Source organism: Molossus molossus, unplaced genomic scaffold, assembly GCF_014108415.1.
Source record: "Molossus molossus isolate mMolMol1 unplaced genomic scaffold, mMolMol1.p scaffold_m16_p_13, whole genome shotgun sequence".
Taxonomy (NCBI): Eukaryota; Metazoa; Chordata; class Mammalia; order Chiroptera; family Molossidae; genus Molossus; species Molossus molossus.
The window spans coordinates 30855281-30999459 of NW_023425348.1; the positions used below are offsets into that span (position 1 = coordinate 30855281).

The 144179-nt window shown below is 37.8% G+C and overlaps 2 protein-coding genes and 1 pseudogene across 3 annotated transcripts; 2 read left to right on the top strand and 1 right to left on the bottom strand.

The window, feature by feature from the left end:
* The first annotated feature begins 6386 nt into the window (after positions 1 to 6386).
* LOC118627860 lies at positions 6387 to 8900 on the top strand (annotated as a pseudogene).
* A 29994-nt stretch (positions 8901 to 38894) lies between these two features.
* On the top strand, positions 38895 to 61993 carry CHORDC1 (cysteine and histidine rich domain containing 1). The gene is made up of 11 exons (XM_036259503.1): positions 38895 to 39043; positions 43019 to 43068; positions 45745 to 45801; positions 47266 to 47423; positions 49535 to 49635; positions 50297 to 50355; positions 53976 to 54046; positions 55594 to 55699; positions 58190 to 58309; positions 61161 to 61223; positions 61478 to 61993. The coding sequence occupies exons 1-11, from the start codon at positions 38980 to 38982 to the stop codon at positions 61622 to 61624; spliced, it is 996 nt and encodes a 331-aa protein (XP_036115396.1). The 5' UTR covers positions 38895 to 38979; the 3' UTR covers positions 61625 to 61993.
* Positions 61994 to 70653: 8660 nt separating this feature from the next.
* On the bottom strand, positions 70654 to 111790 carry NAALAD2 (N-acetylated alpha-linked acidic dipeptidase 2). Of its 2 annotated transcripts, XM_036258511.1 has the most exons (19): positions 111637 to 111790; positions 110856 to 110967; positions 103268 to 103454; positions 100893 to 100994; positions 100072 to 100197; positions 98088 to 98274; positions 95072 to 95165; positions 93776 to 93874; positions 89825 to 89910; positions 89432 to 89551; positions 89248 to 89330; positions 87117 to 87180; positions 85957 to 86024; positions 84711 to 84802; positions 83291 to 83381; positions 81356 to 81620; positions 79168 to 79249; positions 78899 to 78991; positions 70654 to 70913 (listed from the first exon to the last, which is right to left on the bottom strand). In XM_036258511.1, exons 1-19 carry the CDS (start codon positions 111716 to 111718, stop codon positions 70724 to 70726), a joined length of 2223 nt encoding a protein of 740 aa, XP_036114404.1. In that variant the 5' UTR covers positions 111719 to 111790; the 3' UTR covers positions 70654 to 70723. The 2 variants fall into 2 exon arrangements, with proteins under 2 accessions (XP_036114404.1, XP_036114405.1); XM_036258512.1 differs by lacking the exon at positions 93776 to 93874 and having other exon boundaries at positions 111637 to 111789.
* Positions 111791 to 144179: the final 32389 nt, after the last annotated feature.

Below are 144179 nucleotides of genomic sequence, written 5' to 3' on the forward strand. Positions count from 1 at the left end.
TTTGACCTTCCATTTTGAATGATAGCCTTGCTGGGTAGAGTAGTCTTGGATTCAGATTCTTTTTTTTTTTTTTATGACCGTGATTACCTTATGCCATTCCCTTCTGGCCTGTAGTGTTTCTTGTGAGAAGTCAGCTGAGAGCCTTATGGGGTTTCCTTTGTAGGTAACCTGTTGCTTATCTCTTGCTGCTTTTGGGATTCTCTCTTTGTCTTTAATTTTTGACTTTTTAATTACCATGTGTCTTGGTGTGGCCCTCTTCCTTGGGGCTCTCTGTGCTTCTTGAACTTGAATGCCTTCTTCCTTCACCAAATTAGGGAAGTTTTCTGTCACTATTTCTTCAAATATATTCTCTAACCCTTGCTCATTTTCTTCTTCTGCGGGGACTCCTATGATGCGAATATTATTATGTTTTCAGTTGTCCCACAGTTCTCTTAAGCTGTCTTCCTGTTTTTGGTTGTTTTTTTTCCTTTGGTTTTCTGATTGGTTGATTTTTTTTCTACCCTGTCCTCTACTCTGCTGTTTAGACCTTTCAATGTGTGCTTTATTTCTGATATGTCATTCTTGATTTTTTTCTTGGTGGTTTTTAATTTCCAGTTGGTCCATTTTCAACATTTCTATGTCTTTACTCATGGTGTTGATGTCCTTACTTATGCTGTTGAGCTTCCTCAAGATCATGGCTCTGAATTCTAGCTCTGTTAATTTGCTTAACTGCTCCACATTTATCTCATCTTAGGTAGAGATCTCTTGTTCTTTTATTTGTTTTTTGTTTCTGTGTTTTACCATTTTGGCTATCACAGAAGGCTTTGGAGCCTGCCAAACTTTCCCTGTCTGTGTTGGTGTTCTGCTGTTTGTCGTTACCTCTCCTGGGTTTGGATGAGCAAGGGAGTTCCCATGTTAAACACCACTGTCAAGTCTTACTTTCCTGGTGAGAGTTGCTAGCTAAGAAATGGTTCAGTTATCCTCTAGCTTTTTGCCTGGAGCCTATCAGTAGCAGTTATTTGAAGAGCTTTGTGTTCTCAGTTGAATGAAATACCCATCAGGTGCCCAGCGTAAGGGGATTTCCTGAGGTGGGGCAGATGCTGGTTGTTAATGAGCCTCAATTTGCATTTTAATTGCCCACCTGGGTGGGGTTGAATCTTCGGGGCGGGGCCGCCGCCTTTCCCCTGAACCCTGGGAAGGAGCAAGATGGCCACTGTCCTGCATGGCTGCAAATCTGCAAAAGCTCTGAGTGCCCTCCATCTTGAGTGTTCCCACACAGTTCCAGTCCAGTCTGCCCTCCCTCTGTTGGAGCCCAAGGTGAGTGCCTGTGGCTATTTTAGCATCAGTCCTGGCTCTGGGCTGTGGAGCAGCTTGAGAGTTTAACCCGAGGGTGCTGTTCACAGCTAAGGCCACTGCTGTCTGTGGGCTCCCAGCCCTGCTCTCATGCCTCTGCAGTCCTACCAGGATCGAGTCAGTGTCCCTGGGTATATGATCCTTGCAAGCTGCTTTTTTGTTGCTTTTTGTCAATGATTTGTCTTTATTTTAGTTGTAATTCCACTTTGTTCCTGGGAGATGGTCTGTGTAGCTTCCATTCACTCCACTGCCATTTTGGAATCTCTATTCTCAAGGTTTACACAACAATATATGTCATTTAATGCTGAAAAAACACACCAAGAATCAGAAATGGGTACTTGCCCCTCAAGCCTGTTAGATGTGAAAAAAAATTGCAATACAAAGAAAAAAAATAAGGATAAAACAAAGTACATAAATAAAATATCATAGTGATTCAGAAATAAAGAGTTCACTTAAAGCTTGGAATGGAAATTGTTGTTTACCTACTCAGAACATATTCTTTTTATCTTCATTTTTAAATAGCCATGAAATTGATGACCTGCTAGTTCCAGGGGTTGATCCTGTCTAGTTTAACTCAGAAGTAGGCCCTGGATGACCTAATCTCATCAGCATTTGTGTGGCCACTAGTGGGTACACAACCTGAGCTAAAAAAAACAAGGAGTTTTATTGAATTGTAGCAGGGATCAGGGTGGCACAGAAGTTTTCTAGGGTTTTGCTCTACATGATGTAGAACACAAACGTAAGGCTTATATGTGTTGTAACGTTTTGTACCCATGAAAGAAACCAGCCTGAGGACAGAGATTACAGTTAGCAGTGGAAAGCAAAGAGTCACAGAAAAACGGCTTTGTAGCCTGGTGAAACTACACATGAAGTTTTCCTTAATTTTTCAATGGCATGAACCTTTATTTTATTTATTAATTATACTAATTTGAGTAGTTCTCTATTATTTATAACAAAGGCTGCTTTAAATGCTAACAGAGCAATTAGTATATGAGCTATAATTTCAAAACTGATTAAGATTGGAGCCAAAAGGGACGAAGGAAACATTTCAGGCAGAAGAAATAAACACTTTTATATTTATTGATTTATAAAATGTATACTTTTCATTTTGTAATAATACAAAGGCATTTTAATATTATTTTCAAATCCTAGTGAATCAACTTGTATTTTCACTTAAATATGATCACTTCTCCTTGAAATCTGTAAGACAATGAGCCACTGCAAATTTTTAAACAAGATCATAATATGATAATAACTGTAACTTAGAAAGGTTATTTAAGAGCAATATCTAAAATAAATTTAAATAGATATACTGGAAACATAGCAATTTGTTAGGATTGTTTGTTTGTTTGTTTTGCAATTAGCCAGTAATCCAAGTAAGTCCAGGTGCAGACCCTTTAAGAGGAGCTGCCTGGGGCTCCAGCTGCCTCAGCCTCAGTTCCTGCTGGTTTTTCCAGCCAGAAGTTATGGGGACTTCTCTTCCTGGCACCGGAACCCTGAGCTGGGTGCCTGGTGTGGGACGAGGACCCCTCAATCCTCAGGGAGGACCTTCCCAGCCGAGGTGTCCTCCTGATTTTTATCCGCCACATGTCGGTGTGGGACCAGCCCATCTGCCTTTGCCCCTCCTACCAATCTCGATGTGGCTTCTTCTTTAATTTTGTAGTTGTAGGACTTCCATTCAGCTTGATTTCAGGCAGTTTTGAATGATGATTGTTTTGTAGTTTAGTTGTAACTTTGATGTGGTTTTTGGAAGACACAATACCGTGTTTACCTACGCCGCCGTCTTGACTGGAAGTCCCTGTTGGGAGTTCTATATTCAGCAATTTTGTTGCAACAACTTCTCAAAAACTGTTGAATATTAATAAAAAAGACCCCAAATAGCCACACCAATCTTGAAAAAGAAGAACAAAGTTGGAGGGATCACATTACCAGGTTTCAGATTATGCTACAAAGCTACTGTAATCAAAACAGCCTGGTACTGGCACAAGAACAGGCAGATAGATCAATGGAACAGAATAGAGAATCCAGAAATGGACCCAAGGCAATATGCTCAATTAATATTTGACAAAGGTGGCAAGAGCATACAGTGGAGTAAAGACAGCTTTTTAAATAAATGGTGTTGAAAAAATTGGACAGCTACATGCAAAAAAATGAAACTAGACCATCAACTTACACCATACACAAGAATAAACTCAAAATGGATAGAAGACTTAAATGTGACTCATGAATCCATAAAAATCCTAGAAGAAACTGTAAGCAACAAAATTTCAGACATCATATGCGGCAGAATTTTCATTGATACATCACCTAAGGCAACAGAAACAAAGGAGAAAATGAACACATGGGACTACATCAAACTCAAAAGCTTCTGCACAGCAAAAGAAACAACCACCAAAATTAAAAGGCTACCCACTGCATGGGAAAGCATAAATGCCAATGATACATCAGATAAAGGGTTAATTTCCAATATATATAAAGTGCTCATACAACTCCACAAAAGGAAGACAAAGAACCCAATTAAAAAATGGGCAGAGGACCTAAATAGACACCTCTCCGAACTGGACATACAAATGCTAAGAAACATATGAGGCAATGCTCCACATCACTAATCATCAGAGAGATGCAAATTAAAACAACAATGAGGTATCACCTCACACCTGTCAGAATGGCTACCATCAAACAAATCATCAAACAGCAAGTGTTGGCGAGGGTGTAGAGAAAAGGGGACTCTAGTACACTGCTGGTGGGAATGCAGACTGGTGCAGCCACTATGGACAACAATATGGTGTTACCTCAAAAAATTAAATATTGAACTCCCATTTGACCTCACTGCCAGTGATCCCACTTCTAGGAATATACCCTAAGAAGCCTGAAACACAAATCAGAAAGAATATATGTACCCTCATGTTCATAGCAGCAATATTTACAATAGCTAAGATCTGGAAACAGCCCAAACGTCCATCAGTAGACAAATGGATAAAAAAGCAGTGGTACATATACACAATGGAGTACTATGCAGCTGTAAGAAAGAAAAATCTCTTATCCTTTGAGATGACATAGAGGGACCTGGAGAGTATTATGCTAAGTGAAATAAGCCAAGCAAAGAAAGACAAATATCACATGATCTCACTTATTTGTGGAATGTAATGAACATATCAGTCTGAGAAATGAGGTAGTCCCAGAGACGTGGAAGTGAGGTACAGACTGACAATCCCCAAAAGAGGGGTTGGGGGGAGAGATAAACCACAGAACTTATATGCATGTATGCATGAACAATGGACATGTACAACAAAGCTGGGGACAGGGCAGAGAGGGTGGATGAGGGGGTATCAGTGGGGGAAAAAGGAGAAACATCTGTAACAAAAATAAATTATTTTATTAAATAAAAAAACTGTTGAATATTCAAATAAATTACATCAAATAGCTCACACTTACCATAGTTACGTTTTATCATCTCACACAATCAGATAAGTTTACTTATGCATGTTTCTTAAAGAAGTACAATCGTTTTCTTTTACTGTTCTTAGATTTTAAAACAAGTTACACATTTATAAGCTAAACCACCTAATATCAAATGATTATGTAGGTATAATAGAAAAGAAATAGCATATAATAATGTACAACTGTATCTTTTTTTTCTAAATTTTAATATTTCAAAATATTTTTTTAATAATTTTCCCAAACATTCATTAGCATTCTAATTATTACCAACATTAAAGCTTTTAATAAGGGTCTACTCCAAGTCAACAATAACCTAATAAATAAGGATGTAAATGGTCAGAAATATTCACTGGTGTATGTTCATGTATTATACGTACACACATATATGTATATCAAGCTGACTTTTCAATTACATGTTTAGTTCTTCCTTACAACTTAAGAAAGGATACAGGAAACTCTGGAAGTCATAAAGAACAAAACAAAGTTTTCTCTTCTTGTCAAAATGTGTATATAACTGCAGTAGATTTGTTAAATATACATATATGTCTCTTATTCTATACAAAATCTCAGGAAATATTTTTCCAAGGACATGGAGAAAATGTGTTCTCTCAAAGTGAAACTGTATGCCTCCCCCAAAGATTTAAATAGACCTAGTTATAGAAATATGTTCTTAAAATTACAGTTGTGCCCTGGCTGGTTTGGTTCAGCGGTTAGAGCGTCGGCCTGCGGTCCTGAGAGACCTGGGTTCGGTTCCTGCTAGGGGCGCGTACCTCGGTTGCAGTTTGTCCCCGGCCCTGATCAGTTGTGCGGGTGGCAGTCACTCGATGTGTTCCTTTCACATCGATGTTTCTCTCTCTCTCTGTTCCTCTCTCTCCCTCCCACTCTACCTGAACAAAAAATGGAAAAATGTCCTCGGGTGAGGATTAAATAAATAAATAAATAAATAAATAAATAAATAAATAAATAAAATTACAGTTGTGTTATACTCCACTTCAGTTGTTTCTATATGAAAATGTCAATAAAACTAGTTAAGAAAAAAGGAGTACAATCATATATTTTGGCCAATTACATTACATACATTTTGGGAGATTCTTTAGATATAATACCTCATCTATTAACATTTCCATTTTTAAAATAGTAGGTCAGGTAATTTAAACTACTTGTCTCAACTCACACAGTTTCATACAGAGATACTGGGATTCAAATCATTTTACTCCAAAGTATATTTTGTACTATATTACTTTACCTTTCTATCATAAATTATGTTGTCTTAAATATTGCTCAAATTTCATACCATGACATTTAACAAATGATGGCATTTATTCAATTGTAATAATAATATCTACTCTGTATTGAGATATATATTATATCAGTGCTTTCATTATGTAATCTAATTCAATCCCCACATCAACCATGTAAGGTAGATATTGTTATTCTTATGTTACAGACAATAGAATTGAGGCTAAAAGACTTAATAAATGTGTTCAAGATCCCATTGTTACCACAATTCTGTTACCACATCAAGCAACAGAACAAGGATTTAATCACAAATGCAACTGTTGATACTCAAGACCATATTTTTAACCATTACACTAAAATTTATAGATACAGAGATGCTTAGAATAAGTTTTAATTGTGGAGGTCATATTGGAATTCTGCCAGTTAAGGAGGCATTAAAGGCAATGAAAGATATTAAAGAGGTAACGGTGTGCAGGAGGAGAGGAGGTATATGAGAGCTCTGTGGGTTTTCTGCTCAGCTTTTCTTTAGATCTAAAACTGCACTTAAAAAAATAACATCTGTTAATTAAAAGTTAAGACTATATAATTTGATCTTGAAGATTCCCTAATATCATCAGATGGCATTATTGATAAGATCTGAAACATCCTAAGCACAGTTCTGTGAACTAAGGTCCAGGTATAATGACTACAATTAGGTGATTTAGCACCAACAAATATACAACTGTTTTTGAAAGGAGTGGAAAGGTGCTTTAAAAAAGTGCCGGTCGAAATCTGCCATAGAAAACCATTTTCAATATCAATGAACCTGAACATTTGTTTTTCACAACACCAATCTGTTCCCTTCATTCCTCTGCCTGATTTCATCCCGGTAACTGTTCTCGGTGCCTTGCTGAGAATACTGAGTATCGATCCTTCCCCAGGATGAGGCCACTGGATTTGTTTCCACATGTCTGTTGCATAGCCCCTGACAACAATTTAATTCCCAACTGAAGAATATAGATTGTACAAAGGTTAAGAATGTTAAATTTTACATTCTAATAATAGGTTTCACATTAAATTTTAAGTCAAAAAACAACATAATGCACTTCTAAAACGTAATTTATACTGCGGTTTGTCATTAAAAGTTTTAATGCCAGGTAACTTACTTAAAATCCTCATTCAAAACATTTCTTTTTAAATCTTTATTAATAATTATATTACCACATAATAAAATTATATTCTCTATAAGTATGTGATAAAGTCTTATGCTTCATGAAGGAAATGGTCACAGTCTTATATGACTATAATCTTGCTATTTGATCCAATAAAAATATCACTAGCCTCTTCTTCCTGACATTTTTATGGGTAAATATTTGTGCATGGAATACTGCAAATTTATGTGCTTCTTAGTTGATTTTATTTCAAAGTACAAGTGGAAACATATGTATTCTGTTCCTTCTAAATTTGTTATTTTAAAAGATATCTGTTACTTTATCTTACACTTACTGAGTTATAGTCTTAGACTCTAAACACAACCTATTCAGACCTTCAGGGTATTGGAAATATAAGGAGAAGTGCTACATCACCAGGCCCTGATGGTCCCCCAGACCCCTATCAGGGGCCGACTCTGCACTACTTCACCTGGGACAAGGTGGCCAACACTCCAGGTGTGGCAAGGGACCGTGGCTGATAATTGAACAGAAGATGCACAACGTCAGCAAGATGACCAGCCAGAACCTTGGAGTCTCTCAGGTCATCAGCCATTTGGAGGGTAGATGCTACCGAACCCTTTGTGACATTCCACATCAACAAGGGCCTTGTGAGGAAGTACATGAACTCTTTCCTAACTGGAGAACTGTCTCTGGAGCAGCCCAGCTTTGAGCCCACGAATAAAGAGCTGACAGATGCGTTCCAGGAATTCCGGCCACACTGGAACAGATGGGGCTGATGAAGGCTAACCCCGTCTTCTTCCTGATGTACCTGCCAGACATCCTGCTGCTGCACGTTGCTGCCCAGCTCACTCTGGGTCTCCGGGACCTCCTTCGCGCTCTTCCTCCTTTGTGCAGGGCTGCTCAGCGCAGTTCAGGTCCAGGCTGGCTGTCTGCAGCATGACTTTGGGCACCTGCCTTTAGCACCTGTACCTCAAACCACCTGCTACATCATTTTGTGATTGGCCACATGACTGGGACCCCTGCCAGTTAGTGGAAACACATGCACTTCCAGCAGGACCATGCCAAGCCCCACTGCTTCCACAAAGACCCAAACATCAGCATGCACCCCTTCTTCTTTGCCTTGGGGAAGATCCTCTCTGTGGAGCTTGGGAAACAGAAGAAAAAGTACCTGCCATACAACCACCAGCACAAATACTTCTTCGTGATTGGGCCCCAGCCTTGCTGCCTCTCTAATTCCAGTAGTATATTTTTTATTTTGTTATCCATTGGGAGAAGTGGGTGGACTTGACCTGGATGACCACCTTCTATGTCCACATCTTCCTCACCTATGTGCCCTTGTTGGAAGTGAAGGCCTCATGGCCCTTTTCTTTATGGTCAGGTTCCTGGAAAGCAACGAGTTTGTGTGGATGACACAGATAAACCATTTCCCATGTACACTGATCACAACCAGAAGAGGGACTGGGTCTCTACCCAGCTCCAGGCAACATGCAACATCCACAAGTCCGCCTTTAATGACTGGTTCAGAGGACATCTCAACTTCTAAATTGTGCACCATCTTTCCCCATGATGCCTCGACACAATGACCATGAAGTGGCTCCTTGGTGCAGTCCCTGTGTGCAATGCATGGCATAAAGTACCAATCCAAGCCCCTACTCTCAGCCTTCTCTGACATTGTTCACTCACTGAAGGAGTAAGGAGTATGGGCAACTCTGGCTAGATGCCTATTTTCACCACTGAAACAGCCCCCTACCTGGAAGAGGAGCCTCTGGAGTCAAAGCAGAGAGGAGATGGAGGGACACTGCCATTACAATTCTAATATTCAGAGAAGGTTGGTTTGAGGAGATAAAGGCGCTGGCTCAAACCTCTCTCCTTTATTTTCCACGCAGATCTATAACCCAAGCCCCCTAGAAGAAGGGATGGAGCTGTTGGGGCAGGGATCTGAGTTTTGTTTCTTTATTCTAGTGTGTCAGATGCAGATGGTTGGTGAGCAAAGAGGGAGTCAGGAAGCCCAGAAATCAGGAGGAGATTTAGCAGTAAAATTCCACCCAAAAAAAGGGTGACCTCAGAGGTTTGCAGGCTGGAGGGAGATAGAGCAACTGAACCTTTTGAGCAAGATTTAGAAAGGACGTATTTGTGCTTAGAATTCTGAGGCCTGGCATAACGCAGTGCTTGGGTGCTCAGCTCACTTTAGGGCTGTGACCTCTGTTTGCCTCAGACTCCTGGAGAAGCAATTTTTCCACTTTCAGAAGCAGACAGGACAAAGGCCAGGACTGTGGTGTTGAAGACATCTGGCCCTGCAGGTTCCTGCTACTACTGATTTTGGTCCCGTGTTCCATCCAGAGTACCAAGGGAACATTAGGTCCTAGGCCTTGCCAAAATGGCTAGCAGAGAGTTACTGGTCATTAAAACTCCCTTCAGCTCTTGATTCACCTCTTCTAACCAGCACCCAAGGAACGAAACACTCCTGGGACAGGGAGTCCACTGCTTGCTCCAGAAACAAGTGAGCAGATGGGGCAACTTAATTTTCTGCTCCTTAGAGACAAACGGGGCTCCTAATGGTTTCTCTCCACTTCCCTACGTATAATTCCGAGTGTAATACAGTAGTAGTCAGGGAGCACAAGTGACCATGCTGGGAGATCCTGAAGTACCAGTCATTAGGAAAACACAAGTTCAATCATAAACAATATACGGGCTATAAGAAATTTTCTTAACATAAACTATTCACAGCGTTACTTTTGAGCAGGAGCATGAAGTTAAATGTAATCGCTGCATAGGTCAAGCCCAGAACTTGGAAGGTAAAAACGCAGAAGTTTGTGATCACCTGTTGCTGTCCTCAGGCATCTTACTCTGTCAATTCTGTTCAAGCATCTTTCTCTGCTGCAGAGCAGGTAGGAATTTAGTATGATCTCTTATTAGTCTAATACTAAAATGCATTTTTTTTTATCTCCTGGTTTTTAAAGGGTAAACAACAACAAAAAGTTTAACCCATCTCTAGAGAGTAAACATCTAAGTATACCCCAGCAGTCTCAACTTAATTCTAGGGCTTATCATCAGCATTCACACCCTCTTCTCTCCCCACCCCGTGGCAATTCAGTCCAGGTGAGAGGATTATTCATTTGCTCAACAGCATCTACTGTAAACATATTGGGTATCTGAGTCACTGAGAGGAGGGAACCTCAAACTGGAAGGACAAAGCAGAGTCTTGGGAGAGTTTGCATTTAGTTTTGGGGGAGAAAGACAATCAAGGAGATGAAGGTGCTAAGGCATGTTAGGATGGGACTAGAGGCACCACTGTTGAAAAGGGTATCATGATTGCTTAGAGGTTTGTCAAAACAAAACATTTTAAAACAGGTAGATGGGGGTTGCAGGAGAGTTCAGAACTGTTTCCTTTGGGCAGAACCTGGTTTAAATTAGAAGCAGAATTGAAGAGTTGCATTGCCGTTGGCTACGTACCTCACTGCAGAAAAGGTGTTGATTCTTCCCCATCCCTCTGTTCCCTGCTACCTAAGGTTTGGGTGTGGTGCCACCAGCCTGTCAAGCTATCTGGCTTTAGGCCCACCTGAACAAACCCAGTGCAGCTTATTGAGCCAAGTCCAGATCCTCAAAGCACCTCAGACATGTGGTGTTCTCACCTTAGCCTAGACCAATGTGGTCTCACAAGGCCAAAAGGTACATACCAGTGAAAAAGGGCTCGGACTGTTACAGTGGTAACATGCATGATCGCAAATCCAGTGACAGATGAGAAAACAGGTTTAGATAGGACAGTCACCTCCAGTCACAGATTGTGACAAAACTAACATTGAACTCACTTTTGAAAAACTCCAACTCTGTGTTTGTCTTTGTTACTTGTCTTCCCACCACTTCACCAGAGGCATTTTCTTTCACTAAGCCCAGCATCAGTGTCCTTTTAATACACACCAATTTTATTACCACATCCTGACGAAATAAAGCTGAGAAATAAAGTTCATTTTGACAAAAAAAAAAAAAAAAATTTAAGGAAACCAGAAAAATAAAGTTTACATGACACAGTAACTGGAGTATATATTGATTTTAAAATGGATAAAAATGTATCTATGTTGTTGCAAGGAGGGAATGTAATGTAATATTGCAGGGAGGGAGAGATAAGAGTAATATGCATTTTAAGGACATGCATTTTTTACAGTGAACAAATCAGGAATGTTATTAGCTCCTGGAGCCAGAATGTCGGCAACAGGTCTTTTTTTTTTTTTGGCCAGGGATAAGGTTCCCTTCCCCCTCCAAGCTTCAGAGTTTCATTCTGGAAGAAAATAGGACAGTCTTTTTGCAGAAGTAAGTACCATACATCAGGAGATTTTTGTAAAAGACTTTGAAATGAACAAAAAGAATTACTGACGTGTCTTTTCAATGGAATGCTAGGTGTTATCTAACAGATATTTCTGTGATTATCTGCTTCTGTAGAAGGGTCTATGTCCTTCATGGTCTGTGTGCTACTTTATAATTCGACAATTTATTTAAAATGTATTATGCAAAAAAGACATGTATTTTATAGATTTTTTTTTTTTTTTAGAGAGAGGAAGGGAGAAAGAGAAACATCTATGTGAGAGAAACATTGATCAGCTGCCTCCTGCACACCCCCTACAGGGGATTGAGCCCAAAACTCAGGCATGTGCCATGACAGGGAATCAAACTGGGACCTCTTAGTCCACGGGGCAATGCTCAATCCACTGAGCCACACTAGCTGGGAAAGGCATGTATTTTTTAAAGGCAGAAAAAGAATGATTGTATTTAAGACTAGCCCTGGCCACTTTGGCTCAGTGGTGAGAGCATTGGCCTGCAGACCAAAGAGTCACGGGTTCAATTCTGGTTAAGGTCATGTATCTCAATTGTGGTTTCGTTCCCAGCCCTGGTCAGGGTCATACAGCAGGCAACCAATTGATGCCTCTCTCTGTGTCTCTTTCTCTCTCCCCCTCTCGCCCTCTCTCCCTCCTACTGTATCTGAAGATAAATGAGAAAAAATATCCTCATGTGAAGATTTGAAAAAAAAAAAGGAAACAGACTAAAGAACTTTGTTAATGCTGATATAGAACAAGCATTATAAGTCATTAAAATCAAAAGCCATTAGATGTTACAATAGCTGACACAGCATTGCAGATATCCAGTGATATGTAAGAAAATATCAAAAATGAATCATGGCAGAAATAGCCCTTAAGGATTCAGTGATTCAGATTATATTGACCCAAAAAAATTGTAGTAAGTTCTGTGATGAAAAAAATAATAATATATCCCTGCTCCTCACAGAGTTTATATTCAATTGGGGAAGATAAGCAACAAAAACTAATGTTTAGAGCTTGTGAGAAGCATAAGCAACAAAGAAATAGATGCTATAACAGAAAAGTAAGAATGCAGGGGTGAGTAGGCAGAGAAGGCCTCTCTGAGGAAGTAGCATTTGAACTGAGACATGAAGGATACGAAGTAACAAGATAGCAAGAATAGGCTGAAGATATCTCTGGGCAGAGAGTACAGCGAGTACAAATGCCCTAAGGTGGGAAAAGATTTTGCTATAAAAAGAACTTCCATCTAAGAGTGTAGTGGGTGAGGGAGAAAATGGCATGAGCTAGAACCGAAGAGTGACCTGGTTTCACACACTGCATGTCCTCGTAGCCATTTAAAGGTGTTGTAAATGTATACTCATTGCAATAAGAATGATGAACAGAGTTTTAAAAGGTAGTGAAATTATACAATTTGAGTTTTTTAATAAGCACACTATGTGATGTGTGGAATACGTATTGCAGGGGCAACAGTGCAAGTGGCCGCGTCATTGTGTTTGTCTCCAACATCCGGTTCCCCGTCCTTGGAAATGGCGCCTTGATGTTGCTTTAGGGAATGATCTTTTCCTTCTTTCTGTTTCCGTGGTTTGGATGGGATAACTACCCTGACAAAGAGAGCAGTGTTGTCCTTGGGTCCCATACTTGGTTCTGGGCAAGCTCATGTGACTCAGGCCAGGCTCATGAGAGTCCTACCTTACATTTTTATCAGAGTAAATAGTTAGAAAAGAGGAATGCTCTTTCTCTGGGAGGGAGAGCTTAACTAAGACTGAAATCAATGCAATTAAGAGACACTTGAAGTAGTCTATAAAGGCTGAGATAGTGGTGTAATTCTGATAGGTGAAAGGAGATAGAGAGCAGTGGGTATGTTGTAAACATAACTTTAAAATAGATTGGACTGGCCTTCCTAATGGAATAGATGCAAATAATGAAGGAAAAAATGGCAACTTCTGTTTTATGAGACAGGGTGAATGGATGGTGGTGTCAAATACTGGGAGGAAAAGACAAAGAAACGTGTTACATTTGAGACAACTTTGGCCCTTTTGGATATATGAATCTGAATGTCAGGAGAGAGGTATGAAACAATGTGCGTGTGTGTGTGTGTGTGTGTGTGTGTGTGTGTGTGCAGGTAAGGAGTGAGTACAGAGAACTTCACAGAACCCAGATCAAGTCTTAAGGACCTCCCAACAAAGCAGGCTGAAAAGGAGCAGAGTATAAGACAAAGGATAGGAATTGTCAATATTCATTATAGTCCTCTTACAAACTGCGAATCATAGAAAAGAATCTTAGCAGAGGCCTCATATAAAAATGCTAAATATGATCTTTGCTATCAAAAATCAGCCGCAATCCCTAGGACTGTCACAGAAAGCATGTATAGGAAGGTACAACTTTATTATTTTCAGAAAATTGTGCTCTCTGAGATGTCTGTTCACTTGCAGAGGGGAAAGGATTCCAGTGGACCATTTGCTCCCAGAAAAAATAAATTCAATAGATTCTAAATTCTTCATGAAGCTACTGATCTTTCCAATTCTGAAACTAATTTCAATTCATGTTGAGGGGGCCATTACAGAGCAGAGGCCGATGTAGGGAGTTGAGCATCAGTAAGCCTTCATGCTTCCTTTGCCTCTTTTCAAGTGCAGCACTTTGGATGAACCAAACGTTCTGCCTCACTGAGAACTTAATTTAAAAAATGTGTGAAGTTTCACAGAAATAGTTCTAAGTTTAGACAGAACATAATTATTTTTACTATTGCACAACAAAGCCACTGGTGCTTAGTGACTCATCATAACTCCACTTTTTTTGTATGACAACAAAGACAAATTCAAAATGGTAAATTAAATCAAGTTGTGGGCACTTGGCTGCAATATGATATTTTTATAAGGGAAAGTAACTCCACATATTAATCTGAGGTGTATCATGCTCAAAATTATGTAAGACCCCTGGATTGAAAGGAACAAAAGATTTTCTCTAATAAATAAAGGTGACTGTCTAGGCTCTGTAAATGCTAAGGTAAACAAGAGAGATAGATTCGCTGCTCTTATTGACCTCAAATTCAAGTAAACAAAAATTAAACAAATATGACAATGACCTTGATGAAATAGAAAAACAATACTGATTGGAGTGATGGGTAACTATGTCAACTGGGTACATATGGGAATTATGTCAAATGTGCATCCTCTCTTAGTTCCATGTGAAACAGTCTGGCTTGTGTTCATTGACTCATAGTTGACAGTTACAGTTGCTCTCATTGTAGCTGTTGACACCAGAAAAAACAAATATCTTACCCACCCCACACCTAAGGACCTCCCTTCTAGGTCACATATGTGTGAATTCTCTAAGTCCAAGACAGCCTTCCTCTCTCAAAGGCTGCTGGTACTAAGTTCACTCTATGCCTCTTATCCCTTTTCTCTACCCCAAATTCTGTGTGGTCTTGGTAATCCGTGTGCCAGTGGCCATGGCACTGTGAAGATATAAGCTCTTTAGGCCATCCCTAGCTCTCATTTTATCTCTGTCATTCTCAGTATGTCTGTTCCCTGACCTGCCATCCCGCTCACACTTCCTTTCTCTCCAAAAGCCATTCTGGAACTCTCCCTACAAAACCAGCAAATCCCTACAACCCTATCAGCTCACTCAAACATTTTTTTTAACTGATAATGGATGACAACTAAAACACATTCTATAGCTCTCTCAAGTAGAAGTTGTTTAACATTCTAGAAAATAATAGCCAATCATAATAGTAAACATTTATTGTACAATTCCTATATATAAGCACCATGCCTATACATGAATTTATTTTATTTAATTATCACAGCAATCCTATGAAGTAGATCTTTTTATCCATATTTTATAGATGTGAAACTGAGGCATAGAGAGATTAAGTAACTGTCTCAGGATCACAGAAACGTAGAAAGATGAAGCCAGCAATGGTATCTAGGCAGCCTGATTCTAGAGCTGATGCTCTTAGGCAGTATCTTCTTCTTTGGTTGCTCATAGGTTAGAAGTGGGACTTGAATTCTTATGGTTGCCTTGATCCCCAAAAGCTCTTCCAGCCACTTTAAAAAACACCTTTTCCTTGTTGTTGTCATCTGCTGGGGTCCTGGCTAATTCATCTCATTCATTAAAAATTTTGATACCTATATCAGGGTATTCATTTCCTCCTTGGTTCCTGCCATCATCTCAGAAAATTCAATGTCTATATGGACAATCTATCCTATATCATATAATGGCTTCCTGACCTTCTTATCACTAATGATATATTTTACATCATCTCCACCAATTTTTATAACTTATCACCAAAAATATCTCAACTTTCAAATCACAAACATTTTACTCTTATGAAAATTCTCCATTTGCCTGCTTAGGAAACCCAACTCCCACTGTTTTTTGAGCCTTCAGCTCCATTGACCTCTCACTCTCTTATAAATACGTTAAATTTCTTATACTTTTGATAAATTCTAAAATATTTTATTTCAATCATTTTGATACCAATATACTAACTTCCCCTGTCCGTTTGTTCTCTCAAAGCCTCTAACTAAAAAAGAAAAATCCTCTACATATAATGAGTCCCAGTCCCTCCCACATTCTTCAGGATGTATATAGTACATAATACTTTAGCTTTAAGAGTATTCTTTTTATTAGTATGACCCACAACAAGAAATATATATTATCTTGCAACCTGATATGTACATATTATACATATGTACTATGTGTAAATAGCATATGTAATATATACTATATATAAGTATCATGTATAAATATACCAAGTTAATCTCTTACTATGAATTACAGTAGACAATTCATACAAATAACCTAAACAAAATTTCATAAGATATTACTTTAATCATGCATGATGCACTGATATTTTTTCTTCTTTTCTTTTTTTTAATGCTGATCACCACTCACTAAATTAATGTTACTATATACTAATAAATCATAACTTGTCATTTGAACCACGGTGAATTACTCTATTCTGCTATAACTTTACCTTTAAATTATTTCCTCTAATTTTTCAAAAAAGCTTTCAGCCCCAAGTGTTCATATCCTCCACACATTTAGACTTACCAGAAAAGTTGTTTCATTTCAGTCTCCACATTTGTGTCCCATTAACTTCTCAAACCATTTTACTCTGTCTTCTGCCTCACTACTGCATGAAGAGCACTTTCCTTAAATTTCACTTAGCTCTTGTAACTAAATTCAGCTTTAATCCTACTCAGTATCTCAATAGCATTTAACAGTTGATTTCCCCCTCCCTTTTTTTTAGTTTCTATTCTTTTTATCTTTGTTAAGAGTTTTTAAGTTGTCCCTTCTTTTTTCCCCCCATTGACACCCTCTTCCAGGTTCTCCCCCACCCCACCCCAGGCCTTCACCATCCTATTGTCTATGTCCCAGGCAATGCATATATGCATATAAATTCTTCAATTAATCTCTTCCCACCCACCCCACCCCCACTCTTTTTCCCTCTGAGATTTGTCAGTCTGTTCCTTGTTTCCATGCCTCTGGTTCCATTTTATTAATCAGTTTATTTTGTTCATTAGATTCCACACATAAGTGAGATCATGTGATATTTGTCTTTCTCTGACTGGCTTATTTCCACAGCATAATCATCTCCAGGTCACTCCATGCTGTCTCAAAGTGTAAGAGATTCTTCTTTTTTACAACTGCCTAGTATTACATTGTGTAAATATACCACAGCTTTTTTATCCATTTATCTACTGGTGGGCACTTGGGCTGTTTCCAGATCTTATCTATAAAGTACTCATAAAACTCAACAAAAGGAAGACAATCAGTCCAATTAAAAAATGGGCAGGGGACCTGAATAGACACTTCTCCAAAGAGAATATACAGATGGCCAAAAGACATATGAAAAAATGCTCAAAGTCACTAATCATCAGAGATGTGCAAATTAAAATGACAATGAGGTACCACCTCATACCTGCCAGAATGGCTGCCATCAAGAAATCAACAAATAAGTACAGGTGAGGATGCAGAGAGAAAGGAACCCCAGTACACTGCTGGTGGGAATGTAGACTGGTGCAGCCGCTATGGAAAACAGTGTGGAGATTCCTCAAAAAATTAAAAATGGAACTGCCATTTGACCCAGTGATCCCACTTCTAGGAATATATCTGAAGAAACCCGAAACACCAACCAGAAAGAATATATGCACCCCTATGTTCATAGCAGCATTATTTACAATAGCAAAGCTCTCCTTCCTTCTTGAAACACTACTTTTGCTTTGTTCTGTGATGCAATATGCCATCAATTTTCCTCCCTTCTCTCTTCCTACCTTCTTGCAATCTCTTTCCACTGGCTCCATTAGGCTCTCAAGTATTGGAGGCTACCTATTCATTTCACCTTCACTTTCATCATCTTCTTACTGTTCAGCTCTTGTTTTCATTCTTACTACCTTTGTTGGAATTATCATCTGGATTTAGAGATGAATTAGACATCCTATTTATAGACTAAAAGACTTTGGGTTTTAGCTATGTATAAGGCTTCCTTCCCCTGGAGAAAATAGGAATGTTCTTAATGATTCAGAATCCAGAGCTTCTCCTGAATCACTTCCAGGTACATGCAGTTACATAACAGAGAAATACTGCTATTTGCATTCTATGCTCATGATCCTTACTGCTGTAGCACATTTAGGGTTGACTGCATACTTTTTGGCATATCAAAGAATATCGAGATTTCATCTGCATTTCCTATTTAGTTAAATTCTAGGTTTCCCTTTCTCCCTACAGGATTTATGTATGTATCCCTGAACATTAACAGCTTCTCTTGGAAGCCTTTGAAATTTACATGTTTAGTATCTGATGGATAGATTTTCATCAATCATGACACCAACATTTCCTAGCTTTGTAAATTCTATGATCTGTCCAGGAGATTTGGAAATTTATCCCATCTTTAATTGCATTGCCTGGAGTGTGACCAGAAATTCTTTTCAAATGTCTCAATGACAAAATTAAACTCAGCTTTACCTTCTTGTGTATTTTTTCTTTTATTAGGTAAATCACTTGGTTGATGCTTTAAAATCTGCAGATAATGCTCTAGCAAAAAATATGTGCTCAATTTTTAATAAATTTGTATCTTGCAGATCTGTGATGCTCTTCTTAACCTAGTAGTTTTCATTTCAATGTTGCAACTCAATGTAATAATTTATTATGAATTTTGGGCCGCAATTATGGTTTCAAATTAAATTAAAGTGTAATCTTCTGGTTACCAATTTGCAAATAACCTAGATAAATTGCAAGTAGATAAATATGCACTTACACATAGTTTATTTCACAGGCAGAGGAGGACCACATGGTAAATTAATGCTTTATCAAAGTTTTGACATTGAGACTGCAAATTTAACATGGATTAACACCATATACCTCAGTTTAAAATGTTACAATGTGAATACAGTACATCTCTGAATCAGATAAAAATGACTGTCACTAAAATTTGCTAAATTTATTAAATTAATAACATTACAGAGAATCAGTAAACATTTTGAACAATTGCTTGCTTAAGCTATGTAACTTAAAATAATTTTATTTTGTATTTCTACTTATTATCCATATGTATAATTAAAATTTTGATATATAGCTTAAGGTGGCAAGCATATATACATAATATATCATATATAGCATAATAAATGTTCTCATTTTATTGAAACTCATTCTAGTTCTCCTCTAATTTTATTACTCTGATTATTCCTACTGACCCCAGAATGCCTCTATTTTGGGTTTTAAAATGATTAAAATAAGGCATGTTTCTAAAGGATTAAATCTCTGCTATTTCCTTCCTGAGAATCACAACCAAGAAAATCATTTGTATACCTTCATGGTTACATTAACAATTAAAGAGACACAAAAAACAATAATGCTATGAAACTTTTATTAGAGCACTTAAGATACTACTCTATTAACATTTGGTTTCTATGGTTCAGTTAATATAGGGACAAGCAATTACAAAATTATAGTGATGTGCTGTTAATTAAATGACAGACTTAGAGGAAGAAAAGGTACAAATTAGCAAGCTATCACTAAAAGGGGTCAGCTAAATTACATATTTAGAATTTTTTGCTTAATAGTAATAATGCACTTATTGAAAAATGTTTATATCAAATTAAAATCCTTTTAATATTATTATTGAAATATTTTTTAAAATACTACTTTTATCCCTGATTGGACTAATTCATGAAGGTTAAAAGTGTCAGCAATCACCCGGCTGGTGTGGCTCAGTGGTTGAGCATTGACGCATGCACCAAGAGGTCGCTGGTTTGATTCCCAGTCAGGGTACATGCTCAAGTTGTGGGCCTGGTCCTCAGTGGGGGGGCATACAGGAGGCTACCAACCAGTGTTCTCTCTCACTGATGTTTCTATCTTTCTCTTCCTCTCCCTTTCTCTCTCTCTCTCTCTCTCTCTCTCTCTCAAAAATCAATAAAGAAAAAAATATTTTTTTTAAAAAGTGTCAGCAATCATGCCTGGCTGGTGTGGCTTAGTGAGCATTGTCCCATGGACTGAGAGGTCCTGGTTCAATTCCTGGTCAGGGCACATGCCAGGGTTGCAGGCTCGATCCCCAGTAGGGGGGCCTATAGGAAGCAGCCAATTGATATATCTCTGTCGCATCAATGTTTCTATCTCTTTTTTAAAGTGTCAGCAATCAATCCCTGGCCAGTGTGGTTCAGTTGAGTGAGCATTGTCCCATGCACCAAAAAGTTGTTGGTTCAATTCCTGATCAGGGCACATGCCTAGGGAGACAGCTAATCAGTGTTTCTCTTTCTCTCTCGCTCTCCCTTTCTCTCTCTATAAAAAATCAATAAAAATACATTTTTTAAGTGTCAGCAATCAAAAAACTTGAATACAGAAATACCCTTTAAAATATATCAATATAAACCAAATGATTTCCAACTATAGTAGGCTTATTTGATCATAATACATCATTCTCCTGAGTCTTTTTATGTTTCAACATGGCCAGTCAGGAAATAAAATCTTCACATTAAATGCAATGTCTTAACCATTCCAACTCAGAGGAGTGAAAAACAGGGATAGTCATTCTGAAGGAGCCTCCCAAAATAAAGTTGAAGGTATATAGGTGGTAGAGTCTTTTCCTAAATATATTTTTTTAATTTGGCCATTATAAATGACCAAATAATTTCCCCAATTATATAATTTCCAAAATGATTGTGCTAATCTACTGATTGGACTAGTATGGGATATAAGATGGTAAAATACCACCTGCAGAATCAGTTTACCCAGAGCTTGCCCCTCATCAACCAATTTGATGGTATTACTTCTCTTCCAGAAAAAACAATATTGAATGAGGATTAAAGGCACAGGCTATTGAGTCAAATCGCCTAATTTGAATGGTAATTTTGCCACTTAATAGCTGTGGCAATTTGGGCAAGTTAGTTCAACTTTCTGTCATTTAGTTACTTCTATAAAAGATGGAAAATAATAGTACCTACCTTATAAGGTTATTTGTATGAACAAATGGTTTAATACATGTAAAGATCCCTATACAGAACTTGGAAAATAGTAAGCTTTTGATAAATGTTAGCTACAGATACTATAAATTTAATGTTAATGGCTTGTTTCTTAAACTGGTTAAAAACTGCTCAAGGGCAGGAGCCAAACATTAATTTTATTTTTACTTCCAATACTAGCAAGCAGTAGGTACTCAGGGAATAACTGTTAATAACAATACAAAAATGCCTTATGCTACATTTCAGAAGAACATTATAATACTAACTAGAATTCAGATTCTGGTGACAATGATTCCATGTGAGTCCTTCATAATAAATTAATATACAGAAGCAAATACCTGTAGGTAAATTACATAATCACATTTTGTTCAGAAGTCTATAGATATGTTTAGGCAGATATTAGTTTCACAAAAGACTGTGCTGCCAGCTTTCAAAAGAGAACAATTAAAGATCAGCATTTCCTAAATGATGTTTTATGATTTAAATTATATTATGTTTAATATAAGTATGTTCTGGATCATCTGAAGACCGTCTTAAACCTGAGAACTGCTTCATAAACTACACAGTTTGTAACAAGGAAGTGCTTTTAATTGTCAAAGTCTAATGAGAAAAATAACCATATGTATAGCTGATGAGTTTTGCCAAGTGATAGCCAAATATCTTATCAGTGAATTGAGTAAACAAGGTATTAAATATAATTTAATAGCCCTGGCCAGTTTGGTTCAGCAGTTGGAGCGTCGGCCTGAGGTTCAGAGAGACCCGGGTTCAGTTCCCACTGAGGGCATGTACCTCAATTGCAGTTTGTCCCCGGCCCTGGTTGGTCATGCGGGTGGCGGCCACTCGATGTGTCCCTTTCGCAGCGATGTTTCTCTCCCTCTCTCTTCCTCTTTCTCCCTTTCACTCTATCTGAACAAAAAGTGGAAAAAAATGTCCCCGGGTGAGGATTAAAAAAAAAAAGTAATTTATTAGAAAAAGAAAAAGTTATGAAGAATTGTGTCGTCACATAGTCATTTCAACTAAGTTGTCTTTGCTTCCTGAGAGTCATTTCTGTGTTCAACCTGAGGAAAGTTATATTGAACAAGACATTCATTCATTACATAGAATTAATTTTGCTAAGGTTAAATTTTCCTGTTGCAAGTTTTGCTTCTATGAATACATTAAAAGCTATAAACAAAAGAAAGTTATATTTATTTATATGTTTTTACATATTTAATACCATAGTAAAAGGTAATTTAATAATCTAACAATGTACAAGAGTACTTTCCTTTTAAAATGCTTTCATACATTACTCAAGTGAGACATATTGATTAGGATGAAAACAAGGCCATTAGCATGTTAAACAGTGCAGTATAGGGAGGAATTTAGCAATATTTTATAAATATCTAATACTATCTGGACAATTAGATTTCACCTCAATTATTACTCTCTTCTCCAGAAGAGGAATCGGCAGACCATAGCCTATGGGTCAAATCCAATCTACTGTGTACTTTTGCAAATAATTTAAATATAACCACACCCATTTATTTATGTATTGTTTATGGCTTCTTTTACCCGACAACAGAGTTGAGTAGTTACAACACAGACCACAAAGCCAAAAATATGTATTATCTGAACCTTTAAAGAAAATACTTGCTGACCTCTGCTGTAGAATTTTCTTTCTTTTTCTTGGTAATAAATATACCTTAAAATATCTTTACATCAATGGACTAAAATGAAGAATAAATACATATACCTATATGAGTTAGCCCAACAGATTTTCACAAATATAAAGCTGGAAAAAAAAATGATTCAATGGAAGATAGCCTTTCCATAAAAGAATCTCAACCTAGACCTAATATGTTATATAAATTTTTTAAATTAATTCAAAATGAAATAAACTTAAATATAAAACTATAAAATTTTAGGAAAAATGTAGAAAAAATCTTCAGGATCAAAGGCTAGAGGATGAATTGTTATATTTAATGTCAAACACACAATCTATAACAAGAAAAAAAATTGATAAATTAGACCTCATCAAACTTAAAACTTTTCTACAAAAGACTCTGTTAAGAGATTTTAAAAATGAACTATATCTGGGATAAAATATTTGCAAACCACACAAAGGACTAGTATCTAGAATATACAAAGGACCAAGAATAAGTGTCTGGATTATACAAAGAACTCTCAAAACTCAATAGTAAAGAAAAATGCAATTAGAAAATAGGCAAAAGATGAACAGACATTTCATCAAAGAGGGTATATAAATGGAAAATAAAATTTGCTATCTAAATACCACCAAAGAGAATAAATTGATAGCACATGAAGAGATGTTCAATGTGATTTGCCATTAGAGCAATGGAAATTAAAAGCACAATGAGATATTGCTGCATAACTATCAGAAGGGCTAAAATTAAAAATAGTAACAATGCCAAATGCAGGCAAGCACACATAGAAATGGGGTCACTCATACATTGATGGTAGGGATGTAAAATGTTCCACTGTGGAACATTTTGGAAGTTTCTCATAAAACTAAACACGCAACTATCATATGACTCAGCAATGACACTTGTAGACATTTATCCCAGAGAAACTAATACTGTGTTCATGAAGAAATCTGTAACAAATGTTTACAAAAGCTTTATTTGTAATGGCTAAACACTGGGAACAACCCAGATGCCCTTCAGTGGGTGAAAGGGTAAAGAAACTGTGGCACAGATACACCATGGAATATAATTCAGTAATGAAAAAGAATAAAGTAGTAATATATGCAATAACTTTGATAAGTCTTCAGGGAATTATGCTGAGTAAAAAAAAATTTCAAAGGCTTTAAACTATAAAATTCCACTCATAATATTCTAGAAATGACAAAAGTATAGAGATGGAAACCAAATTAGTGGCCATTAAGGATTAAGGAACAGGGGGACCTGGAGGGCTTGGTTTTAAAGGGTGCAATAGGTAACTTTATAGTGATGGAAGTTATATGCAGCAGTGATACATGTGACAAAATTGCATACAACCAGATAGACACACAAATGAGTACATGTGAAAGTCGGGAAATTTGAATAAGATAAATGTATTGTACCAATGTCAGTTTCCTCATCATAACATTTGTATTATAGCTTTACAAGATGTCACCATGAGGAGAAACCAGGTAAAGGGTACATGGGATCTCTCAGTATTATATTTTTAGAGCTGCGTGTGACTCTTCAATAAATCCCAAATAAAACTTTTAATTACATTTTTAAAAACTTCTCCTTAGAATAAAAGTGGCTTTCAAATATTGCTCCCATCCCCCTTTTTTTTGAGCAACTTTCTCTGTGAAATTTTAATGTATAACATATTTTTAAAATATGCATTAGGTAACCACAGAATTATATACTGTAATAAGCATTGTACTAAGCACTTAGGAATAAAAGTAAAACTTAACTTTGGCTACAATCTTAGAACACTTCCTAAGAAGATAATAATAGCCAATTTCTGCCTGAAAGTGTCTTCAAGTTATTTATACAAGTACTACAAAATATATTACAATTCTGTTGTATAAATTTGGTGACTTACAAATACTATAGAATACGCTTGTTTTAAAAGGCTTTGGACTATGCTCCAGATATGAGTTCTGGATTCAGAATGCCTGGCTTTGAATTTTTTTTTTTTTTTTTACCTATCAGCTGTGATCATTTAGGCAGTTAATTAACTCCTCTATGCCTTGTTATCCTAGTCTGAAAAACTGGGATAATAGAGTGAATACCCACTTCAGGTTCTGTGAAGACTATTTAATGTAAAGAGCTTAGAACAGAGTAAGCACTGAATTGTTTTCTTGTCATATGTAATAATGAATATAAAAGAACAGAATGATTCCATGTGCTCAGCTATTAATAAAAATTAAGAAATCATATTTACATAGCTCAACTGAAGCATAACCATACACATATGTAGACATTATCTAGTTGACTTTTGCTGTTATCAAAGAGCCCTGGATTTTTATATTTTTAAATAAATATGTAATACCATAAATATTATGAATCTAGAGTTGTAGTTTATATCATCTTTCAACATATTTACTTACTTTCAATGATAAAAAATGAACTGAAATATTGTGAAAAAAATATTCAGAAGCTTAACCAATGAAATATTCTTTACATGATATATTAAAAATGATAATACTATCAGTAAAAGATGTGTACACCCACACACACAAAACGAACAAAACAATAGAGAGCAATTATTTACTTTTTAACACATTCAAAACAGAAACATTGGATTTCTTTTTCATATTAGTATGAATACTCCTTGAATTGGTCCCATTAAAGCCCGATGCCCCTTGAGTGCTTAGCATACGTTTTCTCTTTTCCTTCCTATGTATTTTTTATTTTCATTAGATTAGCCCTCTTTGTTTTTCACTTTTCAGCCTACAGAATTATTTTTCCAGAGAAATAATATGTGTGAATAAAAATATGTAATAAAGCCTGACAACACTTCATAACATTTTTTTATTTTCAAAATTATTTGAAAGTCTTATTATTTGATAGGTTAGTAAAATGTGACTTATTTTATTGAAAGAATCATGTTACCAGAACTGGTCACACGATTTTTTAATTTCTACTTTCCAATTGCAAGTATTATGTGAAAGTTGCTATTTTGTTTAAGTCATACCAAGTAGATATGGTAAAGGCCTATTAGGCTCCTAATCGACTCAACCACTGTATAAAATTACTTTAATGTTGTTTCCAGGCTGGTTTTGAATAACTGAAGTGTTCACACTTCCCATGGGAGGATATTTTATAACATGATTTTAGTATTAGAACATTTTCCCTGAAACTATACTTATTTAAAATTTCTGTTATTATATTATAATATTATCTTATTTCTCTTTTGTCCTCTTGACACATTCTGCTTTGATTTTTATGAAATCCTCATTAAATTATTTCATGACCAACTAATGAGTATTTTATTATATTTCCCATAAAATAACTTCTATTCACTTATTCAAAGAAATGGAGAGAAGCCTCAGCACATATTGTTCAGAACCACAAATAATTAACCAAATGTGAGTTTTCAGTGTCTATTTAAATTATGTATACTAGGCTGACTCATTTTATACACTTTAAGGAAATAAAGGTACATTATGAATATAGTAAAAAAAATTAATTAGAAACATTGCTAGGATACAGAATGATTTATCCATATATTTGATAAAAAGTCACATGTTATATAAATAATTTAACACAATTTTAGAATTACCTTTGGGAAACTTAAACAGAAACAAAAATAATTAAACATTTCTTATTGACAAATCAAATCTAATATACATTTTACATTGACTAGTAACAGTACAACTTGTGTGTTCTAAAAGCAGGGGATTTAATTAAATTTTAGGAGAATGTAATATAGTTTCTAAAACTACTGAAGACAGTGTAAAACAAAGAAACCCCTCCACTATCCCTAAGATTTTCTGAGGTTGTCAGACCATGAAAAGTTCTCCTCTAAACCACCATCTCACTTACACTCATGTTATTTCCCTCCAGTGTTCTACACTGGTTCTGATTTTGGAGATAACATTCACTGATTAACCTGTAAATTTTAAGTAATGAGAAACAGCACTGGAACTGGATTATGTGGTGAGGAGAGCTACAGGTAGGAGGTATAACTCGTTCTGGTCCTAAAAGAATGTATAAGCTTTAAACAAGAAGAGATTGGAGCCCTGGCCAGTTTTGCTCAGCGGTTAGAGCTTCGGCCTGCGGTCCTGAGAGACCCAGGTTCGGTTCCCGCTAAGGGCGCGTACCTCGGTTGCAGTTTGTCCCCGGCCCTGGTCCTTTGTGCGGGTGGCAGCCACTCGATGTGTCCCTTTCACATCGATGTTTCTCTCTCTCTCTGTTCCTCCCTCTCCCTCCCACTCTACCTGAACAAAAAATGGAAAAATGTCCTCGGGTGAGGATAAAAAAAAAAAGAGATTGGAGGAGAATACATTAAACAAAGCATATTGAAATCATGGTACATATTGGTGCAAGAAGAAGCAATTCAATTTGACTCATGTATAAGACACATGAAGTAAATTAAGGGAGGACTGAGACAATCTTGTGAAGATCCCTGAATATGAACTCTCCATCCCTATACCTAAACACAACTATACTTACACTCATTCTCACATTTCCTCCAGACTCAGGAGGAAGAACATTCTTCCCAATGTATAAACAAATGCTTCACCTAGGTTTTGAGCACATCGGACCTTTTAGATCTCTTTGTCTACCAGGCTCTTTTTCACAAATTATATTAATGCTTTAATCTCTTCCATTTTAAATCAATCAATAAACACTATTCCTCTATTCAGACTCTCTATGGAGCTACCATCCAGTCTTTTTTATTTTTTTAAATATGTTTTTATTGATTTCTTTTTTCCCAGAGAGAGAAGAAAGGGAGAGATAAATGGAAACATTGATGTGAGAAACATAGATCAGCTGCCTCCTGCACGCCCCCTACTGGGAATCAAGCCCACAACCTGCAAATGTGCCCTGACTGGGAATTGAACCCAGACCTCTCAGTCCATGAGACAATGCTCAGTCCACTGAGTCACACCGGCCAGGCTACCATATCATCTTTTCAAAGGAATCGTCTCACAGGAAAAGTTCATGGTTACTGTCACTGCTCCTTTGCGTCTCATCCCTTTGTCCCACACCTGTCCAAAGCCATATGGGCAGAGGTCACCATCCAGAACGCTAATTGCCAAGTCCAGTCAATTGTTCTTAGTTCTCACCTCATTTAATCACGCTGCAGAATGTGACACTAAATCATTCCACTCCTAAAAGTCATTCAGTTATTGTCATACCTGGCTATCCTCCTGATTCTTGGCTTCCTGGCTTTTCTTTTTCAGTCATCTGCTGTCCTTTCCAGCTCTCCCTTCGTGACTATCTGTTAAGTGAATTGCAGTTACAAATACAAGATATGTATGATGACCCCACTTATGATCTATTACATGTATATGGATCAATATGCAGAGTATGCACATATAAAGTTGTGTTTATGTGTGAGGTAAGTCTGAAAATATGTATACCAAAATGTTCGCAGATAATGACAATAGTCTGAGTGAATTTCGCATTAATCATTTCTATAGTTTTGAAATCTTTTTTCAACTATCGTGTAAATTTTAAAGTTGAGTCAATAATAAATTCACAAATTATATTTATATGCTCTTTAAATTTACTTTTATGTTGACAGTTTCCAAACAGCTCTCTCAAGCCCATATTTTTTTCCTAAATTCTAGACCCGGAAGCCCAGACTTGAACGCACCTCTCATCCCCCTTCTTCTTTTGCTCCTCAGAAGTCCTCAAATCAGACTTTTTATGGGTAAGTGCTTTGCCGCAGCTATATCTATACATGTTTGTAATTCCCAAAGTGGAAAACTTCATGTATTTGTTTCTATTCCTAGTACCTATCATAGTGCCTTGTAAATTGAATATAGTTACTGAGTTGGTTGAGCAAATAATTTTTTAAAATTCTGTATGGTCTAGAAAATTATTGAAGTTTTTTTAGTGAAGGGGTGACATATTCAGATTTGTAATGTAAGATTATTCTGGAAGTGTAAAAAATCCAATGGAAGTGGGGAGTTTGAAAGACAGAAAGCAAGTAAGGAGTCATAGGAACTCTAGGCACCAATGATAGACTCTTTCTGATGAATTGGTCCTTCAGAATATTCCCAACATTACTTATACATATAGTTTTTAAAGATGTACTACACCCATTTGGTATAATGACTGAGGGTGTCTAGTGATTCAAAAGTAAGTCTTTCCTGCCATCTTGTGGTATAAAAACAATATTTATATTGTAAAACAATGTTTAAGCTTTACAAGACTGAGTCCATAATTATTTATAGTTAAGTATTTTGTTTTTTAAAAAGAAATAAATTTGGGGGGTGAGAGCAGAGAGAAGGGGGTCAATGGAGGAAAAAGGGGGACATGGGTAATACTTTTAACAATAATTTTTTTTTAAAAAAATGAAATTTTAACTTAACCCTTAAATATTTAAAAGTATTCCTGGCCAGAAGGTGTGGCTCAGTGGCTGAGTGTTAACCCATGCACCAAGAGGTTTCTTGTTCGGTTCCTGGCCAGGGTCCATGCCCAGGTTTTGGGCCAAATCCCCAGTGGGGGGCATGCAGGAGGCAGCCAATCAATGTTCTCTCTCATAGATGTTTCTATCTCTCTCTCTCCCTTCATCTCTCTCTAAAATCAATTTTAAAAAATATTTAAAAGTATTCCTTCTTCTGCTTTCATGCAAACTTACATTTCAATATACATGACCTTTTTATATCTTCCTGGAGTTTAATATTGTTTTGTTAATTGTATATAAATATCTCTAAATTAATTTCTATATTTAATTATTTTGGTTCAAATTTACTCAAATTCTACAGGCTAAAGAAAAACTTCAGTGCTAATTTAATTGTGAATTTTTCATGTTTTAACTCTTTTCCTATTGAATACATAGAAATTCATTCATTTACTGTATTCAACAAATATCTATTGAGTGCCTATCTTGAGTCAGTCATTGTTCTAAGCATTCAGCATATAATAGTGAATAAAGAGACAAGAGTACCTGCTTTCAAGGATCTTACATTTTAGTTGGGCATATAAAGTAAATTTGTATGTCTTGATGGTCTTTAAAAACATTCATTTTCCACCATGAAAAAATAGTATAAGTTTCTTGTTTGAAAGGAAGATATAGATAAACTATCACTAAAATGGTATTTCTTTTTAGAAAAAAATGTAGTCTAGAATCATCCAAAATTAGGAACATGCATATGAAACTTCATAGAAACTGGAAGTCTTAGTGATTGTTTCTGTATTTATAAGATTATATAAAAAAAATGGGTACAAATGAATGAGTCAGCAACACATTTATAAACTTTGGTTTATTCAAATCTACAAAACAAGTCATTTAGCCTTCATATGTACCATATAGAGACAAAACTTAATGAAAATTGAAATTGTATAGAAAAGCTGGCATTTTAGACAATAAAAAAAATGTAATTTTCAGGAAGTACCAGCAATTATTGCACAAGGAAATCATTCTTCCTAATCAACAACAGCTTCAAACTTTCAGCCTATAAGTTTGCCTTCCTTGTTTCTATTAATAGAGCATTTAGTCTATAAATTCAGAAATATGATGAATTTTAGTTTTAAGGCTTTAATTTTAAAAAAGATATTCAGCAAGAATGCACCTATTTCAATTTGTCTCAGTCTGGGTTTTCTCCAAAGCAGAGCAGGAGACAAAAGCTAGTAAATAGATGTTTATTTTAGGAAATTAATTCCAAAGAAGAGTGGGAAACTGGGAAGAGAAAAGAAGAAAATTGAATCCTAGGATATATTATTGAACAGTATTATTACCACGGTTAAGTTGCTGGGGCTTAATTCCTCTAAGAAGCCTTATAGACTGCACTTCACAATTGTCCACCTGAGACAGAATCAGGAGCATTTATCCACCAGTCCCCACCTGGAAATTGGTCAAGACATACCAGTAAATGTCTACTCCTCCCACTTACAGGTTTGGTAAGCATCTGAATGACTGACTGGACTCTATCAGGCATTTTACACAATGGCAGGAGAGAAGCCTGAGACTAGAAAGCAAAAGGTATGTGATGCAGATGAAATGATACTTTCTCAGGTTCATCCACAATGTCTGGAGCAAAATGGTAGACCAAGAGAATGTGAGGTGAGGGGCAAGATGTGTATGATTTTTACATCTTGATTTGTGATGCTATTAAAACTAATGAGGACACCATCTTAGAATAGAAAAATTTTTTAAAACTTATCTTTATTGTTGAATGTATTACAGATGTCCCCCCATTGCCCCCCCATTGACCCTCTCCTTTTCAATCCTGCCCCCCTCCTGCCTTCCCCACACTATTGTCCATGTCCATTGGCTATGCATATATGCATAGAAGTTCTTTGGTTTCTCTCTCTCCACCCTCCCTCCCTCTTCCCTTTGAGGTTCATCAGTCTAACAACCAATTTGTACTTCTTAATTCCTTCATCTTTTTCACCCATCCTCCCAGCCCCCTCTCATTTGGCAAGCAACAAAAGTTATCTGTATGAGTCGGTTTCTGTTCTGCTTGCTCATTTTGTTTGTAAATTCAATTGTTGATAGATATGTATTTATTGCCATTTTATTGTTCATATTTTTGTTCTTCTCCTTCAAGAAGACCCTTCATCATTTCATATAATACTGGTTTGGTGGTGATGAACTTCTTTTGCTTTTTCTTGTCTGGGAAACTTTTTATATGGCCATCGATTCTAAAGGAGATCTTTGCAGGATACAGTAATCATGGTTGTAGGTTCTTGCTTTTCATAGCTTTGAATGTCTCTTGCCACTCCTTTCCGGCCTGCAGTTTCTTTTGAGAAATCGGCTGACAGTCTTATGGGAGCTCCTTTGTAGGTAACTAACCGCTTTTCTCTTGCTGCTTTTAAGAATCTCTCTTTGTTTTTAAATTTTGGCATTTTGATGATGATGTGTCTTGTTGTGGACCTCTTTGGGTTCATCTTGTTGGGGACTCTCTGTGCTTCCTGGACATGGATGTCTGTTTCCTTCACCAAGTTAGGGATGTTTTCTGTCATTATTTTTTCAAATAGGTTTCCAATTTCTCGCGCTCTCTCTTCTCCTTCTGGCACCCCCATGATGTGAAGGCTGGGATGCTTGAAGTTGTGCCAGAGGTTCCTTACCCTTCTTCATTTTCCTGGATTCTTTTTTCCTTTTGCTGTTCTGATTAGGTGTTTTTTGCTTTCTTATATTACAACGCAATAGTTTTCTTCTTGGCTTCACATACTCTATTGATTCCCTGTATATTATTTTTTATTTCAGTTAGTGCATGCTCCACTTCTGACTGGTCCTTTTCCATGTTGTTGATGTTCTCACTAAGTTCCTTGGAGTTCTTCTTAAGTTCCTTGAATGTCTCTCTAAGTTTTTTGAATGTCTCACTAAGTTCCTTAAGCATCCTTATAACCAGTGTTTTGAACTCCACATTTAATTGATTGCTTATCTCCATTTTGTTTAGTTCTATTACTGGAGTTTTGTTCTGTTCTTTCATTTGGAACATGTCTGTCTCCTCATTTTGGTTGCCTCCCTGTGTTTGTTTCTAAGTATTAGATAGAGTTGATATGTCTCCTAGTCTTTGTAGGGTGGCCTATTGTTGTAGGTGTCCTGTAGGGTCCAGTGGCACAACCTCCCTGATCACCCCAGCTGGGCCCTCGAGGTGCAACCCTAGTGTGGACTGTACACCCTTCTGTTATAATTGAATGTTGATTCCTGTTGGCACATCCATGGGAGGAATTTACTCAGGTTGATCAGCTGCAAGGACTGGCTGTGCCTACTGACCATTGGCCTCTGACACCCTTGGAGGATCAGTGGTGTAGGGGCCCAACACACAGAGCAAGACTTACTTCAGCAGGGCTCTGGTACCTACTGAATCCACTCACTGAGTGTGTCATTTGTGGTGGTGTTTGGGTGGTGGTGCTTTGATGTGGTCTAAAGCTGTCCACTGGGTGTGCTGGCTCTGGGGCAAGGTCAGCCTCTGCCTTTGTTCTACCTGGGGCCACCAGGCATAAGCTACAACGTGATCTGCCAATGTCTGCTTCTTGTGCTGGCTTTGGAAGTGCCCAGGCAAAGCCAAGCTGTGAACCAGGGCTGGCTGCTTCTAGCGTCAGGCCTGGGGCCACTTAACGAGAGGTATAAGGCTCACTGAGACCAGATGATGCCTGTTTGAGAGATTTTAGGATAATCTGAAGCAGGATCTAAGACAGGCCAATCCTATGGTAAAGCTGCTGGAAACAACTTGGGTGGGCCAGGAGGTTGGGTAGGGCAGGTCCTCAGGAAATCACCAGGGCAGGGCAAACATGAGTCAGTTTGCTGGAGTCCCAGGTATAGCTTCTGTCTGCTGCTCCAGGGAAGGGCTCACCAAAGAAACAACGGCCTCCCACAGCAAGTATGTCCAGGAGAAAGCTGCCCCTCCAGCTCTTGCCCCAATGAAAAACAATTCTATTCTTCCCCTATGTCTCTGGTGCCTTTCAAGCTGCCTCCCCAATGTGCTGGAGCTCAGAGGGAGTGAGTCCAAGTAAGTCCGTGCATGGGCCCTTTAAGAGGAGCTGCCTGGGACTCCAGAAGCCTCAGCCTCAGGTCCCACTGGTTTTTACAGCCAAAAGTGATGGGCACGTCTCTTTCTGGTACTGAAACCCTGAGTGGGGGGGGGGTGAGACAGGGACCCCTCACTCCTCAAGGAGGACCTTCACAGCGGAGGTGTCCCTCCTAATTTTTATCTGCCACATGTGGGTGTGGGACCAGCCCGTCTGCGCCTTCGCCACTCCTACCAGTCTCAGTGTGGCTTCTTTAATTTCACAGCTGTAGGACTTCCATTCAGCTCGATGTCAGGTGGTTCTGAAAGATGGTTGTTTAGTACTTTAGTTGTAACTTTGCTGTGGTTGTGGGAGGAGGAGATACCGCGTTTACCTACGCTGCCATCTTGACTGAAGTCCCCCTTAAAACAGAAATTTTTAAAAGTAAAAACAAATGAGAATTTATTATAAGAAAATGTCCTTTACCATTTTGATGTGAGAATTTAATAAATTATTTCCGTTGGGATTGCTGATTGTGGACATTCAAATATGAGTAACATTACCAAAGTTGAACTTTTCAATCAGTGTGTGTGTGTGTGTGTGTGTGTGTGTCTGTGTGGGTACATGTGCATGCTAAACAGTGTAAACATAAATGTGTTTTTTAAATATACAAAATAATCATCTCTAGTCCCTCTTATTTATTTATGTTTTATTTTCTCCCTGGCATGGTAGGGGTAATTTTCAATGTATTCTTGTTTGTAATCTGTTTTTAAAATTGCAATTCACCAAGGATTTCCAAAGCTGGAGGGTTTTAAGCAATCCAAATTTATGAACTATTTTGGTTAAAGATGTCCAGCTTATTTTGAAAAAAATAGTAGCCAAATTTGGGAGAATCGTTTACAAAATATGCAGTACTATTTTTAGGACTTTTATGTTGATTTACAGAGTAGTGAAATAAGTTCAGGACATTTCTAAAAGTTTGATTGATGGAGGGAAGCAAAAAGAAAACATGTGCTGCCATGATGAGGTTTTACTTTCTTTCTTTTTTTCCCCCTAATTTTGTTTTTCACTCAACATAGACTTTCCTCCTCAAATTCAGTTCAGTTATTCTATGTAAAAAATATTTGAAAATTTTCACAATTCAAGTTCTATTTTAATTGATATACCATCACAGCTTAAGGAAACAAAATTATACATGCACCACCCCCACTAATCCCAAGTATATTTTTGCTTCATAAATTTCTTTATTTGTTGAGAAGATTGTTTGTGCCATGAGGTTGTGATCAAATCAAACTAGTATTCACATCATTACAATACAAACAATTTTCTTTTCAATGTAGAACTTTTTCATTAAATTTATAATGGCATTCAACACAATGTCAGATGTCCAGTATTTACAAAAAAAAAAAAATACAGAAATCAGAATTGAAGCAATATTTTAAAAAATGTTTAGAAAACAAGTATAAACAAAGGATTGTATATCTACTAATCCCTCCCTTAAGCTGTGGGTCTATAGAAGTTATTTTAAACATGTTAGAATTCAGAGACTATTGTTTTCATAAGCTATTCCTGATGCTGCTACTAGAAGATCAACTTCATCTGAGCACAAGAAGGAGGAAACTTCAGCCACAAAAGTAGTGGTAAACAATGAATATATTTTAAACATATTTTTGGTAAGTAAATAAATATATCTATTTGATGAATATGCATTTATATATTAATATATAATATATATAATACATTTATTTAAATAATAAATAAATAATAAAGCTAGGTATCAGGGTAGAAGACTAATATGTAAATGTTACATTCTCTGACAAAGTAGAAAAAACAAGTGGGAGGAAAAGGAAGGAAATAATCTCATAAACTGTTTACAGTAGCTATTTTCAACCAGTGTACTGAAAGAGCACACTGGTATGCTTCAAGAATTTTTAAAACATGCAATACCTGACTATTTAGTCAAGGGCAGTGACCTCTTTTCCCTTAGATTGTCAAATTTAAAAAAAAGACAACAGCCAACACAACAGTAGCCGTCTGGTATAAGTTAATTAAATTATACATATTATTTTTGTCAGATTGGCCAGAAATATATATTTTTTGGTGTGCCACATAATTGTAATAGTTTATGTGTGCCATGAAATAAAAAAGATTGAAAATAGCTGGTTAATAGGAAACAAAAGTCGAAGTCAGTTAAAACTGATAAACTGAGTAGGAAAGCCGAAGTAAGAAAAAGAGGTAATTATATAAAGGCATCAGTATATAGGAAACCACTTGAACAAAATGCAAATGCTCCTAACACCAAAATGAAGACAAAATTAAAACAAAACTTGCCAATACAATTTGTCTATTGCAATATTCTACTCAAATTTCCTTGTTTTTGTGGAGGTTTTTATGTATTTTTTTTTCTTCACCACAATTTTAGTGGGATCTGAGAAAAAAATGGAGGTAAATATATATGTTCAGTGTGGCATGACTAATAAAAATAAATAAGATTACTTTTTAAGTCCTGAAAGCGGACTTCCTGTTGTAGATAGGAAGCCAGGTCAGGTCTGTAAGTAATCCTGCATGGGACTCAAGACTCACAACTGATCAGGAAGAAAAATGAAAGTTGACAAGTTGACTGCTCATGACTGGCTATGCCATTCATCTGGCTTGAGACAATAGGTAGATGATGGTATGTTGACATGTGTTTTTATTTTTTCTTAGTTTACTGGTTGATTACCTACTTCCATTCAGCTTCCAAATGCCCTTCACTATAAATAATTTAGAGTTTCAAGTTATTTTTGTACTCAACCAATCTGCATCTAATTTGATTATTTGAGCTAATCCTCTGTATAAAAAATTTATGCTATAATATTTAAAAGCTATGTTCCCATTGTAGATTTTAAATACTTAAGTATCTAGACCTCAAATTCCTGTGATATGGCAAAAATAAGACAGAAAAGTACCTATAATAAATGCATTGCTTTATGAATCACTGTAAATGAACATCCGCCACATAAATAAACAAAATATGCCAGCACCTCAGAAACATTTGCCTTTCCTTCAACCTTCCTAAAAGTAAGCATTGTCCTGGCATTTATGATGACTTCTTACTTTTTCCATATGGCTTTATCATGTTAGGATTCTTTCTTAAACATAATAGCTTATTTATCCCTGCTTCTGAAATTTATGTAAATGGTTACAATGCATGTATTTTTTTTTCCCTTTGGCTTTTTTCATTCAACATTATGTTTGTGAAATTCATTCATTTTTTTTGTATTTGTAGTTCATTCATTCCCATTTTTGTATCGTATCTATCACAGTGTATAGATATACCACACCTTTTCATAGTTCATTAATAATTTGGATTATTCCCAGTTTTCATCTTTTACTAAATAATGCTACTCTGAACATTTTTGTACATAGTCCTTGATGTTTTTGTGATATTATTATTTATAAAAGAAAAATATTGGAAACCACTTCAATGGCAACAGAGAATCACCTATTGTTTTCTAAGAAAATATTGGTATTTGTGGCAATAGGACTGAATATCATTCAGTCATACTATTTCCCTAGAACATTTCAAATAAAGAATAGTTTTCATTTACTGAGCTCCTACCATGGGCAAGCAACCGTACTAAGTGCTTTACAGTTATTTCTGCATGTATTTAAGACTAGCAAGGAGCCCTGGCCGGTTTGGCTCAGCAGTTAGAGCGTCCACCTGCGGTCCGGAGAGACCCGGGTTCGGTTCCCGCTAGGGGCACGTACCTCGGTTGCAGTTTGTCCCCGGCCCTGGTTGGTCGTGCGGGTGGCAGCCACTCGATGTGTCCCTTTCACATCGATGTTTCCCTCTCTCTCACTCTTCTTCTCTCTCCCTCCCACTCTATCTGTACAAAAAATGGAAAAGTGTCCTCAGGTGAGGATAAAAAAAAAAGACTAGCAACGATTACATAAATTATTTACATTTCATGGAAGAGATCATTGAAGCCCAGAAAGATGTTCTGAAATTATTAGATTTAAGTATTTTAATTGTATATTGTAGAGCTAGGATTTGAATCCTGGTTTGACTCCAAAACTCTACTCTTAACTACTCTATAGCACTGCTTTTATAACATGGGAACAATATCAAGATACTATGTAACAGTACATATACTATACAGGTGTTGTGGGTGAGGGGAGTCAGGAGCTGGAATTAAAGGCTATATAAACAGTGTATATTACCACCACAGTTCCTGTATTCCTGGTACCTGGGCATCCAATAAATGCCTAGGGAGAAAAAAGAAAGCAAACAAACAAACAAACAAAATACTCGAAATAAATGTATCAAAGAATAATTTTAGTGATTTAGTATTTACTGCTGAGTGGTGGAATCATTGTGGATTTTGTTCTTAATATAATTCTGCATTTTCAAATTATCTTTTATAAGCATTTATAATTTTCTGACTTTAAAAAGCTATAGTTAAAAAATGACAATAAATATTTAAACCATTTGCTAATAATCTCAATAATGTTACAGTGATGCTAGGATACTCAGACAATGGATTTGGCTACAATCAAAACTGTCTAAGCTTCTCCATTTCTAATCCCGCAAGATAAAGGTATCACCTTTTGGAAATATATACCTTTAAAATCTTTAAATTATTTTAAAAGGCTTATGTCCAGTACTGTACTTCGCAATAATTATCCTGAGGGGTAATCAGAAATAAAAAAAACAACAAACAGTAAGTTGATTTTTGAAGTTTATGCTCAATAAAGTTGGCGAGATTAAAGGAAGAACAGTTATATAGTGCAGTCATTCAACAGAGTACTACTTAGTTCATAATGATGATTATGAAACAAAATAGAAAAATACTCAGGTTAAATAAAGAATACAACATTATATACATCTATGTTGGAATTACTACAAAAATGAATATTTTAAAATGTAAAGTAGAGAGAAATATGGAAAAATGAAGTCTTTTTTATTGGGGTGGGAGGATTGTGGGCCAATCATTGAGAGACTTGGGATCACTAAAAACATGGTATATAGCTGTCTACTTCTACCGAAAAACTACTGATAGGACTATTTTAAGACTGTTCAAGTATACATGTTATCCAGGAGAGTTTGCTTTTATTTTCAAATACCCCAAGTTTGGGAAGTATGCAGGTCGGAGCTAGTGTCGTTTGCGTGTGCCTCTCAGTGTATTACCATACTCTTGACAATGCACTTGATGAAACCTTACTAGAGGTCCCGGGGTTGGAGAATTAAGTATTGACAAACGAATTGAGTGGAGACTAACATGAAATAGCAACAATTACCCCCAGGTCTTCGAGCAACAGCGACCATCTCCGGCACTATATAAGATCCCTAGTTTCCTATAGTCTGACCTCTAAGGGCTTTGCATTGTCACAGTGATTTGGCCCCAATTACTCAGTTACTGAAATCGCCGCCAGTGCTGCCTTTTCTTCGGCGTTCAGAGCCCAGACAACGGACACACACAGGAAGACATCCCCTCCCCCGCCCCCATGGAGCACTGAGCAACCACGCTCCGGTGAGCCGGTTCTGCAGCTTCTCCGAGCTTTTCCCGGGAAAAGGCTCCACCCGCTGTGTGATCGCGATCTGGAAGGGAAGAGGGCAGTGTCTGCGGGACACGGCACCGCCCGTCCGGACCTGCAAAAACCTGGAGAGCGCAGTTCCCTCCCTCGGTGGCCTGGCGCTCTCGGCGTCAAGGTTTCTCCGACAATTGTCTGGGCTCCTCCTTCTTACCTGCCGCGCCCACGCCTGAACCCCCGGACCTCTGACCCGCGGCGCCCCGCCCCCGCCTCTCCCTCCACCCCTGGCGTCTCCTGCGTCTGCGCGACCGGAAAATTCGCGAAGGTTCCTGACGTGAAAGCGGCCGTTTCCGGAAGCCGGCTGCCGCCCAGCCGACAGACCGGTGGCTGCCAGGACGAGCTGAGATCGCACGGCTTGCGGTCCCCTGTTTGGGCCTGACTCGTGTCGCCCGGAAGAGAAATGGCCCTGCTGTGCTACAACCGGGGCTGCGGCCAGCGCTTCGATCCCGAGAGCAATTCCGATGGTGAGAGACGCCGCCAGCCTGCCCTGCCCGCTCCCCGCATCCCGGGGCGCGCCCGTGGGCCCTCGGTGGCCCGCGCCCTCCCGCGAGCCGTCCGCGCGCCGCCCGGGTCAGGGGCCCGCCCGGGTCAGGGGCCCGCCCGCAGCGCCCCCAAGGTGGCGGGCTCCGCGGGGGCGCCCGGGCAACGGCATCTGCCCCTCTGTCCCCCGCCGGACCACGGAGCGGCTCTCCCCACGGCCCCACGTGTTTCCCGGCCACCCGCTCCCTGGGACTCGCGGGGATGTTGCGGGGGGGTGGGGGGGTCTGGAACCTCTTCACCTCCACCCGGTCTGTGCGGGGAGGCAGTGCGCCAGGTGCCTGGTCTCAGCCTTGATTTGCAGTGATTTCGTGTGTGCGGATGAGTGTGTGTGCGTGCCAGTGAATGGCTGTGTGTGTGTGTGAGTGTGTGATACACAGACGTGCGGAGACGCGAGGAGTGGGCAGTGGGCAGTGGGCAGATCACCCTCGAGTTTAAGTTCGGCCTCGTTTGATTCGCATGGAAGTTGACTGGTCTGAAAGCCGGCTGTGCGCGCCTGGGGTAGACTCACTGTTACAAACTTACTTTCTTAGAACTTGCACTTGGTTAGGAAGAGTATTCTGTAACTGGACGCTGTCAAGTTCTGATACACCCGCGCCGGTGGGTGGTACGGCTGTATTTGTGCTGTGGCCGTCTTGTTTTAAGAGCATGCCTTCTTGTGGAAAAAGCGATTGAGTTATCTCCACACCACCAAGATTGTAAGGGTGTAAAGTGAAAATCACTAGACTAGACAAAAAGTAGAGACTGGTGGATAAACTTGCATTTTGATTGGCGGATGGGATACAGAGTTGATTCTTGGAAAATTGTGGAACTTGAAGCTTTCTCAAATTCAGCTGGTACTTAGTGTATGTTTTCTAGGTGCCAGACGTGAGGCATTACCATAGTATCTCATGTTGACCTTCACAACAACCCTGTGAAGTGAGCACTATTTAGAGAAGCAGAGTTCAACATGGTAGCAACACGGTCCCATATTGTGAAGGAGATACAATGTATGTCTTTTAATATCGTTTTCACCTCTGAGAGGTCTGAACTATTTATCCTGGTGCACAGGTGAATTGGTGACATCATTTAAAATAAGACCATTGGCAGGATTCTAAGGAAAAGATAAATCCAGTCTTTGTACAATACTCAAGCTGTTGTTGACGTTTCTATGAAGTTATTCAAGGGGAAAATTGTGAGATTTGAGTGGATGACATAATCGAGGAGTGAGGGGTTTTAAAGCCCTTTGCTCTTGGTAGCCTATGTAAAAAGTAAACTGCCTTGACCTGGCTGGTGCGGCTCAGTGCTTGGAATGTCAACCTGGGCACCTAAGGGTTGCTGGTTTGATTCCTGGACAAGGACACATACCTGGGTTACAGGCTTGACCCTGGCCTCTCTGTGAGTGCAGGAGGCAACCAAGCAATGTGTCTGTCCTCTTGCATCCATGCATTGATGTTTCTCTCTCTCTCTCTCTCTCTTTTCCTCTCCCTCTCCTCCCCTCCCTCTCTTCCACTCTCCAAAAATCAATGGAAAACGCTATCCTCGGGTGAGGTTTAACAAAAAAAGTAAATTGCCTCAGTGTGTGCAATTATTCTAGTTTATTATTAAATAAAAGGGAACGGTTGATGCTTTGTTGTACTGGACAATATGTTAACTTACAGGGTGTAATATAGGAGTCTAAACTTAAGAGGAGATACAGCCATTTTTTGGAAGTCAGCTCTGTGTGTCACATGGTACAGTAACTGGGAAAGAGATTGGGGGTGAGGCGCAGGAAAGCCAGAGGAGTTGCCAGTCTCAAGGACTGTGTGATCAACAGTACCAAATTCAGCTGGGAGTGCCAATTAAGGTGCTGAAAGTTTATTTGCCTTAGCAAAATGAGGGTTATTTTAGAGACTTAGAATAAATGCTCCAGTAGGTTGGTTGATAGAATGGAAAGTTAGGAAAATAGAGATAGAGAGTAGAAGACGAGCGAAGGGCAAACTGTGCTTGGTTAGGAGAAAGTTCTATATAATGAGCGAGGTTTGACATGTATTGACTAAATAACATGACTCCCTTCTAAGCTGATAGGATATTTCAGTTTGAAACACAGCTAAAGTAGTGTTTAAAGGAAACCTGATTGGTAACTTGCATGTGTTAAACAGTTATTCTGGAAGAAGCACCACTTCACAAACAGTATTGTATTTAATTCACATATGTGAGGAAATTGAAACAGCCACTCCAAGAGGAAGAGCCAGAATTTGAGCCAGTGTTAAAAGCCCTTGCCTTTTAACAACTACCATATTGTAGTTTCTTATCCATAAATTATTACTTTGAGAAAAACTGGTAAACCTGATACAGAATGGCTAGAGAGGACATTGTTCATCTCTTTGTTATTTTCTTTTGAAATCAATGATTTTCCAATTTTGTTCATACTAGTTGTGGGGTTAAGAGCTGACTCACTGCTGCTGCCATTCTGCCAAAACTGACCATTGTCATGATTATACGTCTTACCGTGTTATGCATTATACATTTTATGCCCTGACTCTTTGTAAATTTGGTATTTAAAAATACTCTCTCTGTTCACTACTTTGATTCCCCTTTGAATTTCATGTTCCTCTGCATATCCATTTCTACTTTGAACTTCTTATTTTATCCCTTAATTCTATTACTACCCTTAATTAATAGCTTCTTTCTAATCCATAGGTTTGCTTATTGTGCTGTGAAAGTACTTGAAACTTTCTTGTTTAGTTTGCTGGCATAGTATCTAGGTAACACCTAGTTACTAAGTTAGGAAACTGTATTAAATGTTAATGCTGGGATAGGGAGATTTGCTTAAATATTGGTATTGAATCATTTTAAGGCAATACCAGAAATCAGAGGTTGCAATAATTGAAATCTAAGCAGATGTGAATATTGACAAAGCAGCCTTATAAAAAAAAGTACACAGGTGTGGAGCTGACCTGTTTTTCCTAAGCTCATGGTTCTCTAAACTAGAGAATAAGTGTGTCTATTATCTGAATTTTTTAAATGTAATACTTCAGCCCTGGCCGGTTTGGCTCAGCGGTTAGAGCGTCGGCCTGCGGTCCTGGGAGACCCGGGTTCGGTTCCCGCTAAGGGCGCGTACCTCGGTTGCAGTTTGTCCCGGGCCCTGGTCGGTTGTGTGGATGGCAGCCACTCGATGTGTTCCTTTCGCATCGATGTTTCTCTCTCTCTCTCTTCCTCTCTCTCCCTCCCACTCTACCTGAACAAAAAATGGAAAAATGTCCTCGGGTGAGGATAAAAAAAAAAGTAATACTTCATATTGCAAACTGTAATAAGTCCATTTTCATAAGAGACTTAAGTAAAAATTGGTGGTGTGATGAAGGGTACAAGGAAATGATAGAATAACAATCAGTGAAATAGACTGTAGAACTTGAACTTCTTTTTAATGAGGTTCATATCTAGTAATTGACACCTGTTTAAGAAAGTTAAATTAGCAACTAGATATTACATCAGTTTTTAAACTTCTGAACCTGTTCTCTTAAAACATCTTTTTAGGGACTCTCTTGGGTAATCTAATGGACCAGTACACATAAGAACACTTAATTTTGTTAGCATTTTTGTAAATCAGAACTGAAAGATCACAGTCAAAATCTTGGAGCTTAAAGTTTTGGTACTAAACAAATCAAACTACAAAGATGAGAGGAATACAGAATGTAATTTGTTATACTTGAAGTGGTCTGTATTATTTTTATCTATAGTTATACTTTTGAGTTACAACTTTATTACTATTTTAAATCAATGTCACGTTAAGCACTGTGCGCTATGCATCATATTTGAGCGTTACTGAATTTTTAAGGAAAAGTACTACCCACATTTGGAAAGAAGATTAAATGTTAATAACTGATGGAAATAATGATTATCTTTATTATAAAGTGGTATTTTTTTCCCTCTGTTTTGACCAGATGCTTGCACATACCACCCAGGTGTTCCAGTCTTTCATGATGCATTAAAGGTAGGAACTTGATATATTTCAGCCTCTTTTTATTTGCATAGTAAGTTTAGAATGTAATACTAAATTTTCATTTTCCTCATCTTTTGTGACCCTGTTTTTTTAATGACCATTTTGGGGTAATTTGATCAAGAAATTGACTAACTGCAGAAACATGTCTTTTCCAGTTATAAAATTATGTTATTTCTATCCCAACCCATTTTCTATACCCCTCATTTCTTCACTTGCCTAGTTTTGTGGGAAAAAGAAAGCAGTTGTTTTGAATCCTAATCTCAGTCTATCAGAAAGATGCTATCTAATAAGATCAGCTCTGAATTTTAGGAAAGATTGTTGTAAACAATTAATGGTGCCAATCTCAGGACAGACGTAAGTTTAGAGTAAAAGTAAACAGGAAAGAGATATCTCTCCTGTTTCCCATCTGTACTTTAATGTCCTGGAGAAGTAGTGAAATAATAGAGTGTTGTTTGACTAGGTTTTTCTTGGTGAGTTTATTGACCTTTTAAAATTTATGATAATGTGGTACTTTTTCCATTGTATATCTTAAAGAGAAAATGTTGCAGCATGTCTGCCATGACTTTAGGTGTTGCCACTTGTTCTTAGGAATATTAACAGTCTTATTGATTATTTAAATATTGAATTCCTAAGTATACTTTTCAGAGAGTAATTGGACCTTTTTTGACATTTATCTGTTACATAGCTACTAGAAACAAAAATGTACAAGCAGATGCCAAGTTTATGTTATTCTGGTTAGTTTTAAGTGAGGAAAATGGAATATTCAGTAGGGCAAGTTGAGACCTGACTCCTCCTCATATCTTTTGTAGCCTGTTTACAAAGTTACAAAGAATGGAAACTGATTCTGTGAGGATATTTTTTTTTTCCAGGGGTGAGAGGAGTTTTATCTTTTCTGGACTACAATTCTGAGTTGTTTTTCCCTAATTGTATGGTTTTCTTTTCTAATAATATTTTCTTCTGATCTTTTAACCATAGTTATACTTTGCTTCTCAGCCTTTGACTTCCTATTTTCTCTCATTTTGTTAATTTATTCCTATCCTTAAATGTAATGTTACCTCTGTGGCTTCTATAATATATTTCCATTTATATGTGTAATTGGCAACCGAAACCAGTTTCTGAAGTGGACTATTATTCCCTCAAAAAAGCTTATCTCTCAACTTTGCTGCTGCTAGTAACATTACTAACTTTCCAGTCATTTAGTCCATCACTTTTTTTTTTTAACTACACAACTGTTAATCTGATTAATTGATCTTAATAATTTTATTTTGAAGTAATTTTATTTCTCTCTTCTCCAGTCCTACTATTTATTATTGTCTCCATAAACATTTCTTGAAGACTTAGACTTTCCAAGGCTATTGGATTTCACAGCTTGGTATAGACAAAATAAGTGTGTCATTTTAATGTCTACAGTTGACAGTTTTCTATTTGAGCAAGTAAGAAGTTAAACATTATACTGACAAAGAGAGAACATTTTAATATTCAAATCAGAAAGTGCATATGCAGAGAAAAAGACAAGCCTCCTTAGGAAACAACAGCAGCCTTATGCTCACAAGCTTAAATTTATCCTCCTTTTTTTCTCATTTTACTGAGGACTACCATGATCCCAGACTGGCATTTGGGAACAACTAGTCTATATCATGTATGTATCCTAGCATCCCCAGAATACCTGATAAAATTCTCCATATATAATTAAGACAATAAAGTCTTTTCTTGCATGGAATAACTTCTTTGATGACTATATTGTTAATGCTAATTAAACCCTCTATTTAAGGTTGTAGTAACTTTTCATCTATGTCTCAGTTTAGAGTAAAAGAAAGAATTACATTTCAGAATAAGGGAAATTTTGTGTCAAGTTTTCTTTAAAAATAATAACAAAACAAAACCTCTAAGTGCATATTGTGAAAAAAATTACTGCCAAATTCGTCAAGCAGTATATTGGGGAAAACAATGAGACCCAGATGGGTGTATGCAAAGCTGGCCCTTAGTCTGCATTTCAGATCTCCAAAGTCTCGAGAGTGCTGCCTTTTTATTTCTTTATGCTCTGTACCACAGTGGAATCAAAATTAAAGCCATTTTTTGATAAGCCAGATGATATTTTGTTCAGAAATTACACAGTACATAACAGTTTCTATATTTTTATGCTTCTGACTGAAAGGATCATTTAACCTTCAAAGATACAACAATGCTTAGGCTGCTTCATTAATTCATCTGTGTTGTGCTGAAAATAGGTAGATGTTTATTGATGAGAAACAGCTACAATATTTACAAACTAAATTATTATAACTATTATCTCTGAATTACTGGATTTTTAAAGTAAAGCACTTCACTTACTCCTCAGATCCTTTAAAATATATATTTAAAAATTATAAAATTTTTTTCCCTAAAAATCAAGTACTAGTTTTAAAAACAGAACCAATTTGTTTCCTTTTTTTAAAGATGTTTTCTTTCATGATAGAACACAACACATATCACTTCTAACAGCTTTTTAAAATCAAAGACAAAATCATTTCACTTGATTAGATGAATTATTCACAACACTTCAAAACTGAAATATATACATAAAAGTCATTTTCGGATTCAAGAAGATAAGTGCGAGCAGAGTATTTTACTGGGTTGTGGTTCTCATGCAAATATAGTTTCCAGTTTGTTTTCTCTTTTGTTTCATAGGGTTGGTCTTGCTGTAAGAGAAGAACAACTGATTTTTCTGATTTTTTAAGCATTGTAGTAAGTATTCATTTTTTTCTCCCCTAGATTATCAACTGAAGAATACATGTCCTGGGAAGCTCTAGATTTAAGGAGTCTGATTTCAGACCAGTTGCTGTTTATTTGCATATTGTACTTTTCTTTTAAAATAGAACTCACCTCCCTCCTACAGACTTTAAAATAGGAACATATCTGTTTCAAGCTGTCAATTTTGGTTTGTGCTTGATGTTAGTAGTCCTACAAGAACATCAAGAAGATGGAAGGTGGTAGGCAACAAATGAATGCATTTTCAGTTAGAAACAATACATTTTTATCAAATCGAAGATGCCATTGAAATGTACCATTATTTTGTGTACTTTTTAGAAAGGAAACTAGCCCTGGCCAGTTTGGCTCAGCAGTTAGAGCGTTGGCCCACGGACCGGAGAGTCTGGGTTTGGTTCCCGCCAAGGGCATGTACCTTGGTTACATTTTGTGTCCCCTGCCCAGTTGGGGTTGTGTGGGTGGCAACCAGTCGATGTGTCTCTCTCACATTGATGTTTCTCTCTCTTCCTCCCTCTCTCTCTCCACTCTATCTGAAGATAAATGCAAAAAAATGTCCTCAGGTGAGGATTAAAAAAAAAATTAGGAAACTAAAGCTGTTAATTAAATGAGCTGTCATTAATCTTATGATTTCAGAGATGTTAATATATGTGTGACTCAATGGAATATGGCAAAGATAGCTAGCGTTTATTCAATGTTTGCCACCTGCCAGGTGTGTCAGGTATTCTATTATTTTATTTAATCTTCAAAAAATATCTTGAGTGCCTGCATATTTACTGATGAGAAAACTGAGGTTAAAAGGATTAATTGCCTTGTTCAAGGCCATATAAGCTAGTTAGTAGCAGAACTAGGGATAAAATTGCAGCCTTTTATTTTTGTAAAACTTTGTAGAATACTCTTTGTGAGGTCTCTAGAATTTGTTTCCTATAAACAAGAAGTTTGTGCTTGCCCTGGCCAGTTTGGCTCAGCGGTAGAGTGTCGGCCTGCGGTCCAGAGAGACCCGGGTTCAGTTCCCGCTAAGGGCATGTACCTCGGTTGCGGTTTGTCCCCGGCCCTGGTTGGGTTGTGCGGGTGGCAACCACTCGATGTGTCCCTTTCACATCGATGTTTCTCTCTCTCTCTCTCCCTCCCCACTCTATCTGAACAAAGAATGGAAAAATGTCCTCAGGTGAAGATAAAAAAAAAAAAAGAATTTTGTGCTTTATGTTTGAGAGAGAGTTAAGTAGATATTTATAAAGCATTATTCAGAGGCTTTAAAAATTCATTATTCATATATAATGACTCATTTACAAATGTAACAACTTTGGAATCTTATTTTTCATTTCTTAAGTCAGTGTGATAAAAGTGAAGAAAACAATAGGATTTATTAATAAAGAATTAAAAAATAGTATTTGTCATGTTATGTGAAATAGATGAATACTCTCAATGAATACCTTTCACTAACAGGGCTGTACAAAAGGTAGACATAACAGTGAAAAGCCACCTGAGCCTGTCAAACCTGAAGTCAAGACTACTGAGAAAAAAGAACTCTCTGAATTGAAACCCAAATTTCAGGAGCACATCATTCAAGCCCCTAAACCAGTAGAAGCAATAAAGAGGCCAAGGTACACTATTTTCAATTGCATATTTTTGTCATACTTGAATAATAGCATTTGTTCCTGGTATTCTGTTTTATGATTATGCATAATTCTGTTTTTAACAGTTATTGAGATCATTAACGTTTTTACCATTTGGTTTTCATAGATATATCTTTCATTTCTATTCTCCCTCAGCTTGAGGCCATATGTACAGTAAACTTCATTGCAGACCTGGTCACTGTATCATCATAATTATGATAGGGTGGGGGAATCACACATCCGTCTTGTGCCTTGGCTTGTGTCTTTCTTACTGTGGCATACTGAAATTCTGTAAAGGAATTGTCCTTTTCGGGAAATCAGTTTGAGTTGAAAAAGAACTTTAGAGATCTTTTTTCCTATTTTTCTTTCGTTTTCTTGAATATCTTTTAGGATATTCTTGACAGAAGAATATTTAGTTGCCTTTCAAATCTAGTAAAGAAGCATTTTCTTTTATTTCAAAGTAGTCCATTATATTGTTACTAAATCAGTGTATGACTTTTTTCCTTGTATTGAGCCGATTTCTCTCTCTTTGTCTATATTTTGCCACTTAGAATATACCTAGTTACTCATCTTTTACTTTTAGATGTCTGAAACTATTAATCTCATTATTACTGATAGGTTTTTAATGTATCTGTTAAAGTACTTTTAAAATATCTTTTGCTCACTTTGCAGTAGAATTATGCAGATTTTTTTATACTTACCTTCTGATCATCTAGACTCTATTTTAATTTTACATTCCTATACGTTTATATTGGGTACCACTAGTATACTGAGTCTTCATGTTGCACTTGAGTGTTGAATTATTTTAGAACCAAAATACAGGAACCCAAAAACTAGATAGGGTTTTGGCCTCAAATATTTCAATAAATGTATAGCATATTGAATAATACCAGACCAAGACAAGAACCCAAAGAGACTTTTTTTATGTTTATTTAAACAAACTACTTAGAATGATTTTATTCCATCTTCACCTTATTCATAATCATCAGAGACTTTATCAAATGCCTTGCTGGCTGACTTGCCAGTTAAAAAAGAATTTTAGAAAAAGACAAGTATTACAGTGTAGTTGTAATACTATAACTGGTGATATGAGTTAACTATTTTCTTTAAATAATGGGGCTACTAATTTTTTTAAGAGCAAGTGAGAGAAATTAAATATTTTATCCTAATTTATTTGGTGATAATGTAGAGCTTATGAATATACAGGTTTTTATATACTTTGTTAATGGCCTCCTACATCAGAAGTTTTATTTCATTTAGGATATAGAATGAATAACCTAGGATTTCTATTTTTATTGCTGCATTTATTAATATTCTTAATATTTATTGAATGACCTTTAACAGATCATACATACAACATTTAATAACCATTATGAAATGTTAGGGGATGCTTTTATTGATTTTTTAACTCTACTAAAATTGTCTTGTAATACAATTGTATCTAAATTTATAGATGTATAGACCAGTGGCCACACAAAGTGAATTATCTCCACCAGTAGGAATATGGATTCTCACTTACTACGTGTTTATTGCTTGCCTATTATATGCTCAGCATTTTGTTGAGGCGTGGAGTGTGAAAGTACATCATGGCCTCTTCCATGGAGATACCCATCCTGACAATCTTGGATTGCTAGTCTTTATTTCCTTACTATTAGCTTACTAATCAATAATGAAATCTATTGGCAATAGCATGATTATTTCAGACTTAATATTTTAAGATCAGAACTTTTTCTGTTAAAACTTAGACATGTTAACATTATAGCAGTAAAATACTTTTTAATGGCAAAATCTTATCCTGGCCAGTGTGGTTCAGTTGGGTTAGAGCATTGTTCTGTACATCAAAAGGTGGGGGGTTCAATTTCCAGTTGGGGAGCATACAGAAGCCAGCTGATTGATGTTTCTCTCTCACACCGATGTTTCTTTCTCTCCCTTCCTCTTTTCAAAAAGCAATTTAAAAAAATTATAATGAAAAAAAAACTTGATTCACAAGTCAAATTTTTGGCTTCTTTCCATAAATAGGCTCTTAAGTATATTTATTTTTAGCACAAAGAAATATTTTGGTACATCAGTGATGGTAATGAAGTTTCAAAATTTTCCAGCCCAGATGAACCAATGACAAATTTGGAATTAAAAGTATCTGCCTCTCTAAAACAAGCACTTGATAAACTTAAACTATCATCAGGGAATGAAAAGAACAAAGGTAAGATTTTATTTTGTATGTTGTAATTTTTTTCTGTACAATTAACCAGTTACCTAAAAGAGATGGGAACTGTATAATATACTGACTATAAATATGAAAAAGTAGCACATTACAGTAAAAAACTTATTTCTGTTATTTTAAATGCTAGTCATACCACAGAATGGGTGTGCAGTTTATTCAAAATGAGAGTCTGTTAATTAAATTATGTTTTCTTCATTACCTTTTTTTAACAGTGCATTAAATTTCTTTGATAATTGCACATAAGATAAAATATATTCTATATTTCCTGATCTATACTTTATACCATGGGAGGAAAGTACCCTTTCATGATACCGCTTTCACAAGTTTGAGATATTGGATATAATACTGTATTATAGAAATTTGTCATATATCATTTTAGGGATATTGGTAAAACCCAATTGCAGTAGTTGGCTTATTAGCTTTTTAAATACGTTACCTCAGAGGTCACAAAGAAAAGTTACTTTAAATTATTTTAATTTGAAATTATTTAATTTAAACTTACTTAATTTTAATGTTAGTGTTTTTTGTATTTAGTATATTTTTTTAAAACTTGTTTTATGGAAAAGTTTACTTTTTAAAAATGGCACTACAGTAAAGTGTTCTATTGTTTCTCATTTGATTTTTTGTTTGTTTGTTTCAGAAGAAGACAGTGATGAAATTAAGATTGGGACTTCATGTAAAAATGGAGGGTGTTCAAAGGTATATGATGTAAAATTTGTGTTGACTCATGGAAGTAAAATTTTAATTTTGAAAAAAGAGGGTGCAATTTAGTGAATCAATTTAACAAACGTGTGTGCCATTACAAGGTAGGCGCTATGCTGTGAGCTAGGGCATAGTGAACATGGATAGAGACTGTCTCTGAGGAGCATCTTACTGATAGACTCTGAGACTATGTCTGATTTAGTCAGCATTCATTGAGAACTTACTGTGTGACAGACATTGTTTTAGGTGCTAGGGAACATAGTATTAAATAAAGTAGAAATCTCTGTACTTGAGAAGCTGATACTCTAGGGTAAAAATAGCAAATAGGTAATTAAAATGAATTCAGATAGTTATGAAGAGAAGGAAATAGAGTGAAGTTATTTAAATCGGAATGTCAGGGAAATCTTTTGTGAAATGGTGACACTACATAAAAGATCTGAATAATGTAGTGGATGAGTTAAGTAAACCTTAGAGTAGACTTGGAAGTAGTAAGCATAGAGGCTTTAGAGCTTGTCTATTCAAAGAATTATGAGAAAGGTCAGTGTGGCTTGGACAAGGGTGCGTAAGTAAGTGGAAAAGAGAGGTAGGAAGGTTATGAAGGTGCTTATAAGCCACAGTGAAGTGTTTGGGCTTTATTCTAAGTATAATGGGTGAGGGGCAGGCTATTAACTGTTTTAAGGAGAAGTTTTTAAATTTGTCTTTGGCTGCTAAGTGGCACATATAATGGGACAGGAGTGGAATTTGAAGAAGGAAAACAAGTCAGGGTGCTATTGTGGAAGACCAAGCTGTGAGATTGCAGAATATGTTTTTGAAAAGTAGTTACATGTGGGTGGGATGTAATCAAACATCTCAGTGAGTCTTTTTCCTACTTTATGTAAATTACATATCCTCCAACATTGCCACTCTCTCTTTTTTCTTCATAGCACTTATGCTACTTATTTTACATATTTATTTTGCTAATGATCTGTCCCATCTCACTTTCCCTTTCCTTCCTTCTCTTATATAAGGTTTACAAGGAAATGATTTTATTTGTTTTGTTCTTGGCTGTATTTTTAATGCTTAGAGTGGTGCCTGGCACATGGCAAATACATGTAGAATGAATGATATTTTGAAATAGCAGGACTTGCTAATGAACTGGAAGTGAATGAAGGGGGCTTGTGACTCCAGCATCTAGGTGATTGGTGACACATTGACCAAGAAAGAGGACGGGATTGGGGAAAGCAGGTTTATAGTTTAACTCATGTTAAGTTTGAGATTGCCTTGCTTGTTTACGGATTCAGATTTAAATGTATTCACAAAGGTAGGGTAGTAGATAAAAGAGAATGATTAATTTTTGTGGTAAGGGAGATAGTTCAAATAGTAGGGTAGTGGAGAAAGATGCACAGAAGGTATCCCAGATGAATTTTGAGAAACAAATGATAGTTCTGTAAATGGACAAAAGGAAAAGAATATCCCAAGCAGAGATGATAGAAGTAGTATGCAGGAAAAAATAATTAATAATGGTACAGAATTTGTTGGTATGAAGTTGAGATTAACAGAGATAAGTAGGGGCCAGATCCTGGAAAGTTTTTATAATGCTCAAAAGTTAGACCTGACTTTAGGTTATAGAGGCCATTAAATAAATTTTTTAATCTTTTTCACTGAAATATAACATTTAAAAATAAGCAAATACAAGTTTATAGCTTGGGAATTTCACAAAGCAGAGCCCTTCTTATGCCTCCTCTCATTCCCTCTCCCAAAGGTAACCACATTTTTCTATCAACACAGATTATTTTTGCCAATTTTTTAACTTAATGTAAATAGAATTATAGAACAGGTACTCCTATGTCTGTCTTCTTTGCCTAGTAAAATGTTGCAATTATCTTTGTTGCATGTAGCTGTAGTTAGTTCATTTTCATTGCTTTAAAATAGGCTGTTGTTTAATGTGCCAGTCAATTCTTTAATTGCCCTTTAAAATTTTTTGCATTAATGCTATTAGCATTTTTGTGCATGACTTTTGGGACAGATGTACACGTTTCTCTCAGTCCTTGGAACGATGCTCAATCCGCTGAGCCACACCGTCCAGGCAGATGTACACATTTCTGTTAGGGATATGACTAGAAGTGGAATTGCTGGATTATAAGTGTGTATGTGTTCAGTTTTAACAAATACTTCCAGATAGTTTTCCAAAGTGGTTGTATTTATCAGCAGTTTGTTAGACTGGTCTCATTCGTTCTACACCTTGGTAACACTTTGTAATATCAATCTTTTATATATTAGCCATTCTGGTAGGTGTATAGTGTTCCCATTATGTTTTTAATTTAGCTTTCGAGATGATGAGATTGAGTACCATTCTGTATTTTTATTGGCCATTTGGATATCCTCTTTTGTGAAATGTCCAAAATCTTTTACCTATTTTTCTATTAAGTTTGCTTTTTCTTATTAATTTTGGAATTCTTTATATTATTTTAGCTAAAAGTTTTTACTTTTGTAAAAAAGTTTGTACATTTTACTATCTTAATGGCTTTTGATAAACAGAGGCTCTTTAATTTTAGTAAAATCCTATTCATCCATCTTTTCCTTTATAACCAATGTTTTCAGTGTCCTGTTTAAGAAATCTGCTTACTTTCAGACCATGAATCAGAATCTGTTAGTATAGTCTCATTGCCTAAAATCGGCTGGTGATCATGAGGAAGGTTAGCAAATTAAACTGATAGATATTTTTAAGTCAAATTGACAGTTTTGTGATAGACTACATATAAGTAAAAGGAGAGGATAAATTAAAGAGGACCTGCAGAATTTTGCTTTGGGAGATTGAGTAGATATGGTGCCATCAAATTAGGTGGCAAGACAAGTAGAAGGTTTGGGGGGCAACAGTGGTAAGTTCAGAATCTAACATACTGAGTTTCATGTACTATAGTATATTTTTGAGAGATACACACACCCAGTACTTTGGATTTACAGAAAAGTAAATATACAGAATTTTAATTTCTGTACCTGTAGGTGGTTACAATAAATACCAAAGTACAAAATATGCTACTGGCTGCATCTATGTTTTATTAATATAACTTTTTGTGAATTCATCTGTAGAGCCTTCACCTACAGCAGCAATGGGGCCCGGATCTTCCAGACAAATCCTGGATATATATATAGGTCTGCAGCTCATTTTACCCTTCATAGGGATAAGAAATCATCACTCTAGAACTTCCAGAATTGCTCATTAGATTTTTCATATTAATTCATAATTCCCACACAGAGTTTACTATGCACATAAATCATACTATAACTATTTTTTCTGTTGAGATTACTAATCTCTTGGTTTTAATATTGTTCTGTAAATTTAAATACCTGAATATTCTTGGATGTGACCTCATACCCAAAAGTCTGAAAGCATCTTAATACATCCTATTGCCTACTTTTCTACTTGCTTTTTTCATAGGGAACTGAAACTTAAGCATATTAAAAAAGGAATCTCTTTTTATTTCTTATTAGAATGCCCTGGGTGAATGTATGACTATTCTAGGTTATTTTTTATTGAGCATTTTCATAGTTCATAGAGGTAACTAATAACTACAAATATGTGTGAAATCTCTTATTGAGATAAGAAGCCAATATTTTTTTCTTCTTTTTTCTTTTAGACATATCAGGGTCTACAGAGTCTAGAAGAAGTCTGTGTATATCATGCTGGAGTACCCATTTTCCATGAAGGGTAATTTGCTAATTGAAACTTTATGGTAGCCCTGGCCGGTTTGGCGCAGCGGTTGGAGCGTCGGCCTGCGGTACTGAGAGACCCGGGTTCGGTTCCCGCTAAGGGCACGTACCTCGGTTGCAGTTTGTCCCCGGCCCTGGTTGGTCGTGCGGGTGGCAGCCGCTCCATGTCTCCCTTCACATCGATGTTTCTCTCTCTATCTCTTCCTCTCTCTCCCTCCCACTCTATCTGAACAAAAAATGGAAAAATGTCCGTGGGTGAGGATTAAAAAAAAAAAACTTTATGGTAGAGGTTAGAACAGTTAATATGCCTTTAAACATTATTTGCCATATAGCATAATCAGATATTTTATTTATATTGTTATGTAATCTTGTTTTTTTATCCTCACCAGAGGCCTTTTTTTTTTTTTTTTTTTTTTCATTTTTTGTTCAGATAGAGTGGGAGGGAGAGAGAGAGAAACATGTGAAAGGGACACATCGAGTGCCTCCCGCATGACCCAGCCAGGGCCGGGGACAAACCGCAACTGAGGTACGTGCCCTTAGTGGGAACCGAACCCGGGTCTCTCTGGACCACAGGCTGATGCTCTAACCGCTGAGCCAAACCGGCCAGGGCATATTGTTGTGTGTTCTTTACAATAACCTACAAATGTGGGTTTGTCTTTTTTTTTACACATGAGAAACTGAATAGTATTACAGTTAAGTGGCCATATGATTCAAACCTCATGTTTCTCCTTATTTTGTTGTATTTTAATGTGATACTCTATTTGAGCTGAATAAGGTTTTTTTCTTTGAAGGACCATTCTGCGGATTAGAGGACATTTACAATTTTTGACCTTGGGCACTAAAGACACCAGTGTTGTGGCATCTAAGAAAACCCATGTTTTTCTATAGCCCTCAGTTCAGAGCCTCTCATCTCTATTGCCCTGTAGCTTATAGAAACACAGTGTGGCCCTGGCCAGTTTGGCTCAGCGGTTGAGCATTGACCTGTGGACCAGAGAGTCCCGGGTCAGTTCCCGCTAGGAGCACGTACCACAAAAAAAGAAAAGAAAAGAAACAGTGTGTTAAAATCTTCCATTCTGTTTCACTACTCTTCAGGAATCAAACCCAAAGTTTTACTGTAATTTTTGTGTTCTAGTGTTAAATTTTTCTCACGTATGTAATCATGGGTTTTACCTACTTTGGGATTGATCTTCACATTATTTTGTAGTTTCTTTGCATGGTCTCACTTTCCTGGGTTATTAAAATATGAGGATATAAACGCTTTGGTCATATCACTTTTTGATAGCTTTCATGAGGACATTGGAATGTGAGCTATCACTGACAAGCTGATTTGTAATTTTGTGGTGATTTTAAGCACCTTTATATAGGAACTCCAAAATTGCTAAAATAAATGGCATTCTGATTTTAAAATTATTAGTTTTTTAATAAGTCTAACTGGTAACTTAAACACTTTTAAGATATTAAAGTTGCACTTGCACACTTACTGATTTTTTAAAATCATATTTATTACTATGATACTTTCTGAATTTTTTCTATGATAATTTAAAGGATGAAATACTGGAGCTGTTGTAGAAGAAAAACTTCTGATTTTAATACATTCTTAGCCCAAGAAGGCTGTACAACAGGGAAACACATGTGGACGGCAAAGGATGCTGTAAGTAACCTTTCCAGGATAACGCATTAGGGTGTATTCATCTGAGTCATTTCTAAAAATTAGGGATTATCCTGTCTTTAGATTAAAAAATAAAAAAGGTTGTCTCCCTCACACAGTAGAGAGTTTTTGATGGGTCTGAAAACTAAAATTAATCTGAGTCAAGTTCCCTGAGCATGCATGACCTTTGGTCAAAATAGTCATTGTGCATATTGATGTCATTATATAGAATTTATGAAATATGTAAGCCAGGATAAATTAGAGCATATTTTTGTGTAATTCCATAGTCTGTTCCCACTTTTTGTTTAACAAAAATCACTTTTCTGCTCATTTGATGTTATTGATCATTTAGACCTCTAGAGGGATTCTCTTTTCCCTTCTTAGAAGTTCATTCTGCCATTTACAGATGCACAGACACTTCATCTGGTGGTCAAAGATGAGGATTTCAGACTTTTTGGAATTGTTTTGAATGTCTCTGCTTGCAACAGGGAAATTTATCAACATAAAAAAAGAGAGCATCAGTTCCTACTTCCCTGGACAATCTTTTTTAAAAGACTTAGATAATTTCCCAAAATCCAATTAAGTTGTAAAAAGGCAAGCAATTTATTGCTAAATGAGAGCTTCATAGCTTTTATTAATGCATTTTGTAGTGTATTAAATTAGATTTATTTGCTGCATTGGCACTAATAAACCCAAGGTAAATGAACCTTTTCAGTATATGTGTCTTTTAACTTAAAAAGTAATTCTAAATTTTCAAGTTGCTGTAGGGATTCATTTCTTTTGCATTTGAGTATTGTATATTTTCTGCTTTTTAATTGCACATGGTTGGATATTATAAATACAGAGTAGGACAAAAGTAGGTTTACAGTTGTGAGTACGTGAAGTACAGTTTATTGTATTATTATTTATTCATTGTATTATTTTTTATACAAACAACTATAAACTACTTTTGACTCACCCTGTATGTTACTCAAATTACAATAATTTACCACAAAACTTCTAGGAATGTTTTATTATCTAAAAGTGAAATCTCCCTGTATTTTCTCCAAGGTCCAAAAGTTTGAAAGATTTAGTTTGAAAAAACAAACTGTTGTTTTTTATTATATGCAGAAGTTTTCAGAATAATAACCCTTAATGAAATGTTTTTGTTATTTTTTAAATATTTTCTTTATTGATTTTTAGAGAGAAAGGTAAGAAGGAGAGAGAGGGAGAAACATCAATGAGATAACATCGATTGGCCACCTCCTACATGCCCCCCACTGGGGATTGGGCCCACAACCTGGGCATGTGCCCTGATCAGGAATCGAACCGGCGACCTCTTGGTGCATGGGCTGACACTTAACCACCGAGCCATACTGGCTGGGCCGTTTTTGTTATTTTTTTAAGTTTATTTATTTATTTTGTTAATCCTCATCCAAGGATATTCTTATCATTGATTTTTTTTAAGAGAGAGTAGAAAGAAGGGAGGGAAGGGGAGAGAGAGACATCAATGTGAGAGAGAGACATTGATTGATTGCCTCTCACGCATGCCCAACAGGGCCCAAGGATCGAACCAGCAACCCAGGTATACGCCCTTGACCAGGAAAAGAACTGGTGACCCTTCAGTGTATGGGCCAGTGCTCTAACCTCTGAACCACACCAGCCAGGGGTGTTTCTGTTATTTTTAATTCATGCATTTATCAAGTATTAAGTGTGTAAGCCAGTGGCCTAAAGGAGGAAAAATGTAAGTGATAAAAAAAGTAATTTAAATTCAGTTACTATAATTGTAACAAAATGTAGATACTGATTTTTATAGCAATAGTGCCTCACAGTTTCCTACATTATGTGGCTAATTTACCCTCATTTATAAAACAAATCACAATTTGTTTCTTTTTGAAAGAGTTGCTAATACACCAATATACCACTGGCAGATAATTATTTCTGTATAATAATTAAAAGATTACTTCCACAAGTTCTCATTTTTTTCTGCATGTTATAAGCAGAACACAATTATTCAATAGCAATAACAAAAACTTGTAAGCGGTCAATTATTTTTTCCAAATTCCAATTTGTAGAAAATAAATCAAAGGTTTCCATGTATGAGATTAAGATGTTGTCTGGTTATACCACTAAGCGAATGTCTTTAACTTCAGTCTTCAAAGAACGTTTTTATGACTGTATTTAGTGGATTTCATAATTTTAAAATTGTTAAAGTTCTGCAGGAGTTCATAAATTATCTTTTTTAATATATGTTAATCTTATAGCCATAAAAAAACTAAGAAAAAATCAAATAGAAGGAATAGCATCCTCTCAAATCATAAAACTATAAAGGTTCATTGTATCTTGATATATATTATTGTTCAAATTTTTTAAAAGGACCTTATAAGTGTGCCCTTATAAACATTAAGGATTCAGTGTATCTGATTATTTTTTTGTCATTTAGTTGGGTCAAATTCCTCTTTTTAAGAGGTTATGGGCACTTTGTAAATTCATAAAGTTTGTTTTATGTTACAGGGGAAGAAAGTTGTTCCATGTAGACATGACTGGCATCAAACTGGGGGTCAAGTCACCATTTCAGTATATGCTAGAAATTCACTTCCAGAACTTAGTCAAGTAGTAGCGAATAGCACATTGGTAAGTACGTGAAATATCTCTGAGTATAAATTGTCTTTAAACATTTATTTTTTATGTTGATGTAATATTGTTCTTATTTGAGCTGATCATAAGGTAAGATCTTTTAACCTTCCTCATTTGAAATTACTTTAAAAGAAACTATTTTAAATGAAAATGTCTACATAATAGAGTTATCTGTGAAGCATTCTGGAGATACTGTTGTAGTTTAGAATATCAAATAATATGGTAGTTAGTTCTCTCATTGTGAAACTTCAAGTTAATTTTTATTTTCTGTTAATGTTTTCTCAAATTAAAAATGCAATATTGGCAGTTTGGTAAAATAGCTTAAATGACTTTTATCAATATATTCTCTTTTTTTTGGTTATTTTACTTTATTTATTTATTTTTTTAAATCTTTATTGTTGAATGTATTACAGATGTTCTTCATTTTTCCCCCATTGACCGCCTCCTCACCACTACCACTCCCCTCCTGCCTTTTCCCACACTATTGTCTGTGTCCATTGGTTATGCATGTAAGTTCTTTGGTTTATTTCTTCCCACCCCCCAACCCCTTTCTCTTTGAGGTTTGCCATGAATTTGTACTTCTTAATTCCTTCACCTTTTTCACCCATTCCCCCAACCTCCCTCCCCTCTGGCAACCAACAAAATGTTCTATGTATCTATGAGAATGTTTCTGTTCTTCCTGTTCATTTTGTTTGTAAATCCATTGCCGGTAGATATGTATTCATTGCCATTTTGTTTGTTCATATATTTTAACTTTTTCTTCAAAAAGACTCTTCTTCATTTCATATAATAACGATTTAGTGGTGATGAATGCCTTTAACTTTTTCTTGTCTTGGAAACTCTTTCTATGGCCATCGATTCTAAATGACAGTTTTGCAGGATAGAGTCATCTTGGTTGTAGGTTCTTGCTTTTCATCACTCTGAATATTTCTTGCCACTCCCTTCTGGTCTGCAAAGTTTCTTTGAGAAATCAGCTGACAGCCTTATGGGAACTTCCTTGTAGGTAACTAACTGCTTTTCTCTTGCTGCTTTTAAGATTCTCTCTTTGTCTTGAACCTTTTGCATTTTGATGATGATGTGTCTTGGTATGGGCCTTTTGGGGTTCATCTTGTTTGGGACTCTCTGTGCTTCCTGGACTTATATGTCTATTTCCTTCACCAAGTTAGGAAAGTTTTCTTCCATTACTGTTTCAAACAGGTTTTCAATTTCTTGTTCTCTCTCTTCTCCTTCTGGCACCCCCAAGATGCGAATGTTGGCACGCTTGAAGTTGTCCCAGAGGCTCCTTACACTCTCCTCATTTTTTTGGATTCTTTTTTCTTTTTACTGTTCTGATTGGGTGTTTTTTGCTTCCTTAGATTCCAAATTGATGGTTTGCTTCTTGGCTTTACCTACTCTACTATTGAATCTGTGTAAATTATTCTTTATTTCAGTTAGTGTCTCCTTCATTTCGGACTGTCCATCCCTCTTTTCTGACTGGTCCTTTTTTATGCTCTTGAGGCCCTCACTAAGTTCACTGAGGTTCTCACTAAGTTCATTGAGCATCCTTATAAGCAGTATTTTGAACTCAGCATCTGTTAGGTTGCTTATCTCCATTTCGTTTAGTTCTTTTCTTGGAGTTTTGTTCTATTCTTTTATTTGGGACCTGTTTCTTTGTCTCCTCATTTTGGCTGCCTCCCTGTGTTTGTTTCTATGTATTACTTAACGAGCGGTATGGGGCTATCTGAGACCAGATGCTGCTTGTTTGAAAGAATTTAGGAAAACCTGAAGCAGGATCCAAGACAGGCCAATCCTATGGTTAAGCAACTGGCAACAGCTTGGGTGGGCCTGAAAGTTGGGTGGGTCGGGGCCTCAGGAATCACTAGGGCAGTTGCTACCTGTGTGAGCCAGGTTGCTGGGGTCCCAGATATGGCCGCTGTCTGCCGCCCCAGGGAAGGGCTCACCAGAGGAACAAAGGCCTCTGACAGCACGTTTGTCCCGGAGAAAGCCCCCTCTCCAGCCCTCGCTCAGTTCTTCCCTGTATGTCTCTGGTGCCCCTCGAGCAGCCTCCCCTCCAAGCTTAAAGGAAATGAGTCTGATAAATTCGTGCGCGGGCCCTTTAAGGAGCTGCCTGGGGCTCCAGCCGCCTCGGCCTCCCTGAGCCTCAGTTCCTGCTGGTTTCTCCAGCCAGAAGTTATGGGGACTCTCTTCCTGGCACTGGAACCCTGAGCGGGGCACCTTGTGTGGGACGGGGTCCCCTCAGTCCTCAGGGAGGACCTTCCCAGCCGAGGTGTCGTCCTGATTTTTATCCGCCACACGTGCTTTTGGGACCAGCCCATCCGCCTCTGCCCCTCCTACCAGTCTGGATGTGGCTGCTGCTTTAATTCCGTAGTTGTAGGACTTCCATTCAGCTTGATTTCACGTGGTTTTGAATGATGGTTGTTCTGTAGTTTAGTTGTAACTTTGATGTGGTGGTGGTAGGATGCAATACCGCGTTTACCTACGTCACCATCTTGACCGGAAGTCAATATATATTCTTATTTTTATAATCACTGTTTTTGTTTTTTTAATCCTCACCTGAGGATATTTTTCCATTTAACCTTCAGATAGAGTGGGAGGGAGGGAGAGAGGGAGAGAGAGAGAAACTTCAATGTGAGAGAGACACATCAACCGGTTATCTCCTGCAAGATGTGGGATGACGGTAACTGAGGTACATGCCCTTGACCAGAATCGAACCCACGACTCTTTGGTCTGGGGGCAGATGCTCCAACCACTAAGCAAAAGTGGCCAGAGCTTTATAATCAGTGTTTTATATCATAAGCCTTCAGTTTGCATTTGATCAGTTACTCAGCTTTCTGTATATCTTTTTCAGTTAAATGTGCACATTGTATTCGAAGGAGAGAAGGAGTTTCATCAAAATGTGAAATTATGGGGTGTAAGTATTATGAATCCAGCAGAATTTTTTCTTATAATTTTAAATACCATTTGTATAATAAAAGGTAGTACTTTAGTAACTGATGCAAGGTAGGTATATAACTTCTGGTTATTCTAACCAAAAAGTTGAAATCTAGGTATAGAAATGGCATTCAAGTCTTGGATTTTTATTATTAACATAAGTCAGCCTAGTATTTTCCTCTAAGACTAATTAAACCATCCAGGTTTACTTCAGTTCTCTTTGATATGATGCAGGTGATTGATGTAAAGAGAAGTTATGTAACTATGACTGCAACAAAGATTGAGATCACCATGAGAAAAGCTGAGCCTATGCAGTGGGCAAGCCTTGAACTGCCTGCAAGCAAAAACCAGGACAAACAAAAAGAAGATAAAACAGAATGAAATGAGATGAAATAAAAAGTTATTGCCTATTTCAGAATTCTTAATATGTTGTGAAGTGGTGGCTTGCTGCTGTAATCTTTTGTTTTGTTGTTATTGTTGAATCTGGCATTTCAGGGTCAACAGTGTAGGTTCTTAAAAGCCAAAGTCAGTTTATCTTTTTGTGCCTCCCCATTTTTTTTAGTTACCTAAGATCGATTATTCATTACTCCTCACTAATAGAACTGTAGTTGTGTCCCATACTTGAAGAAGCTAGAAAATAGAGTAGTTCTTGGTATAATATTATTTTAAGCAAAGAAGTATAAAGTAACACTTGTTCACATCTCTTTCTATTATTCCATAATCAGTAAAGCAAGATGGAATGTCACATTTTTAATTAGTTTTTCATGAGTTCGTGTTCCTATAATACTTGAAAATCTTTCCTTAAAAGGTAAAACTCTACAATGTTTTTTTCATTTGAACTGTTACTTTCTGTAGAAGGATGAATTCTGAGGTAGTGTAGTAATTAGTTAAAGAGGAATATATGCATTGATTAACAAATTAGAATTTGTTTGCAACTAATTGGAAAACAATTTTATCAGTACCTATATTACTTGCCAATCAGTATTGTTTAAGACTATAGGAAACATTATAAATAAGAGTACAGAGGTATGAATTTGGTTATAATTCATCATTTTATAAGACTAAGCAATAATGTTAACTATTTCTTCATTATTTATAAAGTCTTGATATGGTGTTATGGCTAAATTGTATCTGAATCATAGCCTACACCCTCTTTAAATTTTTAATTACATATAAAGAGAAACTAAATATATATCTGACTTTCCTGATGTTAAACTGTATCTATAAAATTATAGATTAAAAGGCTTATGGAAATACATTAGAGTTTCAGAGAATTAAATATTTAAGCTTTGCTTTATGACGACTAGTAAATGTTAAATAAAATAGGGTAATTATTTTATAGTTATTTTTTAGGCTTTAATGAACAGTTTGACAATTCTAGGTGATACAGTGTTGATTATGTATTGTACTTTATTAAATAGGTTACACAGAATTTGAACCCATCAAAGGATAGGTTGCTTTTGAGGTAGTGCAGAGCTCATGAAGAAAATGAAAAATGTTATGAAGGCCAAAACTCTGGCATAATTTTTAGGGCATGAATTATGCTTACATAGATTAAAATGATTATTTTCTAAATCCCTTGAGTGTTTTTTCCCTTTTGGGATGAATAGAACTGTTATAAAGGAAAATTGGCAGAAGTACAATTTTAACAAGTTAGTATATCTCACCCTACTACCTTTAGCAAATAACTGTTAGATGTAGTTATGTAATTACCTGATGGTTTAGCTGTGTTACAAATAAATATGTAAAAAATCTGGCAACTAGGCTTTTATGACACTAAAATACTATGGCAAGAAATTTTTGGCAGTAAAAATCAGACCCAGATAGAGTATATAAGTTTATAGTGAATTGAATTTAAAATTTTGAAAGTTATCTTATAATTTAGGAACCTGGGTTCGTTTGGACACATGCAATATTTATTGTTTAGGGGAGATGTTGCTACTTATTTTGATTTGAGGTAATTAATATATTCTTTTGTTTGGTTTTCTTCTTTGAGGCTATTTTCCAATACCTTAATACATTGTTTAATTGAACAGTTATTTAAAGCAAATGGATTATACACCTAAGAGTTAGTTACAAAGCACTGACTTTTTTATTGTCTTTGGATATAGCATATGTATTTAGTCTGGTTACATTAGTGGCCCTTCTGTTTCTTGTTTCCATAAACCTCTGAATTTGTTGCTCAAATAAAAATCTAAATGACACCTCTCTTCAACTCATACATATATAAGAGGACACATTTATAATTAGGTAAAATATGTTTTACTTTTATCAATCTATCAAAAAAAAAGAAAAAAATGGTACCTAATTTGACAGCTAAACTAACCTTGAGAAGCATTATTTTCTTGCCTAGCACATTTGCTAGTGTAAACTAAGAAGTTGAGCTTTTATTTCTTTCAACCTCTTATTTTTAGCTAAGTTTAGATTTACAGAAGAGCTGCAAAAAAAGTAGAGTTCTCTATGTGCTATATTCTTCCCCATATGTGAAAATCTTACATAATCATAGAACATTTCCAAAACCAAGAATTTGTCTTGGTACAATACTGTTAACTAAAGTAGAATGTTAATTTTGACCATCTGTTTTTAGAGGAACACTATTAAAGGGTAGTTTTTGAGACCTATCCTAGTTTTTGGTAATAATTTAAGCCAGGAATTTATAAACCATTAAAAATATAAATTGAAATCAACTACCATAGACAAATGGTATAGATCAAAGATGTAACTTCTTGTTCTAACCATATACTGGCAAAGGACTGTAATGATCTATTTTATTAGAATTTATATTTTATACCATAGATTTTAATTTTACGTGTAACTACTTTAGTTTGATTTTCTTTAGACAATTCTTCTGCCATTTAAGGGTAAAAAGAACCTTAAAAGAGTTCTTGCAAATACATTAAGTGACTTTGGATTATTGCTCTGCCACTGCTTGCTTTAAAAAAAAATCTTTTTCCAGCCTGAAAATGCTTGTCATGCACACACCCACAATAAAATTTTTAAAAGCTCATTTATGAGGTTTGATGTCAGTTTTAGGGCATTTGGGTATGTACAACTTTTTTTAAAACAGCCAGATACTCTCAAGTTATCTGTTAGAACGTTAATAGGTTTTTTGTTTCATTACAAATTACTTTGATCTAGCACTCATATTTGGTATTTGTTTTGATTCTGTTGGTTATATCATAATTCCTTGTCCACAGTTATAAAATGAAAGCTAAATCCATCTTATGTTTAGGTTTTGTTATTTGTTTGTTTGTTTGTTTTTTTATTTCTTTGAATTATTGGTTTGTTGAGTAGCTGGGAAGTTTTTTTTTTGTTTTGTTTTTTTACCTGATTACCTGATTGCTTTCCAAGTATCTTACAACTTAGACGCATCTGGAATTGTTGCAAGGCCTGCCTTGTTAGTAAGGATTGGTGCCTGGGGTTGTGTACGTGTGGCATTATCCCTAAAATACTGGGCTTGTGCATTTTCTTCTGTGTAGTTATTGCTTGATGTTAAGTTTTTATATAGTTCTTAGTTGTGAAGAATTCCTTCAGGAACAGTTTTTCTGAAAAGCATGTTTTTATTAAATGCTAATAAATGACTTTTTAGTTTTCCACTTTACTGGGCCATCTCTAATGTCTGTTAAAGTGAAATAAAACTTCTAGCCTTTAACATTTTTATGTTGCTTAAAGAACATGCAAAATAAATTATTCTTGCTATTCATTTTTGACTAAGCTACTGTCCAGATGATCAGATTATTAAATTCATCTTTTTTAAGACTTTGATAATTTAAGTGAAAGTACTGGTTAAGCCTGGAACAGGGAAACTTCCCTCCTCCAAAAATACTAGGTGGGTGTATTAATTAATGCTTTTTAAGATGCATATTCTTTCATAATGCTATTCTTTCTTTCATAATGCTTATTTCAATTTGAAGTTCCATACTTCTTTTTATTTTATTTCTATGATTAATTTGTCAGTGTCTGTATCTTCTTATAGACCGCATATGGCTTTATGTTTGGGCCAGTCGTTTTATCCTCATTTCTAATATGGTACTTGGCATGTTGGTTGACTTTTGTAAATATCAAGACATGCAGGACTTGTGATGGGCCAGTCACTGTTCTAATGACTTCAGTGAATATAAACTTGATCCTCATGACAACCTTGTCAGGTAAGTTCTATTAATATATTACAGGAGAGGAAACTGATCTATGGCATAGGTTGAATAACTTGACCTAAGTCAAAACAAGTGAGAATTCAAACTTGGGCATCCTGGCTTTGTGTTCTGCGCTCTTCACTATTCTCTGCTGCTTATGTTCGTCAGTTGTATTAATAGATTCCGTAAAACATTGACACATGGCATGAAAAACTAGTAACTCTGTGTTTGGTCACTAGGAACACATTTTTTAGTTTTATATATTTAGAAAATAAATTTATAGAATAAAATATGTAGTCCTTTTGCCTGAATGGTTTTGGTTATAATAATAAGTGGATTAAAAAGTCATCATTTGTTATTTGACAACTCTTAGGGTCCCTAGCTTATCTAAACAGCCTTCAAATAAGTTTCAGAATTATCTGTTAAAAAAAAAAAGGTTTCCATTGCCATTTTGATAGTGATATGTACTTTGTATATATCTCGTTGATGGGAATTTATATCTACATGTTAGATAAAATGTGTAATGAAATAGCATCAAACTTACTGTTTTTGCTGTTACTAGGAATTTATTTAGAGTATCTGCAACTCTAAATGAGATACTTGCATAGGAAAGAAAGACATAAGATTGTAAACATGCAGACAGATACAAAGGATCATTTGAATATTTTTATTTTTGTCTTCTAGGTCAGATCTGTGGTTACCAAAAAAAAAAAAATATCAATTCTAGACCAATGTTATCAACATCTCAGAATCTGTTAGAAATGATTTTTTTTTTTTTTCTCCTTTAACATCATACCTACTGAATCAGAACCTGGGAGGGGGTTTGCAGAAATATAATAGGATTTGAAAACACTAGCAGCATGAAAGTCTAATTAAGCTAGCAATTTTTTTACTTTTATCAACTTGATTTCTTTTAAATTAACTTTCTGTTTTATAACACTCTTTGGATTTAAAGAAAAATTTTAAAGATAATGCAGACCATTTCCATATACTTCACACTCAGTTTCCCCTATTATTAACATCTTAACATTAGTGTGGTACATTTGTTAGAATTAATGAACCAATATTGGTGCAATAACTGAAGTCCATACTTCATTCAGATTTCTCTAGAGTTTACCTACTGTCTTTTTTCTGTTCTAGGATACCACATTGCATTTAGTCACCTTGGGCTCTTCTTTGCTTTGATGGTTTCTTAGAGTCTCTTCAAAATCCTAACAGTTTTGAGAAGTGTTGGGTATTTTGTAGATTGTCCCTGAAATTGGATTTGTCTGTTGTTTTCTTACAATGAAATTTATGTGTTTTAAGAAAGAAAACTAAAGTGTTACTCTCATTGGTAGTATCAGAGGTTATACTGTCAATGTGACTTATTTTGATTACTTTGCTAAGGTACTGTTTATCAGTTTTGTAACTGTAAAAGTTTTCCCCTTTTCATCCATCCTTAGAAGGAAGTCACTATGTGCACTTCACACTTAAAAAGGATTTGGGAGTTACGTTCTACCTCTTGAGGGCTGAGTATCTACATATATTGTTTAAAATTTTTGTTCGTGGGAGATTTCTCTCTAATCCCCCTTTATTTAATTATTTATATCAATATGGATTGTATTTTATATTTTGAGTTATAATTTGTTATTGCTTTAGTTTCTCAAATTGTTCCAGCTTTGGTTATTGTGACCTTTTTATTTGGCTCCTGTGTTCCTTTGCCGTTCTGTCATAGTGGGTTTTTTTGGTTTTGTTGCTGTTTGTTTTTTGTGTTGTTTGTTTAACAATTTTTTACTTGCTGGCACTTGAAGATGCTGTAGTCAACTATTTGTCCAAGGATTCTGGTCCTTTTTATTGGAGAATTGTATTAGAAACCAATATCTGTATGTTAGGTATTCTCACTGCTACTGAGGTGTGTTTGCTTCTAGGAGCACTCTGCTGACAAACAGGCCTCTGCTTCTACAAAAGATTCCAACAAGGAAAATAATAGGTCATTAAAAACTTTGCTCAAGATAAACCTATAAAGAGTTCCTGTGGTCGATTTTATGGATGGATTTCAGTATTTGTGTATGTATGAAACCTAATGAGCACTTAAGGAGGAGCCATGCCAATGCTATAAAATAAAGCAGTTTCTTTTTTAAAAATATATCTGACATTTTGTAACATTGTGTAATTAATGCGAACATGTTAATTTGATACATTTGTATATTGTAATATTTGCAATACAGTAATATTAGTACCTTTATCATGTTGCATAATTATCCTTTCTTTTTGGTAGTTGGAATAATTTAGTTCTTCTCTCTCAGCAAGTTTGAGGTTTATAATACTGCATTTTTGTGGATATTCACTGTACTGTGAATTTAATTTCTAGGGCTTATTTACTTATTCTAGATTTGTATCCTCAAACAACATCTGTCTTGTTCCCCCGATCCTCATCCCTTGATAACCACCATTTTATTCTCTGTTCTACAAGTTGAACTTTTTAAAATTCCGCATATAAGTGATACCATACAATACTTGTCTTTTTCTGTTTGACGTATCTTACTTAGCATAGTGTGCTCAAAGTCCACTCATGTTTTCGCAAATGTCGGAATGTCCTCAATCTCTCCTGGTATATATGTACCATATTTTTTTTATTCTGTGGATGACACTCATTGTTTCAATACCTTGGTTACTGTAAATAATGCTGCAGTGAACATGGAGATACATATATATTTTCAATAATGTTTTTTATTTTCTTCAAATACCCAGAAATGGAATTGGTGGATGATATGGTTGTTCTATCTTTAATTTTTTGAGGACCCTTCATACTGATGTTCTATAAGGCAACACCACACCTATTTACATTCCACCCACAATGCATAAGGATTCCATTTCCTCCAGATCCTCACTAGAACTTATGTCGTGTGTTCTTTAATAGCCATTCTATTCATGTGTGATGTCTCATCATGGTTTTAATTTCCATTTCCCTGATGATTATTGATTGATATTGAGTAATTTTTTATGTATCTTGGCCATTTGGATGTCTTCTTTGGAAAGATACTTTTTAAAATTTTTTTTGTTAGAGTTGCATAAATTCTTTATATATTTTATTAACCCCTTATCAGATACAAGGTTTACCATTAAAAAAAAATTTTTTTTCCTCCCATTTTGTAGGTTCCCTTTTAATTTTTTAAATATTTCTTTTGCTGTGTAAAAGTTTTAAATTTTGATTTAGTCCCATTTGTTGGTTTTTGCATATGTTGTTTGTGCCTTTCTTGTCATATTTAAGAAATCATTTCAAATACCCATGTTAAAAAGCTGCTTCCCTATGTTTTCTTCTAGGAGTTTTATAGCATCAGGTCTTATGTTTAAGTCTTTGATTAATTTTGAATTTTTGTGAGTGGTGTAAGATAGGGGTCCAGTTTCATTGCTTTGCATGTGTTTTTCCAGTTTTCCCAGCACAATTTCCCCAGATTATTCTTTCCCCATTGAGTGCCCTTGGCTCCCTTGTCAAATGTTATTTGACCATGAGTAGGGGTTAATTCTGAATTCTATTCTATTCCATTTGTCTGTGTCTATTTTTCTTATTAGTACCATACTGTTCTTATTGCTGTAGCTTTGTAATACAGAAAATGTGGTACCCCCAGCTTTGTTCTTTCTGCTCTGGATTGCTTTGCTATTTGGGGTCTTTTGTGGTTCTATACAAATTTCAGGATTTCTTCTTCTATTTGGTGAAGAATGTCATTGGTATTTTGATGGGAATTGCATCAAATATATAGATGATTTTAGCTTGCCTGAGCATTAGAACAGGATTAATTCTTCCAATCCATAAACTTGGGATGTATTTTGCATTTGTTTGTGTCGTCTTTGATTTCTTTCAGCAAAGTCATATAGATTTTGTTATAAATATCTTTCACTTTCTTGGCTGAATTTAGCCCTAAGTATTTCATTATTTGTGGTGTTATTGTGAATAGGATCATTTTGTTTTGTTTTTTAAAGATGTTTCATCTTTAGTGTATAGACATATAACTGATTTCTCTGTTTATTTTGTATCCAGAAACTTGACGATTTTAAAATCAGGATATCCAACAGTCTTTTGGTTAATTCTTTGATTATCTGTGTACAAAATCTTATCATCTGCAAATAGTAACAGGTTTACTTCTTCCTTCTTAATTTGGACGCTTTTTATTTGATTGTCTTGCCTAACTGCTGTAGCTAGTACTTCCAGTGCAATATTGAATAAAGGTAGTGGGAATGGGCATCCTTGTCCTGTTCCTGATCACTGAGAAAAAGCTTTCAGTTTTTTCTCCATTGAGTATTATATTAGCTGTGGGTTTACCATTTTGGGCCTTTATTATGTTGAGATACGTTTTTTTCTGTATGCAGTCTCCTGTGGGTTTTAAATATTTTTTAAAAAGTATTTTGTCAAATGCTTAATTTTTTGCATCTATTGAGACGTGATTTTTACTTTTCATTTATTAATATAATGTATTACATTTATCGATTTGCATATGTTGAACCATCTTTGCATTGCAGGGATAAATCTCATGTGGTCATGGTGTATAATCCTTTTTATTTGTTGAGGATTTTTGTATATCTATCTATTCATCAAGGATATTGATGTATAGTTTTCTTGTGGTATCCTTATCTGGCTTTGGTATCAGGGCAGTGCTGGCCTGAAAGAATGTGTTTGGAAGTATTTCCTCTTCCACCTACTTGCTCCAGACCATCACTGATCTAATTGATTTCTAACACCATAGATTAGTTTTGCTTCTTCGTCATATAAACAATCATTTGCTATGTATTCTTTTGTTTCTGGCTTCTTTCCCTCAACAACGTCTGCCAATAATATTACATGTATTGGCAGTTAATTCATTTTAATGATAAATTGTATTCCATTATGGATATACCACAACTTATCCATTGAATTCATCCACTTTAAGGTCCTAGCAACATGCATATGATCTTTTTGTGATATTTGTGCTTCTCTTTAGTAAATACCTAGAAGTGGAATTTTGGCATCATAAAGTAAATACATGTTTTACTGTATAGGAAACTGCCAAACTGTTTTTGTAAAGTGGGTATGCCATTTTACATTTCTACCAACAATGTCTGAGAGTTCAAGTTTATTGCCATATTTCATTTTAGGAAATTTTCAGATACTTTGTCTCATTCTGCCACATGACTACAGTGTTTGGTTTTGTTTTGTTTTGTTTTATTAGATTAACACATTGATAATGAAGTTACAAATTCTTAAAGAGCCAAAAACCTCTTTACAGATGAGCAAGGTGGAAGTCTCAAATCAAACGACATGAACAGAAAAATGAGTTTTATCCTCAGACGTCCAGTAGTATTTTTAATGGATAAACACTTGGCTGAGACCTTACTAGACCACTTCTTTCAGTGTCCCTGCTGCCGCTTGAATTGTGAAGGCTGCAGCAGAAATGTGTTTCCTTACTTCTGTCCATGCGGAACGTGGGTCTGCTTTATTTTCAATATCGAACATAGCATCATAGATCCCAGGAAATGATTCTCCAGCGTATTTGTTGTGCCTACTTGGAGCAAAGATGATGTGCCTGTGAGAAAAAACATAAGACAGGTTGAACTAAAGAGTATACATACATTATATCTTATATGCCTTTTTTATTTTTTGGTCAGAAAAAGATGATTTTATTAGTTTTTTCATTGGTATTATATGCCTTTTTTAAGTCTGTTCCCTTTTGTTAGATCACATCTTGTTATATTAATTATTCTGTCTTCTGGCATTTAATTTTGTTACTCCAAAATGAAGACACACATGATTTACTTGAGATACTTATGTAACAGTACAATTTTAAGCAAAGAAAAGAACACTATGCATTTGTTAAGACCTGTCTCATGAGTCATATTGCCAACCCATTCAGATGGAAGAGAAGGTTCTTTTAAGTTGTATGCATTAGATGTCTAACTGCCCGGACCTCCACAGTGATAAAATGTGTGCTTTATGGATATATTTAATAAAAGGATTTTAGAGATTCAGGAAGAATGGCAGTTGTTCCCAGTAGGCTTCAGACAGTAAAAAGCAATACTAAAAACTTGTATTCCCAAAATATAGATGCTAAGAATAATGAAATCCATTCCACAAAAGTGAAACAGTTATAATATGGGTTGCCCACAAAGAAAGTTTTGCAATAGATTTCCAATTTCGTTTCCTAAGTAGCTCAAGAGATCAAGCTACATATTTTATTAAACATTCTTATCAGAAATTCTGTCCAACACTAAAATCATACAGCTTCTTCGAACTATATGGGACGATACTTTGTAAAACAATATGGAACTGTATTAAATCAGTATTAATGATCAGAGAATTTATAAAGTTAATTTGATTTCCCAAAGTACATCATTATTTATTACTCTTGGCTTTTAATATAGCCTCAAATGGCTCTTTCTTAGTAAAACGAGTATTAAGTGCTACCCTGTAAGCATTGATACTGTGACCTATATATGATTTGAGATATTGGAGATACAGGTCACTGCTGTACCTTAGTTATCCTGGCCTTCTGGAGAACTGTAAAGGGAGAGTGAAGTAAAAAAAAAAAAAAAATCATTGATACAGGAATCAAACCAACCTTGTTTGAATCATTGACCTGGCATCTCTGGTCTTGGGAAATTCCCTGACTTCAAAACTTGTCCCATATGTGTAAAAGAAAAATAATACAGGCTCTGCCTAGAGTAGCGACTGAGTTTTGGAGTCAGAATGCCTGTTTTAAAATCAGAAGGCTGTCATATTTACCTTATGACCTCCCACTGATTATTTAACGTCCCTGTGTTTATTTTCTTTTTCTTTTATAGTTGACAGTATTAGGGATGCCCCCGTTCTCCCCCACTTTGCCCCCTCCACTCAGACCTTACCCCCACCCAGGCCTTTACCATACTATTGTCTGTGTACATGGGCTATGCATGTAAGTATATAAATTCTTTGGTTTATCTCTTCCCGTCCTCCCCTACCTTTTTCCCTTCTGAGATATGTCAGTCTGTTCCATGCCTCTGGACTTATTTTGTAGGTCAATTTATTTTGTTCATTATATTCCAAAAATAAGTGAGATCATGTGATACTTATCTTTCTGTAACTGGCTTATTTCACATAGCATAATAATTCTCCAGGTCTATCCATGCTGTCGCAAAGGGTACAAGATCCTTCTTTTTTACAGCTGCATAGTAATCCATTGTGTAAATGTACCACAACTTTTTTATCCACTCATCTACTGATGGGCATTCAGGCTGTTTCCAAATCTTAGCTATTATAAACACAGCTGCTATCAACATGGGGATGCATATATTCTTTCTTATTGGTGTTTCTGGGTTTTTAGGATATATTCCTGGAATTGGGGTTGCTGGGTCAAATGGCAGTTCTATTTTTAATTTGGAGGGGAAACTCCAAAATTAAATGCACCAGTCAGCATTCCCACCAGCATTTGTTATTTGTTGATTTATTGATGGTAGCCATTCTGACAGGTGTGAGGTTATATCTCATTGCAGTTTTAATTTGCATTTCTCTAATGATTTCATGTTTAAAATGGGAGTTACAATAGTGCTGTTCTCAAGGATTGTTGTGAGACTCAAATGATGGACGGAAACCACTTAGTATAACTTGATATTTAGTAAATACTCAGTAATTATTAGCTATTTTTTCTGAGGCTAAATCTTTTCCATAATTCCTCAGAAGTGAGGAATCTTGTAATTTGAGACAACATGGATTTACCTAGAGGGTATTAGGCCAACTGAAATAAGTCAGACAGAGAGAAACAAATCCTTTATGGTTTCACTTAGATGTAGAATCGAAATGAAAAATAAAACAAAACCAGACTCAGAAACAGATCAAAAACTGGTAGTTGCCAGAAAGGGAGCAAGGTGGGACAGGGGAAATGTCTGCACAGTGGCAGGTGATTGCATTGTAAGGTATATAAATATTGAAATCACTATACTGTACACCTGAAACTAATGTTGTATACCCACCACACTTAAATACATTTTAAAAAGTAGGTAGTCAGCTAAAAGAAACAATCTAACAATGGACAATGCTCAACCAATTCAAATACCCTTTCATGAATGATAGACCCCCAAAACTACTCTGGCCCCAGTACAATTCAAACTCTGATCTAGTTTTCAAGTTTTAAACTGTATTATGAAAATTTATTACCCTCCACAATGAACATTTCTAAAATTCAAGAGGTAGCAAGAACTACAACAGACTATAGACTATCATCCTTTTGTTCAACTTTTCCCTCAGTACATAATGAAAATGCTTTGCAGTTTTTAAAGACTTCTGCATACCTATTTCATTTGATGTTGACAAGAAAAGTAAACTTTATTTAATATTCCATATTACAGAATGTGTTAATTTTCTATAGTTTTTGTAACAATTTACCACAAACTTAGGGACTTTAAACAACACAGTTTTATTGTCTTATAGTTCTGTTGGAAATCTGCCAATGGCTTTTACTGGGCTGAAATCAAGGTATAAGCAGGGTTGTATTCTGTGGAGGTTTTAGGGGAGAATCCATTTCCTTATGGTTTTCTACAGGCTTCTCTCAATTTTCCATCTGCAGAACCAGCAACAGCAGATCAGAGTGAGTCCTCCTCACATGGCATTGCTCTAACTTGCTGTTCTTCCCCTCTCTCCCTTTTAAGGGCTCTTGTGATACATGATTGTGCCTACCCCAGTAGTCCAGGAAAATTTTCCTATTGTAAGGTCATCCGATTAGCACCTGAATTCCATCTGCTACCTTAATTCCTCTGCTATTACCTAACATTTTCAGAGGTTCTGGGTATTATGAAATGGATGGACATCTTTGTGAGACACCCTTATTTTGTAAAGCAATTAACTTATGAAAATTTCCTTAGAGAATAAGTGACAAAAGTATTAGAATGTGTAAAAGGAGCTCAGTGAAGTATAGTGAAGGAAATATTACCTATTTAGATTGTGATAATTCAATATATTCACAATTCAGTTAAGTTTGCAGAAATTTTCAAGCATGCATTTTACTCTAACACATTTGTACTTCTGAATTTTAAGATGAGTATTTTAAGTATATTCTACAGTAAAAACATTTTCTTTTAAAATATGTATAATTTTTCCTGATCCATATATACATACATGTATAATATATATATCTATAGAATACATATATGTGTACACACAGGGTTATTTGTTTTTTAATCCAGTGTTTATCAGTTCTAAGTGATTAGAAAAGTTTTACTACATTACAAATCTGGTAATTTTCTTGAAGTTCATGAAAGAACAGAACTTGAAATTGACACTGATCCAATACATTTTACAGAAAAATTATTTTTGCTATTAACCATTGTCCCCTCTGTGCCCTTTTTCGTTCTGCAGTGCCCCAGCCCCCAGCCCCGCAATCACCACACTGTTGTCCATGCCCATGAGTTCTCTTCCCCTTTTGCTCATTCCCTCCACTCCCCAACCCTCACCAGAGCTCTCTACCTGCTCCCTATCTGTGAATCTGTGTCTATTTTGGTTGGTAGTTCAGTGTGTTCATTAAATTTCACATATGAGTGAAATCATATGGCACTTGTCTTTCTCTGACTGGCTTATTTCATTCAGCATAATGTTCTCCAGGTCCATCCATGCTGATGCAAAGGGTAAAATTTTCTAAAATGAAGTTTTATTTAAAGGAATGAAAACTTCTGGACATCTGATATTAGTGTTAGCTACATTTCTTAAAGGAGTTATTGGGAAAAGTGGGAGTATGTAATACATAATTAATAAAATAATTGTTACAATCAGAAAGGGAAAAAATTCCATATTACTGTAGCCTGAAGCAGCAATATGAACTGCTATTTTTAAATTACTTTTTTATTATTGAGGTATAATTGAAATGTAACATTGTGTTTCAGGTACGACATAATGATTCTGTATCTGCATGTATTACCTAATGACCACCACACTAAGTCTAGTTAACATCTCTCACCTGTTACAAAAAATTTTTCTTAAGAGGACTTTTAAGATGTACTCTCTTAACTTTAAGATATACAATACAGTAGTGTTAACTAGAGTCACCATGTTGTACATTACATTCCCATGACTTATTTTGTAACTGGGAGTTTGTAACTTTTGACCACCTTCATCCAGTTTGACACCTTTCCACCCCCACTCCACTCCTCTGAGAACCACCAGTCTGTTCCCTGTATCTATGAGCTGGTTTTACGTGTTTTGTTTTTTAATGCCATATATGTGAAATCATGTGGTATTATCTGTGTCTGATGTATTTCACTTAGCATAAGGCCCTCAGTGTGCATCCATGTTGTTGCAAATGACAAGATTTCATTCTTTTTATGGCTGGATAATATTTCATTTTGTATGTATATCTGTAACTTTATCTATAGATAGATATTTCACATTTTCTTTATTGATAGACACAGGTTGTTTCCATATCTTGACTATTGTAAATAATGCTGTAATCACATAGGGGTAATATTTTTTTAAATGATTGCTTTGGTTGCTTCCTATAAATACCCAGAAGTGGAATTTCTGGATCATATGGTAGTTCTATTTTTAATGTTTTGAGATACCTTCATATTCACTCGTTTCCCTTTTCTCTTACATCCTAATGCTTATTATTTCTTAGAATCAAAACCACAATGAGATGTTACCTCTAACCTTAAACATTTCTCTAATACTTTGTGATGTGAAACACGTTTTCATGTGCCTCTTGGCCATCTGTATGTCTTTTTAGGAAAAGTGTCTATTTAGATCCTTTTATTATTTCTTAATTAGGTAGTTTTGTTGTTAATGTTTTATGAGTTTTTTATGTATTTTGAATATTGACCCCTTATTGATATTAGGAAATGTCTTCTCCCATTTGGTTGGTTGCCTTTTTGTTTTGTTGATGGTTTCCTTTGCTGTGCAGAAACTTTTTAATTTGATGTAGACCCATTTGTTTCCCTTGTCATTGGAATCAAATCCAAAAAACATTGCTACGTCCAGCTTAGCACCTATATTTTTTGTACGTACTTTGTTTACAGATCCTACATTCAACTCTTTAATCCATGCTGAGTTCATTTTTCTGTATGGTGTAAGATAGTGTTCTAGTTTCATTCTTTTACATGTGGTCATCTAGTTTTTCCAGCACCAATTACTTAAGAGACTTTTCTTTCTCCACTGTATATTCTTGGTGCCTTTGTTATAAATTAGTTGTCCATATTTATGTGGGTTAATTTCTGCTCTCAATTTTGTTCCACTGATTTGTGTGTGTCTTGATGTATTGACGCTTTTAGCATATAATGCCCTTCCTTGTCTTTTATTTTTGGCTTGAAGTCTGTCTGATACAAATGCAGCTAGTAGCTATTCCATTTTCTTTTGGTTTCCACTGTATGGTGGGTCTTTTTCCATCCCCTCAATTCAGTTTGTGTGTGTCCTTCTGAAGTGAGTCTCTTGTAGACAACATATACATGGGTCTTGCTTTTCTATCCATTTATATTTAAAGTAAATATTAGGATGTACTCATTGCCATTTTGTTCACTGTTTCCCTTGCTCTCTCCTGTGGATTGATGACTTAGTGGTAGGCTTAGATTTCTTTCTCATGATTATTTTGTTACCTGCTATAGGTTTTTGCTTTCTGGTTGCCATGAGGCCAACCTATGACAAGTTATAAAAGTCTGTTTTAAGTTGAATATTACTTGAATGCATTTACTCTCCCACCCATCACAGGTTTTGTTTTTGATGTCATATTTTACCACTTTTTATCTTGTGTAAAATCCGGGGGCACCAGACAGTGGTAAGAGCTCCTCTCCAAGAAATACTGGCACTCTGGAGCACAGCAGACAAAGCACAGACGGCACCAGCCCTCCAACATGTCTGGTAAGATTTACAGTTAGCTCTTAGATGTGTGGTTAGTTGGAAACCTAACCCTCAGGCTGTAATTGATAAGCTTATAGACCTTTCTCTGGAACAGTGAGCTCCTGGGTCTATTATTGCCTCATGCAGTGAGGGTGGTAGCTGTTTGAAAACTTTCTCCATTGGTTACAGTCCGATGGGACCTGGCAGCATAAGCCCCACTAACCACCAGAGCCAGGCAGAGTACCCTCCTTTCTGGGAGAAATCAAGCTGGAACAAGGCAGGAGAGCACAACTACTGCTTTCACCGGCTTCTAGAAGTGTGTCAGACCAGAAATGAATCTCAGGCCAATGGTCCTGGATCATCAAATAGACTTTCTCAGAAAGACGGGGCTGATGGTAGTCCAAGAACTGTCTCTCTGATTGTTCCAGTCCTGTGGGACCCAGGAACACAAACCCTCCTGGCCTCCAGAACCAAACCGTCCAGGGGTGTTCCCCTGGGCAGCAGCTGTAAAAACCAGGCACCAGATAAACCTGCCTCTCCAAGAGATACTGGTGGTCGGCGGGGGAGAACATAAACATGGTGCCTGCCGTTAGAAGGGAAAAGTATGGTAGCACCTGCTTTTAAAGCAAAGGGAGAGGCAAAAATGGCACCTATCATTTAGAGTCAGAAAATCTGGTTCACTGACACGAGTAATTTAGAACAAGGCAGTTCTAGGGTGTTTTCATCTGAAAAGGTGGTGAAAAGTGCTCTCACAAGGCTGTTTGTCATCAAAAGCTTACATGAAAGATAGTTCTAGATTTTGCCTTTCTTATAAATATCGGGAATTAGGCTTGAAAATCCTGTTTATAATTAGTTAAATGTTGATACTAACTCCGCTACATACTAACTTTGATAAATAAGCTTCAGGTTTCCCAGATGTAAACAGACTATAATTGCTTTCACCCTATAGGCTCATAAATTTAAGGTATGCAGAGGACTTAGCTCAGAGAAAGACACTTAGTAAATGCTATTTTTACAAAATCATAAATATGAACATTGATAAAATGAAATAGCCATCAGTTAAGTGTTTACAATATATCATTGTAATCCTCTTGCCTGTTATTAGTCTATTTAGATATTTATAAGCAAAAATCTAGATTGAAAAAGAGGCTGTTCCTTTAGGGAAAGCAAGAGAATAATCTTTAAAAACCTAAAATGTTAAATGGAAATATATCTAGATTTGATTTTGGAAAACAGAATCGAAGGGGGGAAAATTACAGGGAAATAGAACTTTATGAAGAAAACCTCCTATGAAATGGACTTCGTCTGAGAGGTAGTAAGTGCCCCATCACTGGAAGGTTCAAACAGGCTGGATAACTACATACAGGCACACCTTGGTGATAATAGCAATTCAATTCCAGACCACCACAATGAAGTGAGTTTCACCATCTTTTTGCTGGTGGAGGGTCTTGCCTTCAGTTTGTAAAAAAGGCCACATGATCTGTGAGATCGCCTTTAAAATTCTATGACTTTTTTTAACTGTCATTCATAATTTCCATCAGCAAGCAATGAAATTAATTTTTCTGATATTACAAATCAGACTGTTATGCATAAACTTATTCACTGTTCCTCTCGCATATTTACCTTCCAGTCATCTAATGACAGAGCAGACTTTGGGGATGCAGGTTTTGGTCATAGTGAGGTCTGCAGTGTCCTTTAGTGGAACACCTGTTGCTTCCTTACCTGTAGAACTTCCTCCCTGGTAAACCAAGGGGGTCGATGAATGCTCTTTCCAGGAGCATCAACTGGTCATTCACAATTCTCACTGCAAGAGGGCTTTGAGAACAAGAAACATAATTATAACTCTTACCATGGAGCCATATTTTAAAATAATATTAAATGAGAAAGCTGATGCTCCCATTTTGTAGACTGTAATTTGCGTAGCAGAATGCTTATGTGTGTAACCAGATTGCTTTTTAAAGTAGTAGGGGGGTTTTACATTTGAAACTTACTTATTAAGATCAACTTCTGTAAGTCTTCTGTGGAAATCTGAAGCAGCCTCTGAGAAGTTTTGTACAGCAGAAAATAAGGAATCTTTTAAAAACAGAAAAGTAGAAGGGAAATGAGTAAGCACACGGCCCTCATATTTAAGAGGTTTGCTTTCCTGCCCCCCCATTCCAGGTTGATATCACTGAAACTATCTTTCTACTGAGCCTTCTTGCACAACCATGGAAATTGTTTTAAATACTGTAACAAAGAAATAATGTGTCAAATAGAAAATGGCTAGATTGGTCCCTAAGAAAGTAAGTTTCAAGAGTCTAGGACATATATAATTCACACTGCTGTAAGGACTGTAAGTCCTCACTTAACACCATCAATAGGTTCTGTAACTTGAAGCAAAGCAACATAGAACAAAACCAGTTTACCAGAGGCAACTTATCTATGTTTCAACAAAACAACGTTGAATGAGATAACATTATTAGAGGACCTACTGTAGTACATTCAACATAGAATACCTAGGGCTAAAAAGATCTTTTATAAACTTTAATTTTTGTTGCATTGTTTTAAACCATGTACAAATCAAATAATAGATATTATAGGCACTATGGACAAACAGCATAGAAGAAGGAATTTTACATTTCAAATGAAGCATAGAAATCAAGATAGATAAGAACTGATGCGTCCCTGGGATTTAGTGACACAGGTGAATGAAACTTTGGCAAGAGCAATTTAGTATAGTAGTAGGAACATGAGGCAGTGGTTTGGTTAGTGGGAGGTAAAATATTGGAGACAGTAAGTGTAGATTATCCCATCCCTCAGAGCTGTTTTGTTGTTTATTGGCACTAAATGAGAAATTTTGATTGTGAAGGAAGTTAAGATAGAAAAGATATAATGTTTGATGTTGGTGCAAAATCACCAATAGAGAGGCATTCGTTAATGGATTAGGTCCTTAAGAAGGTGAATCAATTAACCTTGTATAAAGAGTCCTTCCACTGTAACTATGGTTTCTTTCTTAACTGGACCCAGACTTGTAAAAATTGCTAAAATAATTCACTAAAAGGAAATCTGGGCATTTAGGAAGAGACTGGATGGCCATGGAACTATGACTGTCCATCTTGCTGTAGGTACAGCTGTATCTCCAATTTTTTGTCTCCCTTTGTTTTCTCATCATATCAATCTAAACACAATTGTCTAAGTTTTCTTTGCTTCATTTTATTTCTGGGCTTGGTACCTGCTGCTCATCATAACTTTCTGAAGATGACTAATTCTTAGGCAGTAATACTCAGAAATCATCACTGACCTCTTTGTGCTCTATGGTACTCTCTGTGTATCTTTATAATAACTTCTCTCTCGCACTTTATCTCCTCCTTCCCCACATAAGACTTCAAGGTCTCTGAGGACAATGACTGTCTTAAACATCCTTATATATTCCAGGAAGTAACACAAGTACATATTTGATAATTATGGTATATATTCTCTCAGAATAATAAAATGGTTACAGTAAAACAGTGACAATAGGTAGCATTTATGAGCACCATGTGTCAGTCACCATTGTTTCTATGTGTCAACCAACTGAATCCTCACAGCAGTCTTGGAAACATTCTTTTTATCATTTTACTCCTAAGAAAACTGACATATAGAGGGGTTAAATAACTTTTCCAAGGTCACACAGTGAATAAATATTAGAGCCATGATATGAACCAAACCTAATGCTCAGTGCTACTATACTACTAATCCATATTTTATAGAATAGCAACCACAAAATGGCCAGATATACAAGGAGAGAATGCTTAAAACTGTAAAAAAAAAAAAAAATCCTCCATGTGGACAAATATTAAAAGATATGTAGTAATAATAACTATAGTAACATATGTAATGGAATTGGTTTTCTCTATTTTCTAATATTTTTATTATAATGTACTGCATTTTTATATTTTTATATCAACAAAGACACTATAAAGGTAGAGATAGAGGAGAAACCCAACATCTGTACCACTGACATAGCAAAATGGATTCAGCTTACAAATACCAGATTAAATCACAGTCTTTAAGAGATGTTCAAAGTTTTTTTTAGAAGCCAAAACTAATAAATGAGGCAGGATCAAATTATAGGATAAAATAGTATGCATTGAAGATGACAGGAAATATCTTAAACCTCTAACTTATAGATTATAAAATACCCGCTCAGTCATTTCTTACCAAATGATACTCCATGATCTTTGAGTTGTTGGTCATGTTTCTTGGATAAATGGTAGATACTTGTTGCATAGTTTTTCAAAGCTTTTGCATAGTCTTGAATATTGAAAGGAATAATTTGAGAGTCTGCAAGCTCATAAACCAGTGCCCCTCGTAATTGAGCCACAGAGAGCTGTTTTTTAAATGTGGGGTCATAAAATTTTTCTACCAATTCAAACGTCTCATAAATTGTATGGTATACCGGGTAGTTGCTGTACTTATCTGTTTTCTAAAGAAAAGGGGAGGGTGGGAGGGAAGACCAAGTAGAGACAAACATTACATATTCAAATTACAATGTTTTATGTAATCATAAAATGATTGCCTAAAACCACCAGCCATATGGCACCCTGAGTTTTATCACAATGAAGTACAAAAAAATGTAAACTCTAAAACGCTACCACCAAATGTTAAGTGATTTAAAAGTTTAGCATTCATTTTATGTAATTTGTGTATTCATTCACAATATAGCTTCTTGAAAATTTTCTTTATTGTATTTCTGATAATTAAAATTCAGGAGTTCATACTCCATTTGCAAAGCAGCACAATTTAAAATTGATTGGGAATGGTTCTGGGCAGCTAAGTATCAACATAGGTGAAGGATTATGTATGTAAGCACCTTCCCTTTCTCCCCAAACAGTGCACAACCCAATGCCATTTAGCCTGTGTCACACAATTATGCACTGCTGTTATAAACACAAATTATCACATGTTGGTATTCTCTGTAAGTATTTTTTTACTTTGTAATCTTTCTTTAGTTTTACACTATTATAAGGCTATCATTCTCACTAAAAGGAATCTCCTATCTACTATTCGATTTTTAATCTGCACTGTTTTAGTAACTAGATAACATGTTCAGAATGCTGAGAGTATAAAAGTGAACAGTAGTTGAAAGAGGTAAAAAACATACATGCATTAAGTATAATGAGTATTAGTATACAAACATATGCACTTATTTTGGGTTATTCTGGAGCATTTTTGCTTACTTTGTTCTTAGTGGTAGTCTGGCTAATCAAATTCAGAGGGGCTGTGTATTCTGTACAAGCAAGATGTTGGTATATTGTGATTAAGATTTGAAAAGTACTAAAACCTATGACAAATCTGAGTTCACTGTGGTTCATGAGATAATTGATAATCTAGGCAAGCACACATGGTACCTGATGGCATATCCAAGTGCTTGCATGTCATCAGTGTGTTAATGGCAATCGTGCAAACCATCAAAGCAGAAGAGAAACTTGCTTGTTTCCCTATTCAAGAGCCCTGCATGCAGATGTCAGGCAGTAGTGGGAATGTGAAAAGGGGCCAGTAACAAAACTATTTTCCTAGCATTCCTTATAACCAAAATATATTCTCCACCTGCACATTTTCTCCAGGAAAAGTACAGCAAAGCCTACAAGACTAGGAGAGTGAGATTTTCCAACAAAGCCTCAGTTAGGAAAAGTATGTGAACTACTTGATACTGATAACCAGCTAAGTCCCTGACCTTACTCTGTCAACTACCACTTCATTGAATAACCCTTGCAGTGAAAACTCCCCAAATAACCCAAATTACTATTTAGATTATCTACAAAGGGACAAGCAGTACAGTCTGTCTCTATCCCTGAAATTCTTCACAGGCCAATTAAATGACAATTTTTTTTTAAGTCCCCACCCAAGGATATTTTTCCATTTATCTTCAGATAGAGTGTGAGGAGGGGAGACTGGTTGCCTCCCACACAACCCCGGCCAGGGACTGAACCGCAACCGAGGTATGTACCCTTGACTGGAATCGAACCCACGACTCTTTGGTCCACAGGCTAATGCTCTAACCACTGAGCCAAACCGGCCAGGGCTAAATGACAAAATTCAAAACAAAAAAATGTGGATGAGGTACTAAGTATACAAAAGAATAAAATGGTTTACCCTGTTCTTAGTGTAACGTGCTCTGCCTGAAGCAATTCCGAGTCTCTGAAAATAAGCTTCAAAATCACTTCCAGATCCCAGCTTGTTGATTCTAGATGTAGAATATAAATAGACATACACACAGAAAAATTTATAAATAAATAATATGAAGTTAAATGGATGGGACAACAAATCCTGTCCCAAGAATAGCAAGGGGTTTGATGGCACAGTTATACCACCTACAAGACACTTTTGTGCCATCTGCTGGATATTGGTGTGAAAGACCCATAAATCTGCATTGACTACAACCAGAGTTTGGCAGTGCCACCAAAGATGGCAGCCTAGTGACTATGCTGTCTTCCATATTTTCTGCATTTATGGTATTTTGTTTAGTAGTGAAAACAAAATATGGTCCCTGACCTCAGAGAGTTGTGATCTAATAAGAAAATGTCCATGAGAAAGTCTATATTTAAGATTATGAAGAATTTAAATGTAACTTATTTAAAAATCTAAGTACAATATATTTCCCTGCATATAATTAAGAAGCCACTATATACATACATGTAATAATTTAGTGACATGGAAAAATTTTCATAATAAAGCAGAAAATAAATTATATATGCATGAAGAACATAACTACATACTTCTATTAGATGTGTTTTTTGAGATTGAGACCTTGGGTGTTTTTAAAATATTTTTTTCTATTTTGAATAAGTATGTGAAACATAATAGAAATACATTTAAACTTTTACAGACTTATCTGGAATATGGAATGAAGTCGTAAACTGCTACCATCATCTGCTGCTTTTAGAAATAGCATTGAAATACAAAACAAATATAAAATAAATTCAGGAAAGCTATTATTCTATGAATGAGATGAACTAAAAAGTAAATTAATACTTAAAATCTAAATTAACAGGTATTGCAATGAATAATTTGGTGGTTATTGATAATGCCCATTCATAAATTTAGAAGCAAATCCATTTTTTTTTGTTTGTTTATCCTCACCCGAGGATATTTTTCCATTTTTTGTACAGATAGAGTGGGAGAGAGAGAGGAAGGTAGAGAGAGAGAGAAACATCGACGTGAAGGGACACATCGAGTGGCTGCCACCCGCACGACCAACCAGGGCCGGGGACAAACTGCAACCGAAGTACGTGCCCTTAGCGGGAACCGAACCCGGGTCTCTCCGGACCGCAGGCCGTCGCTCTAACCGCTGAGCCAAACTGGCCAGGGCGCAAATCCATTTTTTTTAACCTCATCATGATCATTTGAAATTATATTGTTTATTAATGCATTTAATACATAGCTGAATGAAATTTTATACAAGAATGCAAAATAATGCCTAGTGTGGCAAAATAATTTTGACTAGAATTTTCTAAAATTAGATCTATCTGCTCTACTGTTAAATTCATAATTTATCCTGTGGTATAAAATATACCTAGGAAAGTTTGCATTTTCAGATGAAGGGTCCTTTTCCAACCAGCTTTCAAAAAGAGATTTACCCTCGAAACCATCATCAGGGCTGGAGATCTGGAAAAGATAAACCAAATATTGGGAAGTAGAGGGAGAAGCAACTAAATTTATGCCAACATAAAACCACATGTTAACATCAACTTCTGCTTCTAACTATATGTATGTTAGTATAGAAAAATATGCTTTTGGAAATAGGAAGAAAAATACCCAGCCCAAATTCTTGGTTGTTTATGAGGCCTACCTATTGGTACACATTGTATCAATAATTAATATAATATTCCTATGTGATAAGTAAGCATGTGGAAATTATTTCCATTTTGCTTTTAGACCTGCTACAGATTAACTTATTCACTAAACTAATACTGAGTGGTCTTTCTAATGAACAATTATTATAATGTACAACCTTGTTAAAGATTCATTAATTTCTCCATTAGATTCCTGAACTCCTTGGCCTATTTGTCATGCTCCATTTCTCACTGTCTTTCCACAAACACTTTGTGCCTAGGTTAAGTGAGCTACCTCCAGGAAGTGTGTTCTCTCATCCTCAACATCTTTTGAGGGAGCTATGTCCTCTGCTTAGAATGCCTTCTCCCTTACTTTCACATCCGTCCATTTTACAGCCCAAGTATTAATTATTCTGTAAACATCCCTTGACGCTTCCCAACTTCCCCAGCTACCCCAGGATTTTAGGTTATCTATTCCCTAACTGATCTCCATTATATTCCAGTAAACTGTAATTCCCCATTCGTGGGTCTGTATGCTCTAGATTACAATTTGAATTCAGTGACTTTGTCGTTTTACCATTATTGCTGCTAGAATTTATTTTATAAGGCCTGACAACTAGTAACCACTCAACAAATATCTGTTGAATGAATGACTGTGTAGCCAAGGAAATCTTTGAACCAAGGCTTTTCTATTTCAGCTCAATGTTCTTTCTGTTATATCAAAATGCCTCTGCTGGATGAAATTATATACCCTCTGCATTACAACAGTGTACACAATAAGAAATGTTATTAGAACAGAGAAACTAGTAATACTATTTTAATTGAAATGTCACATAAATAGCGTATTAGGGATTTTTTTCTCACTTGTTATTCATACAAATCCGCTATGTCTGTCACCCATTTAAAAATAAGTACCGCTAAGTTAGGAAAACCAGTATTACTCATTTATCCATTCATCAGAAAACAAAGATAGATCTACTTATATACCTCTTTTGTCAGTTTATATACCAATTGGTAAAGAAGGGGTGTACAGTCAACTCTGAGAGTATAATTGCCTGAAAAACAAAACACAGAGAATTTTAATGCTTTCAAATGAAATCCCAGTTGTGTTTAATTCTAACTTTATTTTTTAATTATAAATAATATATGATAGACTTCAAATCAAAGGCATCATTCCTCAGGAATTAAAAGTAAGTTAGAGTCCTGGCCGGGTAGCTCAGCTGGTTGGAGCATCATTCCAATATGCCTAGGTTGCAAGTTTGATTTCCGGTCAGGGCACATAACAAGAATCAACAAATGAATGCATAAATAAGAGGAACAACAAATCAATGTTTTTCTTTCTTTCTCCCTCTCCCACTCTCCCTTTCTAAAAATCAATACATGAATAATTTTTTTTTAAATAGGGTGGAAATAGTTCTTCAGGAGCAAGAGAGGCTGCAGTACACTGCACAGAAAGGGTAGGTGGACTTGGCTGCTAAGGCAGCAGCTCCCATAGTAATTGTAAGGTTCATTCTTAACACAGTATCTCCTGGGGTGGGAACGGTTGGCAAAGAAAACAGGAAACAGTAAGGCTACAGCATTCATTCCTTATTCACTCAATTAGATAGTATATAGCAAGACATTAGGGTAGAGCATGTCATTAGTAAGTGTGCTCTGACATTTATCTAGACATGATCGTAATACAGTGAAAGCCTAGGACATAAAAGTGACATGTCAGGTTCAAAAGAAAGTCTGTAGTTTGTGCTTGCTTAAAATTTGTTCCAATACAGAAAGTATTTCTTTAGTAAATATTCTGTAAAATACTTCTTCTGAAATATTTTAGCCAAATTCTTTTAATATTTGTATAGGAACAGTGTGGTTAATACAGGAGTTTTACTTTATTTTATTTTGTAATATTTTGTAATGATTTTTTTAGAGAGAGAGATAGAAACATTGATTGGCTGCCTCCTGCACGCCTCCCACTGGGGATCAAGCCATGTGCCCTGATGAAAATCAAACCGGGACCTCTCAGTCCATGGGACAGTGCTCAATCCAGTGAGCCACACTGGCTGGGCAACACTGGAGTTTTAAATAGGAATCCAAGGTAGGCAAATTGTAAATATTCTAAAGAAAGTAGGATCAATAGCTTTGTTAGGAATCAAATGTACCTTCTATCGATGAATCTGAGTTGATATAAGCAATGCTTCTTTCCTGGAGTGATTTTGCATTCTCCTATAGTTGAAGCAAAGTTATTTAATTTACAGTACTTACAATTGTGGAAATGGAAACAAAATCAGCCAATTCAGTATAAAAATGGTCTGCAAATACTTTATGAATCAAATACCTATGCCTTTGACCATGATTTCTGAAAAATGCTGATAACTGGTTGGTTAACAACAACATTAATGGAATTAAAAGAAAAGAAAAATATTATGATGCTGTATTTATTGTTCATCGCAATAGCAGGGAGCCCCGGAGGAAAAGTGTTTTCAAAGTATGGTTCCTTGATTCCATGAACCAGAATATGAAGGGGCGAGGCTCCCAGGTTCTGGGCCCCACCCCACATCTGAATAAGAATTGCCGAAAGTGGGGCCTGGAAATCTGCGTTTTCTAAAAGGTGTCCTGGCGATCCTTGCGTGCACTGACATGCACTGACGTTTCAGGCCCACTGATACTGGATACCCAAATAAATGCACCCATTTAAAAGTGGGAAATAACCAGAAAAAAAAAAAAAAGCAAGCAAATAAATTTGAAAAATAGAAAATTTTATTCTTTTTTTTTCATGAGAAGGTATGATGAAAAAAGAAAGGAGGAGAACAGAAAAACAAAATTAGAGGGAGAGAAGGACGTTAGAACAAACACAAGACTGACTGACTCCCTCTCACCCCCACCCCACACACACCCAAGAAAGACTAATGTCACACACACACACACACACACACACAGGAATATGCTGAGAGCATCCTTCTCTCTTTCTCGCTTACTACCTTAAGAACGTGTCATAAGGAAGAACATTTAAAGCTGTGAGCGGCTGTGGCACACATGAGGACTGCCCACAGGCCACATGCTAGTTGCCTCTGCTGTAGTAAATATGGGGTCAGCGCTTCTATTGTAACACTGACATCAGTAATGGGGAAGATTCCTTAATATTTAAAGTACGCTGTTGAATATGATGAAAAATCTGGTAGAAAACTAAAACTGTTGAAATTGTCTTTTAACCCATGTGTATTTAATTGAATGCACGGCATATTATTTTATATCTTAGAGTTCTTTTATCTTTATTTTAAGCTGCTAAAATTATACAGAGACATGTACTTATATATACATGTATTTACATGAAATTACATGTTTCTAAAAGTAAATGACCTTAATGAATGAAATCTTATTTGTCTAGTCCACTTTCAAAATGCATGTTTGTAATACCAATGTAATAAAACTTTGCAATATAAATGGAATCAAAAGATAGACAAGTAACTGTGTGTGTGACTTTACCCCCATACTGATTTGAATCATACTATTTTACAGTAAGGTGAGAAGAAATGAGTCAGGAGAAAAGCACTTGAAGAACCAGAGCCAATGTCAAGAAATGTATGGCATGTTTGAAACAACTCTAAAAAATCTGGACTTATCAAAGATAAACAGAATGGTGGAGGTAGACATAGTACACCTGCCTTTATAAGAATTATAAGCTTACCTTGTACATTTAAGAACTTAGAGGCTAAGGGGGAAAGATGAAAGAAGACAGCCTGGGAGACACTAAAGGATAAGGCACTAAGAGCCAGCCACAAATGAAAACCAATCCTATCTAGAGAAGAAATAAATCTCAGGAATTCTAAAGTTAAGGTGGTTAAAGTAATTATATTTGCAGAATTATCAAATACTCAACAATCAGGCACTTGTGTGAATGGTATATAATCTGTAAACATGAAATTATAATCCAAGTCAGCATAGCCTATAGACATGGTCGATAATTAACAGACCATGTTGTTTTCTTAGAAGAATTCTAAGGAAACTTCAAAAACTTGAAAATTAACTCCAGGATCTGTATGAGTTTTTAGATAAGTCAAATGACTTGTCAGAAACAGCCCACTAGTCTTGACTATTTTCTGAACTTACAGATTTTAAGAGGTGATTCTGTTTTTCCAAATTGATATGAAAGTAAAATTCTAGTTCTTAAATTCTCTTGCGTCTTCCTCCAAATTCAAACCATATTAGGTAATAGAATTTATTTGTGAACATCCTGAGATACATATATTTGTTCCCAGTTGACCAAGGAAAGAAGAACTTCGTCTTATTCACCTCAGCCCACTCTGTGGAACCCAGAAGTCCAAATTCTTCTGCATCCCAGCTGGCAAAAATGATAGTTCTCCTAGGTCTCCAGCCTGTAATCATTGTTAACATATAGTTAGGTACACCTGCCTAAAAATAAAGGAAAATTAGTGAGTCACTTTTTGTCCTCGCCTACCAAAGAAACATTGTTTACCTCTACTCATCAGTTTTCCAAAACTCTGAGCAATTTCTTGTAAAACAGCAGTCCCGGTGGTTGGGTCAATACCTCCGAACACCCAGGAATCCCGATGGCCTCCCAGAATAACATACCTGTCTAGAAAAGAATGTGTGTTCAAAAGAACTACAACTTTAAATGCCGTATAACTAGTTGTGATTTATGATTTTAAGTAAAACATCCTCTTGCTGGAGTTTCCTCCACAGGAAAAAAAATCAACACTATAAGGTAGAGTCATCTTTTAGAGTAGCACAATTTTTTTTCAAATGTAGTTTTATATCAGCCAGAAAAAATCAACTGTTGAGTAAAATGATCTACTCTTCCTCTTTTAACATTTGTAAAAATAAAGTTTTTAAAAATTCTCTGACTCACCAGGTTCCACAGATCCTCTGATAGTTCCAATTACATTGTAAATCCTTGTAATTTTATTGGTGTTATGAACATGCATTTTAACCTTCCTAGAATTTCAGAGACAATAAATTACTTCACCTAGAATATTATGTCTAAAAGCTTTCAGCATTTAATTATGAAAAAAGTCTAATAAGTACAGAAAACTGTACAACAGTTCAATGAATTCCCATATGTTCACCGCCTAAATTAAATAATTTTTATATTTTTGAACCATTTGCAAGTAGCAGGCATCATGACATGTTACTCCTAAGTACTTAAGTGTGAAACATAAAGTAAAATTTTAAAAACTGTCAATATTTTACTTTCCTCCTTCCTTTAGCTATATTGATATTTACTTAAAATTCAAAATATTCTATTATTCAACATGTCTTGGGTATTCATTCTAAGATTCTAAATATTAAATATATTCATCTCAATTACAAAAATAAGGAAGACAGCTGTTCTGCATTTAATGTGTCTTTGTATTTACATTAACTTCTGCTATTTAATACTTTTCTTCAAGATTATTGAAGTAGTGTATCAGTTCAAGAGCTAGCTGAGTGCTCCTACATGTAAGAAGCACGGAAAACCTTATTAAATAGGAATCTGGGAAGCGCTTGTTAATGTGTTCAAGACAACCATATAATGAAACGTACAGGCCATCTGTTTTTTCTGATTCATTCATGAATTACAATCAACCAAATTAGACTTCAAGAGAAAATACAATCACCCGCAGACAAAAAAAAAAAAAAAAAAAAGCATTCACATTTCATGAATCCAGAATGACATGGGAAAATGTTGAGCCTCTTTTTCACAAGGGAACAAAATAATCTGTTGGGGACGGGGCGGGGGGGCAGGCAGTGGAGATTCCAGTTTCTAACTTGTGGTTCGTTTTCTGAATAGAAAAACTAACAAGCTGTCAAAGCCTATATATTGTTAAGTGCAGATTCTGTTTTTTCCCTCCAAAAGTATATTGTGCTTCTGAATGGATATTTAATTTACATGCAATATTCAACCAAAAATGCTTTTGGGGAAAAACTTATCAATGGGTTTTTTTTGTTTTTTCATTTTAAGACACTAAAGGATTTATCTTTGCTGCTGATAAAAATTAATAGCAAAAAAAACCCAAACATTTTCAACATGTTTTTCTAAATATATCAACCTAGTATCTATTAGTTAGAAACTCAAATTCATTGATATTATGTCATTAAATGAAGAAAATTAAAAAACAAACAAAAAATCTATTTAATTTAATTAAAACATTTTTTAACAAAAATGAACAGTCTGTCTGCTCAGATTCTCAAAGGAGCTCATCCACATCTTCAATCTTTATGTCTTTCTAGTTTTCAGTATCACTGACCCCAGAAATGCCTCAATATCCACTTGTATTTTTCCGATTATCACTTCAAACTCATCATGTTCCAAACAAACTGAACTCTAGAATGTAGGTTCCACAGGGCAGGGATTTTGCCTGTTTTGTTTACTGCTGGATTCCCTAGGGTATAGTAAATGCTCAATAAATAATTTGTGAAATGAATATATACACTCCTGTAAAGAGAAGTTGAGAAAGACCTTAGTTGATCCATTAGTTGCCTCTGCCTAACATTGTCTTTAACCAGACAATTTTACAACTCTGTAGAGACAGAAATTAACTTACAGAAACATGACAGTGATGCACATAATGCACAATCTGCTAATGTACGTTAATTGACTTCCCTTCTCCAACGTGAAAGAAATCAATTTTTATGCTATTAAGTGCATTCATTTCAGCATTCCTGATGAGCTGATTTTTTTATATCAACTTTGAATTCTCCTTTGAACCAGTTTTAACACCTTTTAGGATCCCTCATTAATTAAATACATTTTGGACACATGTTCATTTTATATGGGTTTGAGAATTATGGTTTTACTTTTCTCTTTTCAATCATCTTTTACCATTTTTGGATCCCAATGAGCTGTACAATGATTTCACCTTACAGACCAGGTATGGGCAGGTTAAACCCAGACATGTCTTCTTTCAGCTCTCAGAAGTAAATCCCAAGTAGCAATAGAATCCTAACTTTGCTGACTGTATCTATAAATTTTTTTCTACTGACTGTGTTTTGTTTATGTTTCTAGTTTGCTTATGGCAGATAAGTTATTCCCCACTGGTGGCAGCAATGGCTAGGAATTTGACTTCATGTCCTGTCACTTGGTCATCTCCATAAGTGGATTATTAGATTACCAAGATCTCTTCAGAGTGAGATATGGGAGCAAATGTGATGTTTAGTAATTTTCTTAACTTGCGTATGTGTCCATCTTGAGCTCAGATCAGTTAAGGGTTCTGTGCCCATGGTGAAGGAGATCAGTTTTTTGATATCTTAAGCAGGGAATTTTCTTATTTCTGAGTTTTTTCTTGAACTGACTAAAATTATAGAACTGAAGTTACATGTTTTCGGCTTTCTCTGTGTTTGTTTCTGTTTGTAAATAAAAAATGCCTTTATCTTACATTGTGTATGATTTCCTACTTCTGGATGGTATTAATAAATTAAATAATAAAATCTCTTATATTAACAATTTAACAATTTATATAAACAATTCTAAAATTTCTATAAAGGGGGGAGGGATTGAACCTCTAATACTTTGAAAGTTCCAAAATAAAATTACAGAAACTACAAAACACTCTAAGAATCCAAGTTCACGCTGTAAAGGTAAGCTGTCAGCAAACAAGACTGATTAATAATTTTGGTTTAATAAAAACAGCCTTGCCCTGGCCGGTTTGGCTCAGCGGTTAGAGCGTCGGCCTGTGGTCCGGAGAGACCCGGGTTCGGTTCCCGCTAAGGGCACGTACCTTGGTTGCAGTTTGTCCCCGGCCCTGGTTGGGTCGTGTGGGTGGCAACCACTCGATGTGTCGCTTTCACGTCGATGTTTCTCTCTCTCTCTCTCCCACTCACTCTATCTGAACAAAATATCGAAAAATGTCCTCGGGTGAGGACAAAAAAAAAAAAAAAAAAAAAAAAAAACAGCCTTATCCTCTTTAATTTACCAGTGTCGCGTTGCCCTTTCTCTCTGCATTTCAGGAAATCAAACTACTTAAAGTCTGATCAAGCCGTGCTCTTCCGCAACTCTGTTCAAACTGATCTCTCAGGGCATTTCCTGCCTGCTCCATACAGTGGCATATTTACTCTATGATCACTCCTCCCTTACAACAGTGCTACAGTGTGTTAGTAACAATGAAAATTAGTGTATTGAGCCCTACAATAGTTAGGTGCTTGCCCGTCTGACTCAACCCACCCACAGGTAGGGATCAGTCATGCTGCCTCCCTTCTCTGTCTTACTCCTTTCCCTTAAGTTAGCCTAGTGTTTCACATGCAGAACAGTTTGAAAACGATATGGAAACCGTTTTAAAACTTGAAGTGAGCCCTGGCCAGTTTGGCTCAGTGGTTAGAGCGTTGGCCTGTGGTCCGGAGAGACCCGGGTTCGGTTCCCGCTAAGGGCACGCACCTCGGTTGCAGTTTGTCCCCAGCCCTGGTGGGTTGTGCGGGTGGCAGCCACTCGATGTGTCCCTTTCACATCGATGTTTCTCTCTCTCTCTTCCTCTCTCTCCCTCCCACTCTATCTGTACAAAAAATGGAAAAATGTCCTCGGGTGAGGATTAAAAAAATAAATAAATAAATAAAATAAAATAAATAAAAAATGAAACTTGAAGTGAAAAGGGAAGTTAAAATATTGAACCTATAACTCAAAGTCTCAATTTCTGAGACATTATGAAATGAATGTTATGATAACTCTACTGGAAGAAATTCAATACATTATTCTCTAAGTACTTCTTAAGTGATAGAAAATGGTTGATTATTCATTATAAAAAAATGAGAAAAAGAAGATAAGCAAAATATACCTGGTAGAAGAGTTATCTTGACACTTTTCCAGGCTATTAAATTAATGTAAAATTACCTGAAAGAATCATGCCCTATGAAGCCAGGCCCGATATTGTAATCCACATTAAGACTTCCCTTCCAGCTGTCATCTGGTGAAGCTGCTCCTCCCATATGGCTGTCAAAAGAAAATGAAAATGACAGAAAAAAGCTGAGCATCACCATTTCTTAAAGAAAAAAGAATGAAGTGTGATGATGAGATAGTTCATTCATATACTAACCAATACTTATTGAGCATTTACTAAGTGCCAGGTACTGTCAAGCTCCCTTCCCTTGTGGAGCTTACATTCTAATGAAAGAGCCGTAACTGAGATACAGAAGCAAAATATGAAGTCCTAGGTGGTGCTGCTCAGTGGTTAGAGGGTCAGCCCTCACACCAAAGGGTCACGGGTTCGATTCCCCTACAAGGACATGTACCTGGGTTGTAGGTTCGATCTTCAGCCCTGATGGGGGCATGTGCAGGAGGCAACCAATCGATGTGTTTCTCTCACATCAGTGTTTCCCTCCCTTTCACTTTATCTAAAATCAATAGGAAAGTACCCTTGGGTGAAGATAACAACAAAAAATTATATTTTATATATACACACACACACACACACACACATATATACACACACATATACATATATATATTTATTTAATATGTTGGTGATAAAAGCTAAGGAGAAAAAAAATAGGGGAAAAGGAAAACTTAAGCCTCCTTTTGACTTTAATTATTTATGTAGGGATGCAGTAGGTCCAAGAAATCCTAAAATGTGAAATATATGACTGTGCTAAGGAGAAATTATAAAGAAGCTGCTCATTACATAAAGCAATTATTAAATTATATTGAGACTTTTTTTATAATATAAGATTTTAAAAGGAACATTAATTGAATGTTTACCATATTCTGTATAGTTTACATGCATGACCTTGTCTATCAGGGAGAAACTATTTCTGTCCTCATTTTACAGATAAAGAAACAATCAGAGAAAAGACTGAGTAAATGATCCAAGTTCACACATCTAGCAAGTGGTGAGCATTATCATATTTTTAAATGCAAGTCAAATGCAGTACAAATAGCAAATAAGAAAATCCAACTACTTCAGAAATCTCAAATCAGTGTTTTTATCTTTGGATACAGTTTTGCTTTTGAGACTCATTTGTAGCAAAAATAGTAATGTTTTCTAGGCAGTAAACTGACTGCATTTATGGAAGTGTGCTCTGTTATTCCTACTCCAGGAGCTATTTTTATCCAAGACAAATTTTAACATAATTAGGTTACATTGGTTTTAGTGCAAAATATCTTAATCTCATATCCAACAAGAAAATATACCGTAATAATATTTCTGCATCATTATATCCAATGGGATGTACAGGGATTTGGGGCATTCCCACTCCTTCTTCAACATCCAGTCTAAAGGTGTACTCTGAAAAAACCAATTGCATAAAATGAAAACAATTGATGAATCTGAACCAGGGGCATAAAAAAAATTTTTTTATTACTATTGCAGATTTGCTATATGTTTGGCATTATATTCAAAATTAAAAGTTCCCCCTAAAATCAATTATTGTTTTACCTAAAATGGCTTATTTAATTCAACAGTAAGAAATTAAACCATTTACATTCTAATTTTAAAATCTATTATAGGTATTGTAGAGTCCCAAACTTGTTTTGACATTTCACATCATTCTCTTGAATTTTATAAGAATATTTTATTTTTAAAGGCTATCTTGAATCCTTCTTAGAGAAACTTCAGTTAATCAGATGTCTAGAAAATGTGTCACATATTCTGAAGATGATCCTTTGAGAAACTCAATAAAACTGGCAAATCAATCTCTAGCAAGAAGATCAGGAAAAAGAAGAAAAAGGACATCAATTGCTCATATCAGGAATAAAGAAAATATTACTCTAGTACCTGCAAACAAAAAATAATAAAAATATTGTGAACAATTCTATGGCCATAAATTCAATAACTTAGATGAACAATATCCTTGAAAGACACAAACTATCAAAACTCACTCAAGAATAAATAGATGACCTAAACAACCATATACCTATTAAAGAAATTGCATTTGTAGTTAAAAGCATTCCTATAAACAAAATGTATGGTCTGGATGGATCTGCTGGAGAATTCTACCAAATATTCATAGACAAAATCAAACACATTCTTATAAACTCTTGCATAAGAAAATGAAGAAGATGAGATAGTCACCAACTCATTCCATGAGGTCAACATTACTGATACCAAAATGAGACACAGATATTACAAGAAAATAAAGCTATAAGCTGATATCCCTTGTGACTAAAAACTAATATTTTAACCAAATTTTAACACAAATCCAGCAGTACACAACAATATATAAAAGGATAATGCACTGTGACCAAGTAGAGTTTACCCCAGGATGGAAAGGTTGGCTTAACATTAAAAAATCAATCAACATAACATAACAGAAGTAAATAAAAACAACTTTTGATCATTTCAATAGATGCAGTAAAAGCAGTTGACAAAATCCAATATACATTTTTAGATACATGTGTTAAGATAAAAACTCTTATCCCATTACCATAGAAATAAATTCCTCAATCTGACAAAAGAATCTACAAAAAAACATGCAAATACAAACAATATACTTAACAGAGAAAGACTTTTCCTTGGGGCAGGAACAAGGCAAGAATATCTGCTCTAACAACTCTTTTCAACTAAGTACTGGAGGTACCAGCCAGTGCAATATAACATTAAAAATAAAAGGCATCTAGATTAGAAACAAACAAAATGTTTTTATTTGCAGGTGACATGGTCATCTATGTAAAAACTCTGATGGAATCTACAAAAGCCTAGTAGTACTTGAATTTAGTAAGTTTTCAGGATTCAATATAATCATATTTCTATTTATTAGGACTGCAGTTGGAACTTGAAATTTAAAATGTAATTTAAGATGGTATAAAATGCCTGACTGGTGTGGCTCAGTGGACTGAGCATCCGCCCATGAACAGAGGTCCTGGTTCAATTCCAGGTCAGGGCCCACGCCCAGGTTGCGGGCTTGATCCCCAGTAGGGGGAATGCAGGAAGCAGCCAATTGATGTTTCTAATTCTCCCTCTCTCTCAAAGAAAAAAAATAAAAATCAATAAAAGCATTTTTAAAAGATTGTATAAAATTATGAAATGCTTATGGATAAATATGAAAATAGATATGCATGATCTGTACAGTGAAACTTTAAATATGCTGGGAGAAATTAAACAACACCTAAGTAAATACAGAATTGTACCATGTTCAGTGATCTCAAGATTCAAATTTTTTTTTTTTTTAAGATATCAATACTCCCCAAACTGACCTATGGATTTAAGTCCATCTCTTTCAAACTCCCAGGAGGCTTTTTGGTGGGAATTAGTAAGCTGGTTCTAAAATTCAAATGGAATTGACCTAGAAGAGTCCCAAAAACTTTGAAAAAAGAAATGCAACTTAGAGGACTCACATTTCTGTCAGATATAACATAAAAAAGATGTAGCATGCCAAGTGTTGGCAAGGATGCAGCAACTGGAGCACTCACTCACTGCTGCTGGGATGTAAAATCGTACAGCCACTTTGGAAAACAACTTAAAATTTTCTTAAAAAGTTAAACACACCTCTCTCCCATTACCCAGCCATTCCATTCCTATGTACTTCCTCAAGAGAAATGAAAGCATACAAAGAGACATGTACACAACCCTTCAGAGCAGCTTTATGTTTAATAGCTCCAAAATGGAAAGCAATCCAAATTTTCATCAAGCAAGTGACTAAACAAACAAGTATATCTATTCAAAAGTGGACTGAATTATTGACACATATCAATATGGATGGACCTCAAAATAATTATGCTGACAGGAAGCAGATCAGTGTCTGTGTAGGGAGCACAGGGAGGGGTTCATAGGGAGCCATTAGAAAGAGATGAGAGGAAAAATGTGGGTTATGGATACATTTATATCTTGATTGTGGAGATGGTTACACAGATGTCACAACTTTTCACATTTTACATATTAAATAACAAACTCATTTCTAAAAATAGACATGTATAATCTAGAGAAGGATAAAATCACTAGGCGATTCAGAAACCCTATGTTCTAGTTTGGGAAGAGCAGTATTACTTTGGATATGAGGATCTGTGCTTCTGAACCCCCACTCTATCAAAGGCAGAGAAAGAAGTGAACTGACCTTAATAATAAAGGGGAAAGTCTCTGAATTCCTAACAGCAGCAATCCAAAATCTCAATGTTATTAATGTTATTCTATAGATGCTTGCTCTTATGCCTCCTATAAGGGCAAAAACTATTTTTGCAAAAATGGATAGACAATGACAGGCTCATCCTTTACCTTTAGCTGGGTAGCCTGGAGTGAGCGGGTCACCAGCACCATTCAAATTTAACACGTTCCCTCTCTGGGCTGCAGTTCCAGGAAGGTTCCATCCTTCGGGATATGACTGTACGTCAGGGGCAGAGTAGTCAGCGGGATCTGAGTACAAGATGATCCCTATGGCTCCTGCGGACACGGCATTGTTAACCTGCAGTCCAAAATGTAGAAATGGCCAATGAGTGGTGAAGAGAAGACGGAGTTACTAATGTCAGAACATTCTGACATTGCTTTTGATCATGCCATCACTCATTTAATTTTCTTAGCCTTGAATATAATTTCTCGGTAGACCTAACAACTCTCATTTATTCTACCCAGCTCCAGACAAGTTATCACTTCAGTGAACATTCCTGTTTTTCCTGAAACTGCAAAATAAACGTCTCCCTTCTTTGTATTTCTTCTCTATGTTATACATATATCTATTTTAGGATGGATAAAAGTATTTTAAAATACCTTTTAAATATATTTCTTGCCTAGGGTTAGGATTCTAAGAGATCGGTGGTATTATTAGCATTCCCATTTTATATATTTATACACACACACACACACACACACACACACACACACACACACTAGCAGGCAGTGTTATTGAGAACCTGGACCATGTCTCCATGTCTTAATCCCTTTTAACTTTCCACCCTCCAAAATCTAGTATGTCTTAGAGTAACCACTCTACAATATGTGTGGAACTAAACTAATTTAATATTCTACACAGAGTAGTCATAGTGAGTGAAAAATCGTCCAGTGTTTTTATAAACATTTTGCTAATCCAAACTGACCACAAATAAGAAAATCTACCCTATTAGATACTGTATTCTTCATTACCAGAAGTATTGTAGCAAAAAATAATCATCAGTTTTGATTAACTAACACATGTTCCAATATTCAGAAAGCACTCTCATGTAACATTAGTGGAAGTACGATCTGTCACAACTTTTTGAAGGGTAATCTGATGATGCCTATCAAAATTTGGAAACAATATACAGTATGATTCAGCCATTCAACTTCTAGGAATTTACACTACAAAAAAATCTTCACACAAATGTTCAAGTACATATTGACACAGATGTTCACAGTGGAATTATTTGTAACAGCAACAAATTTAAGACACATCAAGCATCTGTCAACAGAGACATGGTTAAATAAATTGCTCATCAATTCTGTGAAATATTATGTAGCCATCTAGAATAATGAGGTATTTACTTAATAACAGTTACACAGAAATCACTAAGTACAAGTCACTATCTGAAGTGCTTTCAAATATCAAGCCATTTAATCCTAACGAGGATTCTAAGAGATCAGTGTTATTATCAGCATTTTCATTTTACATATGAGGAGACACTAGACAGGGATTAAGCAACTTGTTCACACTAAAAGACTTAGAGAATAGGAAGCCCAGACTAGACCAGAACCCAGGCTGTATGGACCTAGACTCCTAGAGTCTTAACCGTGGAAGAATACCCACAAGTTATTGCTGGGGGAAAAAAAATAAAGTTAGACAATATATAGTGTTGATGCCCTCTTTGTTAAAAAAAAATAATATATGTAAGATGATTATAGAGGCATGTACTTATATTCATATTTCACAGAATTAGGTCTGGAAAGAACTGTTACGATTGGTTTTATCTGGGCAATGAAGTTGGGTAATACAGGAGAGCTCTTTTTTTTTTTCTAATTTATACACATTTCCTTCAGTTAAAAAGAAAACAAATATTGCTTTGATAATAAAATTGTTGAAAATAATTTCCCTTTCTAGATATATGAGGTAACATAAAAACAGGATTTCCTATGCAACCATGGAAATAGCAATAGTGTGTGTGTGTGTGTGTGTGTGTGTGTGTGTGTGTGTGTGTGTGTGTGGTGAAAGCAATTTCATAAACTGCGAGGTAAAATATGTTCATTTACGGGATATGTCTTATTCTCTCTAGGAAAACAAATAACACAATACTTTATTTCCTCTGAAGATTTTCCCGTATCTGGCGATGACGATCTTCCCCGTGCAGATGATGCCCATTTCTCTTTCTAGTTTGAAAAAATCTTCAGTACGAGCATAATTTACATATACAAGATCTCCCTGTAGGAAAAGCAAACAAACAAAAACAACACATAGTGCTGCTCGAATTAAAGAGAACAACAACAACAAAATACGTTTGCTCCAGAACACTGCATCATCTAAAGTTATCTGGGTTGGGCTTGCTTGATAACTAGATCCATGCTAATTCTGTAGAAGCAGTAAGAAAATATTTCAATAGGTTCAAACGTTTTTAAAATGACAACATGTAAAACAGTTTAAACCATGTGTTTTAGTTTGAAGAAATGATCAGTGTATATACTGAGTCATAGGAAATAGGATAAATAAAAGTCATTTTAAAATCCCAACCATGCTATTCATCTTAAAACTTCTGTTGTGTGATCTATAAAATCTCATCTATAAATCTTTAACAAAGTCAGACTATGAATAAAGGGAAAAAAGCTTGTAAAAATATCTATTGCCCTTACTGAATTAAAGACATGTTCAGCAGTTCCTTTATTTCAAAAGGCACATCCACTCCACTGGGGTCTACTTTTATGTATTTATCTTTGTTCTTTTCCTGGTGTTCTTCTCTCCCTCCCTCTCTCCCTCTCTCCCTCTCTCCCTCTTGTGTGTACACAGTATTGAAGCTCAAAGATCAGCAGGTACGATCCTCCTAATCTGGGCTCAGGCCTCCACATAGGTTTTATGTAACAGAGAAAGCTTTAGAGTTGAGTAAGAACATGTCTTTTCTTTACCTCTGGCATGCCTTGGGCTGAGAAAGCATTATAAGGTGGGACAATATTTGTAACATTTTCATATCCATCTGGTGGTGGCTCAAGGGAAGATGTTTTAAAAATCTAGAAAGCAGTGAAATACATGAAGTTAGGAAGAAGTTTTCTAGATTGCTATTAAAGAATAATGCATTTTTGCCCCCAAATATACACTTAAGATTCAACATCCTGAAACTAGGTTCTGTAATCAAATAGATTCCACTGGCAATAATGAGAAGCAGCTTTATCATTGTTATCATAGTAGATATCACTGTTCAAAATGGTAGAAATTCTATGAATGCATGCAATTTCAGGCAACGAAAGTCCCCGTGTGACGTATGAAAACGGGGCTTCGAAGGTGGCTCCCGTGATTCTTCTATTCCTTTCAGCTTTCTTTGTGGCCCCTTTTTTCATCTGCATTAAAATAATGTTCCCTGTGTTTTGTCCCCAGTACAGTGCTAGCCTCATTTCATACTCCCTTCCTGTGAGATGTCATTGACTGAAAATTTCACCCATACCTAATATGCTTATTTAAGGGCCTGATGGACATTTCAGCTTGGATATCCAAACTCAACATGTTAAAATTTGAATTTATCGGCTCTCATCCTGGGCCTACTTCTGGTTCTGCATTCCGTACTGCTATTATTAGCATCACTAGCTAGCCACTCACACCAGACACCCAGAAATCAAAGTGAACTCTGTCCTCACCCGCTTCTTCCAATCCCTAGTCAAGTCCTGCCAATACTGTTTCCTAACTGTTTCTCATATCAATCCCTGTTCCTCACTCCTGCTAACATCCTAATCTAGGGCTTCATCATCCTTTACCTGTACTGTTGTCTTAGACTCCAACCTTAATTCTAGTCTAGGACATCTGCAGACTGCCCAGACTATCCAAATGCCTCTAGCCACACCCTTGCATGGTTTAGGAGCCGTCAATGGACTCCACTGGCTGAGATTTAATTCCTAGGACACTGTATAAGCCCTTCTGAGATCTGACCCTTGAACAATACCTGTTTGAACTGCATGGGTCCACTTACATGCAAATTTTTTTTCAATAAGTATGTACAGTACTGTAAATGTATTTTATGATTTTCTGAATAACATTTTTCCCTCACTTTATTTTAAGAATGCAGTTTATTATACATATAACATATAAAATATGTGTGAATTGAATGTTTATGTTATCAGTAAAGATTTACAGTTAACAGTAGGCTATCAGTCCAGTTCTGAGGAGTCAAAAGCTATATATAGACTGTAGGTTGGTGCTCCTCACCCCATGTTGTTCAAGGGTCAACTGTATAGTGGTTTATCCCTTAACATGATTCACTCTGTATTTTACACTCTTGAAATACAGAAAATCTTTAAATTCCCCCCAATAATACTAAACTAGTATTTTCCAAGCTTTGCCAATATTTTCTCTCCTGCCTAGAATTCTCTTACCTTGATTTTTTTTTATGTGATTGATTAACTCTTTAGACTCTTCCATGACTCACATTTTGACTATTTCAGGAAGCCTTCTCTGACTTACAGGGTGGTTTGGACATAAAAAGGGGTTCTATAGAAAGTAAGCTCACAGGGTGATCTGATCATAAATTCCTAACTGGGCAGGTCATGGTGGGTTAGTCACACCCTAGGCATATATTTTGTGTGTGTGTGTCTTTAAAATAAAGTTTATTGTTCTATTTAAATACAAGGTTCATTTACATATTTCTCCATGATTGTCTTTTGTAAAAATAGACATTTAACTTTTTAGTAAAAGGTTTATCTTTGCCTTCAGCAAGTCCTGTCCATTGTTTCTGTGCATCTAGGTTAATATACCTTTGAAATAACTACCCTCAAGAGCTCGTGCAATCTTTTAATTATCCTGTAATTCAATCCCCACTTTATTTTCTCACATTTCCAAGTCATCTTCCTTATGCTTCTGCCTTCATGTCAAATGCATAAAAAACTGCAACCCAGCATATGTCATCAGTTTGGTTCAAATACTCATAAAAATCTCTACAGGTTTGAATGTCCTTATGTCCACACTAGGCCAAGTGACCATTTTCACCGTAGATAAAGACCCCAGTCGTACTCTTCATAGCACTTCCTGTGCTGATTTGAAATGATGTGTTCCAATGACTGCCTGACCTCATTTAAGCAAAGGAACCATGTTCTAGTCTTTATTCTGGTCTCAGAACCTAGCACTGTGCCTGACATTTAGTAAATACTGAATAATTAGTTTGCAACCTATTAACTTTTCTAGAAAATATGAGTTCCATTGCACTATCAACAAATTTGTTTTTACTTGACCCTAAATTCCAATTCACGTAAAAAGGCGAAGTTGTAAAGCACGAGAAATACCAACAATTCTACATCACCTCAACTCCATGTTCATCCAGGATTGATATGTAGCTGGCATTTGTCTCATCAGGGTATGAGAGGAGAACATCATAATGAACCAACTTGGCTGAGTCCAGTCCAAATTTCTTCCACTGGGTTTGGATTTTCTTGGCAAGCAGTAAATTCTGTTCTGTTCCTGCTAGATGAGGGAGCTTTGTAAAAGAACTAAAATGAAGATAAAATACAAGGGAGAGTTAAAGACGACTATATTCAGATGATGAACCTAAGAACTATTCTAGATGCATTACTCATACTTTAGGCATTAACTTCTTATTTCCATGTCAGAGATACAAAAGCCTGCCAGCATGACCAATTTCTAGATATGCTGGGGGGGGGGGGCATGCAGAGTTTGCCACCCCAAAATGTGCCTGTTGGGATAAATAAGCTGGTTATTTTCAAGAAATAAAAATCTCTTTATTAAATATGAAATCTATGCACTTCTATTTTCATATTCCCTCTGGTTGTTCCTGCCTGTTATCTAAGAAGTACACATTAGAGGCTGATTGAGTTGAATTTGAGCAATGTTCCCTTGGGTTTAGGTTTTAAATGATTTGGAACATTTAAGTGACCTCACAAAAACAGTTCTTAATGAGAGACACTTTGCCTGAGGTAAATAACATTTTAAAACAGTTTCCCTTGCCCTGGCCAGTTTGTCTCAACAGTTAGAGCATCGGCCTGCGGTCCAGAGAGACCCAGGTTCGGTTCCCACTAAGGGCACGTACCTCAGTTGCAGTTTGTCCTCGGCCCTGGTTGGTCGTGTGGGTGGCAGCCACTCAATGTGTCCCTTTCAAATCGATGTTTCTCTCTCTCTCTCCCTCCCTCCCACTCTATCTGAACAAAAAATGAAAAAATTTCCTTGCGTGAGGATAAAAAAAAATAATAAAACAGTTTCCCAAACCCCTTCTCCCTAATCAGTAGAGCAATAATATTTTTGTAAATTGGTTTTTAAGTCAACCACAGGACAACCAAAACAAAAGAAAAATGAACAGTTATTGAAAACTTACTATATGCCAGCAACTTGACCAGGTACTTTGTTATCATCGTAATTAGCGACTTAATATTAATAAAGGGAAGAAAGCAAAGGGAAGCCAGACATTGGAAGCATGGTCACATGGAAGCTTCCCCAGGAGGCTACAGCCGCACACAGCATTGTTCCTCCAAGGGGATTACACCCCTCACTTCCCCCATCGGGTACTGGGTGGTTGGGGGGAGATGTGGGGTGAGAGGTAGGTACATGAGCAGTAAAAGTCAGGGTGGTGCTGGGGAGGTGCTTGCCTGTCAGTCTGGCCTGGGGAACAATGGACTGGTTGGGGGGGGTGGACCCCACCAGAAGTGCGTGAAATCGTGGAAAGTTAATTGGTTAGTTTAAAGAAGCTCCTGGTTAAAATCCCCAGACAACAGGTTCCCTTGCTCTTGCTCCGTGACCCACACCCGCCCATGTGCTTGCCTGTTCCCTCTCCTTAGACATGTGGCCTTAAGCAGCCGCATGGCCAATGGACGGCAGCTGGGACACAAGCTATGCTAGCCAGATGCTGAACTGGACTGGACTTTAATATGGAACAGAAATTCTGGGCCGTGGGCTTTATTCTGGTCCTGCTGAACACAAGAATAGACTTCTTCTGCCCTGGCCGGTTTGGCTCAGCGGTTAGAGCATCGGCCTGCGGTCCAGAGAGACCCGGGTTCGGTTCCCGCTAAGGGCACGTACCTCGGTTGCAGTTTGTCCCCAGCCCTGGTTGGGTCGTGCGGGTGGTGACCACTTGATGTGTCCTTTTCATGTCAATGTTTCTCTCTCTCTTTCCCTCCCAACTCTATCTGAACAAAAAATGGAAAAATGTCCTCGGGTGAGGATTAAAAAAAAAAAAAGAATAGACTTCTTCCATGGTGAGACAGACAGAGATGGGAACTTTGTGGGGAACCCCTTTAATTTTACATCATCAATAAAGTTTTCCATGAAATCTCATCTTCCTGTGGGGGCCTGAGGAAATTCTTTTCCTTGTGACACCCCAAGAACTTACTTCCACGATAACACTTTCACATGGGTTATCTCAGTTCATCCTCACAACCCTTCTTCCATTGTTTGAATTTTAAAGATGAAGAAAAAGAGAGAGCCATGGCCGGTTTGCCTCAGCAGTTAGAGTGTCGGCCTGTGGACCAGAGAGTCCGGGTTCGGTTCCGGCTAAGGGCACGTACCTCGGTTGCAGTTTGTCCCCAGCTCTGATTGGGGTTGTGTGGGTGGCAGCCACTGGATGTCTCTCTTTCACATGGATGTTTCTCTCTCTTATCCTCTCTCTCTCCCTCCTGCTCGATATGAAGATAAAAATGCAAAAAGAAAAAAGAAAGAAAAAGAGTATTTAAATAACTTGCTCACAATTCTAAAACTACTGATCACCAGGACTAGAATTTGAAACTCATAACTGTTTGACCTTGATAAACAGTAATTATTTTTAAAACATTCATCCAATCATATTCATTAATCAGGGTAAGGATGTTGGCTCCCATCACTTTTATTGAACATGGTACTGGAATTTCAGTCAGTGCACACACACATACACACACACACATGACAAAGAAGGAGGGGGAGAAGGAGAAAAATGCATACAGTTTAAAAAGGGAGAAATGAAATGGCCCCTCTTTAAGAATGGCATGATTGTCTACATAGAAAATCCTAATTAATCTACAAAATATTCATAGAACTAACATGGGAGTTTAGACAAGCCACAGGAAACAAAACAAATGAGAATCAACAGTATTTTTACATACTAATAACAGCAAAAACATGGAAATGGAAATTAAATACCATATGATTTATGCTCCAAAGAGAGTAAAAATCTTAGATATAAATCTAATAATCTACATACAGAATCCGCATCCTGAAAATTACAAAATGGTGATAAAAGCAATGAAAGAAGACCTAAGTAACTGGAGAGACTTCCCATGTTCATGGATTAGAAGACTGGACATAGTAAAACTGTCAAGTATGCCATATTGTGCTATAAGATTAATGCAATTCCTATCAAAATCCCAGCAAGGACTTTTCAAGACATAAATATTTATTGTATGTATATATATTTTAATACTCACCCAAGGATATTTTTCCATTGATTTTCAGATAGAGTAGGAAGGAGGGAGGGAGGGAAAGAGAGAAAGAGACATGGATGTGAGATAGACACATTGATTGGGTGCCCCCCACAGGACCCCAACCAGGGCCAGGGATCAAACAGCAACCAAGGTACCCTGCCCTTGACAGAATCAAACCTGAAACTCTTTGGTCTGGGGGAACAGATGAGCCAAATCAGCCAGGGCATTTATTGTATAGTTTATATAAAAAGGCAAAGGATATAGAATAGCTACAATAATTGTTTGAAAGAATAAAGTGAGAGAAGTCACTCTATGCATTGCTAAAGCTTAGGATACAGCTTCAATAATGAAGACAGTGTGGATGGCGGGGTGTCCGCAGCATGGATGGATCCTGAGAGTATCATGCTAAATAAAATAAATCAGATGGAAAAGGACAAGAACCATATAACTTCACTCACATATGAGATATAAACCAGAAAGCAACAAACAGACCAAAAAACAAACGCATGGACAACAGTGTGGTGGTTACCATAGGGAAAGGGGGGAAAAGAGGGTAAAGGGGGTCAACTATATGGTGACTGCAGGAAACTGGGTGGTGAGTATATAACGCAATATACAGATGGTGCATTATAGAACTGTACACCTGACACTTACATCACGTTATTAACCAATGTGACCCCAATAAATTTAATTAAGTAAATAAATAAAAACAATATGGTACTAGAGAGTGTAGACACATAGATCAACAGAGGAATTTGAGAGAAACAGAAACCCAGAAATAGACGCACCCAGCTATGTCCAAATGAATTTTTACAAAGGGTGCAAAAGCAATGAAATGGAAGGACAGCATTTTAACAAATGGTGCTAGGAACATTGGACATCCATAGGCAGAGGAATAAACCTCATCAAACCTTCTTCCTTATGTAAAAATTAACTCTAGATGAATCACAAAGTTTAATGTAAAATGTACACTATAAAATGTGGGTTGAGGGAGAGGGGAAAGGGAATCTAACTAGTCACATGCATCTAAAAGCATGATTCGTAAAACAAAAAACTGATAAACTGGACAAACAGAACCTCACTAAAACTAAAAATTTCTGATCTGGAAATGCCCCTGTTAAACATGAAAAGTACAGATGGGGCAAAATGTCTGTACACCACAAAGCTTACAAAAGATTTGTATCTAGAAAATATAAGAACTCTCATAGCTCAAAAGGAAAAATAAAACTAACTAGAAATAGGCAAAAGACATGAACAGACATTTCTGTGAAGCATGTAGAGATGGTGAATAAGCAAAGGAAAAGATGTTCAATATAATTAAGAAGCCACTTTGGGAATGGAAATTAAAACCACAATGAGGTACCCTGGCCGGTGTGGCTCAGGTGGTTGAGCACTATCCCATGCTCTGAAAGGTCTCAGGTTCAATTCCCAGGCAGGGTACGTGCCGGGGTGGCGGGTTCCTTTCTGGTGGGGCCTGTATGAGAGGCAACTGATTGATGTTTCTCTCTCACTGTCACTGTCCCTTCTCTCTCTCAAAAATAAATACAAACAGCCCGGGCAGTGTGGCTCAGTGGATTGAGTGTTGTCCCATGGACTGAGAGGTCCCAGTTCCATTCCCAGTCAGGGCACATGCCTGGGTTGCAGGCTCAATCCCCAGTAGGGTGTGCAGAGGCAGCCTATTGATGTTTCTCTCTCATCAATGTTTCTATTTCTCTCTCTCTTCCTCTAAAAAGAGAATCAGTACAAACGATTTTAAAAAATAATAAAAACATATTTAAAAATAAAACAAACAAATGGGTATCATCATGTACCTGTCAGAATGAATAAAATTGTTCTACAGTAGTTTGGCAGACTCTTCTATAACTAAAAATGTACACCCTAGCAATTTTCACTCTTGGGCATTTGTGCCAAGAAATGAAAGCCTATGATTACATAAAACCTGTACACAAATGTTAATGACCTAAAACTGGGAAAAATGGCAGTGTCCCTCAATAAGTGAAGAGTTAAACTGCAGTGCATTCCCCAAGATGAATGACTTAAGGGATTGACTCAATATTATAGAATGTTACTTCTCTTCCAAATTCATCCATAGAGTCAATGAAATTTTAATAAAAATTCCAGCAGGCTTTTTTTTTTTTTTTTTTTTTTTTGTAGAAATTGAGAAGTTGATTTTTAAATTTATTTGAAAATACAAATGTCTTAAAATAGTTAAAGAAATTCTTAAGAAGAAAATTTTGTAGGATTAATTCTGATCCTACAAAATAAGTTTGATTTTCAGACGTATTAAACTACACCAAACAAACAGTGCACTATTGAGATATGGAAATCAAGAGATCATTAAAAGAAAATCCAAAATCCAAAAATAGGCCATATATATTTTATGGTCAAGTGATTCTGGACAAAGGTGCCAAGGCAATTTAATAAGGAAAGGTTTATTTTTCAACAAATGCTGTGGAAATAAATTAATATTGTATTTTACAAAATCAACTCTTGCCCAGCCGGTGTGGCTCAGTGGTTGAGTGTGAACCCATGCACCAAGAGGTGGCCAGTTCAATTCCCGGTCAGGGCAAATACCCAGGTTGTGGGCCAAAAATCATCAATTCTTACCTCATACCATATAACGTGAAGTGGATCACTGACCTAAATGTGTAAGCTAAAATTATAAAATTTCTAAAAAAACAAACAATAAAACTTCCCAAATTCTCATAGGCAAAGTTCAATAGCACAAAGAGGATGAAACATGAAACAAAAATTGGTCAACTGAACTTAAAATGTCTGCCTTTCAAAAACTCCATTAAGTAAACAAAAAAGGCCAACCTTATAACAGAATATTCACAATACATATCTGACAAAGGTATTATATTCAGAATAGAGAAATCCTACAACTCAATAATGAGAAAATAAAACAATTTAACCCTTGCGGGAGTGGTGTTGTTGGTTGGGTGTCATCCTGTGCACCAGACAAGGTTGGTTCAATTCCCAATCAGGGCATGGTCCTGGGTTTTGGGCTTTATCCCAACTAGGGTCATGCAGGAGGCAGCCAATCAATGTTTCTCTCTCCCTTCCTTTCTAAAAGGAACAATCTTAAAACAGGAAAATATTTAAGGAGAGACTTTATAAAAAGATATACAAGTGTTCAATAAGCATATGAGAAGATGCTTAACACCATGAAATGCAAATTAAAAGCACAATGAGCTGCCACTACACACCCATTGGAATGGTGAAGATGAAAATGACTAACAACACTAAATGTAGACACTGGAATTGGGGGGTGCTGGTACATTCACACATGATCCCTAGAAACAGAAAATGTTACAATCCCTTTTGAAGTCTGTTTGCCATTTGCTTTTGTTAAACATATGCTTATCAGCCAAAAACAGCCATCCAAGAGAAATGAAAACCTATGTGGATACACAATCTTGTAAACACATGCTCATAGCAGCTTTATTCACAATTTAGAAAAAAATAGAAACAACCCAAAAGTCCATCATCTACACATTGTAGTATATTCATCCAATGTAATAGTACTCATCAGTAGAAAGCAATAAACTGATACATGCAACAACCTAAATGAACTCCAAAATCATTATGCTGAGTAAATACAGACACAAAAGAGCACTTACTGTATGATTACATTTATATAAAATTCTAGAAAATGCAAAGGAATCCACAGTGACATAAAACTGATCAGTGCTTGTCTAGGGCCAAGGGGTGAAGGGAGGAATAAACTGCAAAGGGCATGATGTAAATTTTCTGTACTGAGACTGAGAAGCGGTTTGTTGAGTATATTATACGTCTGTCAGTACTCTCAAATTGTAGGCTTTATATGGAAGCAGGTTGTTTTATGTAAAGTATACTTCAGTAAAGCTGGGGTGTTTCTTATAACCCCTTGAAAGAGTCTGAATATAGGTATAAATGTCATGGAGATTGCCTTCAAGGAGTTCAAAATCACTCCCTCAAATATTACTGTTTTCTTACCTAAAACTGGTGGATTTACACTGATCCTCTTGCTTTTGTTTTGTCCTATTTGTGTTACTTATATTTGCAACATCGGAGAGAGGTTTAATCTATGGCAGACAGAATCTGAAACTTTAACCTCCTTTCCTCTAAATCAGAGTTTACAACCAATTAAATCTTCCTGGCAGAATACAATGTTTAAATAGCATTGCTGATTAAACCCAGGCATTGAGAAACAAAGAATAACATTCAGTCACGGCCCAAAGTTAACGTGAAGTTGAAACATTTCTTAATAAAACAATCAGATACTTTTTCTGTAGATGAAGTTCAGGGAGACTTTCAGAACATTCAAATAGATTTCACCCTAAGAATGGTTTAGGGACATTTTTAACCACCATAAATGAATGTGACATCATATAATTTCACACAAAGCAGTTTATCCATATGAATATAACCAATGGTAATACACTTCTCAGTCTGCAATATTGTAAACACTTTATTTTTAAGATCAAAAATGCAAAACAAACTTACCGAAGAAATGATTTAATATTTTCGGCTTTCATCTCGGAAACCAGATTCCACCGTATACTTTGATGATAGCGCAGTGTGGTGACTGTTCCTTTGAGAGGCTTAATAAACCAGCCTGGGGGGCAGAATACACATATGCACATACACATACCACTTACACACATAGTTGCTTTAGACTTTTATAAAAACTAGAAGCCAAAAATAGCCCTTCCCTAAGTACGAAATAGATCATGGTGAGCTTTACAGAAATACTCATTAAATGCAGGGAGCCGTCCAATTCCACTGTGCGATGTAATTTTGAGCTGGTTAACACGAGTTTTATGTGGGGGAAGTTTTCATTTCCCCACCTTAGACATCAAGGCAAGGGCCTTTGTCTTGTCTCCCGGTGGATCTAATTCTTAGCACAGTGCCTGACACACAGGGAGCATCCCCCGATGTTTATTTCATAAATGTTGAGGGAAGGGCAATTTTTGCAGTGCTGCCAATATTTTTCTTTAATTGCAAGCTTTAACTCATTCTTAATGCTTGGAACTGAAATCACCATTTTCATCCCTGGAGATAGTGACAACTCCTAATTGTTTTTCCAACAGCCCTGTTCAGTACCCTGAACTCAGTGAGCATCTTTATTAGGAAGGCCCAAATTCCATTCGGTTTCCAGTTTGGCTGAAACTCTGGGAGTTCACATCCTCACTGAGACTGAGCTCAGCTGGCCTGCAGAGACCAGCACAGTCTTTTCTCAGAGGAGGAGCCAAGGCCCTGGGCTTGGGGGGCGGGGTGCACTTACCCACCATCAATCCTGCAAGGAAAGATGCCAGCGCTGCAGCCAAGCACATGCAAAGGTACAGACGGCCCCTGGACCTCGCCATGGCTTCTTCGCGGTTGAACTTGGAGCGCAGGGTGCAGTAAGGAGCTTCCAGGGTGCAGATGAGCCGAGAGAGCGCGCGTGGGGACTTGGTAAGCATCCAGGCTCCTCCTGCAGGGCGTGGCCATGGCTGACTTTCAGCAAAGCCCCGCCTGCGCCTCCCAGGTCCCTCCAGAGAGGAGTGAAAGCCAAAACCCAAATCCTGGTGCCTTAGATCCCCCGGGGGCCTCAAGGGGAGAGAGAAAGCCCTGCAGGGGAAGAAAACACATTCTCCCAGTTGGCAGGCGACTTCCAGTCCGTGGATCTTGCAGTAACCCAGGCAAAGTCTGTGCTGGGGGCTCTGAAAGTGTCCCTCCTTGTTACCTAAAGAACTCCACTTACCTGCCTGTTTGCCACCCCCATTCTAGGAATTGCTGAGTTTCAGCTGGAAATGCATTTAAATCTAGCTTTTCCTTCCCTGTAAATCACCCTGCTGCCCAAGATGCTCGGTCCTGGTTTTTAAGTGGTCACAATGGGGAGCATGAAGTATCCTGGATGCTTCACTGTAGCATAGGAGATCCTCCACCAGACATCAGAATAAAACATAGCATTGAGTTAGCTTGTCCCCCTTAACTGAACGATTCTCCAAACTTCTTCAATTCTTAGCCGCTTCTTCTGTAACGGGTTCTTCCCTACCTCACTAAAGGGTTGTAGGTTCAAATTAATTAGATTATCCGTGGAAAGTTCTCTGCTTCATAACTGACAGCAGGTTCTCGACAAACACCATCCTTCCTGTCCTGCCCCTCCTGCCACATTTATGGATGTTTCTCCTTTAAAGTGTTTTGTCTTTATATAAATGAACGTTTTTTGAACAAGAAAGAGTGTGTAGAAAGTTTGCAAAATGCTGGTCCCTGTAAATAGGACGCCTGAGTCTGTTCATTTCACCCTAGAGGAAATCTGTAGCAACTTCGACTGGATTCCTCATATGCAACCAAAAGCAGTTCTGCAGCTGAAGGGAAACTGCCTACTGAGGGGATCATGAAGGAGACTGTACACCTGTGGTTCTAGCCTCAGTCTCCGCTTTGTTTTCCCAGGCCCTGATGATCTCAGCTGTGAAAAATATGTAAATGGAGCCACTTCAGAACGGAGTTGGAGTCACGCCTCAAACTTGGAAAGGGCAAACTAACTGGGACAAGCCAGCATGGTATTCCAAACAACTGTTTGCAAGGCAGACATTCCGACCACAGGGCTGAACGTTCACGACATTCTTTAGACTCAGCAGCACCATGTTCAGCTACAGAATAACTTAGTCTATGTGTACCTGTGGAAACCCCTTCCTTCACTTATCAGCACCAACAGAATTCCTTCCTTCTGTTACTGTGATTATTCTCCTTCCCTCTCTCAGAAAAACTCTTTGCCTTCACCCCCAATCAGAACACTGTCTGAGTGTCTGCCCGAATCTGTGCTTCCTGAGAGCTGTTCTTTGGGAGATCAGACACATGCTGCTTGCCTGTCACTTCGGCCTTTTCCTTGGGATTAACGTAGGTAAGGCACTTTACTCTGCTCCTAAGGAGTTTGCAGAAGAGTCTAATATTTTTCCTTGCACTGTAATTGTTGATGAATGCATCTGATGGTTTATCTCTTGGCGCTTTTGTGGAATCCCTGATACTTACCTTTAAGCCAAATGTCTTTATTGAATTAATTGACTTCAAAATATTTCTATGTTGTGAAAGTCCAGTTTCTACTTTGGCAGTTGGGTGACAAGGGTCTCCTCAATAACACAGACAATATCAAATGTTATTTGTGTCAATATACATAAAAATGCGTTACACATAAAACTTTTGAGGATTGTTTATATCATTTATTAATTTCTAGGCCCCCGGCTTTTTCTAACTGCTACCCATGGGATTATTATTGACCACATTTCTCTCAAAGGCAGATCAAAATTATCTCTAGGAAAAGGCTTGTTACAGAAACAGGAGTTAGAAAGTAGTGATTAAAATGACTGTTATTGGTGAAATTTGTTTTCTCCTATTCCTACCTCAGTTTTATAGCTAAAGTTTGATGAATGGAAGACATCGGTGTATTAATTAATAATTTCCCAAGTTGATTAATTTTCCCAAATTAAAATTAGCTTATTCCCTAAATCAATATTTATTAACAGTCTATATAGCGTGACAGACATTGTGAAAAATTTCAAGAATCTGATCCTTGCCTTTAGGAAACCCAGGATACAATGAGAAAGCAAATAGTGAATATGTAATTAAACATCAAGTGTTCGAAGGAGCAGTATTACCTTAAATGTGAAGGTTGTCGCTGCCTCAGTAGGTGACATCTACAATCTTTATCTTGCCAATCCATCGTAAAAAGTCCAGTTAGTTGGTTCAGTATGTCTTTAGCCTTGTGTTAATACAGACACAGATACATTATTTTATCTTAATTAACCTTATAATGGAAGGCTGCTATCACAATTTCTAATTATTTATATCTTGGAAGATATCTGTTTCCTGTAAGCGCAGTTAATAAAGCAACATTGTTGATTTATGCCAACCTTTTTCAATCTTTCCTTCAAAGCTAAAGAGTGTATAAGAAACATGTAGTATTGAAAAATGCATCTCTCAGTAAAACTATTGAACACATTTGACCTGCTCATTATTCAGTGAGCTTCTATTTTTTTTTTCCCTGTATTGATTTTAGAGAGATAGGAAAGAAGAGGGAGAGAGAGAAATATCAATGAGAGAGAACACTGATTGGCTACCTCCTGCATGCTCCCCACTGGGGATTTGGCCCACAACCTGGGCATGTGCCCTGATCAGGAATCAAACCAGCAACCTCTTGATCCATGGGTCTACACTCAACCACTGAGCTATACCAACTGGGCTCAGTAAGCCTCTAATATGACAGAGCTACTTTGTCCATTCACAAACTTAAATTGCTCTTACATAATCTTTTCACTACTCTTCACATCTTGAAAGAGGCAGTCTTGCAACTTCAAAGTTCAAATCCCATCCAGTGGGTCCTAGCGAGGTTTGAAAACAAAGTGTGGTGCATGTCCTAGTAAAGCAGTACATATAAATTCCTTAATGGACATACAATAATTACGGTTTAATAGAGAAAGGAATACTGTCTACCTCTGTGAAGTTTCATATTGTGTTTGAAGATGTTGCCTTATCTTTCATAGAGAGGGATAACTTAGATGCTCACTGCGGGATATGGACAAGATATAGACATGAATGATGTCACAAGGTGACATGATGATGGTCTGGTCATCCAGACAGCAATGTTCACTGTCTGAAAGTGAAAGGTTGGTGTTATGATGGCTGAGATTCATGAGAAGAGATATATTCTCGTTGAGTATTTCTAAACCCCTAGGTTCCCAAACTGCCCAAAACACATTTCAAACTTAAGATCTGAGAATGTTAGTACATTGTGCAATAAACCATAACCTATAGAGCAGGTGAAAAGTGAGACCCAAGTATAGATAGTGGCAAAAGGGTAAAAGACTAAGAAAAGTGAGAAGAAATTTCTAAAGAAAAGCACAAAACCATGATTGGATGGTTTCCTTCTGATGTCACAATTACTCTACTCAACAGTAACTGGATAAATCAGAAAAGACCCACCAAAGTCAAGTGTAAAACGGAGAGAAGACCACCAGCCCAAACCCTCCAATCAACATTCCAGGTGGGAACTTCCACTGGTAAATTCTCCTAGTTGGCCTTTAAACGAAAAATTCTTGTTCAGTGTTTCTTATTCCTTATCAACATGTGCCTTCAGCCTATTTTCCGTGATGGCTTTTACCTGATAGTGCTGGGGTCAGGGAGCCCATCATGCTTACTCCTCCAGCTCTCTTATCCTCCAGTCTCGTCTATATCCTCAGTCCCCGTGGACCTTCAACATCATTAGATTTTGAATAAATCTCTAGATTCTTGATCTTGCTTTTAACAACTCTTTTTCTACTTCTATCTTACCTAACACCTTTTACACTTGAGGAGGCCAGCTTCCCTCAAACCAGATAAATGTCCACTTCATGGGGAAGTGGAACTGAGTCCCACAGGGACTTATGGGGTCAGAGAGGAAGGATGGCCCTTTTCTCTGCCAACAGTATTTTGCTACGTAGAGTTTAAAGTTCCTACCCTTTGATTATATCACTTGCTTCCCATTTTTTCTTTGTCCCAATTGAGCCCCGAGACGTTCTCCCACCTGCTGATGTGGCTGGAATGTCTGCCTTGTCGATGTGGGTGCAGCTCTGGCCCTCCCCTCTCTTTTCTTTTGCACCTTGCATCCAATCTACTGGTCAGTTCTCTTGGCTCTGCAGTCAAACTATATCTTGACTCAGCTGTTTCACCAGTATTTCTCTAATCTGGTACACAGTCATCTCTAATCGAGACTTCTGCCACAGCGCTCTGCGTGGTCTCTGCCCTCACTGTTCTCATGCACGACCATCTTTGACTTAGTGGAGTTTTCTTCCAGATCAGGGTACTACTCAAGTTCTTCAAAGCTTTCTCATTAAACATAAAAACAAGGCTCAGACTTCTTGGGCTGGCAACCAAATCCACTTCATCTAGCTGTTGAAACTTACCCTCCTTTGAGGGAAGGAAACACACAAAACCCATATGCATCAAGACCAGGAAACCACATCAGCAGCGGTCACCAGCATCACAAAGAACCAGACAATCCCAAAGGGAGGCCTGTGCAACTGTGCTCTCCTAGTGACAGTGTAGTACATCCGCATGTCTACAGATGAAGGAGGCATTGCTAAGTGGCAAATGGCCAAGAAAGTTCCTGGCCTTGTTCCTCAGTATAGTCCCTGGGTCCCCAACAAAGCGAAACAGCAGGAAAAAGGTATTCAAATTTTATAATGAGAGGCAAACTAAAAGTATTCATATTTTTATGCCAGTGAGCTGAGAATAAAGTAACGGGTAGCTTTTCTTGGCCAGCTGGAAGAAGCAAGGACAACATGGTTCATAATGATAGCAGTGTAATTCCTATCCCATAAGCCTTGCCACAGTAAAGAGCAAGCCTATGATTCCTGAAACTGCATCACTCATATTTGGAATTCAGTGCTTATTCTCTTCTTGCTATATCTCAGACCATCCTGAGAAAGGCGGCCGGACACGTGCCAAACTTCTATTACTGCCTTGCTGAATACCTTCTTTTTCATAAGCCCAGACAAGCAAGGTTATTAATAAGTGAAAGAGGTTTTCAGATCATCGAAAGCCTTCACTGCTCTTGCTTCGAGTGGTGAAGCTAATGCAGACTGGTTTGCACATGAAATGGATCAAGGGAAGAAACAGTAAGAGAACCATGGTGTGGTCCAAAGACTGGGAAATACCTGTTTGATGCATGCTCTCTGGCTTTCACAAAGACCAATATTTTAACAGCCTTTCATCCTAATTCCTAAAACACAGGTCATCCTTCCACAGCAAAACTAAATCTCCACCCAACATAGACATTTTGCTTATTCCTCCTAAAGTCTCTTTCCATAAATAAGAATGACATTAAGATAATTTTTTTAGACCTGGCCAGTTTGGCTAAGTGGTTAGAGAGTCGGCCCATGGACTGAAGGGTCCTGGGTTGATTCCCAGCCAAGGGCACTTACCTGGTTGGGGTCGTGCAGGAGGCAACCAATGAATGTGCCTCTTCCACATCGATGATTCTCTCTCTCCCCTTCCTTCCATCCCCCCCTCCCTCCCTCCTTCCTGTCCACGTAAAGATATATATATATATATATATATATATATATATATATATATATATATATATATATATTTTTTTTTTTATCCTCACCCGAGGACATTTTTCCATTTTTTGTACAGATAGAGTGGGAGGGAGAGAGAGGAAGAGATAGAGAGAGAGAAACATCGACGTGAAAGGGACACATCGAGTGGCTGCCACCGCACGACCAACCAGGGCCGGGGACAAACTGCAACCGAAGTACGTGCCCTTAGCAGGAACCGAACCCGGGTCTCTCTGGACCGCAGGCCAACGCTCTAACCGCTGAGCCAAACCGGCCAGGGCAAAGAAGAAGATATTTTTTTAAAAATTCCTTTAAACTGGAACCAAAATCTGAGTGTAATTTGCATATTAAAGAATAGGACAAAAGCCCCTGCAACTAAATAAACAAAACTCAACTTTAAATGTGTAAAAACAATTCAAAAGATGACTAAAGCCACTGCAGACATTGTCACAAGTTTTTCTTCCAAAAGATTTAAAAGGCATGTCACTCCAATCAACTAGGAAAGATAATCGTCACCCTGGTCATTCTTGTTTTCATCTTCGTAAAGAAAAAGGTTATGGTAGCAGGCATGCTATAAGGCTGAGGCCGTAATATCTAAACACAGAGCTCTGCATTGCTTAAAGAAGAGAGACTCTGCCCTTGCAATACATTAGCCTGCAGAGACCCCCTGGCCAGCCAAATGCAGCCAAGGAGACCAGCTTTCCTGAATTTTACACCTTATTTGATTAGTTTTGGTGAAACCAAACTTAAAACTGAAATATAAATACAGAATTTAGAATGAGGTGATTCTTGTTTACTGTCCACTTTAAATATTGCTTTGGATTCTTGCTTTGTAGGCATTGGAAAATGGTATCGCACCCTCACGAAAGGGTGTTTTATCTGTAATTAAAACTCCTCAAAAAAAAAAAAAAAAAAAGATAATTTCCGTATGATCTTGCAATTCCACTTCTGGGTATTTATCCGAAAAGAAACAAAACATTACCTCAAAATGAGATCTGCACCCCCATGTCCACTGCAGCAATAAGAAGGCTAATACGAGGGGTCCTGTGAAGGGGAATAGCCAGGTTAGTTTAGGCAAAGATGCTTCTAGACTTGTCCAGATAGACTGGGCTATGTGACCCTAACTGAATTCCTTTAGCCACTGGACATTATCTAGAATAATGTCCTCGACCCAGCGGCTGCATTAACATAGAAAAAACAAGATGTATTTGTCATCATCGTGCACAGACCTCCCTCTTTGACCAGTACACAGTCTAATGCAATGTGATTAGTTATTACCATGCAGGCAAGAGAGTCGAGGGATTTTGAAAGAAGTTTGAAATTTCACCTGTATCTCTGCCTATATTTGCCGCGGTGGCAGTGATGTTTTTTGCTGTTATAGTATTGTAAGTAATCCCTCCCTCGAGGCCCGCAGTGGTAATTACAGCTATGACTCCTGCTGCGAGGCCTCCGACTTTCCTTTCTTCCTTTGAGGACTTCCAGGCTCAGGCCTTGATGAGGTTGAATTAGGGGTGAAGGGATGGATTAAGGTATTGGCTGGGGTGACATATCCTACTGCCCATTAGCCATCCTGTTTTTCTGGGTTTAGGCATTGGATAGCAATTCCTCTCCTGGGGGCAGAAATGTTTAGTGTACCTAAAAACATCATTACCGCTCATAAGCAAGGAAGTCCAGTCGTATTTGGGCCTAGGGAGGTGTTCCCACAGTAAGTCTCAAATGATTAAACCACGGCAGAGGGAAGAGAGGGCTAGTGCCACAAGCAGAACTGCACCCTGGTGGTGACTAGTGTCCCTGGCATGATGTTTTAGGCATTGCATCAGGTCCCTTTGAGCTTGCACATATAAACTCCCATTGCAGGGGTCGGACACATCATGAATAGTTAGAGTACAGGTGCCCCTCATAAGGGTATAGTGAGAGATATTATACGTGATGCCCGCTTTCACAGTCTGTATTCGTACTGAGCATCAAGATTAAGGGAGCCTTTGCCCTTCTGCTCCATAGGAGGTTTCTGTCCTCCCTGAGCTTGCCTTAGGACACCTGTGTCATCGATTGACAAGTGCATCGTCCCAGTCAAGTTCCCCACCAAGCACTGTCCCCAGGGCAGGTGGTGCCCAGCCCATGCAGACAAGCACTTGGCGCCAGAAGCCCCTTGGGGTTCGCCCCCTTCCCCCGCCTCCTGGGTTAGTGAAAAAATGGTAAGAGTAGTGGTATTTCACCCAGGCCTGCCCCTTCCCCCTCCCCCTCGAGGGGAAGGAGAGGCGCTGGGGGTTATGTTAGGAGAGGAAGCAGGTTCTGGGAGGAGACAAAGTAAAGAATGAGAGTGGTTGGTGGGGAGAGGAGGAGTCAAGGTTAAAGCAGCATGGGGTGTGATAGCACATCTCTGCCTACTAGGGAGTGGGGCAGGCCGCTAACACTGGAAGAGCAGAGAGAGATGTAAGGGCCTAGAGAACTAGCGAGTGTCTGGTTCCCTGGGTTGCAACATTTGGCCATCATTTTCCACAACTGGAACCCCAGAGCATTGAAGAAGTCCCCTGAGCTCGGGGAGGGCAGAGTAGGCTGACCCGGTATCAATTAAAAATAAAACTGGCCTACCTGCTACTATCAGAGTTACCCGAGGTTCAGAGTTTGAGATGACAGTCGGTCGGGGTGTCTGTTCTTGGGCACCTTCCGTCTTCAGCCGCCAGGCCAACCAGATCAAGGCCAGGGTTGCCCCATCCGCCCGCCCGAGGAAGGGATGGGGGTGGCTCTGTGCAGTCTGTCTGCAGTGTGACTCCCAGTGGCCCTCCACATGGAGAACGTGGCTTAGCGGTGGTCGGGGACTGGGGCACTGTCTCACCTGATGGCCAGTCTGATTGCATTTAAAGCAGGGACCTGGGGGCCCGCCCTGCTGATTCTGGTGGATGACCTTCTCCTGTCCCCTGAAGGGGGTTGGCTGACCCCTTCAATTAGTGGGGCCCTGATGGCAGAGGCAAGCATTTGGAATTCTGCTACTCTTTGCTGTTTAGCCTCTTCATCTTGATTATGAAAAACCTTGAAGGGTAGATGTAGAAGTTCCCCTTGAGGGGTTTGAGGGCCATCTTCCAGTTTTCGTAACTTTCTCCTAATGTCTGGGGCCTACTGAGAGAGAAATCTCAGGTTTAGAATGACCGTCCCTCCTGGGCTCGTGGGGTCTAAGTGAGTAACTTCTCATGGCCTGTGTCAGGCGGGACAGAAAGGTTGCAGGGTTTTCATTCCTTTCCTGGATTATTTCAGACAGTTTTTCATAGTTAACCGCCTTGTGTGAGGCTTTTTTACGTCCTTCGATGAGACATATTACCATGTGGCCCTGGCTTTCCTGCCCGCCTCATTGTCCTGATAATTCCACTGGGCCCTGGCCAGGGACTGCCTCGGCCCCACCGGGTTAGTGGGGCTGTCGTCTCAGATTATCGGCATGGCCCTGGGCAGTAACCCAGACTCAATTTTTATCTTCCAAATTAAGGGTGGAAGAGAGAATAACATGAATATCATTCCACGTTAGATCACAGGACTGGGTAAGGTACTCAAATCCCTGAGTAGAATTGGTGGGATCCTCAGTAAAGGATCCTAGTCTTTTATTTGGGACCAATATGAGAGAGAGAAGGGGACATGCACTCTGACAACCCCTTCAGCTCCTGCTGCTTCCGTGAGGGGGCATTCGGATAGGGACCAAGGATGGCTCCCCATGGCGTGTGTGAGGGAGTCATTTGAGGCTGTAGAAGAGTGGGAGCCAGAGTAGGAGGTTCGGGGAGGGTCCCCACACACAGAAGGGGCTGGAGGAGGAGGCCCTGCCAGAGGGGCTGAGGGAGACAGAGGTGGAGCGCGACCGCTGGGTCAGAGGAGGAGACAGGAGAAGTCAGCACCCCATCTTGAGAGGGAGGTTTGGGAGGATTAGACTGGAGCAAGAAGATTTGGGAGGGAGAGCAAGACTTGCATAAAGAGGAGTGTGATCTGAGTGCAAAGGGGCCTGGATGTAATGAACCTCAGACTATTTCCTTGCCTTTGACAAAAGTTATCTAGGTCGGTGAGAATGTAGAAAGTGCTGTTCTCAGGCTATCGTGACCCATTGTACTGAGGCCACGCAGTGTTGCAGTAAAAAATGAGTCACTTGTGACGCAAGTCCTGAGCAAGCCCTAGGGTGTGTAGATGTTTTAGGAGATGTCCTAGGGGTGTTGTCCCATGTTGCAGTGTGAGATATCGCGGCCTAGCGGTCGGTCTGACAGATGCACTAGTGGAAGAAGAAGGTGTCCCCCCTTTTCCCCTAGAGATGCAACTCACCTATATCAGCCATCCCTAGATATATGGTGAGCTGAGGGAACCTGGTTTCCGAGGAGCGTGTCTCAACCAGCACTGGATTTTGGGAGGGATGATCACACAGACGTGACCGAGAAAACTGGCTCTCTATGTCCCAGACAGGGGATAACAGGACAGCCCGGAGAATCAGACCAGTAGGCAAAAAACCACTCACCACAAATTAGTGTCCAGTGTTGATGCTAGGTCAGCAGGAAAGGTTGGAGATCTGGTATCCAGATGAGGATGTGATTGATCCCAGTCCGACAGGAGGCCCAGAGAACTCCGGGGGCCCACAGTTTCCCCCTATGTGGGATCTTCACAGACCTCCCAGGTTCAGCACCAAATAAAAGGTCTGAGCCGGCAGAAGATCACATCCACAACACAAGGCCAGTGTAGAGCAAAATGGCTTTATTGCATGTGCCGGGGTGCAGGCAGGCTGAGCCTAAAAGGGTTCAGCATCAAATAACAGTTGGGGTGTAGGTTATATACTTTATTTCTAGCTTCCGGCAGTCCCTGCTGACGTACTCTGCCTGGCCCATTGTCCACTGTGCATTTGGGCTGGCCTGGTATCTGGTCCTCTATCTGCTGGGTGATTCACTGTCTTGCAGATAATCTGATAATCCCTCCTCAACAGAGGGCTGAGCCAAGGTCATGCAAGCAAGGCGTTTTTCACAGTTTCTGCCTTTTGCAAGCTTTTACCTTTACCCTTTAAAAGGTTACTAACCCTTTCAAGAACAAAGCAAGGAAAGGGAGAGGGCCTAAGCCAGACTTCCAATAGGCACTGCTCAAGACACTCTGAATTTTTAAGGTTTTTCTACTAATACCGTAATGGATAGAGATTTATAGTTAATGGTATGTGTCTGCTGATGTAAGAAACTTCTAAACCTGTAGAGAATTTTTATGAGTTTATTTATTTATTTTTTATTAATCTTTACCTGAGGATATTTTTCCATTGATTTTTAGATAAGAGTGTAAGGGAGGGAGGGGGTGAAGGGGTGAGAGAGAGGGAGAGAGACAGACAGACACCGTCATGAGAGAGACACACAGATTGGTTGCCTCCCAGCCAGGGGCTGGGGACCAAAGCTGCAGCCTTTCGCCGGACACTTTAACCACTAAGCCAAACTGGCCAGGGCTATAAGAGTTTGAGTCAAACTGATGACATGCTAGGAAGCAAGATCTCAAATGCTCTACACAATAACAGTTTTGCAGCTTTTTTTTTATGGATCTGACGTCAAGGAGGGAACAGAGGAAGATGACCTGGAGGGGGAGAAAGCAAGGCCAGGATCGGATTACAGGACAGTTAACAAGATCCTAGGGTCTCTTGAGGGTGGTTAATTCACAGGTGTGTTAACCTAGGTGCACAGAAACAATGGACAGAGCTTGCTTAAGGCAAAGATAAACCTTTTCGTAAAAAGTTATGTGCCTGGGGTCTGACTACCCCTCCATGATCCCCAGTCGGTTTTATGATTTAAAAAATAAATCTATTGGGTGACATTAATAAAACTGTATTGGTTTCCGGTGTACAGTTCTATAATACATCATCTGCATATTGGGTTCACCACCCCAAGTCAAATCTCATAAGGTTACTTATCATAGAACACCTTTTTTTGATTCACATGTCCTATAAGAATATAGTGAAATAGACTTTTCAAAATTTATTTTATGGTGAGCATTCAGTTTTCTCAACTTGTTATTTTGTTGAATTTTTGAAGTCCTATATTTAGAAAATGTCAAATTGCAGGGATTCAGTGTTCATTGCTCATCCGGCAGCAACAGGTAGCAGGCCTTCACAGAGCGGTTCCGAGTGGGAAAACTGTCGGGGGCTCAACCACTGGATTGACCGGTCCTCAGTCTGCCTTATTCACAAAGCCTGTGTGGGAAACTCTAGGCAAGAGTTTAACTGAAGTGCAGTTTCATTCATTTTGGAGAGAAAAAGCAATTCACTTCCAACTCAGTCTACTTTTAATCAGTGGAAATAACACCATATTTATGAATATATCCATATGAATATATAATTATATATGAATATATATCTATATATGAATATATACATTATATGAATATATATTCACATATATATATAAAATAGTTGAATGATTCTTGAGTTACCCAAATCTAATTTAAGTAAAAAAAAAAAAAAACAATTTTGCAAATTTCTTTTTAAAATATTTTTGTTTTTTTCTTTTTTTAGAGAGAGAAGGGAGAAAGAGATAGAAACATTGATGTGAGAGAGCTATATTGATTGACTGCCTCCTGCACAACCCCCACTGGGGATCGAGCCCACAGCTTGGGCTTGTGCCCTGACTGGGAATGAACGGGAACCTCTCAGTCCATGGGATGATGCTCAATCCAATGAGCAAGACTGGTCAGGCAAATTTCTCCATTTTTAATTTGCAAATATTTATAAACCTAAAGTAATAATTTTACTTCTAATGCAAGAAATTTCAAATGTCTAAGAACTATATTACCCTATATTTAATATTTCTAAAGCACTATTATTTAAAGTCAATTTACCTTCATTTCTTTTTGATTTTCAAATTCCTTCTCTATAAGAATAGAATTTTCTTGGTGTTTAATTTCAAGGGGTAAGTACTGAAAAGAATTTTCAGAAACATAACAAAAGTTTATCTATAGGAAATCATTGACATCCATACCCACAGTTTAATTTATTGTTTTTTTTTTAATACAAAAATAGAAAGAACATGAGGTCCAGTGTAATTTAATATTTAATGTAGAGTATAATGAAATACTTACTGTGTTTTTATTTAAAAAAAAAAAAATAAAGAAAACAAAAACCCTCTCCTGTCAACCGTATCACCTATAACCTACATCATTATTGGAGTGGACTTTTGGTATGTGTCAGATTCTCTTTTGCAAGCAACATACACTGACGCTAACTTGAGCTGAAAAGTAATATAATAGTAACTCACAGAACTTCTGCCAAGTTTAGAAAGTTAGAGAAAATTTTTTTAGGTGGGCAGAAATCAAGGTAGCCAGGCACCCATAACTGCGACAAAGTTCATGTCACAGGAACAATTTGGCAGGACATTGGGTGGCTCTGACCCAGCTCCTGGGTACACTTGCTCTCCAGACCACCACACACCACCACCCGAAGAGCACTGATCATGTGACTGTTCGCCAGCTCTCAGGGGAAGAAAAAGAAATGTGTAGATTTCGTAGCTCCCCTAGTGGGAAGGAGTGCTGAACCCAGGAAGAACCAGAGTGGAATATTTCACCAACATAGAAGTTTCAAAAGCTAGACAACCAAAAATATGGCAGCAACAATCACAGATTCATCATTCATTCACCTGCCCAATATCCACATACATTCTTTTTGTAATTATGTTTCCAAAAATCATATTTCCATAGATAGTGTTATAATCCTCATACTTAATAAAACTATTCTCAAAGCAGGCATAAAACAGGTTACAGTATTGCTTAGGGAAATATCTCTCAAGTGAGGTCCTCAAACTAATAGCACCAATATCACTTGGCAACTTGTTAGAAGTGCACACCCTCAGGCCAGTCCTAGATCCACTGAATCAGAAACTAAGCAATCTGTGCGTAAGAGTCAAGTCCTCGAAATGGGTTGTGATCATGCGCAAGTCTGAGAAACACTGGTCCAGGGTGACTGATCTCAAGAGCCAAAGAAAAACAGAGTTGTTTTTACACAATGGGAGGAATCAACTCAGGCTTGGAGTTACTGCAACCAGCATCAAGATTAGCATTTCTAAGCTGAAGCCCATTCTTCCTCCAGTTTTGTCATGATTCTATCTCTATGGTCTCATCTTGGTAACAAAACTGAAAGGCTAAACACTAATCTCATATCCTGCTTACATTTCACATTGAGAGAAAGTAGAGTTCACATTCTAAAATATGTCTTTTGGGATACTGATTATTTTAAGCTAGTTATTTTAAAGAAAAGGCTTATAAAAAACCTTTGACCTTTCCCCCTAACTGCCTAAAAGGAATTTTAATAGAGCACCAGCTCTAAGAAAGGAGATATCATCACAGATAACTACAGTTCGATATGAACAAAATGTGACAGGAAGGAACCCAGAAAGGCCCATTTGAGCAAAGTTCTCTCTGTGTCCCACTGTTAAAATAGCCCAGAAAACATGTACCAAACATTTGCTTTTCTATCTCCATGTGACTTGCCTTCCAGCTCTTTAAAGTCCCAAACTACAAACCCCCCTTCTCCTTAGCTCCAGATGGAATACAAACCTCCACTGCCCGAAGTATCCTTGGGCCTCCTTATTTGTAGGGAATCCCTGTGTGTGCATACATATTAAATTCAGTTATTTTCTCCTGTTAATCTGTCTCATGTTACTTTGATTAGTCCAGCCAGAAGAATTTGCAAGGGTCAAAGAAAATAGATTCTTCTGCTCCCACAATATGCAACAGGGAGAGAGAAAAGAAATAGAAAATAAAGTATAAAATATACACATGATTCAGTAAGATATGAGATGTGGGATTAGAGTCCTTCTTTCAGCAATTGGTCATTTTTATAGTCAAATCTCTTTCAAAGGTATTTGACCATTTGAACAAAGATAATATCAGAGTAGTGTGGAATTTACAGTATATGTAAAGTAAGACATACAAAAATAATAAATCTAGCCTATATGTATCCTATAAGATGAAATGCACTTTAAATATGATTTTATTTTTAGAGAGAGAGAGAAACATCCACGTGAAAGATAAACAGGTCAGCTGCCTCCTGCACACCCCCTATTGGGGATCAAACCCACAACCCAGGCATGTACCCTGACTGGGAATCGAACCGGGACCTCTCAGTCCATGGGACGATGCTGAATCCACTGAGCCACACTGGCCGGGCAAGAAATGCACTTTAAATATAAAGGCAAATTGGCTAAGAGTAAAAGAGTAAAATAAAGATATAATGGTAACACTAAGCCAAAAAATAACAAGATTGGCTTTTGCTGTATCAGAGAAAGTATATTTAATAGCAAAGAATATGGGCAGAGATAGGTAGGTCATTTTATTTTTTATATAATATTTTGGGGTACAGTAAAAAAGTTATTAAAATTTGTAATTTTAATTTTACTGTGTTTTTGACCATATCAGTAAAACTTTTTTCCCTTTCTTTTATTGTGATAAATAGGTCTAGGATAACATGGTCAATTCCTCGAAAGAACACAATGATTTTAGACATTGAACTAACAGAAGACCTTTACAATGGACAAGGCAAACAAGAATAGAACTGCAAGAAGAAATAACAAATCTACAACTGCAGAATATTTTGATACTCCTCCGTCAACTGACAGAACAAATCAACATGAAATTAATAAAAACATAGAACATGGAGCAACAATATCAACCAACATCAGCTAATTAACACAAGACATGCCACCCAACAAGTTTATGAATTCTTTTCAATTATGCAGACATTTAGCATGATAGTCCATATTCTATGCCATAAAATGAATTGAAACAACTTTGAAATGATGAAAATCCACACAAAATATATTTTCTGAGCATGATGAAATTAAGTTAGGAAACAATAATGAAGAAATTCCCAATTACTTGGAAACTAAATAATGTACTTCTAAATAACCTACGATCCAAAGAAAAAAATATGAAGGGAAATTAGTGTTTTATACTCAATTAAAATGAAAACATAACACATCTGTGGGAATCCGCAAAGCAGCACTTAAGGGGGTATTTATAGCACTAAAAGTATATTAGAAAAGGAGAAAGGTCTCACGTCAATGACTTCAGATTTACCCTAAGAATCTAGGAAAAATAAAGAAATTAAACCCAAAATACGCCAAAGCACAGAAATAACAAGCTGATCAGAAATCAGTGATATAGAAAACAAAAACAATGAAGAAAATCAACAAAACCAAAATCTTTAGAAGATCAATGAACTCGATAGACCCCCAGCCAGACTGAGCAGGAGAATAAGTAGTTGCCTAGAACAAAGGCAGCAACTCAAAGGGTCAGGAGGGTGAGGTCACAAGTCAGGGGAAAGCTTTTAGGTGATGGGTGTTTATCATCTTGTTGGCGGTGGTGGTTTTACACATGTATACGTATAAAAACTTACTGAATTGTGCAGGTTAAAGATGTGCTGTTTGTTGTGTGCCAATCATACTTCAATGATGCTGTTGAAAAAAAATGGAAAGGAGGTAGTCGCTTCCCTATGTTTTAGGCAGTTATTTGAACCAGAAACAATGGACTCAACCAAGATCAACCTATTAACTTATTTTAGGAGTTATACCTCAATTGGCATTCATATATTCTTTTAATGGAATGAATTTGAGAATAAATAACCAGAAAGGTTAATGAAAAGTTGAGACTTATAGCCCGGCCGGTGTGGCTCAGTGGTTGAGCATCAACCCGTGCACCAAGAGGTCATGGGTTCAATTCCCAGTCAGGGCACATGCCCAGGGTGTGGGCACAATCCCCAGTGGGGAGCAAACAGGAGGCGACCAAGCAATGTTCTCTCTCATCGATGTTTCTATCTCTTTCTCCCTCTCCCTTTCTCTCTATCTAAAATCAATAAAGAAAAAAATTAAAAAATAAATTGAGACTTATATATGAGCCTCTATTTCCCCCATATGTGTCATAGGTAAAACAGCATCTTCTCCTGTGCCCTTGACTAGAATAGAACCCGCGACTCATTGGTCTGATGCTCTAACACTGAGCCAAACCAGCCAGGGCTCTGAACTGACTGGGAATCAAACCTGAAACCTTTTGGTGTACGGGCAACACACCAGCCAATTCAGCCACCCAGCCAGGGCAGAAAACTGAGTTTTTAAAAGATTTCAAAATGGGTTTATAAAACTTCCTATCCTCCCCATCCCCCACCCGGTTTTATTGAGATGAAACTGCCATACATCACTGTATGCGGTGCACAGCATAACGGTCTGGTGCACACATTTTGCAAAAATGATTACTGCAATAAGCTTAGTCAGCATCTGCCATCTCATATAGATACAAGGAAGCCCTGGACAGTTAGGCTTAGTGGTTGAGCGTTGGCCTGCGGACCAAAGACTCCCGGTTCGGTTCCTGCTAGGGGCAGGTGCCACCGAAAACAAAAAACAAATAGATACAATGTAAAAAAAGAAATAAAAAGGAGAAAAGGAACTCTCAGGACTTACTCTCAACAATTGTCCTATACGTAATTCAGCAGTGTAAACTCTAGTCATTATGAATGTTGTACATTACATCCCTACTACTTTTTATTTCTCTTATAACTGAAAGTTTGTGACTTTTGACCAATTTTCTCTGATTCTTCCTTCCCCCACCCCCTGCCTGCCTCTAGTAACCACAAATCTGATCTTTATCTAGGAGTTTGGTTTTTAGATTCCACATAAAAGTGAGATCCTATGGCCACTCCTGTCTTTCTCTGACTTAGTGTGATGCCCTTAAGGTCTACCCATGGTGTTGCAAATGGCAGCATTTCCTCATTTTTTATGGCTGAATAATATTCCAATGTATACATATATAATTTCTTTATCCATTCATCCATCAATGGACACTTAGGTTGTTCTCATACCTTGACTATTGTAAATAATGCTGCAATGAACATTGAGGTGCAGATACCTTTTCAAGTTAGTGTTTTCATTTCCTCAGGATATATTCCTGGTTGAAATTGCTGGTCCACATGGTAGTACCATTTTTTAAATTTTTTTAAGAGTCTTCATATTGTTTTCCATGGTGGCTGTACCAATTTATAGCCCCACCAAAGTGCCCGAGGGTTCCCTTGTCTCTGCATGCTGCCAGCATTTGTTACCTGTCTTTTTAAGGACAGCCATTCTAACATGTGTGAGGCCATAGCTCCTTGTGGTTTTAATTTGCATTTCCCTGGCTCTGTAGTATTGAGCATCTTTTCATGTACTGTTGGATATTTCTATATATTCTTTGGAAAAATGTGTATTCGGGTGTTTTGCCCATTTTTTTTATTGGACTTGTTCTTTGCTGTTGAGTTGTATAAGTTATTTATATATTTTAGACATTACTCCCTTTGTAGGTTGTATTTTCATTTTGTTGTTTCTTTTCCTGTGCAGAAACTTTGATTCGATGTTATCCCACTTATTTTTTATTTTGTTTCTTATACTGTAGGTGTCATATCCAAAATTTATTGCCAAGTCCCACATGTCAAGCAGCTTTTTTCCGTCCCCCCCCCCCCAGCTGTTTCATGGTTTGGGGTCTTACACTTACGTTTTTAATCCATTTCAGTTTTTTAGAGTAGTGTAAGATAGAAGACTAGTTTCATTCTTATATAGGTGAATATGCAATCATCCCAGCACCATTTGTTGAAGAGACTGTCTTTTCTCCACTAAGTATTCTTGGCTCCTGTGTCAAATATTAGTTAGCTATATATGCTTGGGTTTGCATATGGGTTCTCAACTATTTGTCTGTTTAGTTTTTTGTTTTGCCAGCACTAAACTGTTTTGATTACTCTAATTTTACAGCATAGCTTGAAATCAGGAATTGCGATGCCTCCTGCTTTGTTCTTAGGACTGCTTTGGTTATTTGAGGTTTCCTAGGTGTGTTTTTTCTGCTTCTGTAAAAAGGTGCCATTGGAAGGACTCATAAGGATTGCACTGAATATACAGATGGCTTCTGGTAGTACTGACACTTTGACACTAGCAGTTCTTCCCATCCATGAACACAGGATTGTATCCATGTGAACTGCTCACCTGACCCAGGCTTGTTCAAGCCTGCTTTATCCCTGTAGCCTTCAGGCTAATCGCTCCTTGTACACAGAGGTGCTAATCATTAGAGGAATTCTGCTTGACGCACGAGTTTTACAAAAACAGAGCCTTACCAGAAAGTGCCTGTCCTGAGGCGGTAAGGAAGTATATATTATTTAACAGAGATTTGCAGGAACCTCAGGACGCAAACTCACATCAATTAAGGTCAAAGGACTAAGCACAGTCCTCCTCTGACCCCTGCTGGTGCTCCTTTGGGTCATCAATCTCTCTGCACCCCCAACTCCTCTCCCCTCCCTTCCCCTCCCCTCAAGAAGCCCGCACTCCCACTGGAGGTGGACCCGATGCCCCACTCCTCCCACACCTGCTCCATCAGTAAATCTGTCCTCACTCCAAACTCGGACGTTCTGAGTTTTGGCCTTTGAAGCATCAGACACCAGGACATTGAATCAGTATCAGGATATCTTTCCACTTATTTGTTAGACTTTACTCTTCATATTCTGAGGGAACTGACCTCATGGCACATGGGTCACGTTAGACACAAAAGTCTATCAGTGTCCTCCAGTGCTGGGTATTTTCAGGAGCATTTTGGTTCGGTTTCCACCTCCGTCCCAACTCTGAAATTCACTTGAGGTTTCCAAGAGGACAGAGATAATGCTGCTCCTTGTAGTTTTTAACTTATTATGCCAGCCTCTCCCTACACACTGGCTCTCAGGTTCAGACCAAATGGCTGCACATTAGAATCACCTGGCACTTTAAATGATTGACATCTCGCCCCAAGGATTCTAACTTTATTATTCTGATCCCAGGGACTGGCGTAATTAAGAGCCCATAGGTGAATATTTAGCTAAGGCTGAAAACCACTAGCCTATAATCTTGTTGCTCAAAGTTTGGTCAAAGGTCAGCAGCATCAGCATTGCCTGAAGTACTCTCAGGCCTCCCTTTGAATCAGGAAGTATCTGCAGCTTGACAAAATAGCCAGGTGACCTAAGTGTACTTTAATTTATAGAAATACTGGTCTAGAAAACATCCCAACTCCAAGAGGACTCAAGTTCTTAAACTACACTGATATCTTGAATACAAGTCTCTCAAAATGTGTTCAAGGTTAACTGGAATATTTTTAATACTTTTGAATTTTTGCCTAACTTTTTCTTTTCTGAGGTTAAACCATTTTATCAAAGGTGATGGGGAGAAGAGTTTGCAATCCCCCACCCCCATATGCCTCTTTGGGGTATTATTTTAAGTGGGTTATTTTTAAGAAAGGAAAAACCTTTGACCTTTCCCCTTACTCCCTAAAAGAATTTAGATAGAGGACCTGCTCCAGGAGGGGAGATTGTCATCACAGATAACTATAGTTTGATATGAACTAAGCATGATAGAGAGGAAGCAACCCAGAAAGGCCCATTTGATCAAAGTTCTGTGTCCCACTGTTAAAATAGCCCAGAAAACTTGTACCAAATATTTGCTTTTTCAGCTCCATGTGACTTGCCTGCCAGCCCTTTGAAGTCCCAAACCAGAAACCCCCCTTCTCCTTGGCTCCAGGTGGAATACAAACCTCCACTGCCCAGCGTATCCTTGGACCTCCTTATTCTTATGGCACTCTCAAATATACATACCTATTTGGTCATTTTCTCCTGTTAATATGTCTCATTTTAATTCGAAAAGCAGAAAAAGTTAGAAGGAAGGAGGAAATTTGTGTCCCCACAAGGGGCTCAGAAGAAGGATGGAAGGGCTAGGAGGACGATGAGACCTGAAGTCCTCCAGGAGGACGGGTCTCCCCAGCCTCATAGTTGCCAAAACCTTTTATGTAACTTTTAGAATCTACTTTAATTAAAAACAAACAAACAAAAACACCCTGCTTGGTTAGCAATTTTAACCAAAATTATATGACAAATTATTTAACAAATTAAGCGACTTAAATATATTACCACCTGGCCGGTGTGGCTCAGTGGTTGAGCGTTGACCCATGCACCAAGAAGTTGGTTCGATTCCCGGTCAGCGCACAAGCCCAAGTTGTGAGCCAAATCCCCAATGGGGGGCATGCAGGAGGCAGCCAGTTGATGTTCCCTCTCATTGATGTTTCTATTTCTCCTTCCTTTCTCTCTCTCTCTAAAAATAAATTTAAAAAAATATATTACCATAAATATTTTAAAATATATTACCACAAGTACCATAGTTCCCTAATAAAAATATCTACAAACAATTGTTTTTAAGAAATGAAAAATAAAACCTCTCAAGTTGCATCATATTTGAGGAATTCAGAAAGTGGAAAATGGCTTTTGCAAGAGTTACACACCCTGGTTACTTTTCATAATAGCATGTAATGGACAATAGGTCCACACGGTGGCAGTAGTGCATCAATTCCAGCCTCTAAAAAACACTAAGATTTTGCTTATTCATGGTTAAAATGGGCTTTCCTGAACTCATTCTAATGTAGAATTTGACTAAATATTTTTTTATTACTTATAGTCGGATGATTTTAGTGGTTTGAATTATTATTATTATTTTTTTATCCTTACCCAAGGACATTTTTCGATATTTTGTTCAGATAGAGTGGGAGGGAGAAAGAGGGGGAGGGGGACAGGGGGAGGGAGAGGGGGAGGGGGAGGGAGGGAGGGGGAAGGGAAGAGGAGGGGGAGGGGAGGGGGAGGGGAGGGGAAGGGGAGGAGGGAGGAACACATTGAGTGGTTGCCACCCACACGACCCAACCAGGGCCAGGGACAAACTGCAACTGAGGTACGTGCCCTTAGCTGGAACTGAACCCGGGTCTCTTCATACCACAGGCCAATACTCTAACCACTGAGCCAAACCGGCCAGGGCTATTTTCCTTTTTTAATATGTTTAAAGGAAATAGTGCTATGCATATTGACCCCATTTGACATGTGAAGGTATTTTAATTTCAGAACTATCCCCTCTAAAAAAAATGCTAATATTCTATAACCGGTGAAGATTAAGTTTTTATTTTGTTAAAAAGTAAAGGATCCTAACAAATATATCTTATATTTAAAAGAATGTAAAGCAATTGAAAGGCGTCAGGATAGCCAGCTGGAGCAGTTCGAGCCAAAGGCACACAAATGAGCTCTGACTAAATTCACAGCTGAAACAAAAATTAATTCAAATGGATCAGAGAAAGTAAAGCCATAAAACTTTTCTAAAAAAAAAATAACATAGGAGGAATATCCTTGGACCTGGGGCTAGGTAGTAATTTTCATGCTAAACACAATTCACAAAAATAAAAACATTTATAAAATCAGATTTCATCAAAATAAAAAAAAACTTTGCCCTGGGAAAGACCCATAAAGAATGAGAAGACAATATGCAGACTGGGAGAATTAATTCATGCCACATATCTGACAAAAAAACTTGTATGTAGAATACACAGAGAATTAACAGTGAAAAAAAACAAGCTATCTACTCAGAAAATAGGCCAAAGACATGACTAAACATTTTACTGAGAGTGCTACACAAATATTCAATAAGCGCAGGAAAAGATATTCAGTTATCAATAGCTTTTAGGAAGATGCTCATTGAACCCAGGATGAGATCTCACCGCACACCTATCAGAATGGCTAAAACAAAAATATGGGTGCCCTGGCTGGTCTGGCTCAGCGGTCCGCAGACCGGAGAGTCCCAGGTTCAGTTCCCACTAAGGGCACATACCTCGGTTGCAGTTTGTCCCTGGCCCTGGTTGGGCAGTCAGTCGATGTGCTTCTCTCACATCGATGTTTCTCTCTCTACCTCTCTTTTCCTTTCTCTCTTCTTCCCACTCTATCTGAAGATACACACAAAAATGTCCTTGGGTGAAGATAAAAAACAAAGGGGGGGGGGGGGGCAACACCAAATGCCAGCAAGGAAGAGAACATGGAAGTTCTTACAAAACTAAGTATTTGCAAAACATACGACTCAGCAATTGAACTCTTGGGCTGAACTCTTGGGCATTTATCTAGAGATGTCAAATGGGTTTATGTTCACACAAAAACATTAATATAAATGTGTATAGATTGTATGCATGCATAATACATAATATCCTTAATCTGGGAACAGCTCAAATGTCCTTTAAGGGGGTGAACAGTCACCCTGGTATATTTCATATCATGAAATTCTACTTAGCAATAAAAAGGAATAAATTATAAATACATAAAAAACCTGGATGGATTCCAAGGGAATTATGCTGAGTTTAAAAAGTAAATTACAAAAAGTTTCAATTTATTAAAAATATTTTTCATACTTCATCCCATTTATTAAAAATTCTTGAAATGCCAGAATTGTAGAGATATCAGATTAATGGTTGCCAGGGGTCAGGGACAGAAGGAACGAGAGTTGGCTGTGGGTGTCAAGGATAGGACAAGGGATCTTGGTAATGGAACATTCTGCACCCCGATTGTGCTGGTGGTTCCATAGATTCACACGCATAGTAAAAGCATGCACACACGCAAATGAGTATGTGGAAAATTTGTGAAATCTGAGTAAGGTCTGTGAATTGTATTAAGGTCAGTTTCTGGGTTGTGATAATGTACCCTAGTTATGAAAGATGCTACAATTGGAAGAAAATGGGTGAAGGCCATAAGTACTCTTTTGTATATTATAGCTGACAAGTACATGTGAATCTCTAATTACCTCAAAATTTAAAAAAATAAATAAAAACAGTAATGCTTATTTTCAACATACAAAACATTCAGAGAACATACAATTGCATAAAGTTAAATTATTTGAACCATTTACTCAATCTATATATTTCTTAATGATTATACCCATCTTGCTTGAAGGTATGTCCATGTATAGTTGTATTTTTTAAAATAGATTTCAGAGAGTTAGGGAGGGAGACAGAGATAGAAACATCAATGGCTGCTTCCTGCATGCACCCCACTGGGGATCAAGCTTGAAACCCAGGTATGTGCCCTGACCTGGAATTGAACCGGTGACGTCCTGGTGCACAGGATGATGCTCAACCACCTAGCCATACTGGCCAGGCTATAGTTGTACTTTTTTAGATGTTGTTAATGGATCTTGGAAACTGCAACTTCAAGTGAATCGACATTGAACAAAACCAATTTTACCATAGGCTAACCGCTATAAACAAGAATTAGGTTCCTAAGGTATATTTAAAGTCATAAAATCATCACCAAACTTCAAAATAAAGACCCAAAGCTGTTCTAATATTAAAAACTGAAATAAATGTGAGCCGTGCATACATTTAAGAAAGATTAATAAAAACAAGATAATGTTTCCCCAGCCCACTTAATCCATTTCGGGACTGCAGGGGGCTGAGGCCTCTCCCCAAGCTCAGGGTGCACATTAAGACCCAACCTGGACAGGACGCCCTCCCACGGAGGGCACACTCACAGCCACTTCCACTGTCTCAGACTGGGACAGCGGAGATACGCCCATTCGCCTGTGCAGGTCCTTGGGCTGCGGGAGGGAACCAGAGGACCCGAGAAAACCCACGCAGACGTGGGGAGAACTGCAAATCGGCCCCAGGCGGGAATCAATTTTTTCTCTCTCTCATCAACATTATAACAAAACAAAGTTGAACAAAATGACATTATTTAAAAAGTGTAAGTTACTTTTTAAAAATTTAGTGTAGTTGCCCCCATAAAGGTTGTTATTAATTCCCTCATTCTTAACACTTTCATAGTATTTAAGTTTATGATTAATGGGTGATGGGTTTGTGTTTTTGGTTATGTTGTTTGCATATCTTCTCTATTAAAAATGTTTTATTTCACAAAGGTAGAAATACAGGGAGGCTGTGTTCTATATTTCTGTTGCATAACTTGGAATTAAAATGGCAGGTTCAAATCATATGCACATTAAACATATTAATGGACATATTAACATATCTATGCAACATGTTAGTAGTAGCCGCATCGTTTTAATATCTCTGAATCTGCCACAAAACCTGACGGAGCAAGTAGAATAACAAGACAGCGTCTGTGACAAGACAGAGTGATGAGGCACCCCGGTGAGCGCCCCCCCCCCCCGCCGTGCGCCCCACACCCCCCCATGCGCTCCCCCCCCCCGTGAGCCCTCCCTCCCCCCGTGAGCCCCACACCGTGCAAGTGGAGCTAAACCACAAAGACCCAGGGAGTCACCATCTCTCCTGGAGGATGCAGGAGAGGACACAGGGTTCCCAAAGGCTCTGGGAGCTGTGACACCTGGAAGTCCAAGGCTAACAGACACACCTCCCCCTATTCAGGGATCCCTGCTTGTCAGGGGGAGAGCGCAGCTGAGGCCAGGAGGGCCTTCTAGGGCCTCAGCTCCTTAGGAGGGAGAGGGGATGGCAAAAGCAGATGGAGTGGTGGTCTGCACCCCCATGAACTCACTGAATTAACCACTTCCAGGACAAGACCCTGTTCTGAGGAGTAATTTCAGAAACTCAATTATAAGTAAAGCTGGGCAAGGATACCAAGGATCAAGAAAAGAAAGTGCAGATTAAACACGCCAGAGGAAAGGAGAACTCAGATTCAGCAAGTTCAAGCACAGGTGTAATCTCTTTACCTTCAAGTTCCAGAGTCACCAGACGCTGGGAATGTGAAATAATAGGAAGTCTTGATTCAATATGATATGATCTTCCGACCCTTGCTACTAATCCAATCATTTTCCCTTTTCAGAATGGTCACATGACAGACAAAAAGTACCTAATATTTTCTGGGGAAAATAAGAAAAGAGCTCTAGCAAACTCCTACCTCTGGGTTGACACACTGATTTGAAATATCACCAGTGCTTGAGTCTGCGTAGCTCTTCACTGGGGGCAGTACGCCCCTCCCCCTGTAAAGCTATTAACTCCACCTGTTGATACCCAGCATCCTGTCCTGCTAAGAGGCAACAGCAGAATAAACACATTCTTTCTCATCCTCTTCCATTTGCTCTCTCACCCCTCTATTCCCTGGACATATACATTTCTTTTTCTCCAGAATTAAAAAACAAAACAAATCAAAACAGCTTCCTTCCTTCAGTGTGGAGGTGGTGAGCATGAATATATTTAACTTCAAATCAAGGAAGACAAAAACACATGCAGAATGTAGCTGACAGAAAGGAATGCAATTGTTAGGTGATCTGATAAAGTAGAAATGATAGAATGATGAAAAAAATGGGAGAAAAGGAGGAAGAGAAGGCATTCCGGAGAATACACTCACTGACTGCCCCTTCTCTAGTGCCTGGGAGGTAGAGAGTTTGTGTGTGGAAGTGTAGCCATATTTACTACTGCCAAGGGACGCACTTAATGCCAGTATTGTATCCAGCTGGGGGATGAAGGCGAATACAGGTAATGTTGTCTTGGACTGGAGGCAGTAACTGCTGTCTAAAGAAAGTGATGACTTGAGGGAACTTTTCCAAGTAGCCATTGTTGTAACCCAGGAGAATCAACCTCACTGGGACACAAAGTAATTTTGAATATTTGGAGCTTTATTACCTGCACAGGGACCACAGCACCCTGTAGCAGACTTTCAGCCCTTTTATAATTAGGGCTAAACAAGCACTAATTATTGACAAAGAGTTAACCAGGTGTAGTACTTATATTCTTCAGTTTCTCCTTATTTACAGCTGAAGAATGTTACTTTTCAAATTCCCCGTGGAGGTCAAACTGGTTAATTTCTCTCACCGGGCTAAAGCTGCCTATAACATTCCCCACTGGTCTTACGTACAGATCAAATCTTTGATTCCTGTTGTTCATCTAATGGCAATGAGAGGCTAGGACTAATAATTTGACAGATTGGCCCCTCTCTTATGAGAACTATTAAAGGTCTGCGAGAAGCTTTCCTAGAAATAGGAGTATGAGGGGGCCTGGTAGAGCAAAGAGTAGTGAGCCGGGGGGACCAGTTATAGCTAAGAACCTGAATGCTCTGCAAAATCTGTTGACAATTGTCCCATGTCGGTTGATGGGTACGGAAAATCGTCTCCATCAAGGAGATTAATTCTTGGGGCTTCTCCGAGAAGGAGGGGTTTTGGTGTTTCCAATTGTATAAATCACTAGTTGAAAAGAGGACATAGATATGACGCTGTCCTGAAGGTGCCCCTGGCTGTGGAGGCACCTCACGGAGAGGTTACGTTAGAACCGAGGAGTCTGGGATTTCTTCCCTTTTACTGTAAGGGGTTCCTCCGCGGGCACGCGGGACTATCTAACTTCGGGAAAGGAGCTGATGGAGTGCAGCCCCCGATTTTGGCTTTCATTTCTTTCCCCTCCATTTTTGAGGGTGCTAGGCACTTTCTTAGATAGCCTGGTTTGTCATGGGCTATATCTATCCACACACCTATATATATTTGTTGGTTGGGGTGTGGAGCCTTATATATCAGCTCTGACAGCAAACAATAGGGAAAGGTCAAATGACCCCTCAGGTGGCCAGTCTACACCAAACGACGGCCATTCTAATGCACATAGGGTCCTGAGGAAGCCTGGGTCTGCTGGCTTCCCATGGTCACAGGACCCCTTAAAGAAATCAGAGAAGTTACTCAGCATGCACGGGAGCAGTGTTTGGGCCTTCGAGTCGGCTTGCCCCATTCTGTAGGAAAGAAAAGTAGCCGGCACACGACAATAACAACACAAGGACGGACAATAAGACAGTGAACGCCCACTTTCATTCATACACCAGATGCAGCCAACCTTCCCAGAGCACTGCAGCACTCCATAGCAGACCTTCAGCCCTTTTATAATTAGGACTAAACAAGCACTAATTATTGACAGAGAGTTAGCCAGGTGTAGTACATATATTCTTCAGTTTCTCCTTATTTACAGCTGAAGAATGTTACTTTTCAAATTCCCAGTGGAGGTCAAACTCTGGTTAATTTCTCACCGGGCTAAAGCCGCCTACAACAGCCATCAGAACAAAAATCCAACCTTCCTAAATATTTCAACACTAAAACAAAAGTAACAGATACAAACAAGATAGTGAAATACAAATATATGCATGTAACACATAGTATAAAATACTATACCCCAAAATAAAAGCAGAGTTCACATTAATCAAAGTCAATGCACTTTATTCTCTTATAAAAAGCAAAAAGATATTGTCCAATGAAACCACACAGCTCAATTCCATGCCGAATGTAAAATACATAATATTTGAGAAAGGTGAAAAATTAAAGGGCTGGCAATGAATACGAAAGGATGTCTTCTCTTAATGTTTACAGAGGGATAGAGCAGTGGTAAGCACACGACACGTCTGCTCGTGTTTTTACACTTACACACGTGGATGTGTTTGCACGAGTGCGTGTGTATTTGAACATGTAAAGAGACACTGTTATATAATTAGAAATAGAAATTGCAATGGTGAGTGAAAGAAAAGCATAGCAGCATCTGCATTGAGGGCTGAGGGGAAAGAGCCAATGTTGGTACTTAGTGATGACATTACCATAGGCAAGTTATTTCCAGTGAAAATATCTTTGCCCTGCTACTGAAATCAGGTGTGATCCGGGGACTTCGTGATTGGTTCTCACAGATCAATCAGCTGTGATGCTGCCGAAACCGTAGGAAGCATCAGACTTAGGTTTAGCTGTTGTATTTGTGATGGCCATATTTTGCTCTTTAGGGAGGCAGTGATGATGCAATTATATTTTGGATACTTTGTCTGATTCCAAACAAATAATTTCTCCAGAATGTAAGTGAGACATACACCTTGATCCATATGGAGTGACCCTTGGTAGACCTGGGGACCGACTGGGTTTCTCTGCAATGACCTCACCATCCTGAACAGGTTGAGAAATGGATTACTTTTCTCTTCCCCAGGGCTGGGAGCCAGGTTAAGATTCCAGGAACCCTAAAGGAAGCCAAAAATTATTATTACGTCTATAGATTTAATTTACTTTGTAGCTCTTTTATCAGAATAAAATCAATACTGCACAACTGTACTAAATACATTTATAATGTTTGTTTCCTCTTTCCCCTGATGATAGGAGACCCACAGGTATATGAGGATCTTGCTTCATCTTGTAATGTGTTCAGGGCCACAGATTCTCCTGGAAGAGTTTAGAGAGGCTCCCCAAGTTGTTACACCAAGTGGGTAAATGTAAGGTAGAATCCAGGTGACAGCATGACCTTACTCCAGAAACACCACCTACGCTTCACCTCGGAGAACTGTTCTCAGTATCAATGTTTCAAACTTTGTAAGACTGATTATACACCAAGACAATCACTATGCAATTGTTATAAAATTTGGTACAAGAATAGCTGAAATGTGTGTGCATCACTTTTGAAATTTTTGTACGCTGATTTACTTTATTAAGTATTCAATAGAAACAGCAGCATATAATGAAATGTTTGCAATATATCTAATAATAAACACCTGAGTCTCCAGGCACCTAGTTTAAGAACTGGATCTTCATGACCGACTCTGAAACCATCTGCTGACCTCTGTGCTGATGTCCCCTTTCTCATTTCCAGGAATGAGCATTGAGTTCCGTGTGCTTTATTATTGTTTTATTATCTTTGTCCTTTATTTAGAAAATACTTTGATACAGTAAGTTTGCTCATTTGGCAGTTTTTTAAATGTTATGCAAAATAGAATTCATTATGTCTTCTGTAATTTCCTTTTTAAAATAAAATTATTGCCCGGCCGGTGTGGTTCAGTGGTTGAGCATCGACCCATGCACCAAGAGGTCGCCGGTTCGATTCCCTGTCAAGGCACATGCCCAGGTTGTGGATCAAATCCCCAGTGGGGCATGCAGGAGGCAGCCAATCAATGTTGTCTCTCATCGATGTTTCTATCTCTCTCCCTCTCATTTCCTCTCTCTCTAAAGTCAATAAAAGGGAAGAAAATTAAAATAAAATAAAATGATTGTCCTGAAATTCTTCTGTTGTTGTATTTTATTCATATTTTCTATAATATTGCATCTCATGAGCATTAGAGATATACCTCAGTGACTTTGGTTGTCATGTCATTTTTTTCAGATTGATCTTCTGTACTAAACATTGCTAATATAAAAATTCTGCTGTATTTTATAGGACACGCATACAAGCCTTTCTCTAGGGTTGTATTTGTTTTCTATTTCTGCCATGCCATTTTGCCACAAACTTAGTGGCGTCAAGGAGCACAGATTTATTACCTTAGAGGTTCTGGGGTCAGAAGTCTGGTACGGCTCTTCCTGGACTAAACCAAGGTGTCGGTAAGTCGTGTTCCTCTCCGGAGGCGCTGGGTGATCCGCCTCCGCCGTTAGCGGCACTGGCAGAATTCAGTTCCTCGCGGGTTTTAAGACTGAAGCCCTTCAGGGTGTAAGCAGAGCGAGGAGGCCCTTCCTCAGCCCGGATCCCAGCAGCCCTGGGGCCCGGACACCTCACCCTCCACCGCCCCTGCTGGTGGTGCTGAGCTTGCGGAACTGGGTCGCGGTTTGTTCGTAGGGGCTTTCCCACGCGGATATAAATCTGGTCATCATCTATTCAGAGCCCCGCCATGGTTGTAAGAGAAGAGACAGTGGTTGTGGGGTGTCCTTGAGGACCTGTTGTCCCTGAGCCGAGTCCCCCAGCCACAGATGGGTCCTCCTCCCTCAGCTGGACAAGATTCTCCCCCACAGATGGAGGCCTCACTGCCTCCACCACCCTCCACATTCAGTCCTCCCATGAGAGAGAGGATGCTTCTCCTGTAACAGCCTGTCCCCTGGGGCCAAGCCTTGTCCTCTCGGGTCAGGCCACCCCGGAGGAGCGAGAATCACTCAGCCCCACTGTCTGACTGCTCCCGGGGCCCCTCCTCCAGTCTGGCCTTGGGAGCAGAAGTGCGGGGAGGGTCCCTGGGGGCTGGAGAGCTGTGTGCTGCCAGGACCTTCAGAAGGAGTCCCTGTCCGTCTGGAAGGAGGGACTGAGGGTCACCTGTGAATTCATAGCTCCCATGACCTCTGCATCCTTCCTTCCTCCCAGGTCCCTTTTCCAAGGAGCAGTGCAGACACGGAGACACGGCCCCCAGAGCATTTCAAACAAACCATCTTTATTCATAATTGACACACAATGCCCCAGCGGTGCTGCTCCTACCCACTCTCCCACCCCCCACCCCCACAGCGGTCCTGCCCCCCCCCATGTCAGTAGAGCAGCCAGGATCAGCCCCCGGATGAGAGGGAGCCCTTGCAAGGCTCCTCTGGGGGACAGCCAGGTCACATCTAGTCTGGGACCCCAGGGGGCTGGCAGCCGGAGGGGCACCCCACTGCTCCATCCTGGCTGCAGTGCCGCTTCCTCCAACCCCCTGTGTCAGGCTGCTCACACTTTCTCTTCTGAGGCTGGGACTGGGCAGGTCCCCGGGGCCCCTGACCTCCAGGGCAGGCAAGGCCCGAGGCAGGGACAGTACTCAGAGAGTGGACAGGACAACAGGCTTTTAGGAGAGATCAAGGGGAAGGCCAGGTGGGGTAGGTCCTCCTCATCCTCTTGGGACCTGTCCACTGGCCTGTGAGTCTCCCTGACAAGAGAGGTCTGTCTAGGAACAGAGGCATCCCTGGGTCCCAGTCCAGAGTAAGTGTGCCAGTGACCCTGGGGAGCAGAGTGGGGACATTGAGCCCGGAGTAGTGGGCACTCCTGACATCCTGGAGAGATAGCAAAGGTTTTGGGCCTAGACAGGTGGGTTTCTGCTCGACCGTGCCTTGACGTCAGTCTCTGCTGGGCAGGCTTTGTCACTGACCTCCAGCTGGGGGTGGTGGTCATGCCTCTGGGCATCTTGGCTGTCCACAGACTCAGAATGACTTGAATCTGACCGGGGTGCACCGTGACTCAGGGGTGCCTTCTCCCCCTTCGAGGCCAGGAGTAGCTTCTCTAACAGCTGGAAGAAAGCAGGGGACAGTGACTGGCTCTGAACAACCATGTGAGAGGAGGAGGAGTGTGGGTGATGGACAAGGGCATCGTGGGGAGGAGAAAGGGGGTGACACCGTGACTCAAATCCAAAGCAGACATGTGGCTCTCCTGCTGTCCTCCTGAGCCACATTCCCAGCTTTGTGTCCTTCCCTCCCCTTCTGGGCTCCCCGTCCTCTCCTTCCTGTCACCCTGTCCTCTCCACAGCTGCTCCCTGTTGTCCTGCACCGCACCACCCTGAGCTCCCCCTCCGCATGCCATGCTTTCAGGCAGGGGTGGGTTCTGGGTGCTCCCTCCCATGGCTCTGCTGGGGTCCCCACACCCCTGATCTACCTGGAGTCCCTTCTTCCACGAGTCAGGTAGGGCCCCTCCGTCCTCTACCTCACCTGGTGTCTCTCTCCCATGGCTCCCTTGAAGTCCCCCTCCCATCTTCCTAAGTTCCCTCCTCCCCTGGCTCACTGGACAAGGGCGAGTCTTTCCTCCTGCTCCAATAACTCCTCAGCTAGAGCCAAGATTCCAATTGTGCCGGGAATTGGGAGTGAATGACCTCCTTTTCCTGGGACATGAGGAAGGGACTATAAGCAGGACTTGCAGGAAGAGTGGAAAAGTGCTGGAGTGCCACCCCCTGGAATCTTGCAGACATCAGAGCTCTGAGCCCGCTTCCCGTGGTGGCGACATCTTCCTGGGGAGACAGCTTGTCGTGCAGCTCAGGAGACCCGGTCCGGGTCGGCCCCATCCTCTTCCTGCTGTGACTGCTTTCTGTCCTCTCCCCCTTCGCCACCTGTCTCCCCCATGGCTGAGTGGGCCAGCCTTTAAAACAAAACCCACCTCACAGACATTCCATGGGCAAACCAACCACGCTCCACTTCTGTTTTCTGTCCATGAAGCAGGGATGTGGACTATGAGCAAACCCTTCATCTCCAAGGTAAAAGGCAGGGCAGAGGGTACCACGAGATACACAACAAGAGGAAGTAGGTCTGAAAACTGAGCTGCCACAGAGGGGGAACAA

Bases quoted from the DNA above. Each gene is read 5' to 3' on its own strand.
- CHORDC1 (XM_036259503.1), top strand. From the start codon at position 38,980: ATGGCCCTGCTGTGCTACAACCGGGGCTGCGGCCAGCGCTTCGATCCC. The intron at 43,069-45,744 runs GTAGGAACTTGA...TTTGTTTCATAG, and splicing joins TCTTTCATGATGCATTAAAG to GGTTGGTCTTGCTGTAAGAG. The intron at 58,310-61,160 runs GTAAGTACGTGA...TATCTTTTTCAG, and splicing joins TAGTAGCGAATAGCACATTG to TTAAATGTGCACATTGTATT.
- NAALAD2 (XM_036258511.1), bottom strand. From the start codon at position 111,718: ATGGCGAGGTCCAGGGGCCGTCTGTACCTTTGCATGTGCTTGGCTGCA. The intron at 95,166-98,087 runs GTAAAGGATGAG...TGGTTTTTTCAG, and splicing joins TCCAGGCTACCCAGCTAAAG to AGTACACCTTTAGACTGGAT. The intron at 70,914-78,898 runs GTAAGGAAGCAA...TTTTTCTCACAG, and splicing joins CCAGGGAGGAAGTTCTACAG to GCACATCATCTTTGCTCCAA.